The 136,791-nt window shown below is 43.1% G+C and overlaps 4 protein-coding genes across 10 annotated transcripts; all 4 read right to left on the bottom strand.

The window, feature by feature from the left end:
* Nucleotides 1-15,376: 15,376 nt before the first annotated feature.
* Nucleotides 15,377-21,526, bottom strand: Ecm1 (extracellular matrix protein 1). 3 transcript variants are annotated; one of them, XM_028789637.1, is made up of 11 exons: nt 21,045-21,526; nt 19,828-19,890; nt 19,576-19,680; nt 19,377-19,457; nt 19,206-19,286; nt 18,269-18,319; nt 17,700-18,019; nt 17,076-17,450; nt 16,424-16,644; nt 16,039-16,126; nt 15,377-15,697 (listed from the first exon to the last, which is right to left on the bottom strand). In XM_028789637.1, the coding sequence occupies exons 1-11, from the start codon at nt 21,112-21,114 to the stop codon at nt 15,458-15,460; spliced, it is 1,695 nt and encodes a 564-aa protein (XP_028645470.1). In that variant the 5' UTR covers nt 21,115-21,526; the 3' UTR covers nt 15,377-15,457. The 3 variants fall into 3 exon arrangements, with proteins under 3 accessions (XP_028645470.1, XP_028645471.1, XP_028645472.1); XM_028789638.1 differs by having other exon boundaries at nt 19,576-19,677; XM_028789639.1 differs by lacking the exon at nt 19,828-19,890.
* A 127-nt stretch (nt 21,527-21,653) lies between these two features.
* Tars2 (threonyl-tRNA synthetase 2, mitochondrial) lies at nt 21,654-37,315 on the bottom strand. The gene is made up of 18 exons (XM_028789636.1): nt 37,022-37,315; nt 36,581-36,777; nt 34,538-34,661; nt 32,771-32,895; nt 32,119-32,236; nt 31,952-32,016; nt 31,650-31,728; nt 30,089-30,235; nt 29,647-29,745; nt 29,042-29,259; nt 28,112-28,274; nt 27,594-27,731; nt 27,345-27,422; nt 24,229-24,329; nt 23,965-24,066; nt 23,724-23,796; nt 23,002-23,116; nt 21,654-22,013 (listed from the first exon to the last, which is right to left on the bottom strand). The coding sequence occupies exons 1-18, from the start codon at nt 37,100-37,102 to the stop codon at nt 21,865-21,867; spliced, it is 2,172 nt and encodes a 723-aa protein (XP_028645469.1). The 5' UTR covers nt 37,103-37,315; the 3' UTR covers nt 21,654-21,864.
* A 7,737-nt stretch (nt 37,316-45,052) lies between these two features.
* Rprd2 (regulation of nuclear pre-mRNA domain containing 2) lies at nt 45,053-98,933 on the bottom strand. 4 transcript variants are annotated; one of them, XM_028789634.1, is made up of 12 exons: nt 98,152-98,933; nt 72,365-72,494; nt 68,677-68,777; nt 67,530-67,607; nt 66,233-66,285; nt 65,265-65,391; nt 62,275-62,450; nt 57,773-58,055; nt 55,103-55,363; nt 52,983-53,183; nt 47,374-47,793; nt 46,267-46,471 (listed from the first exon to the last, which is right to left on the bottom strand). In XM_028789634.1, the coding sequence occupies exons 1-12, from the start codon at nt 98,354-98,356 to the stop codon at nt 46,383-46,385; spliced, it is 2,124 nt and encodes a 707-aa protein (XP_028645467.1). In that variant the 5' UTR covers nt 98,357-98,933; the 3' UTR covers nt 46,267-46,382. The 4 variants fall into 4 exon arrangements, with proteins under 4 accessions (XP_028645464.1, XP_028645466.1, XP_028645467.1 ...); XM_028789631.1 differs by having other exon boundaries at nt 45,053-47,793; XM_028789635.1 differs by lacking the exon at nt 67,530-67,607.
* A 10,337-nt stretch (nt 98,934-109,270) lies between these two features.
* Nucleotides 109,271-134,236, bottom strand: Prpf3 (pre-mRNA processing factor 3). Of its 2 annotated transcripts, XM_028789750.1 has the most exons (17): nt 134,111-134,236; nt 131,533-131,724; nt 129,281-129,411; nt 127,411-127,506; nt 126,625-126,771; nt 125,194-125,277; nt 124,805-125,025; nt 122,547-122,853; nt 121,835-122,001; nt 118,658-118,737; nt 115,035-115,178; nt 114,317-114,416; nt 114,027-114,140; nt 112,720-112,838; nt 112,503-112,586; nt 111,128-111,189; nt 109,271-109,620 (listed from the first exon to the last, which is right to left on the bottom strand). In XM_028789750.1, exons 5-17 carry the CDS (start codon nt 126,640-126,642, stop codon nt 109,474-109,476), a joined length of 1,647 nt encoding a protein of 548 aa, XP_028645583.1. In that variant the 5' UTR covers nt 126,643-126,771; nt 127,411-127,506; nt 129,281-129,411; nt 131,533-131,724; nt 134,111-134,236; the 3' UTR covers nt 109,271-109,473. The 2 variants fall into 2 exon arrangements, with proteins under 2 accessions (XP_028645583.1, XP_028645582.1); XM_028789749.1 differs by lacking the exon at nt 127,411-127,506 and having other exon boundaries at nt 134,111-134,229.
* Between the last annotated feature and the right edge of the window lie 2,555 nt (nt 134,237-136,791).

Here is a 136,791-nt window from a genome sequence, read left to right as displayed (position 1 = left end):
AAAAAAAAAAAAAAGTAACTCACAAAACTTAAAAATAAATCTTAGCCGAGCAGTGGGGGCGCACGCCTTTAATCCCAGCACTTGGGAGGCAGAGGCAGGCGGATTTCTGAGTTCAAGAGTTCGAGGCCAGCCTGGTCTACAGAGTGACTTCCAGGACAGCCAGGGCTACACAGAGAAACCCTGTCTCAAAAAACAAAACAAAACAAAAAACAAACAAACAAAAAAAAGATTCAAGCAGGCCGTGGCAAGTGCTTTTGATACCATGACACTCAGGAAGCAGAGGCAGCCAGATCTCTGAGTTCTGAGTCAACCAGGGCAACATACTGAGTATCCATCTCAGAAATAGATAAGTAAATTAAACTTAAATCAAATGTTCAACTAGGGGCTGTTTTTTTTTGATTATCATGTAAGTATGGGGTCATAAGCCACATCTTCAACATCTATGTCAAAAGCTTGAGGTGACTCTCTCTGGTAATTTCAGTATAGAGTTGCAAAGATTCCACCAGCTTAGCCAAATTAGTGAGCCCCAGACCAGTGAGAGAGACTGTTTCAGAAACAAACAAAACAAAAGCACTCCTGGATATTGTGGCTCCCTTCCCCCATCTTTAATCCCAGCACTTGGGAGACAGAGGCAGGCAGATCTCTGTGCGCTCAAGGCCAGCCTGGTCTACAGAGTGAGTTCCAGGACAACCAGGACTACACAGAGAAACCCTGTCTCAAAAAGAAAACAACAACAACAACAACAAAAGACAAAAGAGGAGGAGGAGGAAGAGGAGCAGGGGGAGGGGAAAGAAGAGGAGGAAGAAGAGGAGGAGGAGGAAGGGGAGGAGGAAGAGGAGAAGGAGAAAAAGGTGTTGGTGATGAATCTCTTGAACATAGAGTCACAGTGGTTATAAGTAGACATGTGAGTATTGGGAACCAACCTGGGGTCCTCTGCAAGAGCAGCAAATATTCATCTGTTGCCTCATCTCTCTAGACCCTTCTCTTCTTTTTGACACAATATCATGTGTCCCAGGGAACTCGCTATGCAGCCGATGATTACCTTGAACCTCAGATCCTCCTGCCTCCACCTCTCAAGTACTGCAGCTATAAGCCTGTATCAGCACCGCTGGCTTATTCAGTGTGGAGGCAAGGGTTTTGGTAACTGAGGAGATTTTAGTAAAGATTTTAAGCTCAAGTGTTCAGAGAAAGAGCCACACTCCAGAAGAGAGCAAGCTTTTCCGGGAAGACTCAGATTTGTGTCTTCATAACAGTTGGGAACACCATTCTGAAAGGTATGAAGCTATTATCTTCAAAGAGTTGGTAGGGACTTAGAGGAGGGCCCAGGTTCTCCAGGAACACCAGATAGGGTTACAGTTGATGACATAAAATGTAGTATCAGGAACACAGAAAGTTGGGCTGTCTCCACTGTAAACAAACGTAATGGTCTTATGTGTGGTGTTTCCAGGAAATACTCAGGAAAGAAGGCTAACCTCTTTCTTTCTTAAGTTGGCTTTTGTTTTGTAAGTCACACCAACATTAAAAACACAAAGGTAACTAAGACATCCTGCTGCCATATTTGCCTTTCTCCCTTGACTCAGTGCTGAGAGGGGATGCCTGGGAGACCCATGGGCCAAGTGTGACACTAAATCCTATCAGCTAAGTTTAAAGCGACACAGAGAACACAGGGCTGAACTTGATGTAAGGTGGTGATACAGTGCCAATACCCTCAGTAATCTGGGGAAGTAGTAAAGAGTTCTCTTTACAGGTGCACACACCTGTAAGCTAGCAGCTGGGCAGTCATCGGCAGGATGCTCAGGAGTTTGAGGCTTACGTGAGAGACACAGCCAGAAGTTGTCTCAGAAAAAAATAAAACAAAAAAGTTCTCTTAGGGCTAGGCAGTGGTGGTGCACGCCTTTAATCCCAGCACTTGGGAAGCAGAGGCAGGCGGATTTCTGAGTTCAAGGCCAGCCTGGTCTACAGGGTGAGTTCCAGGACAGCCAGGGGTATACAGAGAAACCTTGCCTCGAAAAACAAAACAAAACAAGAGTTTTCTTAGGGCTGGAGAGATGACTCAGTGATTAAGAGCACTGACGGCTCTTCCAGAGGTCCTGAGTTCAATTCCCAGCAACCTCATGGTGGCTCACAACTATCTGTAATGGAACTCAATGCCCTCTTCTGGTGTGTCTGAAGAGAGTGACAGTGTACTCAATACTTAAAATATATTAATTAATTAAAAAGTTCTCTTTAGTGGAAGATGATATCGTCTTGAGCCTCACAGAACTTCCCTCTTTTCTTTTTCTTTCTCTCCCTGTGTCTCTCTCTGTGTCAAAGTTTCATGTATTCTTGGCTAGGTCTCATTGATTATTGAGTTTAGCAGGTGACAAGGTGCTTCTTTTGAAATCACAGCCAGAAAAAGTAAGAAAATTTTGTTTGAAAAAAATATAAGTTGTGCATTTACTTCATTTTTGTTTATGACTGGTTTTAAAAGTATAAGAATGTTCTGGATGTCTTGGTTATAGATTATTTCCCTATAAGGTATTGGGTATGGTTAAAAATTTGCAACCTTGGAAAAAGAAAGTTGCCTTAAAACTGGTAACTCAGGTTTGGAGTCATTCAGAAACCAGATATATAGAGATAGGATTTAAAACAATGTCTCTTATGAGTTATTAAAAGCTCCACTATCATGCATTCATGTATAAGAACTGACAGTCAACTTTGTAACCTGAAAGTAATGCATTTAGTGTTGACTTTAGAGAAAATGGATTGTTTACATTGTTAAAAATTGGTTTTGTTTCTCAAAATTATGGTTACACTCTAGTATTACAAAAAGAAACTTAAAAAATTAGTTAAACAGTGGCTGCAGTTGGCAGTTCAATCGTGAGCTCCAGAAATTTTGACTCACTCATGTTTATGATTGAAAAGAAGATAGAACAGGTGGAAATGATTGCTAGAGTAAGAAAAAATAAAAACAGCTGTGACACAGTACCAGCCTGCTGTCAATTAGATACAGTGGTAGAGACAAATTTGACCCCCCCCCCCTTAGGAAAGAGAGGAGATATCTGTGGGGGTCTTAGAAGACTCATCACCCTTACTTTCCAGACAACCTAGCCAGTCTGACGGGACTGGTAGAGTCTTTGATGTTTTCCCTCCAGCCCACCTGGGATGATTGTCAATAGAGTTTACAGGTTCTCTTTACTACTGAAGAGAAGGAAAGAATTCTATTAGAAGCCCGGAAGAATGTTCCTGGTGGCAACGGGCAGCCTATGCAACTTCCCAATGAGATTGATGCCGGATTCCCCCTTAACTGCAGGTAAGGGGCGGCTAGTGGTCTACCATCAGGCTCTAACGGGTCTCCAAGGGCAGCGAGATGCCCACCAATTTGGCCAAAGTAAGAGAAGTCCTTCAGGGACCAAACGAGCCACTGTCTGTGTTTCTTGAGAGGTTACTGGAAGATTTAGTTAAGGAGGCAGAGAAAGTGTACTATAAGAGGGAGAGAAAGAAAGAAAGAAAGAAAGAAAGAAAGAAAGAAAGAAAGAAAGAAAAGAGAAGAGAGAAAAGGCAGGTGAAATTACAGGCTGGAAAGATTTTGGCCGCAGTGCAGGAGAGAAAGACAACAGATAGGATAGGAACTAGACAGACAGAGAACCTGGGTGACGAAGGTGAAATCCCCAGATATCAGTGAATGGCTAGCAGAATTCCCAAAAGTTTGATTTGAAACTGAAGAAGCCAGACACTAATGATTACAAGCCAGTACAAGAACTAAGAAAAGTCAGTAAGAGAGTACAAGACACTTAACCTCCTCAGTTCGCTCCCACCAGAGAGGACTTTTGGCAGCATCAACTTTCCGGCAGCCCCCTGACTGATGGATGACTAATGCTCACATGATGCACTATCAGAGCCTGTTGTTGATTGAAAGGGTGATCTTTGCACCCCCGGCCATCTTGAATCCTGCCACCTTGCTGCCTGTGACTGACGACTCTTCTCCCGTCCATCACTGTGTTGATATCCTGGCAGAAGAAACAGGTACTCGGAGTGACCTGAAGGACCAGCCCTGGCCAGGAAGTCTGAACTGGTATACAGATAGCAGCAGTTTCATGGTGGAAGGTAAGCAAATGGCGGCAGATGGAAAGCGAGTACCGATATGCCTTTGCCACGGCTCATATACATGGTGCAATCTATAGACAAAGAGGGCTGCTGACAACTGCAGAAATACTGAGCCTCTTTGAACCAAAGCCAGAGGGCTCAGGACATTGTTGCAAAAAGAAATCAGATGGCTGACATGGCTGCCAAGAAAGCTGCCCAGGGAGCAATGATTCTAGCAGTTAAGGGTTCCAGAGACTATTCTGACACTCGAGATACCAGTTTCAGATACGCCACCCACGACCATCAAGTGATAGACAAATTGGGCTTTCACTCTGAAACCCCTTATGGGGTAATAAAAACTGAGATGGTAAATTAATCCTCCCAGAAGAAGGACTGTCTGATTTGGCGAAAGCTGTGGTGAGAAACTATAGAGCTTGTGCCTTAACCAATGGGAAGAGACTGAGGGGTGACCAGCCCGGAGCTTACTGGGAGATGGACTTCACAGAAGTCGAACTGGCAAAATATGGAAATAAATATCTTTTAGTTTTTTTTTTTTTTTTTTTTTTTTTTTTTTTTTTTTTGTTTGTTTTGGTTTTTTCGAGACAGGGTTTCTCTGTATAGCCCGGGCTGTCCTGGAACTCACTCTGTAGACCAGGCTGGCCTCGAACTCAGAAATCCGCCTGCCTCTGCCTCCCGAGTGCTGGGATTAAAGGCGTGCGCCACCACCGCCCGGCATCTTTTAGTTTTTATAGACACCTTTTCAGGAAGAATGAAACTGCCAACATGGTGACTAAGAAGATCCTGGAAAAAAATCTTTCCAAGGTTTGGAATACCCAAGGTAACTAACTGGGTCTGTTAATGGTCTTTGTTGCCCAGGTGAGTTAGGGACTGGCCACACAGCTGGGGATTAATTGGAAATTACATTGTGCTTATAAACCCCAGAGTTCAGGACAGATAGAGAGGATAAATAGAACAATTAAAGAGACCTTAACCAAATTAGCATTGGAGTCCGGTGGTAATGACTGGACAGCCCCCCTTCCCTTTGCCTTGTTCTGAGTGTGGAACACTCTAGAGTGATTTAAGCTTACACTCTTTGAGATTTTGTGTGGGGTACCACTGCCACTTACTGGGGCGGGCAGAATGAATGATCCTGATGCTGTCCTTTCTAAATCCTTGTTTTTCTACATAAAAGCACTTAAAATGGTCTGACGTGAGGTCTGGGAACAGCTGAAAAGGGCCTATGAGACTGGAGACCCGAGTGTGCCACACCAGTTGGGAGACGTGGTTCTAGTTCAACACCACCAAGGTGCCTGCGGTGTCTGACCATGTTTGGCCTGTGGAGAAACGAGCTATACCTGTGGGAGCAGGCGACCAGCTCCAGGGACTTGAAGCCTCTGGGTGAGGCTGGTGCAGCATTCCAGAGGACACTAGAAACCCTGCGGCGTGTGGCCAATGGAGTGCAGCTCAACCACGAGGCAGCCTTTCAGGACATGCTTCAGGAATTAGACATTACCACTCTGATATTTTCCCTGGTCCCCTTTTGATTCTGTTTTTTTGCTTCTTAAACAGATTAGTTACCTTTGTTAGAGAGAGAGTTAGTACTGTTCAGCTTTTATTGCTATGCCATCAATATCAAACTTTAGGACAAGAAACCAGAAGTTATGAAGATACTGAAATACAAGATCTGTAATCAGACATACATTAGGAGTGGGGTTAAGTTTTTAAGATTAAAAACTATCATTAGGAGAAGGGGGGATGTAGAGTGAAAAATTATAGATACTGGGTATATAGAATTCTTTTTAGACATATAAAATATTCTTTAGGCTTTCTTTATAAAGACATGGAGAAACCAAGCCATGAAACAAGAATGTGGACAGGCTAGTTATGGGAACTGGCTAGAATGCAAGATAGCCAGGTAGAACCAAGCTGAGAACCGCAGTGACAGGGCAAGGCCGAAGTAACAGGGCAGGACCACATTCTTGAGGAAAGATAAGCCTACAGAAAGTTTTCACATGACCCTGACTCATGTAGGTTGGGTTCCTTTGGAATGTTCCACTATTTTTATGTTATGCCACCTCAACAACCCCTCATTCCCCTCCCCATTCCTTTGTTTGTGGTTTTTCCCCTTAAAAACCCCTCTCAAACTGGCTGTCGGGGACAATTCAGCTCCTGCGTGGGCATACGAATTGACCGGCAGCTAGTTGTCACACACCCTAATAAACCTCACTATTGCTCCAGTACACGGTGTCTCGAGCAGATTACTGGGTGGTTGCGACTTTCTGAGACTTGAGGGAGGGTCTCCCCTCTGCGGAGGTCTTCAATATAATAGATTGTAGAACAGACTCACAAGGTCTCTAGATGCTAAGATGAACAGCATCAGATTACAGAGCGATTGTATATTGAATAGTCAGGTTTAAAAGCCAGATCAGCTAACTGGTTGAGGATTAGAAATTTTAAGAAAATGATAAAGCCCCCCCCCATGTGTGTGTGTGTGTGTGTGTGTGTATGTGTGTGTGTGTATGTGTGTGTGTGTGTGTGTGTGTGTATGTGTGTGTATGTGTGTGTGTGTGTGTGTGTGTGTGTGTGTGTGTGTGTGTGGTTGGCTGGCTAGCTAGTTTTTTTGCCCGGTTGGTTGGTTTGGTTTTTGTTTTCAACTTGACACAAGCCAGGGCACCTGGGAAGAGGGGGAATTTCAACAGAGAGAATACCTGCATCAGCTTGACCTGTGGGCAAGTGTGTGGGCCGTTCCCTTGGTCAGTGCTGCTGTGGGAGGGTCTGTCTCACATGGGCAGTGCCAGCTCTGGGCAGGTGGTCCTGGGCTATGTAAACAAGCAAAGAGAGCAAGCGTGAGAATTGGGGCGGGCAGTGTCTTCCTCCCCCATGGTTTCCGCTCCAGTTCCTGCCCATAATCTCCTTCACCATGACCCTTTAGGATAAAACAAGGCCTCTTTTCCTCAAGTAGCTTTGGCAAGCCATTTATCACAGCAAAGGAAAGCACCTAGGGTGTTAGTTCATCTTTTATTTTTGAGACAGAGTTCTGCTCAGGACTGGCTGGAACTCCTCTGTGGCCCAGGCAGGTTTTGGATTTGTGATCCTCCTGCCTCAGCCTCCCGATTAGTTGAGAGCAAAGCTATCTGCTTCCTACTTCTCTGATCTCTTATAGTCAATGATCTTGACCTTGGTCCTGCTGCTTGGGCCTCAAGTGCTGGAGTCACAGGTCAGCACCGTGTGGTACAGCTCTAGAGCTCGCTGTTGTGGTAATGGTTGTTGTTGTTGCTGTTGTTTTGCTTTGGTTTTTGTTTGCTTGTTTTTCAGGACAGGGTTTCTCTATGTCCTGGAACTCTCTTTGTAGGACCAGTCTGGTCTCAAACTCACAGAATTCTGCTCTGCCTCTGCCTGTGGAGTGCTGGGATCAAATGTGTATGTCACCACACCAGGCAATCTCATCATTTTTTTTCTCACTCTTTAAAAAAAAAATCTTTTGAAGATGTAGTGAGTGTTGGGCACATTGTTGTTCCCCTCCTCATCCTCCATCCCCTTTGTCCCATGACCCATGCCAGGCCCACTCCACCCTCTCCCTCTCCCTCTCCCTCTCCCTCTCCCTCTCCGTGTCCGTCTCCCTCTCCCTCTCTCTCTCTGTCTCTGTCTCTCTGTCTCTCTCTGTGTCTCTGTCTCTCTGCCTGCTACCTATAAAACAGATTGTAAAGTCTTCAGCTGCTACTCCAACACCATGCCTGTCTTCATGGACTTACCCTCTGAAACTGTGAGTAAGCTCCCAATGAAATGGTTTCTTTTATAAAAAGCTTCCTTGGTCACGGTGTCTCTTCACAGCAGCAGCAGAACAGAGACTAAGACATTAACAATACGTCGTACCGCCTGTTGCATCTACTTTCCTGAGAATGACGTAATTTCATTCTTCTTTATGGTTGAAAAAAAAATCCATGTTGGAGCTGGGAAAAGGCTCAGTTGGTAATGTACTTGCTGCTTAAGAATGGACTCAGAGCTGGGCAGTGGTGGCGCACGCCTTTAATCCCAGCACTTGGGAGGCAGAGACAGGTGGATTTCTGAGTTTGAGAGTTCGAGGCTAGCCTGGTCTACAGAGTGAGTTCCAGGACAGCCAGAACTACACAGAGAAACCCTGTCTCGAAAAACCAAAAAAAAAAAAAAAAAAGAATGGACTCAGAATCTCTAGCACATGTGTGTGTGTGTCTGTATGTCTGTGTATATGTATGTGCATATATATATATGTATATGTATATGTATATGTATATGTATATGTATATGTATATGTATATGTATATGTATATGTATAAGTGCATGAATATGTGTGTGTATGTATGCCAGACCCAGTGGTTTGTGCCTGTAATCTCAGTTTTAGAGAGGCAGAGACAGGAGACATCAGGTCACTGAAGCTCCCTGGGTAAATCCATGAGCTCTAGGCTCAATGAGAGACCATGTCTGAAAAAAAAAAAAAAAAAAGGTTAACTACTGAGCATTTGGGGCAGACAGCTGATGGCAACCTCTGGCTTCCATGTGCATGTGCACACATGTGGCACATACACACATACCATATTTCCTTATCCATTCCTCTGCTGTTGGACACTTAGCTGTGTCAGGCATAGCTGTGACAAATATCAAACCAAAGAGTGAGTGTGTGTGTCTGTGACTTGTGTAAATGTCCATGAGTTTACATATTAACTGTGTCATAGGAAGACCTGTTTCCAGCTTTCTGAGAAACCTCTATCCTGACATCCACAGTGGCTGGACTAGTTCACATCTCCACCAGCCCTGTCCACATCCTTGTTACCACTGGCACTCATTTGTTTTCTCAATGACTAGCATTCTGTGGAGGGTGAGACGGAATCGCCATGTGATCTGACTCATTCCTCTGACAGCCAGAGAGATTAAACATTTTCTGTATTCCTGGGCATTCATTTCCCATCTTTGAGAACAGTCTGCTCATTTCAAAAGCCCATTTCTTGGATAGGTTGGTTACTTATTTAGTTTCTTGAGTTCTTCATGTATATATTCCAGATATTAATCCACCATCAGATGTATAACTAGCAATGACTTTTTTTTCTCCTTCTGTAGGCCAGTCTTTACTTAACTGTTTCCTTTGCTCCCCAAAAGCCTTTTAATTTCATGAGGTTCTCTTATCCAATTATTGGCTTTATTTCCTGAGTAACCTAAGTTGGATTTATTTTATTTTATCTTATCTTATTTTATTTTTTTAGACAAGTTTTTCTGTGTAGCCCTGCTGTCCTGGAACTCATTCTGTAGACCAGACTGGCTTCACACTCACAGAGATTGCCTCCCTCTGCCTCCCAAGTGCTGGTACTAAAGGTATAAACCATGATCACCCTAGCCTCCAAGAACACCAGACACGCATGTGGTATACATACATAAATGCTGGCAAAACACTCACACAGATAAAAACAAATGTTTAAGGGAGAAAAAATGATACACCTGATTTACTTATTTTAAGACAGGTTCTCATGTAGCCCAGGCTGGCCTTGATCTTGGTATGTAGCCAAAAATGACCTTGTATTTCTGATCCTCCTGCTTCCACCTCTGAAGTGTTGGAATTATAGATGAGCCCCACTGTTCTGGGGTCAAACACAGAGCCCTTTGAATGCTAGCCACTTGATCCACTGAGCCACTGTCTCATCTTTACAGGAAATTTAAAAAGACTGAAACACAGACATGAATTCTGGAAGATGGAGATGTAGCCCAGTGGTAGCATGCTTGCCAAGGATGTATAAACTCAGGCAAAAGTGAATTCTGGGAACTGAAAATTACAGAGATCATAAATAAGAACCAATTAGAACAATAGACATACAGCACCGTGATAGTGTTTGCTAGTGTGCACGTGAGGCTCCTGGGTTCAATTTCCAGCAAGACACAAAAATAAACAAGAACAAATTTTTACCAGTAAGATACATAATAAGAAAAAAAGGTAGAACATGATCTGGACGCAGTGGCACATACATGCCTATAACCCCAGTGCCAGGAAAGCCACAAGTTCAGGGCTGGCCAAGGCGACTCAGTTTTGTTTTCTTTTGTTTTTAAGATTTATTTATTTAGCCGGGCAGTTGTGGTGCACGCCTTTAATCCCAGCACTTGGGAGGCAGAGGCAGGCAGATTTCTGAGTTTGAGAGTTCGAGGCTAGCCTGGTTTACATACTGAGTTCCAGGACAAGCCAGGACTGTATGGAGAGATCCTATCTTAAAAAAAGGCAGCCAGGCAGGGTCCATGTTGCAGTCCAGCATTTAGACATCTTAGGCTAGAGGATCACAAGTTCAAGGCCAGCCTAGCTTAACTAGTGTAAACTGTCTCAAAGTAATAGAAAGTTTCAAAGGTACCTTCAAAGCTCCAGTAACAAATGAATGACTTGTAAACCATTCCACAGGTTCCTTTGATATCAGTGATTTATTAGTATGTAGCTAATTAGCCCAACACTAAGTAAATGGAAACAGCAAAATGTTATTGCATTCTGTGCTTAGGAATTTTGAAAGTGGCTTAATTGGATTGGGCTCAGGCACTGACTACAGTGTCTCCTTGGAGGGAGCTGGGGCGGTTGCCAGGTCTCTGTGCTATGTGTGGTATGGTACTCTGGCTGTAAACAGCAGCCTCACCAAGATGCCACGCCACTGAGCCTCAGGGCTCTTTCCTTTTTCTTACTCTTCTCTCTGCTCTGTCTTTCTTTCCTCATTTTTGTTTTCATACAGGCTTTTGTTGTGTAGCTAGTCCTGCCTGGAACTCACTTTGTAGAGCAGGCTGGCCGTACATGCACTAAGATATACCTATATCTGCCTCCCAAATGCTGGGACTAAAGGTGTGGGCCACCACTCCCTCCCTCTTCTCCTTCCTTTTTATATTATTATTATCATTATTATTGGTCATTTTATTGTTCCTTGTTTTGTTTTTTTTTTCAGTGAGACTGTTTTTTTTTTTTAAGTTGGAGATTTCTGAACTATGAAGCACATTCCACAGGTGCCATGTCTTCCAATGGTTCAGATGATTGTCACCATTTTTTAGCCATAACGTTTATTATTATAAAATATTTTTGTGGGCTGGAGAGATGGCTCAGTGGTTAAGAGCACTGACTGCACTTCCAGAGGTCCTGAGTTCAAATCCCAGCAACCACATGGTGGCTCACAACCATCTGTAATGAGATCTGATGCCCTCTTCTGGTGTGTCTGAAGACAGCTACAGTGTATTCATATATAATAAATAAATAAATCTTTAAAAAAAAATATTTTTGTTGAAATTTAAGCATAGATCTAATTTTGAAACAAAGATCTGTGTGCTTAGAGTCATGGAAGGCACAAAACTAATTTCTGGTTAAACTGTCTCAATCTAGTGGGATAAGAGTAGCTTAGATGAATTTAATGAATTATTAAAACTAAAGAATTAATATCACATCTGGATGGTGCTTTTAAGTTGTTTTTGTTTTTGAGATAGGGTCTTCCTGTATAACACAGACTTTCCTGGAAGGCATACACAGCCATGTGTGCACACACCCACACCCACACCCACACCCACACACATACATTTTTATCATTTTATAAATTTTAAAGATGTAATTTAACTCTTTTTTACCTATTTTGCCTGAAAGTATGTTTGTTCACAAAATGCATGTCTGGTATCCATGGAGGACAGAAGAAGGCACTGGATCCCCTAGAACTGGAGTCACAGATGATAGTGAGCTACCGTGCAGGAATTGAACCCGGGAATTGAACCTGGGTGTTATTTTTGACAATGAAGGATTGTGTTTCAGCCTCTGGCCTGACCCCCTTCCTGTCTGTTATACATTGTCCTTTGCACTTTGTGCTGCTTGTTTGATTTTTGTCGACTGACAGAAGCATGAGCTATTCAGGAAGAGGGACTTTTTCAGTGGAGACTGTCTCAGTCAGGTTGGCCTGTGAGCGATCTGTGTAGAGTATTTTCTTGATTAATGATGTGGGCTGGTGGTTGATGAGCAGGCTGAGCAAAGCATGAGGAGCAAGCCAGTAAGGAACTTTGCTTTCTTGCCTGCAGGTACCTTCCTTAAATTCCCGTAGATGTTCCTTCACTCTACACCTTAAGTCTTAGGCTGAAACCCTTTCTTCTCTCTCAACTATCACAGATTTCTGGGAAAAACAAAAACAAAAAAAAAACCAACAACAACAAACAAACCAACACTAGGTCATCCATCTAACCTAATCTAACTCCTAATCCTGTGAGTCCGGATGTACTAGGGTCAAACTTCACATTTTGGGTGGATGTGCCTGTAATCCCAACACTGACCTACGGAAGGCTAGGTTTCAGGCCAGCCATTTTTGTTTTGGTTGAGTTTTTGTTTTGGTGGCAGAACTATCCACCTAGCTCTGGCTGTCCTGGAACTCACTTTGTAGATCAGGCTAGCCTTAGACTCAGATCTGCCTGCCCTATGGGATTAAAAGCATTATTGCTACACCCAGTTTTCCAGGACAGCCTTGAACTCAGGAAATTCTCTAGCCTTCCCAGGGCCATGGTTACAGGGGTTTCTCCTGATTTCTCTTGATGCTTTTTTTCCCAGTCAGGTTTAGATAATTATTCATTTTCTTTCTCTTCTTTTCTTTCCTTTTCCTTTTCTTTTTTCTTTTTTTCTTTTCTTTTTCTTTTTGAAGACAGGGTTTCTTTGTGCAACCCTGGCTGTCCTGGAGGTCACTGTAGACCAGGCTGGCCTCAAACTCAGAGATGTGCCTGCCTTTGCCTCCCGAGTGCTGGGATAAAAGGCATGTGCCATCCCCACCCAGCTTATTTTTTCCTTTTTATTTATTTTTTCATTTATTAGTTTTGAGACAGGGGCTCATGTAGCCCTGACTGTCTTGGGATTATGTAGACCAGGCTGGCCTCAAATTCCACAGGCCTCTGCCTCCTGAGTGCTAGTACTAAAGGCGTGTGCCACCTCCGCCCAGCTTACTTTAATATTTTCATTGTTCATGTACCACATGTCTGCCATGCGTGTACTGGTGGAGGGAGTGGGATCCCAGGATCTGTAGATACATGCAAGTGTGACCTTTCTATGTCCTGTAAACTGAACTTACGTTTTCTTAACTTCTGAGCCATGTCTCCAACCCTTCCAACAAAATCTGAACTTGTTTATTTTTTATTGTTCTTAATTAAAAAATGATTCTGTGTTTTGTCTGCAGGCCAGTATGTGTCTGGTGCTAGCAGAGGCCAGGAGAGGGCTTCAGATCCCTGCTTCATTTACAGAGTTGTGGGCCACCAAGTGGATGCTGGGAGCAGCCAGTGCTCTCAGCCACTGAACCATCTCTCCAGCACTTAAGTTTTTTTTTTTTTTAATTTATTTTTTGATTTATTTTATGTGCATTGGTGTTTTGCCTGCAATGTGTGCCTGTGTGAGTGTGTGTGTTGGATCACTTGGAACTGGACTTGCTGCGACGTGTGTGCTGGGAATTGAAAATGGAACCCAGGTCCTCTGGAAGAGCAGCCAGTGATCTTCAGTCGCCTCCCACTCCCTCGCCCACCATCAAGCTTTAACTGCTCTGTGGAATTCAGTTCTCTTCAGATCCGATTCCTGTGTCTCCCCAAAACTTTAATTCTACCTTCATAGTTTATTTTCACATAATTGCTATCCATTTTAACACTTCCTCCTTTCCTTGGTAAGGCAACCCAGTCGCTGTTCAAACTCACCACCTAGTCACTGGTGCTCGCGCGTGGAGCTTCCGTCTTAGCCCTGGTTACTGCTTCCTTCTTTTTGGCCGCTTACTTCTTGTTTCCAGTTCCTTTGCCTCCTCCCCATACTGTGAACCATGGCGGCCAGGATGGTGCAACTTGGCTCTGGGTTACAGCTGGGTAAAGACAGAAATGTCTACACGTTTGACTCAGTTTCCCCAGCTTGCTCCCTCTGGGCAAATTGCCTGGGACTTTGGTGCAGGTGTACTGGAGCTCTTGACTTTAGGACGGGGCGGGGCGATGGGCTGACATCGTCTGCTTATTGGCCCTAGTGCTGACAGACAGAAGAATCTGCTAGGAAGTTGCTTAGAAACAATCACTGACCAAAAAAATAAATAAAAGCCTGTGGCTGGGCAGGAAGCGGCTGGTGTGTCTCGGATGTCAGCCAGGGTCCATGACCGGCCTTGGCTCACCCACTCTGCCAGAACTTGGACTCAGAAGTTTGCGTTTCTGGAAAGATGTACTGTCACAGAGAACACAGAGGTCGCAGATCACAGAGAACGCTGTCCTCTTTCATTCCCAATCTTGAAGCTTAGGATTCAGGGGTCAAGGCTGAGGGTCCTTGTCACTGCCCATCTCTGGTGCATCTTGGGGCTGGAGTTCAGCCCTCTTGTCCAAGAACATGACCCTCCTGTCTGGCTATCTGTTAACTAAACATTTTCAGAAGCAAATCTGAGCACATCCTCTACTGGAAACTCCTAGTGGCCTTTTATCTTCAATATGGAAGCCATGTGACAGGGCTGAGATGCTATCCCAAGTTCAACCCCACCCTACTCAGGCCCTGTCCTGCTCAGAACACACTGGCACCTTGTCCATCCTCTGCAACAACTTGTCAAACCTGCAAACAGGTTCTTGGACTGTGAACAGGCAGGGCTGAGGCTGTGTGTTTTTAAGATGTGTATTTCCCAAGTCTTAACAGGATTGTAAACAGCGGTTCAGCAAACTGATAATAAGCCTCTGTGGGAGCTCATGAGGACGGGAAGTGATCTAAAATGTCAGGCTTCGTCTGGGAAGACAGTGAGTGCTTGCCACTGAGTTGGGCTTTCCAGTGCCTAAGTGAAAACCAGAGGTGCTGGTGCAAATCTGTAAGCCCCCAGGCAGGTAGAGCCTTGCGGGTCCTCAGAGCCAGTGACCAGTGGGGCAGCCATTGGAGAATTTCAGATTCAGTGAGAGAGCCTAGGCTTGAGCTGTGGCCTCCACACCATGTATGTGCATATCTATGTACACACTGTGCACACATTCACAAACACACACTGAGACCACACAGCCTGGACTGGGGGTACACGTCAGTGGTAGAACACGTGATTAGTTGTCAAGATGCTGGTTTGATCCCAAGCGAAATAAAATGGCAGGTTGGGGTGTGGCCCAACACAGACTACATCTTTTTCACTTTGATTCCCAATAGCTAGCTACTGGGGTGGAGTTCTATTAAGATATTTGATTGTCATGATGACAAGTGAAGTCAAGCCACTTAGCTCTGGTCCCACCACAGAAGGAACATCTTCTGTTTAGTCAGTGGGAACAGGCCACTGGGCCAGTCTTAGGGAGCTTATGCGGGTGTGTTTGTGCTCGAAAGACAATAAGGATGCCAAATCTAAGAGGCATTTATTGTAATGAGTGTCCAAGGAGGGTGGAGTAGGGCGGGATCCCCCATCTAATCCTCGGAGGCTCAGGGTGACTCATTCTTCCCTGGACCAGGGGCGGGGCTGACATTCGTTCCCCCAGTTGGGCCCTGTTCCCCCAGGCCAGTGGCATTGTCAGTGTCCCCAGCCACTAAAGCCACACTCCTCAGGTAGTTGGTATTGAAGCAGTTGGCCTGTTTGTCTCCAGGAGGCAGGTCACAGCAGAGGGCAGGGTCTTTCCACGAGTTCCTCCGGGAACCACAGAGGTCCTCGATGAAGGCCAGTTTCTGAGAAAGTAATGGAAAGCAGGAGTAATCAGGGATGGGGAGGTCAGAGGTTAGGAGTGGCTGCCCTCTGGTCCAGCTTCTACTGCTTGCCCACTGGATCCCTCGGAGGCCCAGCACCTGCAAGCTTCCCCACCACAGCACGATTCCTTGTCACTGACAGATGTATACACCTGGAAATGCCAGAAGCTTGCGGCCCAGGGCAGGGACAAGAGGCTCTCAGGAAGGAAGACTTCTAGAACTCTGAGAAGTGGTCTATTCCACTCATCCTGACTTCTGTGAACACGTTTGAGGTACTAAAAAGAAGGGCAGTCTCTACTTTCAGCCTTCTCCCACAGCCTCACCTCCTCTTCGCCACAGCAGGCCTGCTCTGGATATGGCAGTTCACAGCAGCGGACAGTCATATTCTGGATCAGCCCAGGAATCTGTTTACTGCAGTTGGTATGAAAGAGGGAGAGTTCAGGGTCTTTGTTCCACAGTACCCAAAGCCTGCTGGGGTCAGGGATGGCTTATGCCTGCAATCCCATTACTTGGAGTACAGGGGCAAGAAGATTGGTCCAGTTCAAAGCAGCCTTGACCACAGAGTGAAACTCTTTCAAAACAAAGAAATAAACACACACCTCCCCAACGACTCTAATGGAACTGGAAGTCAAGATTTCGTCCTCCCCAAGGGCACTCCACAAGGGAGGAGGTCTTTGGCTGGGCAAGGAAGACCTGGGTAGGACTCACTGCTTGCTGAGAACTCTTCCATTTCCACAGAGCTGGCCCATGAGGTTGGGGGTGACTCGGCTGAGGTCCAGGGTCAGGATATCCCGGTCGTAGTTGGGGTAGGGAGCTAGGTGGGCAAAGCACTCATCACGGGCAGGACCAGGAGGGTAGTGGCAACACGAGTGGGGGTGGGTCTTTATAGCCAGCTCCTGATCACAGTATCCATCCAGGGTATCCTCCCACTGCGGACCAGAGAGACAGAAGTCAGAAGCCGGGCCCTTGGTTCCTCCTCCTCACCACACCTTATCACTTTCAGCTGGGCGATGAGGCCCCAGGGGAGGCTAAAAGGGGAGGTTGAAAGGGAGGAACACAGATCCTAATTGGCCTGGAGATGAGCTGGAGCAGTAGGTACAGAGGGTCGGGTGAGAGCGGAACAGACGGATGGATGAACGGATGGATGGCAGACAGATGCATATGTGGGGTCACGGGTGGATGAGGCCAGGATGGAAGCACGAAGACTCAAGGTGAACAGACTTGGATGACAGACACAACGGATGGACGGACGGATGGACAGTCACAAGCAGACGAACGTGGATGGATGGCTGTAGAGTCAGCAGTTGGAGCTGGGTGGGCAGGCAGCTAGGCTCTCGAGGTGGCTGGGATGCCCACTTACGGCCTTCCATGTGCAAGTGTGGTTGTGGCCCTGGCGGCAGCAGCGCTGGAACTCCATCTCCAGCCGGGTCAGAGCCTGCAGCTGCCTCTGGATGGCATCAGTAGCTGGGAGGTTGCGTGGCACAGAGCGGAAGCGTCTCAGGAGACAGATGTTTTTGACATTGTCCGGTGTGGGCAACCCCGGGGGGAAAGGCAGCTGGGTCCCTGAGGACATGCCATTCTGGTGGATGGGGCAGGGTCGGAGCAGGTAGTCTGGCCGAGGAGCTCCCTTCTGGAAGCAAGAGAATCGCTCCTCCCCACGCTGTTTGCAGCACAGGTGGGGTCGGGTCTTGACAGAGAATTCAGCCTCACAGAACTGGGTCATTGCATCCTCCCACTAGAGTGAGAGGGGTGGGTCAGCCCAGCACCCTGTTGTTCATAATCCTGCCTCCCAGGCTCCGGGAAAGTACCCTAGGCAGGCAAATAAGCAGCACAGCCAACCCATGTGCTCTGTCCCTATCCAGGGTGAGGTGTGGAGCCCTCACACACACGTGCGTGCGTGCGCGTGTACACACACACACACACACACACACACATACACACACACACGCACGTACACACCCAGCAGCTGCAGCCAAACCCTTACCACAAACTTCATACAGTCTAGGCGGTTTGTGTCACTGCGGCAGCGACAGCAGCGGGAATATCCTGTCTCCAGCAAATTGAGGGTCTCTCCCTGGCGACTAAGGTGAGAGTAGCCGGTCTGTGGTAGGTTCCAGGGGCCGTAGACCACGTGCTGACGCTCGGGAAGGCAGATCTGCTTCAGGTTGTCTGGAGAAGGCCGTCCAGGAGGGAAGCCATCCAGCCGGTGGCCCCAGATACCTCTCCGTCCCTGCTGGCAGTGACGGGCTTGGTTCCAAGTCCGGGGTTCTGGAGGGAGCTGGCCCGCCAAGGTGGGTGGCTTCTCTAGAACAGAGAAAACAGTAGGGAGGAATACACTAAGGCTGGCTAAGCTGAGAAGATTGGAAAGCCTGGGGTTGGAGAAAGGGTTGGGATTGTGTGTGGGAAACAAGGAGCTAGTCTGGGCTTATCTTCAGGGTCACTGAAAGAGAAAGGTAACTGTTATACAACCAGGGTACCCTTGGGCCAGCATTAGCTCTTTCCTGAGGCTCAGGGGCTAACCTCGGGAACAGACAGACCAATGTGGTCACTCACCCTCTTTCTGCCTGGACTGGACAATCTCCTCCTGATGTTCCACAGGTGAGCCTACTCGGGTAGAAGGAGGAGTGTAAGCAAAGGCTTGTGTAAGCAAAGGCTTGTGTAAGCAAAGGCTTGTTGAGACGGGCGCCTCTAAAACACAGGCCCGTGCTCATTCCATGCACAAAGGAACTCAATAGAGAGCCCAGTAAAAATGAATGTTATTTTATATCATTTACTCATACAGCTGTGGCACAGGCATCATTTCCGTCCCTCCTTCCCTTCCTTCTTTAAAACCGGGCCTCATGCCGGGCGGTGGTGGCGCACGCCTTTAATCCCAGCACTTGGGAGGCAGAGGCAGGTGGATTTCTGAGTTCGAGGCCAGCCTGGTCTACAGAGTGAGTTCCAGGACAGCCAGGGCTACACAGAGAAACCCTGTCTCGAAAAAACAAAAAAAAAAAAAAAAACAAAAAAAAAAAAAAAAAAAAAAAAAAAAAAAACAAAAAAAAAAAAAAAAAAAAAAAAAAAAAAAAAAAAAAAAAAAAAACCGGGCCTCATGTACTCATGTGTCCCAGGCTGGCCTTGAACTCAGTAAAGCTGACCCTGGCTGTCCGGGAACTTGCTCTATATACTACACAGGTCTTCAATTCAGAGTTCTGCCTGCCTCTGCCTCCTGAGTGCTGGAATTAAAGTCATGTGCCACCACTGCCCCGTCTAAGAATAACTAAGAAGGTCTGATGTTCGTGCACGTGCCACCACATCCAGTGGATGTAGTGTGTGGATCAAACCCAGGGCTGTGCCGTGGTCAGACAAGCATTCCTCTAGCGGCACAGATAAAGACCGAGGCTCTGAGACGTAAGCAGCTCACCGAACATAAGACCCATGTGCCCCTCCTCCCCAAGCCCAGGCTCTGTGCTCTGGAGTAAAGCTGTGGAGTAAAGAGGGAATCACTTACTTTCCTTCTGTTCAATAATGACTCGGGGAGGGGGCTGCTCTTTCTGCAGGGGGATGGCTTCTTGAGGGACAGCAGGATCTTCTGTGAGATAGGGGAGAGCACAAGGGAGCAGAGGTCAGGCTAGTGTCAGCATCACAGTGGGGTGGGCCGGGGGAGCAGGAAAGCACTCACCTTTATCTACATTAAGATTTAGGAAAGTGGGCCACTCCTCCTGGTACACAGGGATGTCGTCTGGAGAGGAAGGGGGCTGCACTACAGAACGGGCAGTGTGAGCATCCTAGGCAGACAGTGGGGCAGGGTTCCCCCCTCCCCACTGAGGAGCAGGAGTACACTAGATTAGCTGTCTAGAGGGTCTTTGGGGCAGCCTCACCTTTTCTTTGTTCCTCAAAGAGGGGAGGGTCATGCAGAGACGGTTCAGAGTGGTCCATGCGGAATCTCCGGGTTTGTGGTGGAGAAGGGGGTGCTGCGTAGCCTACTAGAGGCAAGAGGGGAGACACTCAGGTCCTCCCAGTCACATGCTTGTTCCTCACAAATACTACAGCCACGCTGCCCTGAGTGCGCCTGTCCTCATCTGACCTGGGCCGCGAAGGAGGCTGGGCCTGGTTCCTTCCTAGGCTCTTACCTTCATGGAGGTGCTGGAAGAGGTGTTCTGGCTTCATCTCTCTCTGGTCTAAAGCCTTGAAGGCTGGAGGAAGAAAGAACAAGTCAGGGACAGTTTTGAGGGGTTCTTTCCTGGTCCTGGACAAAGGATGGGAAGGCTGTGGAGGCCAATGCTGTGGAAAGACTGCTGTGGGGGAGTACCTCCCCTCTGAGTGGCTGGGTTCTGAGAAAACTTGAGTTTGGGTCTAAAGGGAATGTGACATGTGGCTGGGAAGGAGGTCTAATTTCCTGTCAGTATCTCCCCTGGATGGGGCTTGTGGCTACCACCCCATCATCAATATTCTGATGCTCCTTTAGGGTTCAAGGACCCACCTCTCTCCAAACCTCTTCCTATAGGCCTTTAAAAAAAAACTTTAGGGCTTTGGGTAGGACGCCCAGCCAAGTGTTTAAGCACCTTCCCCAGTCAATCTTAGCTTATTTTAGGTTTCTTAAAAAAGAAAAATATTATTTGTGTATGTGTGGAAGGGGCCAGTGTGTCACCATGGTGATGTGTGTAGGTCAGAGGAGAACTTATGGGAGTCAGGTCTCTCATTCCATGTGGGTTACTGGGATTGAATACAGGTCACCAGGCTTGTTGGCAAGCATACTCAGCCATCTCACTGGCCAACTGTAGGCACGTGACTTAGAACTCTGGGCATCTGGAGCTGAACTGAAGGCATGAGCCTAGAAACCAGGACAGTGAGGTGGAGCTGTCCCAGACACAGGCTCTATCTATGGAAGAATCTAAGTCTCTGTCCTGTCCAGCGTTGGTATTTCCTTTTGTTCAGACTTCAAAGCAGTGTGTATGTGTGTAATAGAAGGTGACTGTGGATAGACTCTCTAGCTTGTCCTCTAACCAGAGCGAGCTAGTCAAGGCTCCCTGGCTCAGGGACTGAGTTTCAGCAGCCCGAGGGCCTCTTTTCCTCCTCACCTGCCTCCTCGTCCTTCTTCACATGTTCAGAAAAGAGGCTCCTCACCCTGTAAACTCACCTGTCTTGTGTTGTCTATTTGACTCCAATTTTTGTGTTTCTTAGCAACTATCTCTATGTATTCTGCTCCTGTTCCAGCCTCCATGGTTAAAGGTTCAGGTACCCAGCCCCACTTCACAGTGACATGTTCATATAAAGGAAGCCAATCACCTAACTGCTGAGCTCTTTGGAGCCAGGCTCCTAAGCAACTGCTGACCCCACCCCGACTCACCTCCCTCAGAGGCAGCAGAAGCAAGAGCCAAGCAGGCCAAGATCAAGGCTGATCTGGATATGGTCCCCATCCTGGGGCAAGAATTGGTCACTGGTCACCCAGAAGCTGGTTGTCACAGGCAGATCTAGACTTGAAGGGGTTGGGTCACTTGCTGCAAGCCTGCTCCTCTGGCTGCTGCTACTGCCGTTGTGAACTTCAAGGCCTGCTGTCTCTCTTATATGCTATCTCCCGCCCTCCTGTTTCCTGCCATGACTCAGTCCCAGCTGCTCCTCCTCTTCCAGACACTCCTCCCAGACTCCAGGAGCCTCCTTAGCCTGGGAAGAATGGAGGTGATGGAGGGAACACTCATGGGTCCCCTCAAAACACATGCAGAGAATCATGGAGCAAGTTGGCATCTGGACCCCTAATTTGTGCCTCAGTTTCCCTGTATACAGTCCTTTATAAGAAGGCATCTGACACTCTCCTGGATGGGAATGGGGGAAGGGCACTAGGAATTTTACTGGGGGCAGGGTGGGGGGAATGGCTGCCTGGGGCAGCTCCCTTGCTGGTCAGAGGCCTCAGTATCCCTTTGCCTCAGGTCTGGGAAAGAGGGAGACAAAGCATTCAGAGTCAGATGAAGGCACAGCCTTGACTTCAAGTTTATTTTGTATTTTCCTATCAGGCACACAGCATTCCTTCCTGTGGGAGCCCTACATCATGTCTCTTTTCAGGGAGCAGTTCTGAGGACTCGGGGACATGCTGGGCTATACCAGGTGGGAGAGTGTCCTGTGGAAAGGGATGGATGGCTCTCATGAATCTGTACATCACCAGTGGACATCACTCAGAACACTTCTTCTGCATTGGGGACCCTGGCGTCCTGTAACTCCAGCAATCTCTGCACGGACTCGGCCAGGCCTCGCTCCCCGAGCTGCCGGTTATCTCGAGTGCGAACGTTCACTGTCCTTTGACTCTGCTCTCTCTGGCCAACCACTGCAGGAAGAGGAAAGATGTGCAAACCCAAGGAAAAGTCACCCTATGGGTTGTTTCCTTTGGCTTTGCAGAAACTTCAAACTCCTGAATCTTTAGGAAGGGTAGGAGCAGAGCCTAGTCGTGGCTAAAGCACACGCTTAGCTGCGCTTGCCCTGCCGCTGACTGTCCATTCTGAGGAGATAAGGAATGGTCCAGGCTCTACCCGCCTTATCCCTGCAGGTCAGGAGCCCGGGGTTGGGAGATAATTAGACTCAGTCAGACAAAGACAAACATGGAGAGCTACACACAAAGAAAAACTGTGTGTGTGTGACCGAGGGGGAGGGGTACAGCACAGGAAGAGGAAAACAGCAGGGCGGGGCTAGGGCGCAGCTTGCTCTCAGTGTTGGCAAGGCAACCAGCATGTGTGATGCCCCAGTCAGGCCGTCTGGCTGGGAGTTTCTGCTGCTTGCCTTCAGAGGCCCAACAGCCAGGAACAACTTCCTTCCCTAAGGCCTTTCTTGTCCCCTAGAGCTGCCTCCACCCACATACCAATAAACAAGGCAATTAACTAATGCCTTGATTGGTTTTGGTGCTGGGATCAAACTCATTGGAGGCAAGTGCTCCATGACAGAGCAGCATGGCCGCTCTCGGTTCACTGTGGCCTCACACTTTTGGCCCTCCTGCCTGTACCTGCCAAATCCTGGGATTACAGGTGTGCCTACTATGCCTGGCTTCAACTGATACCTTCTTAACCCTCTCCTGTCCTCTATGATGCTGGCCCGGTTAATTAACTTACAGAAACATCCTAGGTGGGGTTAACGAGAAGAAAACTGTTCTGAGGGATGGACTAGGCTGTGGGAAGGAGTGACGGAAGGCAGGCAGTTAGTCAGGCCCCTACCCAGCCCAGGTAATGAGGCCCAACTAATTCAATGTACACAGTGCTACACAACAGACTTAATACAGAGAACATAGAGCCTGAGGCTCTGAGGTCTAAGGCTAACCCTCTTACCAAACTGAAAATTGTAGTGGGCAAGCTGGGCCCGACGGACTCTCCGGCTGAGGGTCAGTCCAGAGTCTGCATCGAGATCACTCACAAGTCCTGCAGCCTGCAGGCACTGCTGCACCTGGGACACAGATCTGGCGATGAGTACATCTGAACGGAAGCCTCAGCTATGACGGCCGGCCACTCTTCTTCCTCAGTTGCTTGTCTCACCAGACAAGCTGGCTGACTGCCTCTTTTCTGAGACACTGAGGCCTCCTTCCCATCCCTGACCTAAACCTTTTTTCTGTGCTTCTCACCCTCTGGGCTCTGTTTGCTATTAGGCGCCCATCTACCCAGCCAGCTGTTTAACTCTAGCCCATCTGTATTCTTAAGCTTTTAGAAAGACAACCTCATCCACTCAGGCTATGAACCTGTGCACAGACATAAGCTTTTCTGACGCTCCTGCCAAGTGTGAGGATCGTAGGCTCACGTGGTGCTGGGGACCAAAGGCACTGCTTTCTGCATACTAGGTAAATATACGGCCAACTGACCTACATCTCCAGGCTCACCCCTAATTATTTAGAAAGGGTCTCACTATGACACCAAGGCTGGATTTAATTTTTAGATGGAGAATGTGTAGCACTTGGGAAAGCTACCTCTCAGGCCCTTCCTACTCTCCTGCAGAGCCTCTCTTTCACCAGGGATACATGGCAGATGCCCTGCTGTTCCCAAGTTTGTTCTCAACTCACCTGCCTGGCATATTCCTCTTGCTCTGTCCTCACAGGGATGACCACCACCTGGAGTGGGGAGAGCCACAGCGGCCTGTTGGCAGGAAACAGGGGCAGGAAATTATTCATTTTGGCTTTAGCCATTAGGCATAGGAGTAGCTGTAGGGAGATCTGAAAAGGAAATCCATAGGATAAGGACAGCACCTAAGGCGTGAGCTCTCAGGCTGGACCGAAGGGCAGAACTTGGTGTCCGGTGACTCACCATTTACCCCCACAGCTCTCTGCCAGCACGCCCAACAGCCTTTCCACAGAACCAAGCACTGCTCGGTGAATAAGGACTGGACATTCTGGGGCCCCCGCCGGCCTTGGAAGGAGAAGGGGAGTGAGTGAATGGTGAAAGTGCCACAACCTGAGCAGCCCAAATCATTTCTTGTTACCAAGAACCATCTCTGATGGGGTAGGGTGTGGAGGGCTGGCTCAGTGTGAGGAACAGTCAAAGGCAGAGGGGCTGCAGCAGGTTCTGTACCCCTTGTACTGTAGGTCAAATCTCAGCGGCAGCTGGAAGTCCAGCTGGATTGTCCCACACTGATGGGGCCGACCGAGGGCATCGTGGAGGTGCACATCAATCTAGAGAAGATGGGAGGAGGGAGAGAATCACACCCAACAGCTTTCCTTAGCTTCAACAGTCAATCTCCTTTACTACAGAGCCCTGTCACCCAGGCGGCCAATACTCCTTCCTTCCTCTCACTAATAATGAGGGACAATCCATACCCCAGCCTCTTTAATTCCCTGAGACCTATACTTCACTTGTGCTGCACCACACCCTGTCATCTCCCTCAGTGGCGACCTGACACTGTCTTGCAGCTGACAATCCTGTGAGCGGCTCTGCAGCTCCTTTCCCAGCCACAGTCCCATTCCCGGTTACTGCCCTACTCGGCTCTAATAGTCTCTAGTTCCCCTCATTTCTGTTGTTTTGCTCTCAGATTGATGTGACAAAGCTCTACCCTGTCTTAGCTCTGTAGTACAACTGCTCAGGGCTACATGCCACAGATGGCAAAGCAGACTGATGCCACCATGGCAATCAGTTCAAGATTCAACTGGTCCCATGCAATGTTCTCCTTAGGGATTTTCTTTCTTCTTCTTCTTTTTTTTAAATTTGTTTTTTGTTTTTGTTTTTGTTTTTTGAGACAGGGTTTCTCTGTGTAGCCCTGGCTGTCCTGGAACTTACTCTGTAGACCAGGCTGGCCTCAAACTCAGAAATCCACCTGCCTCTGCCTCCCAAGTGCTGGGATTAAAGGCATGCACCACAACTGCCCGGCTTCCTTAGGGATTTTCAAACTCTTTCACAGCCATAGCTTGCTTAATTGATCTATTTCTCTAGATCTATCTATCTATCTATCTATCTATCTATCTATCTATCTATCTATTTATTTCTCTATTGGGAGGTGTCAGAAGCCATCTAAGAAAGGCTAAAGGCATGCAAGAGAATTTTCTAGAGATAGTCCACCATTTTGCATGGCTGCAGTGGGTGAGCTCTGTGATGTAAGGTCCTTAAGATACTTCATCCCAGGATTGCTTCTTTCTGCTGACATACCTTTTCTGTTACTATTACATAGCCTAATGATTCCTTGGCACCAGCCCACACTATTGGATAGATTTCCTGCAGATCAATATGAAGATGTACTTTTATACAGCAATGCTGTGTAGACAAATTGATGATTTCATAATTCCTGATAATGATTTTATAGAATCCCTAAATCGATACAAGTTATCTCAAGCCCCCTAAAGAAAGAATAAAAGTTAGCTGGGCGGTGGTGGCGCACGCCTTTACTCCCAGCACTTGGGAGGCAGAGGCAGGCGGATTTCTGAGTTCGAGGCCAGCCTGGTCTACAGAGTAAGTTCCAGGACAGCCAGGGCTACACAGAGAAACCCTGTCTCGAAAAAACAAAAACAAACAAACAAACAAACAAACAAACAAAAAAAGAGTATCTGATCACTGCAACAGGAGAACCTGAGGCAGGTAGGGTCTCTCCCTGAAACTGGGGGTTTTCTCCCCACTAGGCTGGCAGTTTGCATGCTTCCTATCTCTAAGACCTGCACCAATGGGGTTACAGGCCATCATGAGGCCATGGTGAGCTTGCTAAGAGGATGCTGGGCTCCAAACTCCTACCCTCATGGTTTGTACAGCAAGTCCTCTTAACTCGGAACTGTCTCTCCAGCCCCCTTTCAATAAACCAGTAGCTTGCTCAGCAGTGGTGGCGCAGGCCTTTAATCCCAGCACTCACGGGGGAAAGTCAGGTGGATCTCTGAGTTCAAGGCCAGCCTAGTCTACAGAGTGAGTTCCAGGGCAGCCAGAGATATACAGAGAAACCTTGCCTTAAAAAACAAACACAAAAGCCAAAAAAAAAAAAAAAAGTGTTATCTTTTAGTGTGTGTGTGTGTGTGCATTGTGGTTGTGTGCCCATGGAAGTTGGGAGAGAGAGGATGGTAGATTCCGAGGCACTGTAGTTAGGCAGTTGTGAATGGCCTGATGTGGGTGCTGGGCATCAAACCCAGATCCTCTGCAAGAGCAGCGGATGCTCTTCACCACTGAGCCATCTCCAACTGAGATGAGCCCAATTTGACTTTTGAAATAGGGTCTCACTATGTGGCCCTGGCTGGTTTGGGACTTGATATATAGACCAAGTTGGCCTTGAACTCACAGAGTTCTACTTGCATCTGCCTCTCAAGATTTAAGTGCTGTGATTAAGGTATGCAGTGAACTATCACATTAGGCCCCCAACTCTTGACTTTTTAAGAGACAGAATTCTTTTTTCCCTTAGTATTTTCAAGCAAGGTCTTGTTATGTGATTTAGTTTGGCTTTGAATTCACATTTTCCTGTCTTAGTCTCTTGAGTGCTGGGATTATAGGTATGTAACAAGAGTCATATCTATTTATCTCGCCCCTCTTCTCTCTCTCTCCTTCTCTCTCTCTCCCTCTCTCTTTTTCCCTCTCTCTCTCTCTATGTGCGTACACACACACACACACACCCCTCCTTATTTTTGGTTTTCGAAACAGGGTTTCTCTGTGTAGCCCTGGGAGTCCAGGAACTTGCTCTCTAGACCAGACTGGCCTTGAATTCAGGGATTAAAGCCTGTGTCACCACCACCTAGCTATATTGGTTATCTATATTTTAAATTAGCATTACTACTTTTTTAGATTTATTTACTTTGTGTGTATGTGTATGAAGTGAAAATGTAGAAGGCAGAGGACAACTTTGGGAATTGGTTCTTGTCTTACACCGTACAGGTTCCAAAGTTGGTTGTTTTTGAAACAAGGTCTCTCTGTGTGGCACTCGCCAGCCTGGAATTCATCATGTACGTCAGGCTGGTCTTGAACTCACAGAGGTCCACTTGCCTGTGCTGTTAGGATTAGAGGTGTGCATACTGTGCATAGCTACAGACAGATCTTTTTTTTTTTTTTTGAGACCAGGCTAGCTTTGAAATCAGAGATCTGCCTCTGACTGCCTCCCAAGTGCTGGGATTAATGGTATATGCTACCACTGCCTGGCTCCTACACAAGTTTTAAAACAATTTTTTTGTAGACACAACTTAATAAAGCAAGATAACTAAATACAACTCTCAAGTGTGGTTCCAGCTTGCCTTAGGCCCATAGAAAGCCCCATCTCCAGGGTTGAGGTCCCAGGGTTCTCCAAACTCCTCCAAGGCTTGTTGTAGGACCTTAGAAGGAACGAGATGAGAGGAACTCATCAGGAAAGTAACAAGCAGGGTAACCTGCTGGTCTATGAAAACTAACACGTATAGCTTACGCCTTCTGAAGACCTTGCTACATATCCCCTGCTCTCCCCCAGAGATGGGTGTATCTGCCTTGCTTCCCTTTCTCTTACTCACCTGCTCAGCCTGGTCCCATAGGGTGGGCTCCCCTAGGAAGCCAGACGGTCGGGTAGATAAAGCCAGGTGGAAGGAAAAACCAAGAACCGAATAAACAGACCGGAGAAAATCAAGGCAGCCCCGGATCTCTGCTTCTAGCTGGAGACAGGAAGTCATGATGTTAGTTGTATGCCAACTAGAAATCAGAAGGGATGGGTAGTTATAGGGGAAAACAGGAAAACCAGAGGGGTAGCTACACTACAGTATAAAGAAGGCGACTGGGGCCTGTGGATAAAGCCTGGTTGGTATAATGCCTGACTAGCACACCTGAAGTCCTGGGTTTGATTTCTAACACTGTATAAAGCAGGCATGGTAGCACACACCAGAAATCTCATTGCTCAGGAGGTGAGGCAGAAGGACCATAAACTCAAGGTCATCCTCACTATGAAGGACATTTGAGACCAGCCTGGACTACACGAGTCCCTGTCTTTAAAAGTAGGCCAAGAAAGTTGACACTTTTGAAGAAGAAGGAAAATCACCTGATTGGGTGCACAGAAGATGTGAGCATCATCCTGCTGGAAGCGCCACAGCCTTGTTAATCCTCCCAGACTGCCAGAGGCCTCAGCCCGATGCAGGACTCCAAAATCAGCCAGTCGTATAGGTAGTTCCCGCCAGGATCTGGGCCGGTGGGCAAACATCAGGCTAAGGTCAGGATGAAAATAGATTAGGGCCAGAGGGAAAATGAGCCCTGGCCTTAGTATGTAGCCTTGGCTGACCTAGAACTTGCTATGTAGCTTAGGCTGGTCTCAAACTCATGACTTTCTGCCTTTGCCTCCCCTGTTCTGAGATTAGAGCTGTGTCCCAACATGCATAACGCTGAGTCTCCATTTTCTCTGCAATCCTATCTGTCACCTGTCTCTTCCAGCATGTTCTCCTCAGAGTTTGAGGCCAGCCTGGTCTAGCCAGTGAGTCTGGGGCTAGCCAGGGCTACATAGTGAGATTCTGTCTAGAAAAATAAAAGAGTTAAACTCTTAGTCACATCATAGCAGGCATCATTTACTGTCCGCACTCTGTGCTGAGTACAGAGCCTTGACATTACTGAAGAACACAAATGCCCAAGAAATAGAATAATTTCCCAAAATTCACTTGGCTAAACTTGAATCTATTGGACATAGATTCAAGGCCCAAATTAAATGCCTCAATATTCTTTCCAAGATTCGTTCTCTTTCTTCCTTCCTTCCTTTCTGATTTTTTTGAGACAAGATTTCTCTTTGTAGCATTAACTGTCCTAGAACTACCTCTGTAGACCAGGCTAGCTTCAAACTCAGAAATCTGTCTGCCTCTGCCTAGAATACTGGGATTAAAGGCATGTGACACCTCACCCAGCTCCAAAGTGCTTGCTATTACTTTACACTTTGTGACCTGTATCCCAGCCCCAGGAGAGCTGGGCCTCCTGTCTCCCAACTCACCAGTGTGCAGGGCAGTTCATGGGCTTGAGAGCAAGGGTGTCTTTGGGACACCTGGCAGGATGGCCACTCTGGGAGTTGTTAACACTATCAGTGCCTGGGGGCTTCAGGGAAAACATGTCTGCCCTGTAATGCTCCCAGTGCCCTGACTGTTCCCAGAGTTTTGTAGAGAACAGCGTGGGAGTTTTCACCTCTGAGAAACCGCGGCGGGCATACTCAGCCTGCAAAGGTGGATACAGACATCAAATGTCAAACCTAACTGGAAGCAGAGGAGATAAAAGCTTTGTGATTCCCTCAGGGACTCAGGCCATGCTGACCAAAGGCAAAAGCTATTAAATACCATGCTGATGCTCTAAGCTGCCTTTCCACAGACCACACCACAGGAACAGCTTGTTAAAAGTCACAGGACTCTAAGACCTATGCTCTCACTCCCTACTCTCTTGTTCCCTTTGAGATAGGATCACTATATGGTGCAGGCTGTCCTCAAACTCATGATCCTTCTTTTTTAGTCTCTTGGTGCTGGGACTCTAGACACATGCCAGGATGCTTGAGCCAAACTTAAAGATCTTAGTCTCCATCCCTGTCCCCTAGACTCATGTCCTCCTTACCCTGATGAAAGCCACCAGGGCATTATAGACTCTTGTCCCTCGTGGCAAGAAAAAGCAGCTCCCAGGGCTTAGTTCATGGAAGAAGAAGAGCTCCTGTTCCTGGGGAAAGAATGTGACCTGTCATTCAAGTGCGGGAGGGCTCTGGAACTACAGACACAAGTGACAGAGCTCCCTCTGTCTGAACCTTCTGGCAGATTACAGTCACACTATTCTACCAGGTGTGGTTGTTTGAACCTTTAATCTTAGTACTTGGGAGGGAGAGGAGAAAGGTCAAGGGTTTGAGTCTTTCTCAGCTATAGTAGGAAGCCAGCCTAGTCTACATGAGACCTGTCTAAAAAAATCAAAACTGAAACAAAAGTTAAGATAAAAACCCAACAGAAGACCAGATCACATCCGCTTGCCCTCTCCGTCCACCACCCTTCCGCTCTTCCGTGCCCAGTACCTTCCCGATGCGTCTGTGGTCTCTTAACTCTGCTTCCTTCCTTCGAGCTTCCCAAGCCCTCAGTAACTCTGCCCTGGGGAAAGAAATTCCTGATACCCGCTGCAGTGTCTCAGGCGTTCCCGAGGACTTCCACAGGGCTGAGGAGTTCTGTGAGGACGGAGGGAGTCGAAGGGAAGATGAAGCCAACCGGAGGCACTGGCTCTCCTGTCAAGTCTCTGATACGCTCAGTTCAGAGCTTACCACCTGAAGATCAGCTCACTTCATTACTTTTCCTACCATCAGTCCCCATAGGATTGCATCTTACCTGGATGTCTTGTGTGTGTGTGTGTGTGTGTGTGTGTGCGGTATAATGTCACACAGCCATCTTTTTCTTGACATTCTCGCTGCCCTCCGGACCCTTGTCCTCTAATGTTTAGTTCCACCTCCTAATTAATGACTTGTTAGAAGAAAAACTAACCTATGGTCAAATGTCGGCCTGTCCACCATTCCTTATCAACATTCCATTCAGCTGCTAGGAAAGTCAATCTTCCACACCACGCACTAATCCTAGCTACATGAAATTCAGATTCCTCCGCATTTGAACTTATTAGTAAGAGCCGGGTGTGGTGGTACATGCCTTTAACCCCAGCACTTGGCAGAGGCAGTTGGCTCTCTGTGAGTTTGAAGTCAGATGGTCTACAAAGCAAATTCCAGGACAGCCAGGGCTACACAGGGGGAAACCCTGTTTCAAAAACCAAAACCCCAAAACTAACCAAAATCAACCAACCAAACAAAAAATCCAATATTACTAAGAACCTTTGCTGATGTTTTAAGACAGGGTCTCAGACAGTAACCTCAACTTGCTGTGTCTGTCACTCAAGGATGACTTTGAACTCCTAGTCTTCTGCCTCCATTTCCCAAGTGCTGGGATCACAGGCCACATGCCTGCCCTGAACGAACTGACAGATTATAGCCTTTCCCCTAAATAGTCTTGTTTGCGCTGGCTAGCTTTGTTTCTATGGTGTGGCTTTACCAGTGCTACAGGAACAGCCAGTCTTGTTTTATAGATACACACAACAGGTAAGGAGATTCGGGTACAGCTGCACACCTGGCTGGTGGCAGAATCAGACTGCAGATGGCCGAGTTCTCGGGAGGTTTCCCACACATCCACCCATCTCTTGCCCGCTTCCATCTACCACAGTGTCTAGGAACAGCACTTTCAGGGGAGACACGCCTGTGCCTTGGGTGCTTTCCCTAGTATCTGTCACCAGTGTCACCAACCCCATATGACCCTGTCCAGCCTGCTCATAGTCTCTTGCTTTATTTCCTTTAATGCAGATCCAAACTTCAGAGTCTAAATTGAATTCTGGACCCTGGCAGGGGCTCCAGTATCTACTGTGAAACTCAGTACCTCCCATGACACATTGAAATTCCAGAATGCAGAAAACCCTCTTTCTCCAAAATTCCCTCATTAGCCATGAAAACAAAGAAGGGGCTAGGAGTGAAAGGACCACCCTTTCCATTCTCTAGCTCTCTCCTGTGGTAACAGGAGTACCACCCTAACCCTAACCCCACAACTCACCGTGAGAAGCTTCAGTGCTCCAATCTGTCCAGTGTGCCGAAGATGGGGGCCCCGGCACAGGTCAACCGACATGCCACACCTGAGAGAAGGAGGCCAGTCAGTGATTTCCAGGCTTTCCTGTTTCCTTTTCTCCCTTTGAGGGCTTCAACTGACAGAAGAGGTGTTGAGAAGGGTTGACAAAAGCAAACCCCTTCTCCCATTTTGTTTTCTGGAGCAGTATGGGTCATCTGCCGTCACCCTGCCTGTACCCCAGGTCTGGACTCCTCAGAGTGCCCCTGCGCTCTTCCCTTGACAAGGCTCACCCATACACTGTTGCCGTTGTGCCTGTCACTTTCTCCTCGATCAGATGAAGCTTAAAGCGGTTATCCTAGAAAAAGGCAGACAGGCACTATGAAGCCGCTGGGACGCACTGGGAGTCACCCTTCCCTTCAAGCCTATCAAGGTCCTCTCTCACACACTGCCAATTCACCTTGAAGAGCTGCTGAAGCTGATCCCGGGAAGCCTCTAGCCTTCGGAAAGGTTGTGCAGAAGCTATGATCTCCTGGCAAACCCGCTCTAAAATGGGCAACTCTGCGCTGCACACTGTCCTGGAAAAGGGAGTTCACCAGCTTGCTTCTTCAGAGACAACCAGTGAATGATAACATGGTAACTAGGGAGTAAAGTTCTGACCTCTGACAAATCTGTAATTACTGGCAAAGACAAACTCAGAGAAAACATAAACAGGAAAGTAAGTGTAGATTTTCTGTGTGTATGGTGCTGGGGATTGAACCCAGGCCCTTGCTCATCTTCAGCAAGTACCCTATAGGAAAGGCAGGAGGATCATGAGTTCAAGAACAGCCTGGGCTACAAAATGAGAAAGAGAGGGAGGGAGGAAGGGAAGGGGAGAGTGTGTATGCTGAGAGAGGAATGCCAGGTGAACAACAGTAATGCGAGTGAGGTAACACTGAATTCACGAAGACTAGAGAAGGTGAATTTCAGCAGTCAGAAGGGAGACACACTGGAGAGGGGATGGAAGTTTCTGTTTGGAGCCTAGAAGATCTCTTAGCTTCTTCTCTAAACTGAGGTTGCTTCAAGACCCCAGAAACCACCCCAGAATCAATCTCCTTTCTTGGACTGCTTACCGTTCTTTTCCCAGAAAGAAATCATGGTAAAAGCCAGATTCTGTACTTGGACCCCGGCAGAGAACAGCACCCAGTTGTTGCTCAGCGGCTGCACCCAGAACATGGGCACTAGAGTGCCAGAACACCTGGATTCACAAGAACAAGTCCGAGCTCATCAACCACTTGTTAAGTACCAGCTCTGATGCTTTTCTCAGAGAGGCTGCTGGTTGTTTTAAGACCGACTGCCACAGAATAGAGAACCTAGATATCTGAAGATGAGGTCTATGAACAGTAAAATGGTGTTTCAAATGGGGGCTGGAGAGATGGGCCAATGGTTAAGAACACTTGTTCTTGCAGAGGACCCAGTTTTGGTTCTGAGTACCACCTATAACTCTGATTTCCTGGGATCTGACACCCTCTGGAGCACCAGGCATGCATATAAACACATAACACATGCAGGTGCTCACATGTACACAAAAATTAAAAAATAATAATAAAAAAGATTATATATATATATATGTATATATAAAATATAATATATAAAATATATAATTTATGTGTATGGGTATTTTGCCTTCCTACACAGGTATGTGCATGACATACATGCCTGCTGTCATGGATCCCCTGAAACTGGAGTTTCAGACAGTTATGAGCTGCCATGTGGGTGCTGGGGATTGAACCCTGGTCCTCTAGAGGAACAGCTAGTATTCTTAACTGCTGAGTCATCTCTCCAGCCCCAAATAAAAAACTTTTACAGAAAGCAGAGGGCATGCCGGGCAGTGGTGGTGCACACCTTTAATCCCAGCATTTGGGAGGCAGAGGCAGGCAGATTTCTGAGTTCGAGGCCAGCCTGGTCTACAGAGTGAGTTCCAGGACAGCCAGGGCTACACAGAGAAACCCTGTCTCGAAAAACCAAAAAAAAAAAAAAAAAGAAAGAAAGAAAGCAAGCAAGCAGAGGGCCAGTATTGTTTCTTCTGCTACTGAGTGGAAGTGTGGGTCCACCCTACACATCCTCAGTGTTTCCTGGACCAGGAGGTCAGGCTGCTGGCCTCTGCTGCTCCCATAAGCTTCAGGGCTTCACTGTATGTTACTTATGAAAACGTGGTTCTAATTGGATGTGCTGGCTGGTGAGAAAGCTCTGTCTGGAGGCTGAACTTGGACTACACAGCAAGACACTGTCTTAAAAACAAAACAGAACAACAAAATCACAACCTACAGTTCCTTACACTTCTGGTTTTGCTGCTGTTGATCTTGGTGTGTGTTGTTGCTACAAACCAGGGCCTCACCCAGTAGTTATCCCAACATTCCGTTTTGTCTTAGTGCCATTATTTTCTGTTCCAGGAATCTACTGTGATGGACTATTCTTGGATTGGTTTACTATTCACATTTAGATGATAAATACATTTTTCTGGATTCTAATAAACAAGGTTTATGATGCTTGAGCTGACAGGAAACAGGCCCTTGGTCTGTGCTCAGTCATGGAGCCCATGAGAACTGAGCCATCAGGATGACTTACACTGTGTGCACTAAGAGGCTGAATAGCCACGCTACCTTGTTTCTCAGTGTTTTCTCCCCCTTTCACTAGCACGCACAGCATTTGCTTAGTAGAGCAATGCTAAATAAACGCCTTCATCAAGGCTTTCTAGGTTTGTCAGGAATAATCAGTCTGTGATAAGTCTCCTTCCCACTTTCGAATTGAGAAAGTGAAGCAAAAGAACAGTTAAAATTTCCTGTTTAAAGATCCATCAGATAATTAGGCACTGTGCTCACCCTATGGGAGAAACTTACCGCTTTGCCCTTTGGGGAGTCAAATGTTAGAAATCTGAGGTGACAGTCTGTCTCCAAGGGTCGGTCCAGATCGTAAAGTTCTCCATTCACTTCAGCAGCCACTGCAGTGTCAGCCAGTGTTAAACTGTAGCAGTGGGAGGTAGTGGGGAAGACAGAGTATTACAGTCCCAGGGCAGAAGGCTGATCTCTCTCAGCAACTCTAATTTGCCAAGTGGAAATAAGTTTCCAGAGAAGTAAGACCTATTATTTCTTTTCGAAATGTATCCATTGGGAAGGGCAGAAACTCTGAACCTATAAAGATAAATCCTCAAGAAAAAGCCCCCACCCTCCATTTTAAAGACAGGTCTTGCTAAATGGCCCAGGCTGGCCCTGAATTCTGAATCTTTTGTCTCCACTTTCTGAATGTTAAGATTACAGGCCTGTAGCACCATGCTTGACAAGAAGGGCTATCCGAACATAGTGGCTCACATCTGTAATCTCAGCACTTGTAAAGTCTAAGCAGGAGGGTTTTCCTAAGTTCAAAGCCAAGCTAGAGTGAGGCAGTCTCAATGGAGGGGGTGTGGAGCAGTGTCCTTTGGAAGCCACCACAAGGAGTGGCTGGGTCTCAGCACTCTTCTGTGGCCGGAGTTACAAAGGCACAGTTTTTCTTGCCCTCTTTACTTTTTCTGACTTCCACAACAACTTAAAACAGCATGGCTTTACCCTCTTTTCTTCTTGTTCTATTCAAGGCAGCTGCTGAGATTTACAGTGTGCCTGCTCTGGAAATTTTTCTTTTAAAATAAACTAAAGGAAAAAAAAAAAGGTAGGGGCAGAAAATCTCACTCAGGAGAGTGCTTATTTAGATGAAAAAACAAAATAAAACAAAAAACATAAAAAACCAAACCTGGGTTTGATTCCCAACATTATATAAACTAGAAATGGTGGTGTACACCTATAATCTTAGAACCCAGGAAGTGGAGGCAAAAGGATCAAGACAGCTCAAAGTTGGGGTGCCCAAGATGTCTGTGAGCTGGTACAGGGGCTTGCTCCCAAAGGTGATGAACTGAGTTCAATCCCTGGGGGACCCATATAATGGATGGAAGGAATTTACTTCCAAAAGTTGTTCTTTGAGCCGGGCAGTGGTGGCGCATGCCTTTAATCCCAGCACTTGGGAGGCAGAGGCAGGCGGATTTCTGAGTTCAAGGCCAGCCTGGTCTACAGAGTGAGTTCCAGGACAGCCAGGGGCTATAGAGAAACCCTGTTCATTGCCCTCCACATATATATTGTAGCTTGCATTTGTGTGGACATGCAGAGGCACACATGTGAGCATCTCGACAAGGATGTGCACAAACACACAGATGCAAAAAAATTATTTTATTTTATTTTTGGAGACAGGGTCTCTCTACATAGCCTGGGCTATCCTGGAATTTACCAGGCTGACCTTGTATTCAGAGACCCACCTGCTTCTGTCAATGAATTCCTGAATTAAAGGTGTGCACCACCACACTCAGCCAAAAGAATTTTTTTTTCTCTTAAAAAGATGCTTTTCTGGGGGAGCAGGTATGTATTCTTCCTTCAGAGTCAACAATCATGTCTTTAGAACAGGGTCTCTCTTTGGCAAGGAGCACCCCCAGCAGGCTAGGCTGGCTGGCCAGATAGTGCAGGGATCTGCCTGTCTCTGCCTATCCAGTTCTGGGATTACAAGCATATGTCACCACACCCTTTTTATTTTTAACCCGAAACTATTATTCGTTTATTTATGGGTAGGGCACACATGCTGCAGTGTGTGTGTGGGTCAGAGGACAATTTTTAGGAATCAGTTTCCTTCTACTATGTGGCCTGCAAGATCAAATTCAGGTCTCAGGTCCTTATGCTTGTGTGGCAATCAATTAAATGACTGACTGAGCCCCAATCCTAACCTTCTCCCTGCCCAAAGACTACACCTTTCTAATGGGAAATAAAGAAAAAGAAAAATGTGAACAAACAAAAAGATGCTTTCTTTTCCTGACTGGGTGCAGAAATGGATAGAAAGGTAATTCTTGTAGGTAGAGCATGGCTTGATACCTGATCTGCTGGGCCAGTTGGTAAGGAGTTGTGTTCCACGCAACAGCATCTACCTTCTGGCCTTCAGGAAGTGATATCTTAATAGCCCGGGCTTTCTTCTGTGTTATACTTGCTAACTTTTTCACCTGAGCAGTCCATAGCTCCTCAAAAAGGACAAATCGTTCTGCCAACCAATGTGGAGGAGTTGGTACAGAGGCCTGAAGGGAAAGGCACGTTAGGAGGTATCACGGTGCTTATTTCTACTACTCCGGAATGGGGGTGGTAGGGGTTATGGCTGTTTAAGGAGCACTGGTTCTAAGGTGGGGACTGGGTGACACTAGGTCTTAAACTGGGGATTCAAAGGGACCGCACATTTCCGACTGGGGCAGCAGGGTCCGGGGGAGGCTGGACAGCCTGTCCCCTTGGACTCTGCTGGGCTAGATGGTTGGGAGCTTGGCGTACCTCACGCACTGTGTGGAGCTCGCAGCGGTGGAACCCTGGGAGTGGGAACACGAGCCGGCGCCACCTCAGACAAACATCCATGCTGCCTCAAGTCGGTACCTCCATGCTCAGATCACCGCTTCTTCCTCACCAGGCTCCTGATTGGCGTCTGAGCCAATAATATCCCTTCCTATTGGATAACGTAGCCGCCACTCTGGTCTGGCACCACTCCCAGGAACTCTGCCGAGGCACGACCCACACAGCAGCAGCCGCTCTGGGAAAGGTTCCGTTTGACCGGAAAGTGGAAGCTGTTGCACACACCTGCAACCCCGGCGCCCAAAGTGACAAGAAGGCGGCCAACTTTGAGGACCGGGGCATACCTCCTGGGGGCAAGAGTAAAAGAAAAACAGGAAGTGGAAGTTAGTCATTTTCCTTTAATTATAAAATTTATTAAACATCCTTAAAACTGGCAAGAAACAAGTGCAGACACTGGAACTAAACATCTAGTGTAAATCCTGGATCTGGCATTAATCAAGTAGTTTTTTGGGTAAACTTTATGTAATCTCGATTTTTCTTTTTTTTTTTCTTTTTTCTTTTTTTTGGTTTTTCGAGACAGGGTTTCTCTGTGTAGCCCTGGTTGTCCTGGAACTCATTCTGTAGACCAGGCTGGCCTCGAACTCAGAAATCCGCCTGTCTCTGCCTCCCAAGTGCTGGGATTAAAGGCGTGCGCCACCACCGCCCGGCGATTTTTCTTATCTATAAAATAAGAATAAAAATATCTGTTCCGGTTCTGGAGGTACATCTTATGTAAATTGCTCAACTCAGTGCTTGGTATATTCCTTTATCCTTTCTTTTATCCCTCTCCACTAAATCTCGGATACAGGGCAAGCCAGATTAGCTTTACGCAGTTAAAACAGGAACATGGTCACATGTGTGGAGAAGCATAAAGGGAAATGAACTTATTAGCACCTGTTGAGGCTTAGTCCCTCACCTGGGAGGTGGGGACACTTAGTCCGTTCCCAGATTGCGGTGGTGATGGGGTCTTGTGGAAGAGTTGTCAGAACAAGCTGCTTAACCTAGGTTTCCAAAGAGACCCAAAGTTCTGTCTGGGGAGGGCAGCTGACTTGAGTCATAGGCCACTCTGGGGCTCCATCTTCTGATATGTTAGACATCCTGAAATACAAAGAAAGAGACAAGGCTGTGGGGAGGAAGATTGCATGTGTGTGCGCGTGTGCGCATGCGTGTGTATTCTTGTGGTAAGAGTGCATTTTAAGTAGCATTCAGAAAGAATGGCAATGGCAGACCTAGATTTTTTTGTGGTACTGTAGCACAGGGAAGGCAGTGTCATACTGTAGACAACAAAATAGGAGGTACTCAATAAATATGTTAAATATGTGTTGATCATGTACTGACTGGAAACTTCAAAAGATATAGATTTTTGGCACAATTTTAAGATTTAAATGTTTTAATTAGTTAATTAAATAATTAAAAATTATTCTAGTGTCCTTTTGTTAGGATCACAGAGGTATGCCACCCTGGAATGACAGCTTCTTACACTCATCCTTCAACATTTACTATGTGCAGTGCACTGGTCTGCTGCTGACTGATCAGTTACCACATCAGGCAACTTGCTGTGGAGAAAGGAATGTTGTTATTCTCTCACACACTGTAGCAAGACAGGCATCTAAGGCCAATACATGCTTGTTCTCCTCATGCATACCTTGGCCCCAGGAGATACTAAGTCTACCTGTAAAACATCTCTGCAACTTTCTTGCCCACCCTGCTCTTACCTGCCAGGATCCTGAGATGCAGTACTATTTTACAATTCCATCACATTCCCAGAACAACTGTCAGTAGTGTTCTTATGCTCCCTTTAAACCCTGGAAAATGATCTCAAGGCCAAGTCCTAGTCTGTCCAAATCCACAGCCGGAGTTGCTCACAGAGTCACATCACCTCTCTAAGGCCGGATAGTCATAATGGGTCATGTTTGCTAATGTAGATTTCTTTCCTTTTCCTTCCTGAAGCACATGACCCAGACACTTGTGGCCACAGGACTTTTAGAGTCAAGTACTTTCAAGAAAAAGCCAAGAAATGTGATGTCTCCTAACTTGTTTCTACAGACTGGTTACAGAAAGTGAGTAAATGAGGTCCACAGAAGTATAAGGAAAATCTGCAATAAAGGGTGTCCTAAATCCTTAATCAAAAGTTAGGAACTTCTCAGGTTTCTTCCACTCTTAGACTGGGTATCCTCACTTGGTTGAAATTTTGGTTAAGGTATTAGCTTTATAGGTTTAAACTACTTGTAACTATCTCCAATGAAAACTTTTCATTTATCAGGATCAGTACATGGTCCCAAATTCATTTTAGCTACTAGAAGCAAATTCTGCTTACCAGCACCCAAAATGTGAAAAATCTTTGCCACTTTTAGCAAGGGACGCTGGGGCTCAGAGCCTCAAAAATGAGAACTTTGCCTCTCACAGCCCCAGTCCATCAAGCACATGCAGGGAATTCAGGGTTAAAAGATTCTTCAATATTGTCTGTGGAAGGTATAACATGGGGCCAGTTTTATACTTTGATAACTTCTACTGCCCTCAGCAAGGAGCAGCTGCTTTACAGGACTTTCATGTAGGGTGGAAGGGCTCTAGCACATGAAAGGGGAATGACTGGATACTCTCAATGTTCTTCCCATTCTCACAGATACCCAAGAAAAATATAGGAAACATCAGATCCTTTCTTTTCCATAGACCAGTTGACAAAGGGCTTGAGCATCTTACAAATACAACAGGATACGAGAGATAGAAAAGAAAAAAACTGAGAACATTTAGTTTTGCCGTGAACCTAAACAAGTCCAGGGTGCACTGGGTTAGCCAGCATCCGTTTGAGTCGAACATGAACACATGTGGCTTTTCTCAGCTGTCACTATGGCCTCCACTCATAGGGATATTCTCCTGCCTAGGTGAGAACAAAGGGACTAGGAAAACAAACAGAAAACCAGGAGGGATACAGTTTAGTGCTTAGTATGTATGAAGTCCTGAGTTCAATCCCCAGGACAAAAAAGAAAACAAAACCAAATCACAACCAAATCCCCTTTGTCCCCCTCCCCCAAGGCAACTATAATTATGTGTCTAAATAAATTCCAGTCTTCTTGTTTCCTAATGTTAAGGAATCAAACCCATGGCCTTTTATATGCTAAGAAATGCTCTACAAATGAATTAGCCTGCCTTCCAATCCCAACTTTGTGGCTAAGGGAAAAAAAAGTTTTCTTTCTACAAGTAACTCTGATGTCATTTTTTTTTTTAAATCACACTTAAGTCATGTTCTCCCCTTCTACACAGAACAGGATGTTTACTTTAGAGACGGCTCTTACAGGTGACCTTCTAGAAGCCTCATCTCCACAGCCTGTGAGTTATTCCTTAGCAATTGTGAATGGCAACTGATCAGACTTGTCTCTAGTTACTCATAAGCAAGTATGAGAAACACCCTAATACCCCCAAACCCATTCTGATGGCGTTACTAAGTCTACACACAAGAGGAGGGAACTCATTTCTTCTGTGTAAGACTGGCTTGAATAAAACAACCTGGGAGTGTGTGTGGGGGGGAGAAGTCATGTTTTCAACATGCCCAGAGGTGAACAAGGAGTCTAAGTACTCTTTCAAGGGTAGAGTTCAGAGCCAGGCACTGAGCTCTGAAGTGCAGCCAGATTCCATTGTCTCTATAGTACAAGGTAGCAGTTGGGTGTGTCCCCAGACTGATGCCATTTCTGAGATCTTGTGACACATGGAGCTTTGTGAACTCAGGGCTGCTATTCAGCCTTTTACCCTGCCAGTGACCCAGGCCTGGCTGAGATGTAGTGACTATCCCTTGTGATCCTTTTGAGCCGACATTCCATTTATTAAGCCTCACTGGGTTATGAAACAGGATGGAGTAAGAGACAAGAGCTAAGTATGGTTTCTGCATGACAGACCAATCACCAATATGTGACCAAGGACAGATATGGATAGTTGACCAGAAGGACCCATTTCCACACATTCCCTCCAATTCTATGATTACTTTAAAAATGTCCCCTGAAGGCTAAGGATATACTTGGATGGTAGGGTGCTCGGCACTGCAAGTGTTACAACTAAAACCTTTTCCCCACTTGGTTCACGATTGTACAGTATTTGAAAAACACAATTATATACAAAGTATATAGTGACCACCCCCGGAGCACCGTGGCCTCAACCCACCCATGACAGCATAAAGGATCAAACAGAAAACCCAGGAGGCCATGAAGATCTTAGAGGCTCAGCTAGACTTCAGTGACACAAATATACAAGTCAAGAGGACGGACAGCTGGAAAACGTCAATGTGAGAGGGGAAAAGTTAACCACACAACAAACAAAACCGTATTTTATTAAGCTGGAAAACAAAATATTGAAGACATTTTTTCCCCCAAGAAACTGGGACAGTAAATGCAAGTGGCCATGAAGGAAACATGGGGTAGGGATAGGGGTCCGTGGCACATATGCCTCAGGTATGTGCGGGTACACATACTTCCTTCTGTCCTTCTCACATACCCTCGGGTGAAAAGCCAGTCTAGTGGCATCTTCAGGGCTATCCCCCAGCTTTTCTTTCTGCATTCTGTAGCCTGTTTCACCTTTGGCCCTGGATAGTCATATCTTCAGTGGAGAAAATTTAGCATCTCTAATCATAGGTCTGTGCTACAATGCTGGAGTTTGGCTCCTGGAGAAGAGAAATCACTTCTGCTTGCACTTACCAGAAAAGCCAAGGGCCCTTGGTCAAAGCCCCAATCTCAAAGAAAAATGTCAAACCTTTAGAACTAGTTATTTTATTAAATGATATTAATACACATTCCAAAAGGATTTCACTGTTGTTGCCTCTAAAGCATGTACTTGTTTTCCACACTGAACACTCGATAATATCAATCCAACATATCTACTTTTTTTTTTTTTAAATCTTAACAGGTAACCCCACCAGTTAAAATATGAAGGTGGGGGGAGCAGTAATTTACAGCCGCTTCAAAAACTAACAGCTGAGGCCTAACTCCATCAACAGGTAATGTTAGGACTGAGTGGATCCTCTGTGGTAAGAAAGCTGAGCCTACTCACATGGTCTAGACCAGCTTGCTGTACCACATTTATCATAAACACTGTTTCTGGGTTCAGAGAGGAGAAAAGTCCTAGTCTGCTCATGATACCCTCCCAGGAGTCAAACCAAGTTCTGCTGACCTCGGGAGGGGGGAGTTACAGGGAGGGAGCTCCCATCTAAGCTGAATAAACTCTTAGAAAATCCTCCAGGATCCTATTTGACACAGCATCACTGAATTCTGTGTGGTACTAGAGTATTCATGGAATTCTTTGTGGTTTTACAGTGAGCATCAAGGACCTTAGTGACAACTACTCATTCTGCTTCACGAATCATGTCCTTGCTAAAACACACTATGCTGTGCATTCTTTAAAAAATATCTTGTTTATTTATTTATTTTTAAACTCGGGGTGAAATACAAAAGTCAGAGTATGGTACCGAGTTTAAATCACAGACACACGAAGAATAAAATCCTTGTTTTATCTTTATGAATACCAGAAATGTCTTTTGTTTCACTATATCACATATATACAGTTGTCTTCATTTACTGTTGTAGGAAGATTTCCTTAAAATATCTGACAGCTTCATATAACCCCACTTCCACCCTGAAACAAACACACTGAAGATCTTGTGGCAAAAACAAAACAAAAAATATCCTACAAACCCCAAGCCCTGGAAAGTCTGTCCTTGAAGTACCCCTGTCACGTGGTGGCCATTATGCTTTTGAAGACAGTTATCCTGCTTCAACATTCCAGAAACCACTTTCCTGATACTTCCCTATTTTCTTAGAAAATCAAATGGTCAGAGAGCGTTTTCAAGTAAACAGTATATTTAAGTTTAAATAAGAGTGGTAGAAAGAATTCACATTCTTTTATTCTAGACTGAAAAACACCCCCACTTAATTTCTGGAAAAAAAAATCAATTCTGAAAGTCACAATTTCCTTGCCCCACCCCCATTCTCTCTGTTTGATATATTTTTTTTATTAAACAAATGTCTTAAGACCCAATATATAACTATACCTCCCCTGCTTTGCTATGCTATATACCCAACCACACACACAAGGCCATGATATCATGCATTTTTTTGTGGGGCAAGCTACAGGGCAGAGAGACTTGAGAGAGGAAAGAGAAGAACCAGCTCAAACTGGATGTGAATTCTGAGGCTGTCTTGCTGCACCCTCACACAGAACACAGCCCCCAGGCTGTATTGGACAGCCTTTCTTCAGGAAAAAAAAAAGTGGTTTGTTCTGAGACAGAGGATTGTCTTTGAGCACATGCCACACTTCCCTCAGTTTGCTACCCCACTGAGGAACCTAAGCACTCCATTACCTCCTCACAGTTTGTTAACTTGCCAGATTCCTCCACAAGCTCAACACAATGGTGTAGCACACCTAGTTGGAGATTATAAGCATGGACCCTGGTGCAACAGAAAACCTAGTGTGCAGTATTTGCGTCCCAGATACAAAGACAGAAGCACTCTAAGCACGGTGATTGTCTTTCCCTTAGGTATTAGCTGTAGAAACACAAACAAGCTTTTTAATGCAGGGAAGAAAGCTCTCCCTCCACAGCAATGACTCAGGCAAAACAACTAGTAGTTGACATGAGAATGGGGGATCGGAGGTGGGCACTGAAAGCACCAAGTTGCTATTTGCTGAGGGCTAACATGGATTCATCAGGACGCCGCTTTCTCTGTAAAGACATGGCCAGCAATACCCACCTGTCTCTAAGACACACCTACACAGTATCATGTAAGGATACCACTCAATCGCCTCTGAAACAGCAAGAACAGGGGTGAATGCAGGACTGAGATGGGGGTCGGGGTAGAAAGAAACTGTAAATATTTTCCTTTCTCTAATAGTTAATGTTGGCTGAAAACCACCAGGTAGGCACCATAGTAAACTAAGTGTCTACTTAAATATTTAAGAAGGCAGAGACAACATTTTACCTAGATTCATTATCAATTTAGTTAGAATAACTGAGGGAGAAAAAGTAGGGGAAAGCGGGAGACAAGGATATGTAGAACCATCAAATGTCCCCTTGTCCTGTCCACAGAGGACAGCTGGTCACAGCAGCGCTGGGTGACCCTGTCCAGCTCTACACATTGTCATCATTTCCCATTTTAACCTTGAAATTATATTCAGGTTTTTTCTTTCAACAAAGAAACTTTTTTCTTTCTTTTGAGACAAAGTTCCACTATATAGCCCAAGCTGGCCTCAAACTGCCATTCCCTCGTCCCTGCCTCCCAGTGCTGGGGTTGTGTGTGCCACCACATCCCCCAAGAGAAAACTTTTTACTACACAGAAGTTTATACTGTCTCAGTCACTGCATAGTAATAGTTCAGAGAAAGCTGCTTTAAAAGCAAAGAGTAAGCACTCTGCTTCAACACGCCTTTAGAATAAAGCAAATAGACCCGACAGGCCCAACATTGCCCACATTTTCCCTCTGAAAACACTCTCAGCCTTTTGCAGGGCAGAGACTACAAAGAGGGCAGCTAAGCTGGTTCCGCAAGTTGCTTAGCTGGAGAGGGAAGGAGACAGGGATCCTCCTACTGCCCACCAGCAAGGCCAAGGCCCAAATAACACCCCAACATTGCACATTATTACCTGTACTGACCGAAAGTTTATTTCCAATGTAAGTAATCTCTCAATAGATAGGATAAAATACTGTTTTCCTCCCCACTCCCTATACCCCCAGCCAAGTAATGTGGCTTTGGTTATGTTTACTTGTGTTTCTGTTTTTTTTTTTTTTAAAGAAAAAATACAAACAACTTGGAAAAGGTCCTAAGCTTGGAGAGAGGACTGGATAATAGCAAATTGTTACCATGTATGCTTCTGAATTTGGAAGGAAGGCCCTTCATTAAAAAAAAAAAAAAAAAAAAAAAGCAAAAGAAGAAAAACAAAACAAAAAACCAAACTGCTACTTCCAATGCTCTCTAGACTGTTCAAAATGCCTTTCCCAGATTTCCATCAGTACCTGGGAGGGAAGAATGGGCGTTTTGGTGCAAAGAACGGAGGGCCCCTAACAAAAGGTGGCCTGGGTCTCTTTAAACTGTGGAATGGGTCTCTGCCGAGAAAAGCTTCCCTAGGCCGAAAGTCTGGCCGGGGACTCCGTAAAATCATACCACTCCGGCCGATGGCGTCTCTGTGTGCGGGACCCAAGGGAAGGCCACTGCTGCTGGTGTTGCCTCCCCCACCTCCTCCAAGGGCTGGGCCCAGGTGCTCCAGAGGGTGGGAAGGCAGGCTCAGGCTCTCTCGTGCACGGCTAAGACCAGGGCCATTGAGGTCCCTGGGTCCTGTGAGGACCCCAAAATGCTCAGCCATGGTCCCTTGAAGGAGGGAACTATGGTCCTTGGGAAAAACTGCCACAGCCCCAGTCACTCCATGCTCTGGCAGTGGTGGAGTTGGGAAAGGTACAACCCCAGAGTGATCAACAGGGGGTGGAGGAGGGGGTGGAGTAGCAAAGGGGACACCAGTCCCTCCACTGCTAAGTTCCCCAGGGGGTGGAGGAGGGGGTGGTGGAGGGAAAGGAACTCCGCTGTGCTCTCCAGGAGGAGGTGGTGGGCCAGCATGGGCCAGAGATGCCTCCTTTGTAAAGGGGTTCGAAAGATCCACAGAGGGCAGATGAGTGGGTGCCTCTCGAGAGAAGATACCACCATGATCCTTAGGAGGGGCAGGTGGGGCAGATGATGGCCCCACTGGCTCTCTCTGGAAGGGTGTCCCATGTTCCAAGGGGGATGGGGGGAGATGATGCTCAAATGTTGAGTTGAAACTGTTGGAACGAAAGCTGGTGACACTCTCCTGAAACTGGGGTGCCCGTTCCTTGTATGGCGTTGTCTTAAAGCCAGTGAGGCCTCCGCTGCCCCCACCCCCAAGGGATGCCAATTCAGAGGCACTTGAGGGACCATTGTCAAAAGAGCTGCCTGGTGTGCTCAGATCAAACCAACCCACTCTTGAAACCTCACGCCCATGTCCTCTATTTCCCTTCCCAGGAACTCGTACAGACTCTACGGTCTGTATCGGCTCTCCTGACATCCTCCTATTAGCTGCGTTATGATAACCTAGAGTTTCTATAGGGGCCCCCTTTTCTTCTGTGCTGTCAGGCAAGTCTAAACAGGAGGAGGAAACACGAGTTTCTATTCGATAGTGTTCTTCCTGTTGCTGGTCAGTGGTGGGCAAGCTGGGCTGGGTGAGGTTTGACAGGCCGACACCATCACTTGAAGGACCCTTGTTGGGGGTCTGGCCAAAATGCTTATCATCTGAGGGCTTGCGTGAGGCGTTTTTAAGCATATTCTTAAACTCAATCGTCGATGTGGTGGAAATCGTAGAGGCCAGGACTTTTTCCACGCCTGATGTGGGTGGGTGGCCCGCTGGAGCGGCAAGGGTATTCTGTGAAGAGAAAACGGAACGATGTGGGACTGAGTGAGGAGAGTCTGGGTACTGAGTCTGTGGCAAAGCGAGATGCCCAGCAGTAGGCTGAGTCAAGCCACTGTGGTTGGAGTCAGGGGTGAAAAACGAATCATTTTTACTTGGTGATGGTGACCGCTCAGACCCAGGTTCATTCCCTCTTATGTTGAAGGCGCCAAATAGCCCAGGAGGAGATGAAAGGCGGTCACGGTTCTCACTAGAGTCCAGGAGGGCCCTTACAGATGGAGGGAAGGCAGACTTGACCCCAAACTCTTGGGCCCTGTGGTTGTAACTAGACAGGATTGGCTGGTACTCAGAGGCATCAGAAAGCTTGCTTGACTTCAGGATGGATTTGGCTGGTTTCTTCTCTAGGTTCATCATGGCAGATGGTGGAGGCCCTGAATATTCAAAATCTCGGTAGTCCTCATCTTCCTGGAAGGAAGTATCTGGGAAGAGCTTTTCCTGTGAAGAGTCCATCAGTGATGACGGCCTCTCAACTCCACCAGAAGGCTGCTTATAGGGAGAGTCACTGCCTAGACCAAAGGGTCGATATGTAGACACAGAATTGGGGAGCTCTTGGGGGTAGCTTTCATCTCTTCCAGGAGGTGGTGATCTTGTACTGCTGGGTGTTGAGGAACCAGGGCTGATGATCTTAGACAGCAGGGACATTGTGTCTACACTGCTGGATGTGGGCTTATCCATCATCTCATCCTGGGTGGGTGTCCCACTCCGTTCATCCCGAACAGGAGTTCCATCGATGCTGTCAACTGAAGTGCTAGTAGGACCTCGCTGGAAATCCGAGGAATGGCCCTCTGACGGGGCACTGGTTCCCAAGCTGCTCAGGATTGGGATATTTAAGTTTAAGCCACTGAAACCAGGATTACCTTTTAAGAAGTTGTGGATCTTCATTTCCAGGCTTGGAGAAGTGGACTCTGATTCTGGCTTTGGCTTGGAGACCTCTGAGGATTGGCACATGGCAACTTCAGTAGGTGGGGCAGCAGGGCTAGTACTGTGGGTACCTGCAAATCCTAAAGAACTGGATGGTAGTTTAAAGGCAGTGCTTGGGAGCACTGGGCTCTGCCCAACTGACACCTTGCTTGCTGAAGTCGAAGAGACTTCAGCAGTTGAAGAATTAGGAGAATAGTTGAAGCTTTTGGAAATAAATGACTGGGTATTGGAGAGCAGATTTCTCCCCTTTACGGCAGAGCCTGTGGAGCTGGCAGGGGAGGCTGTAGTGCTCTGGGAAGTAGCTTCACTGGCTGGCACGGGGTTCCCAGTAACACTCTGAAGTAAAGATGACAAGCCTGCAGAAAGAGATTAGAGGGGTTAAAAAGAACAACCACACATTATAACGAAAACAAGGCAGGCTTATTAGATACCATCACTCACTGTGGTGGGAACCACAGACTTTAAAATACCAAGTTCAAAGGAATCTAGACTAAACAGACAGTGCCTATCTGAGACAAAAAAATATCAGGTCTATTTATCAACCTAAGACAGCAAAGCACTCAGTCCCAGAACAATCCAGATGCAAGTCCCGTTATAAAAGAAAACAGGAAAGAGAGGGATTTTTAATGTCAGAATCATTCATGGCTTAAACAAAGCCATGCAGCAGGGGAAAGGAAGCAAGCTCTTTCTAACACAACGTTCTAAGCCAGTGTCTGCGCTTGAGCTGTGGAATCTCTGTAAACACAGAGGACCATAACTGCCTCTCTACCTTGTCGTCTATTCCAACACATGAGCATGCACTGTTGTTGTCAGAGGAAAAGAACATACCCAAAACTTCAGCCTGGAATACCTTTTTCAACAAGTTTACCCCTTGTAGACCAAAGCTTTTATTTTGTATATGTATGGGTGTTTTGTCTTCATGTGTGTATATGTACCACATGCATTCTTGATGCCCAAGAACCAGAAAAAGGCACTGGATCCCTGGAACTGGAGTTACAAATAGGCTGTCAACTGCTATGTGGGTGCTGGGAATCAAACCCAGGTTTTTTTTGGAAGAACAACCAGTGCTCTTATCCACCAAACCATCTCTCCAGTCCCTGGTGTTATTTTTTTGAGACGGTATTTTTTGAGACTATGTATTCTTACATTCCCTATGTAGACCAGGCTGGCCGTGAACTTAGAGAGATCCACTAGCCTCTGCACAGCCTCCTATGTTCCCAGCCCTGTTTAAAGGCGTGAATCATCATAGTCAGTGACTAGAATTACTTTTATAGGAACAACATTTTCTTTCTTTTAAAATTTTATTTTTACTGTATATGAGTTTGTGGATTTGTACACGTACCACAGTGTGCATGGAGTGGTTAGAGGACAATTCTGTGGGATCAATTATTTCCTTACACCTTTATATGGGCTCCAATATTGAACTAGGTCATCAGGCTTGTGACAAGTGTGTTTACTCACTAAGGCATTTTTACCCACCTTCTCTCTTTAAAAAAAACATTAATTTTTTTATGTATATGAGTATTTTGTGTATGTGTGTGTGTGTTTGTGTGCGCCTGTGCGCGTGCATGCGCCTGGTACCCATGGAGACCAGAAAAAGGCATCAGCTCTCTTTAGCTAGGGCTGGAATCAAGCCTGTGTCCTCTGTAAGAGCAGTCAGTGCTCTTCAGTTCTGAGCGTCATCTTTCTGGCCCTGTCTTTTTGGGGGTGGGGAAGTGCTTACGTAATCCAGGCTGGCCTCAAATTCCTTAAGTAGCTAGAAGTGGCCTTACACTCTAATCTTCTTGGTTCCACTTTCTAAATGCTGGGAGCTCTTTGTGTAGACTAGTATGGCCTTGAATGTATGGAGATCTGCCTGATTTTATTTGTGTGAATATTTGTGAAGATGTGGAGGACAGAAGGTTATAGATCTTCTAGAGCCACAATTTAGAAAAAAGAGCCAGGCTGTGGTAGCATATGGCTTTAATCCCAATACTCCAGAAGCAGAGGTTGGCAGATCTCCATGCATTCAAAGCCAAACTGGTCTACATAGCATGCTCAGGCTCAAGGTCAGTCAGAAGTATGTAGTTGAGACCTCACCTCAAAAATAAATACATAAAACAAGCAAACAAACAAGCAAGCCGGGAGAGTGGCTGGAGCAGACCCAGGAGTTAAGAGCATTTTCTGCTCTTCCAGAGGGCCCAAATTCCTGGTTATTTGTCTTTCTGTGTCTGGCTTACTGTGCTTAATAACACAATGGTCACCAGTTACATTCATTTCCCTGCAAATATTGCATTTTTCGTTTTCTTCATATGGTTGAATTAAATCCAAATGAGCACATATCCACACTTTCTTTAACTATCTGTGGATGGGTACTGAGGCTGGTTCCATTTCTTAACCGTGAAAGGCAACAGAACCTCTGTGATGTATGAGTTAGTTCTCCAAATGTAAACTCAGGAGCAACACTACCCGAGTCTTACCAGAGCTCCATTTTCAGTATTTTCAGAAAAGTTCATTCTTACTTCCATGGTGACTAAACGTTTACAAACCCATGGCACTGGAGACAAGCTTTGTGCTTCCCATATGCAGACAAGGACTTTATACTGAGCTACACTTCCCATGTGCAGACAAGCACTCTACACTGAGCTACACTGCTGGCTCAGGCGGCTCTTTAGAAGGCAGGTAAGGGTCACACACACCATGTCTACCCTTTGTGTATTCATTCTTTTGTTTGTTTTTTTGAGACAGGGTTAACCCTGGCTACCCTAGAACTCACTACATAGACTATGCTGGCTTCAGACTCAGAGATCCACCTGCTTCTGCTTCCTATGTGCTGGGGTTAAAGGTGTGCAATACCATGCCTGTCGATTTATTTATTTACTGTTTTCTCAAACAGGCATTTGCTACACAGCCCAGGTTAGCCTTGAAATCACAGCAATCCTGACTGAATGCTGAGATTACAGATGTATTGTCTCTCAGATACTGTGGGGACCTGTTCTTCCATCGACTACTGCTTTTTCAAAGACAGTTACTGTCATGTCAGTGCGATGGCTCAATGGTTAAGGCACCGATGCCAAGCCTGATGACTTGAGTTTGATTCTCAGCATCCACATTGTAGAAGAAGAGAAACAATTTTCACAAGTTGTCCTTTGACCTCCATAAGCATGAAGGCACATATAACCCCTCCTCTATAAGTAAGTGAGCTTAAAGAGACAGCTGTGACTTATATCTTGTCACTTTGCTACATTTCTTTTACCTCAACAAGCTGTGGAGTCTGGTGGGTTTTTTGTTTGTTTGTTTGTTGTTGTTTTTTTGACATAGGGTTTCTCTGTGTAGCCCGGGCTGTCCTGGAACTCACTCTGTAGACCAGGCTGACCTTGAACTCAGTAATCTGCCTGCCTCTGCCTCCCAAGTGCTGGGATTAAAGGCGTACTCCATTGCCACCTGGACAAAATTTTCTTATTAAAAAAAAAAAATTAAGCCTTAAAAAACTATACTGTGTGTGTGTGTGTGTGTGTGTGTGTGTGTGTGTGTGTGTGTGTGTTAGCGAGAGAACAATTTGAGGGAGCTGGTTCTCTTCTTCCACCATGTGGGTTTCAGGTAGTCTGGTTTGGCAGCAAGTGGCTTTACCCACTATCCTATTTTGCTGGCCTCTAAAAGATTTTTGTTTACAATGTTTGAGTGAACATGAGTATTTATGTTTTGGCATACTGAAAAGTTAAGAAAAATTCCATGGGGCCAGATAGATGACTTAGTGGTTAAGAGCACTGACTGCTCTTTCAGAGTTCCCAAATTCAATTCCCAGGAACCACATGGTGGCTCACAACCATCTGTAATGGGATCTGATACCCTCTTCTGGTGTGTCTGAAGACAGCGCCAGTATACTCACACACATAAAATAAATAAGTCTTAAAAAAAAAAAAAAAAAGGAAAAACTCCACTTTTTTCCCCCCACAAAAGTAGAATTTTTCCTTTTTTCTCCCACTATCTGTTGTAGCCCTGGCTGTCCTAGAACTTGCTCTGTAGACTAGGCTGGGCTCCAACTCACAGAGATCCATCTACTTCTACCTTCCAAGTGCTCTGGAATTACAGCATATCACCACACTGGGCTAAGAGTTCCACTTTCTAAAGCAAAAGAAAGGTGACAAATGCTGCTATTCCATAAGGAGTTTTTTTTTGTTTTTATTTCGAATCCTGTCAGAACACATTTCTTCAAATTCTATCTGACAAGAAGGACCACATGAAACTATTATAGCAATCTACAGAACAACAACAACAAAAACAACAAAAAACTCTATAGGTACCGTGCTGCATCTAGAGGAGAAACTAATATAGATGACTTCAAGATTTTCTACAGCTACAGGACAGGAACAGGAAGGGAGAAGTCCAAAGCACCGTCATCTCCTCAGTCGCACACAGTGAGCTGTTGTAAATTATCATCAGTATTGTGTGCTTTAAAAACAGATAAAACAGCCACAGCCCACTGCAGCCTAGGCTGACCTGAAACTTGAGATCCAGTCTCCTAAGATCTGGGATTACTGGGAACGTCAATTCTTTATTGATAGGTCAACAAAAAGGGGTTTCAGAAGATCACCAGATAGTATTTAGTTTTGTAAAATAAAACTCTTTCTTAGAATGACTATTGAAGATGCAATAGTAATAGATTGATCCAGAACAGTTCAAGAACAGAAAGTAATAGCTATTTATATGCTTTACTTATATGGACAGGGTTCCTCATCTTATCGCTGCTGCTATTCTAGCATAGATACATTTTTGTGGGTGGAGCCTACTCTATGCATTATGAGATATTCAACGTTTCTCTGACCTTGACCCATTAGTTCTAAACAGCGTCTCTGTCCCAGCTGAAACAAAAGTATTTCTAGTAATTGCTAACTATCACCTAGAAGTCCCTGGCTTTAACAAGGACGATACTGTTCTGGTATTTACGATTAACTGCATAACTGTACTGAGATGTTTAAGAAGGGTTGTGTAGGAACCTGGAAAACAAGAATTGAAAGATCGAATATGATTCATGAAAAGCTGAAGCAATTTTATGTACAAGACATAACTGAGAAAGCCAAAAAGAGAAGTCTAAATGAGGCAGAGACTGCAGATAGAAGGGAGAAAACAGATATATGTCGGTTATATTTGACATAGGTTATATATTAAAACAACACACACACTACCCTGCACTAAGGGTTAGGGTTAATGTAAGCCCCAGTAGTGCCCTGCTGCAGGATAGAGTATTAGCTAGCTAAGGAGTCTCCTTCTAGTCTCAGTTCATCACACATCAGACAGACTCATAACCTTAACCAAGCACATCACCTCATGAGCCTGGCTTCCTTACCCGACTGGGAGGGTATTACTAAACTATATTTAAAGTCTGTTTTAGTGTTGACATTTTCAATTCTCTAATTGCCACCTCATAAATATATAAAGTATAAAGACAGTAATGAATTAACTGTATTGTACATTTCATGGCTTTGGGATCCTCAGAACTAGAATTCAAGGTTACACTGGAGACAAACATTCACAATTCAAGTCCCTCTGGCACATGTCAGTTTACCTTGGAGTGCAGGGGCTGACTGTGTCTGGGTTTTAGAAAGAGCAGAGAGAATGCTCTCTGGGGTGATCTCCACCTTTGACAGGATATTTGCCAGAGGGTTGTGAGATGGTGTTGTGGCAGGTGCAGGTGTTTTCAGGCCACTGCTGAGGTTGCTGGGACTGGTAGGAGTTCCTGGAGAAGGTCTTGATGCAGAACTGACCCCTGGTGGCAGAAAGATGAACTCAAGAAAATGCAATACTCAATTCATGACACTTTCCACTCAATGAAAGATTGTTTAATAGTAATTCTGGTGACTGAACCACAAATAGTGCCCATTTTGACACATACAAAGAAAAACATGTGAAAATATGAACTGTTGTTTCTATTTGGAATATTCTTAAAACAAACAAGCGCTATGTTATTTTCATGCACATTCCTTGGTTTTCAGAGCAGCCACCAGAACAGAGCGGGCAACCTGCTTCTGCTCCCATGGTGCTCAGCGACTGCAGCAGGTTGCTGGATCAGAGGCACTACCACTGCAGAGCGCTGTCACCACATGTCTATGAGAGTGGCAAGGGTTTTTCTCTTACACAGCCTTTAAAGTGACATTATACAAATAAACTCCTTTACACTTTTACACTTCAAAACACTGGGTCAGTTATCAACACAGTAAAAAGGTAGATGCAGACACAAGAAAAACATTCGATTTCTTAAAATATGACAAAAACCACTAGGAACAGATGTTTTACAAAGAAACATAAATGAACAAATGAAAAAAATCTTTAATTAAAATATAGATATTATCTTTTCAAGATTGAATGTGACAATGGAAAGGGTTAGAAACAATTAAATTTCCAAACACTAGGTATATAAAATAGTATATTCTTAAGATAACAATTTGAAAAGCTACATGCTGCCTTTGGTTTTGTGTTTTCTAAACAGGGTCTCAAAATACACCCCAGGCTGGCCTTCAATTCTTAATCTTCCTGCTTGGCTTCCTCATTGCTCGTGTTACAGGTGGCAGCACATCTAGTTCACATGCTGATAATTTCCCCAAAAATAATACAGTGGGCAGGGCACAGATGGAATGTGTCTGTGTCTGTCCTTCTGCACCCGCGTGTTGTGCAGCAGACTTCTGTTATCACTATTATCATTGCCAGTATGTGGATAACGGGGCTCAGAGGAGAGTTTTGAGGAGTCAAATTTCTCCTGCCACCTTTACAAGGGTCCTGGAGATTGAATGTAGGTCTCATCAGGTTTGCATGGAAAGGACTTCAGTATTCTTTATAAAGTGAAAAGCTGAAAACATAGTAATGTCTAACAACAAGAATTACCATATACTTCAACAGCCATTAAAGTTGATGTAGATGACTTTTCTTGTGTGTGGTACATGCACAGTTATACACTCCCACATTGTGTGCACATGGAGACCAAAATGAAACCGTGTGTCTTCCTCTGTCACTATCAAATTTTGGGAGATTATGTCAATCACTGAATCTGGAACTTCAAGTTTCTGCTAGACTGGCTGCCACTCCCCAACATCCACATGTCTGTACTCATTCCCAAAGTGGGTTTATAGACACACAGGTAAGCCTGGCTGTTCTATGGGTGCTGGCAATCTAAACTCAGGCCCTCATGCTTACAAATCAAGCACTTCACTCACAGAATGATCTCCCTACCCATCTCCATCATTTTTGTCCAGAAAGGGCCTCATGTAGCCCAGGCTATCCTTAAACTCCTCATCTCCTGCCTCTTTTCCCAAGTGCTGAGATTATAGGTGTGCACCACCCAAACTAGCTGTTTAGGTTAATATTTAATAACATAAAAATTTGTGATACATACTTAAGTTTTAAATAAGCTGATTTAAAGATAATATAGGCAATGTTTCAATTATTAAAAGAAAAAGTATTCCAAATATATAATCTCTCAAATCCACATACATGTATATATATGAGTGGTTTTCTTTGGTGTAGTAAGATTATTTTTGGCTTTTCTATGACGTCTATCCATTTTTAATGTATTTTTAATTAAAAAATTGAAAGAAATTTCACCACTACCACCAACAAAAAATCCCACTCCGATGGTTCAATTAAAAAACAGATGGCAATCAGTGGTTTAGTGTGGTCACTGGGCTCACTTACCCGTATTTTTCATGACCGATGTTAGGCTGCTAAGAATGGAACTGATCTTAGCCAGATCCACATTTGCCAGGTTCGGCAGAACCAAAGTTGGGGGAGGGGACAGAAGTGAGGTGTTCAGAGGCTTTGGGAGAGATGGAGCTGCTGTCGTGGGCACAGACGGCGGGGCACACGGTGAGGCTTTTGCGACACTTTCTGTTGATTTGGTGGGCACACCAGTGGACACAGCTGGTTTCTCCATAGGTTTTTCTTTCCTGTCTTCCACTGTTTGAACAAACAAAGGAAACAATTTTTATGACCTACTGTCTAGATTTTATGTCAAAATGAAACAATGTTATGCCCTAATATTTCTTAATCTGAGGGCACAAAGCACTACACTACTCACTTTATGCCTTAAAACAAAACAAACCAGTCCCTAGCAGCCATATTAGGCAGCTCACAACACCCAGAAGCTCCAACTTCATGGGGCAGATGCCCTCTGAAATGCGTACACGTGTATTCACATAGATGTACACTCACACAAAGAAATATAAGGTAAAACAGATCAGTCTGTATAGTTTATGACTACTCCCACCAATGAACTGCATCTTACTTTCTAATGATTCTCTTGTATACGCTGATTAGTGTAGTAATAACTATAAATACGTATCTTTCTAAAACAAGAGTGAGACGCCAGGGAGATGAGGGTGTTCAGGGAGAAAAAGATAACCAAAATAAAATAAAATAAAATAAAATAAAATAAAATAAAATAAAATAAAATAAAATAAAATAAAATACCAGTGAAGCAGCAGTACCCCCCCCAACAGTCCCCCCTTACATTCTTGAGAACATAGTTTTACTTGCTATTTATTCGTACTGTTTTATGGAGATGGTGTTTGCCACAGGGAACTGTATTTGTTTGTTTAAAAAGATTTATTTATTTAGTTTGAGTACACCACCATCGCTCTCTTTAGACACACCAGAAGAGGGCATAAGATCCCATTACAGATGGTTGTGAGCCACCATGTGGTTGCTGGGAATTGAACTCAGGACCTCTGGAAGAGCAGTCAGTGCTCTTAACCGCTGAGCCATCTCTCCAGCACCCATGAAGAACTTTCTTAGCAAAAACTCCATACATATTATTATTAATATTATTATTATTTTGTTTCTACAAGTTGTTCAACTGTGAGTATAATAGACACTATAATTATTTTTTAAAAATTATTTTATGTATATGAGTTGGTTTTTTTTTTCTTTTTTTTTTGTCTGTCTGTATGCCTGTGTACCATGTGTATGCAGTGCCCTATGAGGTCAGACGAAGGCATCAGATTCCCTGGAAGTGGACTAACAGACAGCGGAGGGCTGCCACTGAGTGCTGGGAATCTGGAAGAGCAGCCAGTGCTCCTACCTGCTGAGCCATCTGTCTAACCCCTAGGTACTAATTTGAAACTGCAATGCTTTAAGTCTTAAAAACTTTGGTTGGACTTGGTTCCCCCCTCCCTGCCTTTTTTTGCTGGAGAATGTTGCAAGGCAGGGGGAGGGGGCAGGGGACAGGGGACAGGGGACAGGGACCTAGGGGACTGGGAAGTGAGTACAATCCAGGTCATAATGTGAAATTTCCAAATAATCAATAAAACTATTGTGTGTAAAAAACAAACAACAACAACAAAAAACTTTAGACTATACTCTTCTTACTACTTTATTTTTTGGGTTTTTTTGGGGGGTTTTGTTTGTTTGTTTCGAGACAGGGTTTCCCTGTGTAGCCCTGGCTGTCCTGGAACTCACTCTGTAGACCAGGCTGGCCTCGAACTCAGAAATCCACCTGCCTCTGCCTCCCAAGTGTTGGGATTAAAGATGTGAGCCACCACTGCCCGGCTTTTAATTTATTATTTATTTTATGTATATAAGTACACTGTAGCAGTCTTCAGACACACCAGAAGAGGGCATCAGATCTCATTACAGATGGTTGTGAGCCACTATGTGGTTGCTGAGAATTGAACTCAGGACCTCTGGAAGAACAGTCAGTGCTCTTAACTGCTGAGCCAGTTCTCCAGCCCCCTTACTACTTTAAAGAACATAGTGAGTAGTTTATTTAATTCAACAGAAGTCTAAGTATTTAATAAGAATAATTATAGTGCAGATGCCAGACAAAAATTAATTCAAGTTAATTGTGAAAATGTAGTTAATAAAGTACAGCTTTAGAATTCTTTTCTTTAAATTATTTTTTGATTTATTTATATGTGTGAGTATTCTGCCTGTATTCATGTGCACATTTCTGCCTGGTGTCCAAGGAGGGTGCACAAGAACGCCAGATCTCTTGGAGCTGTGGTTATAGGCGGCAGTGAATTGCCCTGTGGGTGCTGGGAACTGAACCTGAATCCTTTGCAAGATTAACAAGTGCTCCTAACCGCTGAGCCACTTACTCACACTAGTCACATTGAGAAGAAACAAAAACACTTTAATATTATAAATTCTTGTATTATAATTTACTCAATATATCCAAACTATTTTTAGTCTGTAATACATAAAAATAAAATCATTTATAAACACTGGGCATACTGCCTGTGAAAGGCCCTCGGTCTCATCTCCAGTACTGTGGAAGACAGTCAGTGAGATACCTTTATCTCCTCTGTGTGCTGTATGTGTGTAGGAATAATACAGAATAAGCTACTTTTTAAACATATCAGGCCTTACCAATGATTTTTGACCCATCATCTTCCACATCTGAGAGTTCCATGTCTTCCACATCACGGTTATCTGTCACAGGCTCAGGGGTGGCAGATTTGTCACTCTCCATGGTTGGTGACTGAGACTCTTCACCTCCCATCCCCTGAAATGGAGACTCAGAACCAGTTGGGGAAGGAGCATCCATACTTGGAGAGGGGACTGGTGATTCCTCAGGATCAGGAAGGGTTGACTTCAATTGATCCAACTTCTTCTTTAAGTTGTTTACTCGGTTAGCGAAGGTTTTATAAGCCTAAAAGAGAAAAAACACTTACTTCTTTGACATAAGGAACACCTAGGTACCAATTAACAAAACTAGCACAAAACAAGAATATCACAGAGCACAGAGTAGTCTTGGGTATCTACTTCTACTCAGTGAATATTACTACGCACAACTGTTAGAAATCTTTTAAAAGTTTATTGTGTCTGTGTGTATAATGAATGTGGGTGTCCAGGCCATGATGTGTATGTGGAGGTCACAGGAAAACTGGAATAAGTTCTTTTCTTCCATTTTTATGCAGGCTCCAAGGATCAAACTCAAGTCTCAACAGGCTTGTATGCCAAGTGCCTTGTATGTGCTGAAACTTTGCTTAATTTGATAGAAATGCTGCATCAGTCATAGTCAGTTATTCACTAAAGCTTGTCCACATTTCCTCTTTTTTACCCATTATTCCTTTCCTAAGTCAGTATTGTATTCAAGATCCCACAGAAGTTATGTCTCCCCATGTCCCTCTTGTGATATTCTTGAAATTTCTTTGTTTCTGATGACCTTAACAACTGTATCTATCTACCTTAAGAATTCTGAGGAATACTGCAAAGGTCAATTGATATTTGTCTGCTGATTTTTGTCATGATTAGACAAGGGTCACGAGTGTTTGGGCGAAGAGCACAGAGCTGCCGTTCTAACACACCAACTCACCACAGCTGATGCCGATGCCAGTACTTGCTGTAAATCCAATGTCCGGCTCCTTTTTCTTACTACTTTATTGTGTCTGTAAATGTGTATGAATACGCAGCATGACATGCAACTCCCAGCTTTGGGAGGACAGCTTTGGGAGCTGGTGCTTCTCCCCACTCTCTGGGTCCTGGGACCAAAGTCAGACTGTCAGGCTGGCAGAAAGCATCTTTACCTGCAGAGCCATCCCAGTGGTCTGCTAGTGTCTCTTCAGTTCTTGGTTATCTTAAAGCTAGGTGCTTTTTAAAACATTGCATGTGCAGAGGTCAGAGAACAAACTGTGAAAGTTGGTTCTTCCCCTCCATTGCTCAGGTCTGAAAGATCAAACCCAGGTCTTTAGGTTTGGTAGCAGGTGCTTACACACTTAAACCACCTTACCCCTCCCCTTCCTTTTGTTTTGAGTCTTGAACTGTCACATTGTAGGTATTACTTTATTTTGGCTAGATATTCAAAAAACACTATTTAAAAAGACACTAACTAATATACTGGGCACAGTGGCACCTGTCTGTAATCCCAGGACTTAGTAGATAAGAACACTGGCTACTCTTACAGAGAACTTCGATTAGGTTTCCCAGAACCCACATGGTGGGTCACAACTGCTTGTAACTCCAGTTCCAGATCTAACTCTTTCTGTCTCTGAGGGCACAAGGCACACATGTTATGGTCATGTACACATACATACATGTAGACAACACTCACATACAAAGGCATGTGACTAGAGACATGACTCAGCAGTTTAAGACCACAGACTGCTCTTCCAGAGGACACATGTTCAATTCCCAGCACCCATATGGGTGGCTTCGAACCATCTACAGATTCCAGCAGACTTGACACCCTCTTCTAGACTCCAAGGATACTGCATGAATGTGGTGAACAGATGTGCATACAGAGGCATATATTCATGCACAAAGTAAATTTAAAAAAGTAAAAATAAATGAAATCTCAAAAAATTCTTACAAAAGGGGATGGAAGGTAGGGCAGGTGGGCATGGGGCTGCATGTGCAGGAGATACGGCTCAGTGGCTAAGAGCACTGGCTGCTCTTCCTGGGGTCCTGAGTTCTGTTTCCAGCACCCACACAGCAGCTCATAACGGTCTATAACTGTAGTCCCATGGGATACAGTGTCCTTTTCTGGTGTGCAGATGTCCATGAAGCCAAACACCCATATGCATAAATAAATCTTGAGAGGGGCTGGGGGTGGTGAGAATACAAGTTTGGTACAGTGGCGTGCACATTTAACCCCAGCACCCAGGAGGCAGAAGGCAGAGGCAGGCCTCTGAGTTCAAGGTCAGTCTGAGGGTGGATCCTAAAACAGCTATCTCTTACACACACACACACACACACACACACACACACACACACACACACGAAAAAACCCAACACCAAAAAACCTAGACAGATAGAACCCAGAAGTATGAGAGATGTCTCACTGGGCGGGTTCAGTACCCAATACCCACTTAAAGATAGGTGTGGTGACTGTAACACAGTGTTGTGGGTGGAAGGGTCAGGACAGGACAGGAAGATCCCGAGGACTTGCTGGTGAGCCAGTCTAGCTGAAACAGTAGGATTCAGGTTCAGTGAGAGATCCGGTATCTAATAAAGAAGGCTGGAGAGGACCTGGGTTCATCCAGAACCCACAGTACGTACATGGTGCAGACACGTATGTAGACAAAACACTCATACACATAAAACTAAAATAAATAAATCCTGGGGGGAGGACACCTGAAGTCAACAACCTCCTGCCTCCCCATGTGCACATCCAGGCACTGCACATGTGCACACCTTCACACAACACATGCAACAAAGAATACCACACATCTATTTGCATGTATTCAAAACTGCTGGAGCAACCAAAATGTAAGTGAAGAGCAGCAGCAGGAAGTCCATGAGGAAAGCTGGTTGATATCAGTGGTGGTCTCTTCTCTGAGGTTCCGCTTTTGGGGAGCAGTGTAAAAACTTGAGTATCCAGACAAAGAGGACACAAAAAGTCAAGTACACTAATGAGCAGGGTTTTCAGTAGTCTTTCTAGCACAGGGAATCAACATTAGATACTCAAATGGCTGAGATTTTGACAAGAGGAAGGGCAGAACTGACTCAATCAATTTTGTTTGTTGTTGTTATTGCTTTCTGAGAGTCCAGAAAGCGCAGCAGATAAAGGCACTTACTGACAAACCTGGTAACTGTACTTTGCTTCTTGAAATCCAAGGTGAAGAGAACTGATTCCCAAAGGTCATGCTCTGATGGATGTATGTGCCATGCTACTCAATAAGAATAAAATTTAAAAATGTGTATGTGTCTATAAAACTTATACATACTGGATAGTAGCAAATACATATTTCAATAAATAATACATAAATCACACATATTTATTCTGTAGGTGGGCATATGGGTAAGTGTATGCCACAACAAACATATAGCAGGCAGAGAACAAATTGTGGGAAAGCTGGTTTTCTCCTACCATGTGAGTCTCAGGGACAGAACACAGGTCATCAGGTTTGGCAGTAAGTGCCTTTACTACCCTTTAAGCCATCTCACCAGACACTAAAACTATTAAGTCTATATAGAGAGTCATATGTTTTAGCCATTTATATTTCTAGTCTTAGTTTTCATTTCTATAATATTGTGAACTTCTAGAAAGTAAAATTAATAATAAAAAAGAAACACTAAGGCATGATAAAAAAAATCAAAAGCAGAGGAACTAGTTACAATATGAGTTGTTATGGTAACTTAGGCACTTCTGGAGGTTGGAGGAATTACTTCTTGTTAGCTGAAGCTGAAACCTTTCATTAAAATATTCTAGGAAATGACTGCAGGCTTTCCTTAAGGTCTGTCCCCATGAGGATAAACTTTTATGTCTATATCTGGTATCTTTGTACATGTGCATGACCTGAGGAAGGGGTCATGACACCTTCTCCTCAAGAAAACTAGTACTTCACTCCAGCAACCTAAATTATCAAATCTTTGCTTCTTTGACCACTTGCATTAAAAATTAATTTTAAAAAGTAATTAAAAATTATTATAGTACCTCTAGTCATTATGGTACCCCAGCTTTTAAAAAATATCCTTGTAATATTCTAAATATATAGGATACTATAGAAAAGGAAAAGAAATAAAGAAATACTAAGACACAATTGTACATGAGTGTCAGTATCTGAAAGATTCATAATTTTAAAAAGAGAATATTTTTTTAAATTTATTATTTATTTTATATATGTGAGTACATTGTAGCTGTCTTCAGACACACCAGAAGAGGGCATCAGATCCCATTACAGATGGTTGTGAGCCACCATGTGCGTACTGGGAATTGAACTCAGGACCTCTGGAAGAGCAGCCAGTGCTCTTAACTGCTGAGCCATCTCTCCAGCCCTCAAGATCCATGTGTTAATCTAATCTACCAGCTTTGTCTTGCAGAGGATACTAACTATTAATTCTAGTGCTTACCCTCAATGCTGGTCACCCTGTATAGCAGTGTCTGACACACAGGAAGCATTCAATAGGTAACAGTCGGAGTTACTTACGTTAGCTACCACTTTCACTTCCTTGTACTGTGCTTCATAGAAAATTCCAGCGTTCTCTAATGCTTCTGTTAGTGAGGGCCCATTTTTCACCTGTTTATCTAATCCATTCACAAATTCCTCTAGCTTGGAACTTGCTTCCTCAAATTCTTTGGAGAACTTCTTCCCACCTGTTTTATCTGAAAGAATGGAGAAAGTATTTATATCAAGATTAGAAAAGTAAAAAAGTTAATCCTTTGAGTGAAATTCCTTTCCATGCCACAGTTGTTACTGTTCTGTGACACTTTCCTTGTTGCCCTGGTGTTAAGAGAGTGACTATGCAGACTGACCGGGCCTTAATCTCACTATGCATGAAGTCCACGATGGCCTCAAATTCACGATCCTGTGCCTCAGCCTCCCCAGTGCTCAGAGTACTAGTATGCGCTACCAGATCTGCCTCTTAGTGAGTAGTATTTCTAGTTTAAACTTTTGTTGATATAGAGTTTCAAGAAGTTGTTCAGATTGTTCTTCGTCCTCCAACTTCTCCCCAGTGGTTAATATTACAGACTTGTGCTACCAGACTACAAACCTAATCTCCTCCACACCCCAACACACACTGCACAGATCGACAAAAACAGATCCATGTGAACTTGTGAGAGTGACTCCAGAATAAAGGTGTCTGTACTGTAATTAAGATAAAGTTCAGCTGAACTGGTTACATTTTTTTAAAAAACTTTTTATTTTATGTGAGCAAGTGAGCAACTGGAATTACAGGCCAATGGTGGTGAGTCACCCATCATGAGTGCTGGGAACTGAACCCAGGTCCTCTGGAAGGACAGCAAATATCCATAACCACTGGACCTCTCTGTTCCACACCCTTCATTTTGCAAACATTCTCCATACTCCTCCTCAGGAATATCAGAATAAAGTTCCACATTTTTTTTTTTAAACTTGTATCTACTTTCTGTAGTGCAGAATATTCTACAATGTCTCTTCCATGAGAAACTAAAGTTCAGAGAAGTTAAGTCATCTCTGGGGCATCAGACAAAAGTTCTTCACTCTTCTCTGCAAAGTGTCCTTAAAATCCAGCAAATGCTCCTTTCCTTGTGCCTGCTGAAATACAGCACTGCATAAGGGCATTCACTTGTCTTTGCCTTTCATCAGCTATGAAGTGTAAGCAGCTACGCATCTCTGCATGAGCCCTCAGGTCTCTCACGGGCAGCACAGAGCTCTGCAGGATGCTTGTGCATAGTGGTTAGGATTAAATTCGATGCCTCATGTTCAGTTAACATGTGGTGCACAGGACAGGGATGAGTGGACAGTGCTGAAGTCACTCTGACCATCAAGTGTACCATCACTCACTCTTGCTCTGCCAAGATATTCTGTTTACACTGAAGGGACACACCCTTAGAAACATGACAAAATAGAAGGCCAGGCATCACGATCTTTGGTAACTAAATGCACATTAGCAGATCTTTGTCACTGTTGTAAAGCATGAACAGAGCTAGAAGCATCATTTGTGTCAATGTGAACTGTTACAAATGGGGTATGTGTGTGTTGGCAGCAGCACACACTTTCCCTCCCCCCACTAGCTGTTAAACACAGCTACCCAGTTTAGAATACATTCTTAGCCAAGTCTAACTTCATATAGATACTGAAGCAAAATGGGAACATTTAACTTAACTTCTCTGAACTTTAGTTTCTCATGGAAGAGACATATTGTAGAATATTCTGCACTACAGAAAGTAAATACAAGTTTTTTTTTTTTTTTTTTTAAAAAGTAGAACTTTATTCTGATATTCCTGAGGAGGAGCATGGAGAATGTTTGCAAAATGAAGGGTGTGGAACAGAGAGGTCCAGTGGTTAAGGATATTTGCTGTCCTTCCAGAGGACCTGGGTTCAGTTCCCAGCACTCATGCTGGGTAACTCACCATTTTGTCTGAATCAAAATGAGAACATTAAACAAATACCACAACCCTCACCAACATGACTTTGCTATGAAGTATAGATTTTGCTCTTTAGAAAAAAAAAGAGCTTGCTGAGCAGTGGTGGGGCACGCCTTTAATCCCAGCACTTGGGAGGCAGAGGCAGGCGGATTTCTGAGTTCGAGGCCAGCCTGGTCTACAGAGTGAGTTCCAGGACAGCCAGGGCTACACAGAGAAACCCTGTCTCGGAAAAAAAAAAAAAAAAACTCTGACTGCAGGACATTTAGATTCTAATAAATTACAAGTATAATTTTAACTACTTAAAATGTGAACAAGGAGAGGAATTAAGCAGACTTTACAAGACGATCGAATGATCTTACTAAAGAACAAAACCAAGGAACCACAAAGGGGAGGAACAGCTGACGGTTTATAATACAAAACAGCATGAAAGTGAGAATAAGAATTTGTATTTGAAGCCAAGTATAGTGGTGCACAGGAGGCAGAGACAGGTAGCAGATCTCTGTGAGTTCAAGACTAGTCTGGTCTACAGTGTGAAACCCTGTAACAAACAACTCCCTACCCCCCCACCCCCAGTGAAAGAAAAAACCAAAACCAAAACCAGCAGTTAAGAGCATTTGCTGCTCTTGCAAAGGACCTAGGTTCTGTTCTTAGCATTCTGATGATGGCACACAACCATCCTTAACCCTAAGAGATCCAACGCCCTCCTCTGGCCTCTGTAGGCACTGGGCACAGGATGTGAGATATATATACATTCTAGCAAAATATTGATACACAGAAAATGAAATAAATAAATCTTCTGAAACCCACAAAAAGACAAAACCTGCCCCTCTGCAGGGAAATTTATTCATTTGTGAGGTTTATACAAATCAAACTGTTACCTGGGAAATCAGTGGAACCACAAGGGTTCTGAAAATTGTTTCACTCTACCGCTCTTTAAACACTGTGGGTGACTCATCCCAGAACCACACTGAAAATTCTCTTTATGGGACAAACTAGTCTGATTACATAAAATCAAAGATCAAGAAAGGAAACACTGAGCTATTTTATTTAAAAGGATGAATCTGTTACCTTTTAAACACTTGAGAGTTTCTGTGCTGCAGACATCCACTCTCATAGTTGACAACTGTTTCTCCTTCAGTTCAATCTGATCTTCTGAGCGTTTGTACATCAACAATTCTTCAATGAGGGCCTGAGACTGAACACAGACCACAGTCAAATTTCATTCATAGGATTATATATTCTCTCCCCTAGATGTATCAGACTAACGACTAGCAAAGCCCTTAGGGGAAAACTTTTGTCTTTCCTCTGAGCAACAGAAATCAATCTTTAATTCTCATGTCAAAACCACACTCTTAGATATACACTTACTTTTAGGTTTTGGAAGATAGGATCTTCCTACATAGCCCTGAAACTTGCTTGACCAGGCTGGCCTCAAATTTGTTCTTGCCTCCTGAGTGACAGAATAAGCCTTTCACCATCACAACCAGTAAATTATATACTTAAAAAAAAAATCCTTTTTGTAATTAAAAATGTTTTTAAATTCTACATTGAATTTTTAATCTGTGCAGCATGTGGGTGCCATAGTGCACGTGTAGAGGTCAGCCGGCAAAGCTTGCAGGAGTCGGCGCTCTCCTCTCATGTGTGTTTCAGAAAGCAAATTCAGGCTAGCAGGCTTGGTGGCCCTCCCCAGTCCCTAATTATTCAAGTTAATTTACAGAAACAAGGTTAACACTATAACAAACCCTTACACACTCCTTAAATTTAATTAGATATACAGTCTTGTTCTGCTTTAAGAAAATTTTAATTTAGTAGTATTGAATTTAAAAAGGAAGCTTATAAACTATGCATAGAGCTAAGTTAGCAGCAGATGTTCCAAAAGGCTGTTTCTCCATTAAAAAAACAGATAACCTCTAGGCAAGCTATTCCTGTTCTGGATTCCCTATGTACAACAGAGCAATATTCCCTAAGTATAACAGGGTCTGGCTTCAGAGGTGAGTAAATCATCTCTGGTACACCGAGTGCACTCTGTAACTTACTCGAAACTCAGCAACAATCTTAGATTTGAGAGCAGCTTTTGGATTCGTGGATGCTGTTGAAGGAAATAGAAATTCATTAAGAATACAGCACAAAGACTCAGCCAAATTCAGGAAAACTGAAATGTAGAGTTAAGGGTGTACTCTGCAAACATACAGCAGTCATGCACACATAAGTCATAATATAATCCTGCAGTAAATTAACTATGAAATTTAACACTCCTAAATATGGCCAATAGAAAAATAAATTACTTAGATAAGTCTAGCCAACTTACCTCCAACAGACTTGTTAAATTCCCAAATTAATGATTTGAAGACACTGAGGTAGGTACATGAAGTACCTTCTCCTAGTTTCATCAAGTGTAAGAAAATCTCAGTATCCCAGTGTAAGAGAGTTCAGGAACAAGACATCCAATTACTCCTGAGCACTGGACGGAGAAGATTGTCTACAAATATCAACTCCCATCTGGTTAAGTTTGGATTATATTTTAGCTGACTCAGTTCAGAGTAACAAAGGTCTAAACGCATTATCGCTGTGACTGAACTTTGGTCAAACTGATGGATCCCGCTGTTCCTAAGCATGCAATGTATGACAACAGGGTGCCAGAGGACTCCCTTAGCCATGGCGAGTACCACATGCTTGATGGAGCAAACATCCCAACTCTCATGTCACCTCCCAATTCTCCACTGTCTTTCACCTTCATCCCTCCAAACCTTCCAGTCTCTCGACATTCCTCAGTTTGCCCACAACAGTCTATCACATGCAGCATTCCACTCCCTTGATATCATGCTGGGTAAGTGGGACAAACACAACAGGAGCTCCAGATAATGTTTCTGGCCAAAATTGGAGGCCCAAGTCTAAAGTGGTAGAGTGTATCCCCAAATCTGAAGGCTTTCATGGCTCCCAGAGAAACGCTTCTTAATGCCTAGTCTCCTCTTCCGCTCTGTGGTGTAAAGCCAGCTGCCTCTAACTTCACAAATCTTTGAACGTGGGAACTGCCTGGGTACTAGCAAGTATTTTTTTTTCTTCTTTCAATACCCCAACTACTCCTGGATCTTCACTCAATTAAACCCTTTTCTGTATTTCCTTTAATAGTAGTTTTTTTTGTTTGTTTGTTTTTTGTTTTTAAAGAAGTAACTTCATGCTGGCTTGATTAGTCTAAGTCACTGGGAGCCTCCCAGGCCTGGAAGACACAGGCTTGCCCATGGTTTATGCCAGGTACGATGTCAAATGGTCTACATTTTCTTCTGCTCCAAAAGGAGGAGGTAATTTTACGTTAGTTGAGATTTTGTTCCTTACTTTGTGATTTCTTCCACTGCTTATTCGGTTGTTTGTTCAGATTTTCTTTCAGCTGCTTCTGAGTTTTGAAAGTGGTACCTGGAAAACATTGCAGTTTTTGCAGTCTGGCATTATGGGAAGCTGCTCTGTCTGTCCACTTCAGTGCCAAAGTTGTAGCATGAAAAAAGGCAATCCGTGACTCTGCAGTTTCTTTCATTTCTTTTCTTTCATTTTTATAAAAACAAAAGCAAAACCAGAAAACACCCACCAAATCTAAGAAGCTATTAAATAATTGTAAAAATATATATAATTAATGAAACCTTCAATTCGGAAAAAAAAAGGTAGACACTAAAAATAAGTTACGTTTGAATAGAACACAAACTCATATGAAGGACTTAGCAGCTTCTTAGAAGGTGTACTTTTAAAACCAAATCTCTAGTGATGGTCTGATACTGGTCACAGTAATAACTATTATCAATTTCTATTCAGTGATTTGGTTACCTAAATCTTATATGTAAGAACTAATGTACTTAAACACATACAAACACACACACACAAACCCAAGAATAGATATATAACTTACTGCAAATCTAAGTCAAATGGAGATTAGAGACTACTCAAGAATGCTCACCACCAACTTAAAAGCTGTGAAACCATGGCCAAACTTTCCCCAACAGTAAGAAGACTGAGCAGTATTTATTAAACATAACCAATGAATACTCTGAAATACTTAATGAAAGTAAATACAGGAAAAGAGTCAGAAGGGTATCCTCAGGCCGGGCGGTGGTGGCGCACGCCTTTAATCCCAGCACTTGGGAGGCAGAGGCAGGAGGATTTCTGAGTTCGAGGCCAGCCTGGTCTACAGAGTGAGTTCCAGGACAGCCCGGGCTACACAGAGAAACCCTGTCTCGAAAAACCAAAAAAAAAAAAACAGAAGGGTATCCTCACTTAACATGCTTGCGTTTAGTCGGCAGAGACAAAGATCTAACTTCCTACACCATTCAGTTCTATTTTGAGTTCAAACATTCATATATTTATGTATTCAATTCTAAACAAATCAAGCCAGATTCTTCCACCCCCTTTAGTGTTATACAACTGAAATATCTATAAGTACAGACAGAACTGTAAAGACTGACTTAAATTCTTTTAGTAAAGAAAAGGAACTTACTTAAAGCTTCTCTCAATGCCACAATCATGTCTTCTGGGTACACATTTCGATCTTCCCAGATTTTGAAGATTCGTTCTATAGACTTAGAGACAGATGGATCCCTGGAAGAAAAGTAAAATGTAAAAATGTTGACTTATGGGCTGGGTGTGGTGACACAAGTCTTTAATTCCAGCACATGGGAGGCAGAGGCAGGTGGATCTCCATGTGTTCAGTATGGTCTACAAAGCAAATTCCAGGATAGCCAGGGCTATTACAAAGAGAAACCCAATCTCAGAAATCAAATACAACACAACAAGTTGAATTACCCTCAAACTAGAAATCTGTTACATACTCAATAACTATCACCTAGATTTCTTCTGTTACATGTTTTTTTTTTAGTTATGAAAAAGGATCTACTTATTTACTTTATGTGTTTTGTCTGCACATATACACATGTGTCACATGTGTGTCCAGTACTCAAGGAGGTCAGAAGAGGATGTTGGATATCCCAAGAACTGGAATTAGGGAAGGCTTTGAGTAACCTATGGGTGCTGGGAACCAAACCTGGGTCCTCTGGAAGATCAGCAAGTACTGAGCCAACTCTCTAGCTTTGTGTATACCTTTAAATATTTTTTCCTGCATTATTTATTGCTAAGGAAAATGTCCTTATTCAATACTTTTATCAATGACAAAAATAAGGCTACAGATATATAATGAACTTTCTGATACTTATGAAATTCAAAGGTCTAGTCAATGCCTGAAACAATTAGCATTCCAAAGGGTAAGCTGAATCTAACAAAATAAAAACATGGGGCCAGAGAGACGCCACAGCAACTCAGTGGGTACTGCTCTTGCAGAACACCCAAGTTCGGTTTCCAAAATGGGCAACTTCCAACTGCCTGTAACTTCAGCTCCTGGGATGTAACATCCTCTTCTGGTATTCATGGGCACCGTGCCCCCCACCATCCCCTGACACATACAGGAAAGAGAAGTGGTTGTTTACTCTGTTCTCCTCCTCCTCCTCCTCCTCTTCCTCCTCCTCCTCCTCCTCTTCCTCCTCCTCCTTTTCTCTCTCTCTCTCTCTCTCTCTCTCTCCCTCCCTCCCACCCCCCCCCCCTCCATCCTACCTTCCTTCCTTCCTTCCTTCCTTCCTTCCTTCCTTCCTTCCTTCCTTCCTTCCTTCCACAAGGTCTCACTCTATAACCCTTGCTGCTCTGGAACTCATTCTGTACATCAGGCCACCCTTGAAGTCACAGAAAGCTACTTTGCTTGTCTCTGCCTCCCAAATGCTATAATTAAAAGCATGTATTACCATGTTTGGCATAAAAAGAAATTTAAATCAGGGGTTGGATGGTGGTGGTGTACACCTTTAGTCTCAACACTTGGGAGGCAGAGGGAGGTGGATCTCTGAGTTCCAGGTCATCCTGGTCTAGAGATAGTTCCAGGATAGGCAAAACTACACAGAAAACTTGCCTCAAACATCCTAAATAAACAGACAAACAAACAAATAAAATTTTTAAAAAAATTTTTTAAGGAAGAATTTGGTCGAAAGCTGAGAACTCAGTTCTATCCCTGGGACCCTCATGGTAAAACGTGAATTAACTCCTAAAAGTGTCCTCTGACCTCCATGTGCGTGCTGTGCCACGTGGATACATACACTAAGTAAATGTGATAATGAACAAACATAACAAATGGTGTTGGAGAGACAGCAGGTAAAAGTACTCACTGCCCTTGCTGAGGACCTGGTTCGGTTCTTTACTCCCAAGTGGGGTTTACAACTGTCTGTTAATTCCAGTCCTAGAGGATCTAGCCTTCACTGACACAAGTCATACGTGTGCTGTACACACACACACATACACGTATGTATGTATATATACATATCATAGTGAAACAGCACTGGCCTACCAGGTATCCATATATAAGGCCCTATTTTACATCTTCAGCACCAAAACAAAAACATGAATACAAAAACCAAAAATAATTGCACTAAGATACAAGAAACACTGAGGTTTTTTTCCTTTAAGGTTTACTGAACCCTAATCATGAATCAACTCTACCCTACAACACATGTTCTGAGAAATGGATGGCAGCCTCTCTCTCCCTGGCAGGCAAGCAGGCACAGCACCCATACACACAAAAGAAAGATAATAAACCTAAAGATAACACCCTCAAATACAGAAAACAAACAAAGAAGAGTCAATGAGCTGGGCATGGTGGAAAGAAAAGAAAAAGGAGGGATCAAACTGATATGATCTCAAAATGCAAAATAAGGGCAGAGGATGAGAGAGCATCCACCAGCCTAATATGCCCACCAAAGGCAAACAGAGCCAACACATTTAAAGCATGTCCACCAAACTATATGGACACTACAGTGTAACAGTAGAAAGTTAACTGATTATGTGGGTCACACCTGTGACTCCAACGTTTGGGAGGCAGAGAAAGAAGAATGGCCACAACTAAAGCCTGGGTAGGGTTCCACAGCAAGATCTTGCCTTAAAAGAAATTAAAATAGGGGAACTGGAGAGCGGACTCAGCAGTTAAGAGTACTAGCCACTCCTGCAAAGGACCCAGATTCAACTTCTTGTATCCACATTGTGGCTTTCAACCATCTATAATTCCAGTTGCAGGGGATCTAATACTCTCTCAGGCTTCTGTAGGCCCTTCATATGGTACACATACATACATGCAGCCAAAAGATCCATACACATAAAAAATAAATAAGTAAAAACTAAAATAAATAAAACAAAACAACAAACACCCTACCAACTCCAAATCAGGCAAACAACAAACTAACGTGGCACACTTCCTGCCCTCCTGCTACGAGTCTGTGACATTATGTACATACAAACAACTACTTTGGATACCTAATGGCACATACAAAAATCATTAAGTTATACTGAACTCTTATAAAATGCTAACCCTGGTGTTTTCTAAAGGTTTATTAACTGGAACAGATTATACTTCCAATTCTTCTTCTTATATGCTGAGACTCCTTCATTATTAAAAAGAAAAAAAATCTGTAGGGGCTGGAGAGATGGCTCAGCAGTTAAGAACACTGACTGTTCTTCCAGAGGTCCTGAGTTCAATTCCCAGCAACCACATGGTGGCTCACAACCATCTGTAATGGGATCTGATGCCCTCTTCTGATATGTCTGAAGACAACTACAGTGTACTCATATACATAAAATAAATAAATCTTTAAAAGAATTGTTAAAAAAATCTGTAAGTTGAAGAACACTAAAAATTAAACTATGAATGAATCCACAGAGAGATAAGAATGATCGACCACGGCCGGGCAGTGGTGGCGCACGCCTTTAATCCCAGCACTTGGGAGGCAGAGACAGGCGGATTTCTGAGTTCGAGGCCAGCCTGGTCTACAGAGTGAGCTCCAGGACAGCCAGAACTACACAGAGAAACTCTGTCTCGAAAAACCAAAAAAAAAAAAAAAAAAAAAAAAAAAAGAATGATCGACCACTTCCTATCCCCACTCCGGTTTTTGCTTTTTTTGAAATTTAAGAGCTCTGCCTTCCCTGGCTCCCCAGGTGCTGAAATTAAAAACAAACACCATTACACTTGATCATTAACACAGTATTTCACTTGGGTCTTGAAATATGCACAATTATATATGTTCTTGTCAATAAGTACAAAAACAAGAAAATAAAAATTAAAAAAAAAATTAAATCCCCAAGTACAATAAGGATTTACTTACTTCACTAGAGCAGCCGCTTCAGGAAGCACATCAGCAAATGACTCACGGAATATGATTGCATTTTTCCTTTTACAATTCTGTATGACATCATTGGCAAGATAAAAGAGATTCAAACGGTGAGGATATGTAGCTGGAGAGAAGAGATAAAAAAAAAAGTCATTAACTTTTCCCAAATATATTGTTTTCAAACAGCTAACTTTTTAAAAATTACACGTTATTATTTTATGCTTATGGATGTCTTGCCTGCTTGTATGTATATAACATATATGTAGTGCTCACAGAGGCCAAAAAAGGACTTAAAAGCGGCCAGTGCTTCCAACCCGAGTATCTCTCCAGCCCCAGTTAACTGCTTTTACTTGGGCTAATTACATGGATGGAGTAATAAATAATCAACTAATGGATTAATTTATTAAATGTACTAAAAACCCCTTAACTAGTTGAGGTCAAATTTTTGTTCAAGGTACTGCTTCAGTAGACCACTTCATTCTGTAGATACTTGGTACTGAAGGGAAAAAAAATCCATTAAAGAAATTAAAACAAGAAGCTAACCACCAAAAAACCAAATAACCCAATCAAAAAATGGGGCATAGAACTAAACAGAGAATTCACAACAGAGGAATCTTTTTTTTTTTTTTGGTTTTTCGAGACAGGGTTTCTCTGTGTAGCCCTGGCTGTCCTGGAACTCACTCTGTAGACCAGGCTGGCCTTGAACTCAGAAATCCACCTGCCTCTGCCTCCCAAGTGCTGGGATTAAAGGAGTGCGCCACCACTGCCTAGCATTTTTGTTTCTTTTTTTTTTTCTTTTTCTTTTTTTTACAACAGAGGAATCTTGAATGGCTGAGAACCACTAAAAAAAAAAGTTCAAAGTCCTTAGTGATCAAATGCAAATCAAAATGACTGTGAGATTCCACCTTACAGCAATCAGAACGGCTAAGATCAAAACCTCAGGTGACAGCACCTGTTGGTGAGGATGTGGAGAAAGAGGAACACTCCTCCAATGCTGGTGGGACTATAAACTTGTTCAACCACTCTGGAAATCAATCTGGAGGTTCCTCAGAAAATTGGAAATAAATCTACCTGAAGACTCATCTATACCACTCTTGGGAATATACTCAAAAGATGCCCCACCAGGCCACAGGGGCACATGTTCCACTATGTTCATAGCGGCCTTGTTTGTGATAGCCAGAAGCTGGCAACAACCCAGATTTCTCACGACAGAAGAATGGATACAGAAAATGTGGTCCATTTACACAATGGACTACTACTCAGCTATTAAGAACGAGTTTTGCAGGTAAATGGATGGAACTAGAAAATATCATCCTGAGTGAGGTAACTCAGACCCAAAAGAACATGCATGGTATGTACTCACTAATAAGTGGATATCAGCCAAAAAATACAGTCAAAACTCTGACCCATAATTGTTCCTGTCTGAAAGAACTACAGGAGCAAAAATGGAGAAGAGCCTGAGGAAAAGGAGGTCCAGTGACAGGCCCAAATTGAGATCCAGCTCAAGGGGAGGCTCTAAGGCCTGACACTATTACTGAGGCTATGGATTGCTCATAAAAAGCAACCTATCATGACTGCCCTCCTAAAGACCCAACAAGCAGCTGAGTCAGATGCAGATATTTACACCCAACCAATGGACAGAAGCTGGTGACCCCTGTGGTTGAATTAGGGAAAAGCTGGAAGAAGCTGAGGAGGGTGACCCTGTAGGAGGACCAGCAGTCTCAATTAACTGGGACCCCAGAGATCTCTCATACACTGGACCACCAACCAGGCAGCATACACCAGCTGATATGAGGCCCTCAAGACATATATAGCAGAGGACTGCCAAATCTGAGTTCAGTCAGAGAAGATGCACCTAACCCTCAAGAGAATGGAGAGGTCTGGTGGGGTGGGTGGTGGTGGGGGGTGGTGACGTCCTCATGGAGGCAGGGGGTGGGGAGGAGATATGGGATGGGGAACAGTCAGAGGGTGGACCGGGAGGGGGATAAAATCTGGAGTGTTAAAAAAAATTTTAGGGCTGGAGAGATGGCTCAGCGGTTAAGAGCACTGACTGCTCTTCCAGAGGTCCTGAGTTCAAATCCCAGCAACCACATGGTGGCTCACAACCATCCGTAATGAGATTCGATGCCCTCTTCTGGTGTGTCTGAAGACAGCTACAGTGTACTCATAAATAAAATAAATAAATCTTTAAAAAAAATTAAAAAAAATTTTAAAAATGGAAATTAAAGCAAAACAAAATTGTTTCCCCAAATATTTATGGAGACCAATGGATGAATAGATAGATAGATAGATAGATAGATAGATAGATAGATAGATAGATAGATAGATAGATAGAAGATAGATACATAGATAGACACATACATACATACATACATACATACATACATACATACAGAGTTGAATGAACTCAACTTGTTGCAAAAATACCAAGGTTAGGAGACAAAGTACAACACTGCCCTCTAATCTGAAAATAACTGTAAATAATGTTTAATAGTATTCCACACACAGATCCTTAGATCAACCAATCCAGACACTACTCACAAAACATCTAACTCTCCCCATTTACTGGATAAAGCTATTTGAAATATTTGAATGTTCTGGGGATAATTTGATTCCAGGTTTACTTGAAGGTTAAGCTTTTCAAAGGCTTAATCCACCTAAGGTTCACTGTTAAAATGCCAGGTAATTCTAATATTCACACGGATGGTCCATGTTCTGTAGTTACTCAGACTCTTCAACTTCACGGTCATTAACTTCTAAGATCTGCTCATACATCCCCTCTCGGACTGCACTCTCTCACTCCCACTATACCACTCTACAGCTGCACCAGACAGCAGTCCATTTTCTCCAACTCCTCTGTCTTTTAGAACTCATTTATTTCTATTAATTCCACAGTATTGACACATTATTTAAATTACTCTTACCAAAACCCTCATTTTCTTTTCCTTCTCTACCTAATTTAGCTTTCTAGTACAAAATCGTAGATTTGGATTAGTCTAGATGAATGCTTTCCCTGTACCTTTCTTTTCTGTTTTTTAAAATTACATTTATTATTTTTATTTTATGTGTGGTTGGCATGCATGTATGTATATGCATCAACATGGGTACCATCTCTCTAGCACTTGTCTGTTTTTTGTTGGTTTTGTTTTGTTTGTTGAGACAAGGTGTGCCAGCTTGAATAAGAATGGTCCTCATAGGGTCATATACTTGAATTAGTCACCAGGGAGTGGATCTCTTTGATAGGATTAGAAGGATTAGAAGGTGTGGCCTTGTAGGAGGAAGTATGCCACTGTAGGTGGGCTTTGAGGTCTCAAAAAAGTTCTTCAAAAGTGTATACTCTGTGACCCATCCACCCGTTTCTCTCTCTCTTTCTCTTTCTCTCTGGATCAGGATATAACTCTTGGCTACTTCACCATCACTCCGGCTTATCACCATATTCCCTGCCATGACAATAATGGACCAAAGCCTTAAATGTTTTCTTTTAAAAGAATTTCCTTGGTCACAGTGCCTTGAACATGAGGTCTCACACTATGAAGGGCCTGGGATTTGTTATATAGACCAGGCTGCCTTCAAATTCTAAGGAGCTGTCTGCCTCTACCTCGGGAGTTCTGTTCTGTTTCTGAGGCAGGGTCTTGAGAAGGCCAAGGTGGGCTCAAATTCCTGATCCTCCTGATTCTACCTCCTCCCAGGCACTGACTTTACAGGTATGTGCTACCATATTTTGGGTTACCTAATTCTGCTGTTAGATTCTACTAAAGAAAAAATATAGAAGGGGACTAAAGTCCTTTGAACTCCGTCTCCTTCAAGCCTTGATGTTAACAACTCCTCCTTTAGCAGTGCCTTCTCTCACTTGTTCTAAGAAGCATTTCACAATACACCACAATACATGACTCTACAACACACAGCTCTCTCACTCTTGGGACATAAGCATACATGCTACTTTACAGACAAAGTAGACAAAGTAGAAACCATCAAATGAGAATTATCTTCTCTTAGAACATCCCCATCCCATTACCTAGAGGGATTCTGACACCCTCAGTGGAAGCCCAAAACAGTGAACAACTCAACAGTTTAAAACAAAACAAAGACAGACCAGTAGCAGCAGCAGCAGAGGCAGCACCACCAACAACCATCAAATAAAACACATTCCCAGCCTGGGGAGTGAACAAAGGCAAGAAGATTAGACTTGAGGGTCATTCTAGTAACACATACCAAGTCTGAAGTTATCCTGGGGCACATAAGCAAAACTATGTACTTTTTTTTGTAATATTCTTAAAGTATTTTTGAAGTTTGAACTTTAAATGCTTGGATTACAAGCATGAGTTTAAGTTTCAAACGTCAAGAATAACTTCCCAATGTGCTATATTTGATTTGGTTTTCACCCTGTCTTACCCCATCAAGAACTTTAAGCCCCACAAACTGGATGTTGTCAGATATCAACATAAAAGGCCCCATCTTACTGCCTCTCTGAAGGCACGTGAAGAAAGTGTATGGTACACACATATTTAGGCACTTACACACAGTAGATAGACAAACAAAATCTTTTAAAAAAAATTAAGTGAGTGCTGGAAAGATGGCTCCTTGGTTTAAAGCATCAGCTGTTCTTTTACAGGACCCAAATTAAATTCCTGGCACATAACAGCTCACAACAGTCCCAAGAGATCCAATGTTCTCTTCTGGCTTTTGTGAACACAAACAGGGCATAGAGACAAAAATACAGGCAAAATACTATATACATTAAAAACAACAACAATAACAACAACACTTTGGCCTGGCAGTGGTTGCACACACCTTTGATCCCATCACTTGTGGGGCATCTCTGAGTTCGAGGTAGCCCTGTTCTACAGAGTGACCTTGAGAACAGCCACAGCTACAAAGAAAAATCTTGTCACAGAAAAACCAAATGAATGAATGAATGTTTTAAAGAGGCCAAGGACAAAGGTAATTAAACAGAAAGAAATCTGGGGCCATACAGAAATACTAATAAAGAAATGGAAAAACAAGTATCTTTACAAAGACAAAGAGACAGAACAACTAGAAAGTACAATTCTTCCTAAGTTGTTGGTGTTCCAAGAATCAAAATATTTAACTGTTTACTGATGAATAAAATACTATCAATTACATTATATACTCTCATATTTTAACAAGACATTTTACTTTTTAATTTAATTTTATTTTATATTTTTATTTATTTTTTGGTTTTTCGAGACAGGGTTTCTCTGTGTAGCTCTGGCTGTCCTGGAACTCACTCTGTAGACCAGGCTGGCCTCGAACTCAGAAATCCTCCTGCCTCTGCCTCCCAAGTGCTGGGATTAAAGGCGTGCCCCACCACTGCCCGGCTATCATGGATCTTATAATTAACAAACAATTTCAGATACTTTCAAGTCTAGTGTTACTTATGTAACGGTTATAGAAACTAAGTCCTTAGTAAGTTAACTTTTATATATTGAAAAGGGGAACCATATTCAACCTAAAATTCAAAGGGGCCATCAAGATGGTTCACTTGGTAAAGGCTCTGGCTGCCAAGTCTGAGCACCTGAGTTAACTTGCCCTGACTGACATAGTGGAAAGAAAAAGACACCAAGTCATTCTTTGACCTCCACACACACACCTGTCACACACACACACACACACACACACACACACACATGAAGTGGCAGTCTAGGTACTAGAGATGACCTAGTAGGTAATGTGCTGGCTGCACAAGCATAAGGAGCTGAGTTTGAGGTCACAGTATCCACATAAAAGCTGAGATGGTTAGGGATGCCTGAGGGCACAGACATGTGGATCCCAGGAGCTTGCAAGAAAAAACGGCTTGTAGGAAAAACAAGCCCCAGTTTCAGTGAGAGATATCTCAAGGGAAGAGTGAGAGTAATAGAGTAAAACATCAGATGTGTTCCCCACACAGGTAGACACACATATAAAGAAGAGAAACAGACACCAGCCCACCAAGTCCACTCAAGAACATCTGCCGTGCAGCAGAGGTGTAGCTCATAAATTAGTTCTAACAACCAAAAGAAAAGTAGAATCTAAACATGTGCCGAGTTGACACACTAAATCCAAAATATGACTGTAACCATTATCCAATGACCATTTTTTTTTTTGTTCTTGTTTTGTTTTTTGAGACAGGGCTTCTCTGTATAGCCCTGGCTATCCTGGAACTCACTCTGTAGACCAGGCTGGCCTCAAACTCAGAAATCCACCTGCCTCTGCCTCTCAAGTGCTGCAAATTTTTTAAAAAAGATTTATTTACTATTTATTTATTTCAGGTATATGAGTACACTATAGCTGTTTTCAGACACACCAGAAGAGGGCATAAGATCCCATCACTGATGGTTGTGAGCCACCACGCGGTTGCTGGAAATTGAACTCCTGACCTTTATGGTTAAGAGCAGTCAGGGATCTTAACCACTGAGCTACCTCTCTGGCCCTCAAAAAAAAATTTTTTTTAAATGGTTCAAATGCTAAATACAAACAAAAACCTTAAAAAGTATGACAGCCTTAAATCTTAATTTTCTTTATTTTCCACACCTCAAAATCCCCTGTCAAAAGCTCTGAATTAAAAATCATTTATATACACCCTTTTTTGGCTTAAAACTCCCCTTTCCCCTTCTTCCCCCATTCCTCAACACCCTCCCCTAAATATGTTTACTTCTAGCTGGGTATAATCCTACATGCTTTGAATTCTAGCACTCAGGAGGCAGAGGCAGGTAGATCTTGATGAGTCTGATGCCAGCGTGATTTACAGAGCAAGGTCTACAGTTAAAACTACATGGTGAAAACCCTGTCTTGACACACACACGCACACATATACGCACACACACACACACACACACACACACACACACACCTCTATCTTATGCAGTCGAGTCACTTGCATTTAGGAAAATCGCAAGGGTCAGCATGGCCTCAACAATGGATGAGCCTCGCTCGCTCGCTCACTCGCCCTGGGAAAACCACACGGTAAGTACTCGTTCTCTCTTCCAGCTAATGCGGCGAGCGAGTGCTCCCATCTACGTACTATTGTTTCTGTAGCTAAGGTCTAAATTATTTGGAAGCACAATAATTTTCTGCCCCTCTACTTCTCACAGTGCTAAACACAAACCAAGGCTGTCAATCTGAATTTGTTGAATGACTGCCCACCACCTTCCACTTGTGAGGGAAAAACCACATTTTATCTTTCTTTCCTCCTCTTCCTCTTTTTTTTTTCTTTTTTTATTTAAGGCAGGATGTACAACATACCACTGGCTGGCCTAGAACTCACCTCATAGACTAGGCTAGTCTTAAATTAGCAGATAGCTGCCTGCTTTTGTTTCCGGGTGCTGGGCTACACTTCTCCCTTTTTTCATCTTCAGTGAGAACTATTAGTATGACACCAGTGAAGAGAAACATAATATACATAGTATGGCTGATATAAACTAAATAATCTGTAAAACATTTCCAATTTAGAATGTATGTATGTATGTATGTATGTATAGATTCTCTTACAAATACTGTGGTAACTGCACTGGGTTGTTTTTTTTTTTTTTTTTAAATAAGATTTGCTAACTTTATGTGTATGGTGTTTTGCCTACATGTATGTCTGAATACCATATATGTGCCTGGTGCCCTCAGAGGCCTAGAGAGTGATGGAACTGCAGTCAGATAGCTGTGTACCCCTACGTGGGTACAGAAATTGAACCCAGGTCCTCTGGAAGAGTAGCCAGTGCTTTTAACCAGAGCCACCTCTTTTAACTTGGTATCTGCATTCTTAAAGCTTATACATATCACAAGAATCTAAGAGTCTCACTATGTTTTAGAGACTACCTTTTTCTTTGTCTTTGAGACAGAGTCTCCTTAGATAGCCCTAGCTGTCCTGGAACTCACAGAGCTCTCCTGCCTCTGACTTCAGAATGCTGAAATCAAAAGCTTCTCAGAATGTTTAATTCAAAATATAATCTTCTTGACTGTGCTCAGCACTGTATTTGATTGTCTATGCCTTCATGAAAGATGATTTATTTTCCTTTCCCCAAAGAAATACTCTAAAATTCATTAACTGGGGTTCAATAAATGGCTCAGGGGTTAAGCGCACCTGTTGCTCTTATAGAAGTCTCAAGAGTGGTTTCCAGCACCCGCTGCCTGTTAACTTCAGATGCAGAGGTTCTGACACCATTTTCTGGACCATGGGCATGAACACATACACATATTCTTAGGAAAAAAAATAAGCCAGGCAGTGGTGGCGCATGCCTTTAGTCCCAGCACTTGGGAGGCAGAGACAGGCGGATTTCTGAGTTCGATGCCAGCCTGGTCTACAGAGTGAGTTCCAGGATAGCCAGGGCTACACAGAGAAACTCAGTCTTGAAAAACCAAAAAAATAAAAATAAATAAATAAATAAATAAATAAATAAGTAAATCAGGGCAGAAGAGATGGCTCAGTGATTAAGAGCACTTATTCTTGCAGAGGACTGGGTTTCAATCCTCAGCACCATATGGCAGCTCCTAATTGTAACTCCAGTTCCAGGAGATCTGATGCTCTGTTCTGACCTCTGTGGGTACTAGGCATACACGCAGTGCACAGATATACATGCAGGCAAAACATTCATAAACATAAAATTAAATAATAAATCTTTTGGAAAAATAAACCTTAAAAAAAAAAACTACTAAAAAACCAGATAGTCTATGTCTCTTAAATTGAAGACCAGACAGCCTCTCTTGTTCAGCTGTGTGACCCTTCTGAACATTGCTCTTGGTCTCTTCATGAATATGAAAAGTTAGCAATAATAGTTTCTATCTGTTGTCAAGATTATGCGACTCAAAACATGTAAAATTGCAACTTCAGCACTAGTACATGACTGCTAAAAGTCTGAGCTAGCAGTGTGCTCGAATACTATGCATGCAGCTAACTGCTACACAACTCTTGTCAGACACGGGACAGACCTCCAACCCCATCTAGTGTCACATCTGCTCTCTTGATCTGTTCTTCCCAAATTCCATGCCAAAGATGCAGAAAACCTATCTTCTAGATTTTCTCTCCCTCCACCCACAACATCCACCTTGTCAAGCTTGTCACATTCTACTTCCTAAATACTTCTAGACGATTTCTCCCTCTGTTTTAATTCCAACTTTCTTGGTCAGATTACATAAGAGCCTTCTAACATTTCCTTCATTTTATTTGTGTCACTATGAAGTTCAGGCTGGCCTTGAACTCACTCTTATTTTTAGAACTAATATCAGTTTCAGATACTGCAGTTTGCAGTGCTCTTTTAAAAATCAGAACACAGTACTTTCCTTTTATTTGAGACAAGGTCTACGTAGCCCAGGCTGATCTTAAACTATGTAATCAAGTAGAGCCTTCAACTCCTGATCTTCCTACCTCCATTCCTAAGTGCTGTGCTCTGTAGATGGGGGTACACCTGGCTTCATAAAATACAATAATGTTGGTGATATAAAACAGAAGCAGCTTTATATCTTTCCCACTAACTCACTGCCTAGCTCACGCTGCCCTGTAACTCAGTACGTAGCTTAGGCTGGCTCTAATCTTCTTGCTTTGGCTCCCTTGATGCTGGATTATAGGTATGCACACCAAGCTTCATTACTTTCTTGTTTTTTTGTTTGTTTGTTTGTTCTTGTTTTGTTAAATATAGGGCCTTACCAACTCTCCCAAGCTGGCCTCAAACTCAGAAATCTACCTGCCTCTGTTACCACAAAAGTCTCTTAATTATTCTAATGTCAACTATCCCTAATGTCACTTTCACCACAAACCCTACCCTCTTTGCCATCCAGCATAGCAAACTCTCCTAACTCACTTTTCTTTATTGTAGTTACCTTCCCAACTAACACAGCAAGAGTTCTGGGCCTGTCTCTCTCAGTGATAGAGCCTTTCTTTGCCCAGCATTACAATGCCCTGGGTTTAATCCCAGTACCAGCCTCATAACTCACAGAATATGAACCTAAGGTGAAAGAGAAAGGAAGAGAAAGAAAAAGAGTCATGACTGTTGGGGAATGGTTTTGTGCACTGTATTCAGATGCTGATTACTGTGCCAAGAGATCTGGTACCAGTCAGGATGTTGGCCTTGCCAAGCATCTCCTGTCTCAATGTTGTATAAAAACTGTTTTCCATCACCTAATTGGTTAATAAAGTGTTGATCAACCAATAACTGGGCAGGAAAGAATAAAGTGTGACTTCTAATCCCAAGAAAGGGTCTTCTGGTAAGGACCAAAGAAAATGATTCACCCTGATATCGCCAGGGGAGCTTCCATGAGAATACCAATGATGGTGGCCAGGGCAAGCCAAGATGGCTGGTAGGGGGACACATGGCTGGGAAGCAGGCCAGGCAGCCATAGGTAGAACAGCTCAGAACCAGCTTAGTGCCTGAAGCTTTAAATACATATACCAGGTCTCTGTGTCATTTATTTAGGAGATAAAAGGAGTAACAGAAAAGCCCCCTGAATTTACTTTACATTGGATTAGGGCAATCTTTCCTAAGTTAGCCAAGAGAAAATTAAAAGTTCACTCTTCTTTTTCTTTTTTCTTTTTGGAGACAGGCTCATGTAGCATAGCTTGGCTTGTTCAAACTTGTTATGAAGCCAGAAATGACCATGAATTTCTCTGCCTCCACTTAAAAGTTTAGAAACTTGCTGACTAAACAAATGGTTCTGGAAGAACTATTTACTCAGAAGGGATGAATGAAGCTGAAGACACTAAGACACTAGAGTCCAATGCAGAAAAGGACAGCACCTAGCCTAGTCTACAGAGTGAGTTCCAGGACAGCCAGGGCTACACAGAGAAACCCTGTCTTGAAAAACCAAACCAAAAAAAAAAAAAAAAAAGAAAAGGACAGCACACTTGGGAACTACAAAGGTGACATTTCCAATACGGAAAGCAAAGATGTCAAGGCCAAGTTTCAAACAGCTCAACTTAAATACTTTGAAGATTTATTCTTTACTCTGAGATACCGTGCTTCTAATTCTAACAGTTTGTAAAACAGTAATAATTAAGCCAATGACAGCATTTTATAGCCTTTGGTAAAATAAATTGACAAACTTAAGATTTTACACATTAAAAAAAGAAAAACACAAAAACTACACTTGGGAACTAGCTCAGTTGGTAAAAGCCGTGTGGAAGGCAGCTGATTAGGGCTGGCCATCAAGGTAACTCTGCCTACTGGCCAAGCAGCAGGCCAGTGAGATCCTGTCTTTTACAAAGGGGTGGGGGTAGGGGTGGGGTGAGGGGAGTATGCAATTATGGGGATTTGTTTCTCTTGCAGAGGACTTGGGTTAGACTGTCAGCACATACACAGTGGTTCACAACTCCAATTCAAGAGGTTCTGATGTCATCTTCTGACCTCTGCGGGCACCACATGCACACACTGCACATATATACACAGAGGCAAAGAACTCAAATTAATAAATCAAAATAAACTAAAAAAAAGGTTGTCAGTATCCCGGGATCACCAGCGATGCTCTCTGGATGAAGGCAACCCAGTGCACCCACACATATGGACATGCACACACAGAATTTAGTTGAGCACATCTGTAATCCCAGCACTAAAGTAGTGAAGGCAGAGTAAATTATGCCAGGCATGGTAGCACAGTTCTCTAGAGGCAAAAGCAATGGATCTCTGAGTTCAAAGTCAGTCTGGTCTACACAGTGATTTCCAGGCCAGAAGAAGCTACAGTGAGACCTTGTCTCAAACAAACAAACAAACAAACAAACAAACAATACATGGTAGATTACATTGTGCATAGTGGCACTGCCTACATCTTGGGAGGTGGAAGCAGGAGAATCACCAGTTCAGTCTGGGCTACATGAGAACTTGTCTCAGAAGAAAACAATGACAAAAAAAAAAAAATTCCCCCACCCCCCATGGAACACTGTAACCTTTTGCTTGTTTGTCTGTCTGTCTGTCTGTCTGCCTTTGGTTTCTGAGACAGTTTCTCTGTGTGGCCTTGGCAGTGCTGGAACTCTGAATGCTGGGATTAAAGGCCTGTACCACTATGCCTCGGCAGTGCAACTTTTACCAAAGAGTAATTTTTATCTAATGAGTACCAACAAACTAGAAAGTGAACTAAGTCACTGGAGTAAAACAGGAGAAATAAAGATTAGGGGGAGACAGATCAGAATCAAGCTAGCAATAAAGTTTAAAGCCAGTGCTTATCATTTAGTTTATTTCATTAAAAACCACCTAACTCCGTCACTAGCCTTGGTGGTGTCTCTTTAATCCCAGCACACGGGAGGCAGAAGCAGATGACACTTCTGAGTTTCAAGCTAGTACAGAGAGACTCTGTTTCAAACAAAACAAAAGCCTCTACTTCTCAACCCAGTGAGATGGACAGCTATAATCCTAGTGGAGGTTGAGGTTGAAGAATCTAAATACAAGGTCACCCTGGCCTACACAGAGAGAGCCTGTCTTAGAAAAGTGAAGCAGTTTAAAAAATCTTTATCTTATCCTGAAAGCCTTAATGTTTCAAAGCACAAAGAAATAGCTGCCTTTCTAAGGGGAGTAGCTAGTTTCTACCTCTTTCTGTAAAAGATGTGTTTTGCTTGTTCTCTAACTAAACTCTGTGGGGGTACTGTAATCTGTAACACCACAAAACACCACCTATTGTTCTTTTCTGACACTAGATGACAAGAGTCAGTCTAGCTGGGGTTTTGCTTTGATATATATATAATTCTTGGGTTTTTTTTTACTAGAATCTTTGAGGCCCTTCTACAAATTAAATCTCACACACACTTAGCTACCACCATTAAACATTTTTTGTTGTTGTTTTTAAGACTTTTTTTTTTAATGTGTGTGCTTGTGGGGGTTCACGGGTACCAGGTGCGTGTAGTGCCTGTATAGACCAGGTAAGTGCTCTAGATTTCCTGGAACTGGAGATTACAGATGGCTGTGAGCCACCATGTAGATGCTGAGAAGCAAACTTGGGTCCTCTGGAAGAGCAGCCATGCTCCTAACCACTGAGGTTCTAGCCCCACAGTCAAATTTTTACAGTAATTGCAAACCTCCCTGCGGAACTTTTAGCAATGCTACTGTTAAATAACAATCACTCGGTTAACAAAAGCCTCAGAGGGCTGGAGAGATTGCTCAGTGGTTAAGAGCAGTAACTGCACTTCCAGAGGTCCTGAGTTCAAATCCCAGCAACCACATGGTGGCTCACAACCATCTGTAATGAGATCTGATGCCCTCTTCTGGTGTGTCTGAAGACAGCTACAGTGTATTCATATATAATAAATAAATAAATCTTTAAAAAAAAAAAAGCCTCAGAGGAAAAGTAATTTGGATATTAATTTGCAAATGGCAGGAAGCCACATCACCAAACATAAATCAGTATACCAGACATGGTGGTGCGCACCTTTGATGCTGGTTCTAGGGAGGCAGAGGCAGGCAGATCTCCAGTGGAGTCACTGAGTAGAATCTGTTGCAGAGCTTAGTCATAACGTTAGTGTTACATGGGTTTGGTGGCCAGCATTCACATGGTAGCTCACAGCCATCAATAGTAACTCCATTTCCAGGATCCAACAACCTCCTCTGACTTCTGTAAGCACCAGGCACACAAGTGGCACACATATACATGCAGGGGGAAAAAACCCTCACACAGAGAATAAAATAAATCTAACAAACTGAGCTATATCACTTGCTCCTGAATTAAGTTTTTAAAAGATTATTCTGGTGCTGCAGAAATAAAGATACCAGAAACAAGGAACATTCCATGGCACCCTTAGAAATAAATATAATTAAAACAAGTTAAAAGCCAAAAGAACAGAAAAACACTTAAGTTCCTGAGCTAGAGTACGCCTGGTGAGTTAAAGGAACAGTGTGGAGCATCTGTGTCTGGAACAGGTAAGATGGCCTTCATTAGCAGAGTTCAGAGGTTATGATGGAGTAGAGGGCAAAGGGAATACGTTAAGGGTCCGCTTTATTAAAAAAAAAAAAAAAAGGTTTGTTGTTTATGTATGTGAGCATGTTTTAGTGTGTACATGTGCCTGTGCATGAATGTGCCCGTGGAGGTCACAGGACAGTATCAGATCTGTCAGAGCTAAAATGTTAGAAGACTGTAAGCATCTGATGTGGGTGCTGGGATCTGAACTCAGGTCCTTAGGAAGAGCAACAGGCACTCTTAACCACTGCTGAGCCATCTCTCCCAGTCTTCTCTTTGAATGTATCACTTTTTTTTTTTTTTTAAATTTCAGTGTGTTAGGTTCATGGAGACACAGATAATATTTTTCCGTTTCTTGGCAATGTTTCAAAAACATGAAGTCCTTTCCCTCACGCTTCAGAATAGATCTCAGTGTGAGTACTCCACCATATACTTCATAACCAGTCCCTGCACAAGTATGAAACTTAATTATTATGTCTAGAATATATGAAGCATGCTTTTTGTTCTTGGTATGTAGCCAAATTCACAGTCCTCATGTCTCAACTTCCCAGGTAATATGGTGACTTCAACATTACTGTAAATACACTAAAACAACTTCAAATGGTGAATTTTACAGCCATGAATTGTATCTTAAGGTATCTTAAAAGCAGACACCCCAAAATTTAACATATTCAAAACTAAATTTCTAATATACCATTCAAAACCTGTTCCATTTGCAATCTTCACCAGTAACCACTAATTCTTTGTAGTCACTGAGACAAAACTCAAAGACATTTTGGACTACTCTTCTTGCCCCACATTGAATTCATCCAAAAATCCATCCAAAACTATGTGATATCTTTGTATGGAAAGGTTTTTATGAAATTTATCACTCCTTATAATGAATATATACCAATAAAACTAGTAAGTAAATCTTGTTGGCCAGGTGTAATGACCCAAATTCTGTATTCAGAAAGCTGAGACAGGAAGATTGCTGTAAGTTTGAGGCCTGCCTGGACTATATAACAACACAATATTAATTACTATAAAGATCTGATTAGATCTACCTGGAAAACACAAGGTTAATCCAAGCCACTAACACTGTATACAGATTACACTACTCATCTAAATAGTGTCCTTGTTTCTGCAGCAACCAGAATAACCTTTTTTTTTTTTTTTTTTTTTTTTTTTGGTTTTTCGAGACAGAGTTTCTCTGCATAGCCCTGGCTATCCTGGAACTCACTCTGTAGACCAGGCTGGCCTCGAACTCAGAAATCCTCAGAAATCCGCCTGCCTCTGCCTCCCAAGTGCTGGGATTAAAGGCATGTGCCACCACTGCCCAGCCAGAATAACCTTTAACATATTTAAATCAGGGACAAGTGATTCAGCTCAGTTTGTTAGATTTATTCTATGTGCGTGAGTATTTTACCTGCATGTATATATCTGTGTCACATGTATGCTGGTTCTTACAAGAGTCAGAAGAGGTTTGGATCCTCTGGAACTGAAGTTATCATTGATGGTTGTGAGTTATCATGAGTGTTGGGAAACGAAGCCATGTCCTCTGCAAGAGCAACCAGTCCTCTTAACCGCTGAGCCACCTCTCCAGCACCTACAGCTCAATGTGTAGAATGCTTGTGTAGCATGCACAATATCCTACATCCTATCACAGCCACACAAGATAGGTTTAAGATCTTTAAGGTTAGAAAGGACTACACAAGACTCTGTCTTAAAAAACATCAGCATATATTCAGTCCTTGGTTCAATAAATCACATGCACACATGCAAACATGAGTAACCAGCACACACGCAAAATCATAAATCAGACGATCCTCCTCTACTCAATGGCTCTAAGTATAAAAGTCCTAAGCTAAGAATATGGCTCAATTCGTAGAGGCTTGCCTAGAATTCACAAGGCCCAGGGTTCGATCCTCAACACCACATAAATTGGACACAGTGGTATATGACTGCAATCTTAGCACTCAGGACTTGGATGTAAGAGGATCAGAAATTCAAAGTCATGCCCAGCTACAAGATAAGTTTGAGGTCAGCCTAGGTCACATGAGGAGCTGTTTAAAACAACAACAAAAACAAAAGCAACAACAAAACAAAAAGCAAAATTCAAAGTCCTTCAAGTTCCTATTAAGACCTTTGATGAGGGATGACTGGGAGAGATGGCTCAGCAGTGGTTAAGAGTGCCTGTTGCTCTTCCTAAGGACCTGAGTTCAGATCCCAGCACCCACGTCAGATGCTCACAGTCTTCTAACATTTTAGCTCTGACAGATCTGATACTGTCCTGTGACCTCCACGGGCACATTCATGCACAGGCACATGTACACACTAAAACATGCTCACATACATAAACAACAAATCTTTTGTTTTTTTTTTTTTTTAAATAAAGTGGACCCTTGATGTATTCCCTTCTGATGTATCGCCCTCTACCCCATCATAACCTCTGAACTCTGCTAATGAAGGCCATCTTACCTGTTCCAGACACAGATGCTCCACACTGTTCCTTTAACTCACCAGGCGTACTCTAGCTCAGGAACTTAAGTGTTTTTCTGTTCTTTTGGCTTTTAACTTCCCACAGGGGTTAGTTTTCTCCTCTTACATGTGGGTCCCAAAGGACAGAACTCAGGTTGTCAGATGTGGTGGCAAGCACCTTAGGCAGCTGGCCATTTTTCTGGCTGTTATGAACACTTCTGACTTGCCTTCTTACTCCAATGTTACTTCTCAGTCTCCTTCCCATTGGTCTGATAGTCCAAACCTCCCTAACACTCTGTAGCCCCCTCTCTGCTTTATAGCATATACCACCTTGTAACAGATTTAATAAACTATTTATTCACTTTTTCTGTTGTTTGTCTTACCTCACTAGAGTTAAGTTGTCTGTCAGAAAAATGCTCTGCCCGCTTTGTTCGCCCACCATACCCCCGTGTCTAGATAGTACCCGGACAGTAGATGTTCTATATCGCCCACCATGCCATACCCCCGTGTCTAGATAGTACCCGGACAGTAGATGTTCTGTATCGCCCACCATGCCATACCCCCAGTGTCTAGATAGTACCTGGCACAGGAGGTGTTCTGTATCGCTCACCATGCCATACCCCCGTGTCTAGATAGTGCCCGGACAGTAGATGTTCTGTATCGCCCACCATGCCATACCCCCAGTGTCTAGATAGTACCTGGCACAGGAGGTGTTCTGTAAATATCTGTTGATTGTTAACAGGCATAGCAGTGCAGCTAGAGGGGAGGAATCATCTCCGTTCTACAGCACAGTAAGGTAACTATGCTCAACAACAATTAACTATATTTCAAAACAGCTAACAAAAGTTTCTCTATTCTTTTTTTAAAGATTCATTTTTACTGTTTGTATATCTGCACCTGTGAATGTCCATGCTTGCGTGTGTGCTGGTGCCTAGAGGCCAGAACAGGGCAATGGATCCCTTGGAGCTGAGTTGCTGGTGTTTGTGAGATTCCCAATATAGTTTCTGCAACCCAAACTTGGTTCTCATGATAAAGCAACAAGTGCTCATAACTGCTGAGCCACCTTTCCAGCCTCTTGGAAAGGATTTTCAATGTTCCAAATGCAAAAGAAATGAAGTCTGAGGCATCACAAAAGCAACTACACTTATGTATTCATTAACTACTATATGAATGCATTGAAAAGTCACACTGTATCTATGAATATGTGCAATTATTATCTGTCAATTAAAAATAAAAATAGAGCCGGGCGGTGGTGGCGCATGCCTTTAATCCCAGCACTTGGGAGGCAGAGGCAGGCGGATTTCTGAGTTCGAGGCCAGCCTGGTCTACAGAGTGAGTTCCAGGACAGCCAGGACTACACAGAGAAACCCTGTCCCGAAAAAAAACCAAATAAATAAATAAATAAATAAATAAATAAATTAATAAATAAAAATAAAAATAGAGCCGGACAAGGTGGTGCACACCTTTAGTCCCACACTCTGGAGGCAGAGGCAGGTAGAGGCCAACTTGGTCTACAGACTGAGTTCCAAGACAGACAAAGTTACACAGAGAAACCATATCTTCAGAAAACAAACAAACAAACAAACAAAGGAACAGACTGAGAGATGGCTCAGCAGTCAAGAACACTAGCTTATCTTCCAGAGGATCCAAGTTCAGTTCCCAGCATCCAAATGGTAGCTCACAAACATCTGTATTCTAATTCCAGGAGATCCAATGTCCTTGTCTGGCCTCCACAGGTAACAGGCATACATGTGGTACGAATACACACATGTAAGTAAATACTCAAACACATACAAAATAAAATCTTTAAATACAACTATATCACACTATATCAAATTTGTACAGTTATTTGTAATTCATTGAAAGTATTTATTGGGGAAGTAGATGTAAAGTGAAGCAACTTATAAGCAAAACATATCTTGCAGCTGGATGCTGTGGTCACACCTCTCATTCTAGCTACTTAGGAGGCTAAGGCACGAGGATCTTGAGTTGAACAAAGCCTAGACAACACTCCATCTCAAAACACAAAAATGTTTCACAACAAAGTTGAATGCAGTATCTGTTTCACCTGTATTACTCACATAAACACTGCGTATCTATGGTAATACTGCTGTACTCTTCAAATCTAGTGTAAACACCTGCTACAACAGATAGATTACAAAGACAGTAAATAGTTAAGGGAAGAGCTACATTTCAGAGACCAGACCTTCAGAAAATGGTTCTGGGTCTTTGGTAAGTATCATAATCAAAGGTAAGCTAGCAGGCTGAGTTAGCTCAGTGGTACCATAGGTCACATGCCTGGCACTTCAAGATTCTAGGCGTAATCCCAAGTACTTTTACCCCACAACATATATGTGATTGCAGATTGAACTCTGTATTGACCAGCATGCACTCCAAACATTATGTGACCAAGACTTCCTTTTTTTTAAATTTTTTATTATTATATGTAAGTACACTATAGCTGTCTTCAGACACCCCATAAGAGGGCATCAGATCTAATTACAGATGGTTGTGAGCCACCATGTGGTTGCTGGGATTTGAACTCATGACCTCTGGAAGAACAGTCAGTGCTTTTAACCACTGAGCCATCTCACTAGCCCAAGACTTCCTTTTATTATTTAGTGTAAATAAACCTCACATTCAGAGAGGCTTTTATTTAGTACACAGTTTAAATACATTCAACTTGTTTTTCCTATTTTATTAGATTAAAACCAAACATGATTTTCAAAACATCAAATAATTATTTTTACCACAGAAGGGGAATAAAAAACCCAACCCCCCAACCCACCCACCCTCCAAAACTAAAACCTCAAGGCTAGAAAGAGGGTCCTGGGTTTGTCTGTAAAGTCCACTTTGGAACCTGAAGGTTAAACTAAGAAATCACTGTATAGCTCAAATATAATACTGTGATTCCAGGCTAGTCTGGGCTACACAGTCAAAGAAGCAAGCAAACAACAACAAAAATATGACAATGTCACCCACATGGCAGCTCACAACCACCTGTATCCAGTTCTAGGGGATCCAATACTTTTCTGGCTAGGCAGGCACCAGGTCTTCAAGTGGTGTATACACACACACACACACACACACACAACACACACAGAGCACATACATAAAATAAAAATAAAAATTTCAACATTCTCCACAAAGAAATAAGTGTCTGAGGAAATAACATCCACCTTGGTTTGAACATTATATACAATAAATATAAGTATACAGTAAGGACACAAGTATGTACAATTTTATGTCAATTAAAAAATATATATTAGGTTTTCAGGGTGTGGTGGTGCAGGTGTGCACCTTTAATCTCAGCACTCAGGAGGCTGAGGCAGGAGGGTCTCTAAGTAAGTTTAGCCTCCTGGTCTTCATAGTAAGTTTCATGACAGCCAACAATACACAGTTCAACCCTGGGTTTTGTTGTTTTAAAGGTTAGGCATAGTAGTACACACCTACAAACCCAACACTGGAAGCATAAAAATAAGGAATTGCAAGGCCAGTCTGAAACACATGAAGCCCTAAAAGATTAAAATATGAGAAACAATAACTCAACATTCTAGATAATCTACATGGCCTAGGCTTAAATGATAAGGAACTTATCAAGGATTCTCTGCATTATAGAAATACTGTATGAGTACGAAAGGCCATGTAGTATGTATAGTGGCTGAAAATGCCTGGTTTAAACTCGGTTTACAGACAGGGGCAAGCTATATAACCTATCTGTTCCTATTTTCTCAAATGTAAAGTGGTTCTCCTAATAACACCTACTTTTAAGAATTATTCCAAAAAAAAAAAAAAAAAAACCAAAAAAAAAGAAAAAAAAAAAAAAGAAGCCGGGCGGTGGTGGCGCACGCCTTTAATCCCAGCACTTGGGAGGCAGAGGCAGGTGGATTTCTGAGTTCGAGGCCAGCCTGGTCTACAGAGTGAGTTCCAGGACAGCCAGGGCTACACAGAGAAACCCTGTCTCGAAAAACCAAAAAAAAAAAAAAAAAGAATTATTCCAACTCTTAACAGTAGGAGCATGGGCTGCCTCTGATTCTTTTGCCTGCTTTTAGGACCTTTTCCTCCAACTGGATTGTTTTGTCCAGCCTTGATATGAGGGGAGGTGCCTAGCTGTATTGCAACTTGATATGCCATGTTTGTTATCTGTGGGAGGCCTGCCCTTTCCTTTTCTGAAGGGAAATGAGGAAAAGTGATCTGGGGAGAGGGGAGGTGGAACTAGGAAGAGAGAAGGAAGGGAAGAAAATTGAAGTAGGGATGTAATATATAAGAAAAGAATTAAAAAATTATTTTGAGGATTAGTGTGTTATTCTGAGTTACTATGTATAAAATGCTTCTTAGAACAGAGCATGAGACATAGGAAGCACTCAATCAAAGACAACTATGAAATCATGTCAGCTTCACAGTACACTCTGGAACCTGAACTCAAAGCCATCCCATAGATCAAAGGCAGTAACTGCAACTCCAGGATAGACTGGGCCACACAGTCCAAAAACAAACAAACAACAACAAAAAGCATTAGCTTAGCTGTACATGCCGAAGTCTGTATGAAGACCTCTGAATTGAACAGAAAGGGCGTCCCCTTACCCGCTCCTCTTCTCTCCCTCTCTTGTGTTTCCTGTGGACAGGCTCTGCTTTTCTCCTTCCCGTCTCTGCTTCCTGAATGCTGTGATTATAGGACGCACCACCACATCTGGTTGCCTACTTTTTGTAAATGTAACTAAACAGAGTTGAAGAATTGTCTAGGGTGATGCCTCAAGTGGAAAAGGAGTTGGCTATCAAGCCTGATGACCTGAGATCCATCTCTGAAACCCATAAGATGGAGGAAGAGAACTGACTCCCAGAAACTGTTCTCTGACCATACATGCCCTGTGGCATGGGTGTATTCCCTTCCCTAAGACAAATAAATGCAAAAGAATATTTTTTAATAGCTAAGTGGGATCCCATGCCCTCTCTGGAGTGTCTGAAGACAGCTGCTGTGTACTCACATACGTAAGATAAATGAATAATTAAAAAAATAAGATAAAATAGGGGTTTCAGGACAGAACATTTTTATTTTGTCCCACTAGTTGTTCAGAACACCTCCTAACTCACTGAGAAGTTGATCCAATTCTCTCACATTGACTGGGTGACCCCACCCCCACACGCCACGCAAAGCTTTGCGGTAACTCTGCTGAATGTTCAGGGTCTCAGCAGCAAACGATTAACATTTCTGTAGGTTAACTCTATACTAAGATCCATGCATTACCTCCTTAAACCCAGGCCACAAATTCTATGAGAGTACAATGCTCCCTGCAGATAAGAGATAAAGGCCATGGCTTAAGTTCTATACATAGTGCATCCCTTGGGATGAAGCACTGGAGCTAAGATCTCAGCCTAACTCTAAACCTAAAGCCTGGGTTTTTCTACCTTCCTATACTGACTCCTGTTTTACACTAAAATTGGGAGAGAAAAGTGAAATATAAAAAGGATAACCTGGTTAAATTACACATAACTCCTTGTAAAGCTGTATCCTGAACCAGCAGACAAGCTACCCCTACAGTTTCACTAAATTATAAATATTTTCTTTTTTTTTTTTTTTTTTTTTGGTTTTTCGAGACAGGGTCTCTCTGTGTAGTCCTGGCTGTCCTGGAACTCACTCTGTAGACCAGGCTGGCCTCGAACTCAGAAATCCACCTGCCTCTGCCTCCCAAGTGCTGGGATTAAAGGCGTGCGCCACCACTGCCCGGCATATAAATATTTTCATAAAAAGGATTTTTTAAAAAAAAAATCGTTTAGGGGTGGAGAGATGGCTCAGTGGTTAAGAGCACTGACTGCTCTTCCAGAGGTCCTGAGTTCAATTCCCAGCAACCACATGGTAGCTCACAACTATCTGTAATGAGATCTGATGCCCTCATCTGGTGTGTTTGAAGACAGCCACAGTGTACTCACATACATAAAAATAAATAATAAATAGATAAACCTTTAAAAAAATTGTTCAAGTGTTTTGGGTTAGGGGTTTATGACAGAACAGCCCAGGTTAGCTTCAAACTTATACTCCTTCTGCCTCAGAGTCCCAAGTGCCAGACATGCACTGCAGACATGCACCACCAAGCCAGGAACGAGGATTTTATTAGCCATTTTGCAACATTATTTTGGCAAATAGTTACTGATCAATATCAAATGGTTTGGGATACAGAGAGACAAACAAGACACAGCCCTGACATTGGAGAAAAATAAGCGATAAAGATATAACAAGTCAATACAGTAATTTAGCATGCTGAAAAAAAAAAAGATGCTATGCCATCTGGTATAGTGGAGCACGCCTTTAATCCCAGCACTCAGGAGGCAGAGGCAGGCGGATCTTTAAGTTTTATGCCACCCCAGTCTACATAGTGAGTTCCAGGACAGCCAGAAAGCTACATAGTGAGACCCTGTCTTAGGAGGAAAAAAAAAAAAAAGGAAAGAAAGAAATGGAAGATGTAATAGCAATTAAAGAGAAAAGGACATTCTGAGGAGGGGAATGTTTGAGATGACATCTACATGAGAAGGTGGCAGAATCTGAAGAAGCCTGAGAAGCAGGCAGTACAGGTAGACAGACTCTTGGAGAGACCACAGCACAAAAACATATAACCTAAACCTACTGCAACAGGAGATCGCTGAAAGGTTAAAAAATAGAAGCATGAGCTGGCACAGCAGCCAACATCTTTAATCCAGCATTCTGAAAGCAGAAATAGGTTCATCTCTTTTAATTCAAGGCAAGCCTAGTCTACATAACAAGTTCCAGGAAAGCCAACACTACACAGAGAGATATCCTGTCTCAAAAAAGAAAGTAGAGGCATGGTATCTGTTCATACCATAGAAAGATCACTTCAGAAAATTATGGCTGCCAAGTATGGCAGTGAACAGCTACAAACCCAGCAACAGGGAAGCTGAGAGGCAGATACTTGGGCTGGAGCCCAGTGTGGGCTACATACTAAATACCAAACTAGTCAGGGTAGCCTAGACTGACAGAAGATAATGACTGTTACAGACTTGCCTGGATGCAATCAATGGAGCCTGCCTATGGAATCCATCTTCAAGAAGCATGCTTGCTCGTTAAATGTTTTCCTTTACAATGAATAAAAAGTCTGTTACTATTATTACACACCACAAGATTAAGGATTCATTGAAAACCCCTCTGGTGACTTAAGGTGTAGCTCAATGGTGGTGATTTCACAGAATTACATGTACCACAAAATGACAGAAATAAAACATATCTATCTATCCATCATCCTATATATCTAGTACAGTCACTTAAATTTAACCGAGGTCTAAATGACTAAATAATGGATGTCATAAGAAAAGGGAAAAGCAAGAGTAGCGTCAGGAAAATGGACAGAAAGACTGGGAATACTTGAGCAAACTTAGCAAGTCTGTGAAGGTCTAAAAATTAGGTGACAATACTGGCCCAGTACACCAACCATTTGCAACCTAGCCTTCACCACTCGGGCTTTATTCATGAGGCGGATGTTTATCACCTGTAGATACAAATGTCCCCAAATTATCCTTAGCCATTTTAGAAAGTATGAGTTCCACTCCACTATGAAACTGATAGCAGGTCTTAAAAAGCCAAACGAATTTCACTTCATTTAAATCAGTAGAATCCACTTTTCAGATAAAATACTGCCCTCCTACTTTTAGTACCAAAGGAAATAAACTCAGACACAAACAACAGCAGAGACAGGAAAAATTCTGGTCCTAGCATTTCTCATTATTCCTGACTAGGAATAAAAAAAGTATAATTGTCACTTGTGATCCCACAATGCAGAGATAGGGACCAACTTATTCTTGAAAATATGTAGCCATAGGGTTAAAGCACTAGAGGCCAACAGTAAGGCATGTAAAAAACGCTTCATAATTTGGTAAATTTATTTAAAATGGTGGAAGATGTCCTCACATTAGCATTGCTTACTACACTATGTACCCAACACACCAAACACTGTTCACAAAGTTAATGACAGAGCCCAATCCTAACCATCACTGACATTTCTTAGCCCTAGTTTCCTCATGTGTAACTCAGTAGACTATAAAGTATGTTAGAAGGAATAAGGAAATGGCTGTCATGTGGCAGATACAAAATATGTGAGTCTCTGAAGGTGACAGATACTGCAGATTCTAGTTTAACCTCTTGGCAAGAAGTAAAAAAAAACCTGATAACAGTAAAATAAGGACTAGACAATTCTGTCCTTTCTCTCAACTATCTTTCTCAGCACTGTATTCCAAAGAACCATAAAACAACTGTCCATCAATAACTTGAAATACAAAAGAATTCAAATTTGGGGCCTACAATTCTGAAGTTTTACCCACTTGTTCACTAACAAGTAAACTCAAAAATATTATAGCAGCAAAGACAGAGGTGGAATAAAAAAAAACTGTTAACTGAGTACCACTGGCAAGAGGCTATATAGACAGGGAGTAAACTAAAAGTCAAATAAATATGTATGGAGTTGAGGTTATGACTGCTTGAAATTTACTGTGTAGAACACAGACTTGTGGTGCCGCAATCCTCCTGCCTCAGCCTCTGGAATGACATGAGCCACCACGCCCAGTTTAACGATTCATATTTTTAGAAGACCTCTTTTCTATATTAAAGCAGCGGTGCGGGGAGAACCCCACAGGTTGAAGGCAAAGAAGTATAACTTGGGAGGGAGGGCTTATATGCTAAAACAAATATTTTAAAATCCACATTTTCCATTTTGATTGCCTATGCAAACAAACTTAATTCTGTAAAGTGTACGTCAGGGGATTAAAAAGTGGTCGGCTATATTTTATACTTCGGTACCAATGATGATTACAGTCTACAGTGGTGTCTCGTCAGTATCCTGTAGTCTGTATTTTACTGTTGCGAACACAGGTAAAGGGAAAACAGGTGGTCGCCTCACAGCTCTCTAAAGCTCATATTGCTTCACATTCATCCAGGGAAATCCTCCTTAAAACACATGCCAAGTTTCACCCACAGTTATCAAGAGAAGGCCCCTTTCTAATCACAAGTTTCACGTCGGCGGAAAACACTGAATGGTCCAGCATATTCCAGGGAAGTGGACAGCTTAAACCATAGCTTGAGTAACCAACAGGAAACCCAGAGATCATTAACACGTCAAGGCCTATAAGAAATAAACGGACGCGACAATTTCCGTGAAGGTTCAGGATAATCAACAACACACCTTACAGGGCTCGGAAGGGAAACACGTAAATCTCTCTGGGTCTAGGCCCAACGGCCCAAGGTCACGCTAAATGTGAGGCTGAAAAATTCCAAGCTATGAGCCCCCTGCAGATCAGGGCAACCGTGCCTAGGATGGAGTCTGGGCTAGGGAACACTCGCGTCCGATCTTTAATGTGAACCCCAACTGAATGCAGCAGCTCCGTGGGCAAACCCCAGAGTGTTTTGGGCAGCATTTCCTCCGATTTCCCCAGCCTCCCCCCTTCCTAGTCACCCCCACACTCACATCTCCGGAGCCACTTCATCCAATGGTAGACGATTGTACTGTGGTGTTTCTTGTTTTCTATACACCAAGACGACAAGCCTTGAATGGATTCCATGGTGTTGGTCACCGACTGGAATTTTCGATCCAACGAAGACTCCAGGGCTCCTGCGGACGAGGCCGACGAGGAGGAGGCCTTACTGCTGCCTCCGCCGCCGCCGGCCGCCATCTTCCCGGTTTGCACAAGCGCCGCTGGTCCTCTGGCGGCGGCGGCGGCGGCGGGAGCGGGCAAAACAATCACTGCGAGTGCGTGAAAGCAGCAGGAGGGGAGGGAGGCCAGGGGGTGGGGATGGTGCACGCGCTAGGCTCTTCTGGAGGTAGGCAGGCTAGCTGCTGGGCACGCTGGCGGCTCCCACACGCTGCAAGGAGGGGCTGCGGGCTGCGAAGGTTTGTCAGTATGGTTCGGGGGTGGTGTTTAAACCAGTAGTCTGGAGAGAGCTACGTAGAAAATAGGGCCTGAGTCGCCTTTCAAAACGCCCAGCGCCGAAAACTAATGGTTTTATCCTCTACGGTCCTCAACTCTCAAGGCCCTTCCCTCATCCCGTTGGTGAAACTCCGGTGAGCCAGGGAGGCCAGGTACCGAAAACGTAACACTACCCGGCTGTCCCTTCGGTTGCAGAAAGCTTTTCCTTTAGATTCTCTACCACAGAAAAGGCCCAAAGCGACCTAGTCAGAATTTTTTTTTTTTTTTTTTTTTTTTGCAACGCAATAGCAGCAATGGAGCAGCTAAAGCATTGCGCACGCGCGCGGAAGCCCCGCCCCTCCGCTTCCTACTCAACCTTGAACGCAGGGGGAGGCGTGATGGCGCTGCAATCTGACCAATCAAGGGAGGGGTCGGAGAAGCGCGCGCAAGAGTCCTCGGTCCCGAACCCCGAGGAGGCGCGACGTTTATTTGTGCGCCTGCGCGCTAGATGTGCGCGTAGCGGGTTGGGAGGAAAACCTGGGAAGGTAGAATTAAGGAGCTCGGGAACCTAGGACGTTAATAGCCCGCGTTCAGTGCTCCGCCCTGCTTTTGGCTTCATGGCGGGCTAGCTCACTAGGAGCCTTTAGCTCACACTAGGCTGGGAAATGCTCACCGTTCTGTGGCCACTGTTTCTGACAGCTACAGCTGCATTCCCTACCACCCCTCAATCGGGGACCTACGCGCGACAAAATGGCTGGCACCCATCTTGCGGCGTGGTAGAAGATGGGCTTGCTTCAGATCCAGTTAGCCGTTCTCTACGCACTCCTAGACTAACCGGTGTTACACACCCGACTTCGATGACACGATTCACAGACAGCCGGCCGTCTGAATTCTAGAAAGAGGGGTTAAGAAAATTAAATGAGCCGGACAGTGGTGGTGCACGCCTTTAGTCCCAGCACTTGGGAGGCAGAGGCAGGTAGATTTCTGAGTGGGAGGCCAGCCTGGTCTACAGAGTGAGTTCCAGGACAGCCAGGGCTACACAGAGAAACCCTGTCTCAAAAAACCAAAGAAAGAAAGAAAGAAAGAAAGAAGGAAAGAAAGAAAGAAAGAGAGAGAGAGAGAGAGAAAGAAAGGAAAGAAAGAAGGAGGGAGGGAGGGAGGGAAGGAAGGAAGGAAGGAAGGAAGGAAGGAAGGAAGGAAGGAAGGAAGGAAGAAAATTAAACGAAAATTTCTCTGAAAAGTTTTCAAAGCGAGGAAAGAGTAATTGACAAGATGTGGCTTCTTTGCTCGGTTGTAGCATTTTCCTAATGCTACAGAGTGAGTTCCAGGACAGCCAGGAAATTTCACAATTTCCTAATGCGTTATAGTTTACAAGTCTTGAGTATTGGGTTTATTAGCATAGCCTCAAATTAACCATTACATCTCATCTGCCTGCGTGAATCTTTTGAGAAGATTTGGATGTTCGTGTATTCTTACTGAACACAGCAATTTCATTTTAATTATGCCAACTCAACAGAAGAGAGATTTTTGAGGCAAGGAGCCTGTTTCATCATTTAGAATTAATGTCTCTGTGCCAAGAACTGTTTTAGGATTAGGGAAATGATGGCAAAGCAGACAAAAATTCCTCTGACTTGATTTGACTTTGATCTGGACCAAACCACAAGTATGTGTCAGGGAGTAAGGAGTCATAAAGAGGTATGGAATAAGATTACGGGAGAAATACTGAGTATTTTTAAAAAGCGATACTAGAGAAAAAAGCAACCAAGCACGAATGAGGTGAGGGGAGAAGAGGTGGCAAAAGAACACAAAGTGCCGAGTCCCTAAACCAGGACTGTCAGAACATTTTAGAGGTCCGGGCGGTGGTGGCGCATGCCTTTAATCCCAGCACTTGGGAGGCAGAGGCAGGCGGATTTCTGAGTTCGAGGCCAGCCTGGTCTACAGAGTGAGTTCCAGAACAGCCAGGGCTACACAGAGAAACCCTGTCTCGAAAAAAAAAAAAAAAAAGAAGAACAAGGAAGCCAGTGTGACTGGCAGATAATGAGAAAGCCACTAAAACAAGAGGCAGAAGAGGTCAGAAGCAAAGAGGGCTCATGGAGGGAATTGAAAGCCACTGTACCGACTCTGGGTTTGTTTTTTGTTTCTTTTGAGATAAGGTTTCCCTGTGTAGCCCTGGCTGTCCTGAAACTTGTTCTGTAAAGTCTGGCCTCCAACTCAAGAGAGCTTATCTACCTGCCTTCCAAGTGCAGAGATTAAAAAAGCCTGCCACCATGCCTGCCTGATTTGGGGTTCTCTTTCTTTCTTCTAAGCTTTGATTTTTATTACTTTAAAAAGCTGCATATTTATTTTGCTTTCTGACTCTGTGCTTGTGCCTTCAACACTTTCACAATAATTTTCTGCTCCTCAATAAGGAAAGCTCGATTGATCCTGTCACGGACACACTTAGCACACATGGAATCAACATAGGCCCTGTGACGTGCTTCTTTGTCTTAGACAATCTCATAAGGACTTTAGGTCTTACAATAGGAGCCCCTTGCAGTCTGCCTGAACACCCAACACATGCAGATTTAGGTGTCTTCCTAACCTTGGAATAAAGGTAAATGATCCTGTTGCCAGGGGTTCAAGATACTACTTTAGTTAGAGGCTGTATTTTAGGAAAGCCTACAATGGTGTGTCAAATGCTGGACCATTTTGAGTGCTTCTAAGCGTCCTTGGAAAATTGACTCTGGCTTTCTTTAAAAAATTTACAGCAGTTTTAAAGACTTTAATGATCCTAGAATCAGACAGTTTCTCATTCTATGCAATGAACATTCTGATGAGCTGAACAGAAGTTTGGTGTTCCAAATAGAAAAGAGCTGAGGAAAGAAGGAACAACTAAAAGCAGATTGTTTTCAAGTTATTTTCGTTCCAAAGGTTAAAAGCAGGACTTCCTTATCATGCCAGCTGAAACTAACCTGCTTGGAGATTTGACTGTTAGCTCTTTCCTGGTTTCTTGGGAGATCAAAATAAATACTTGATCACATGGGCTTTTAACATGTGACTCCTTTTTGATTTGGTTGAACAATAATAGCCTTTTGTAAATTCTGTCTTTAAATGAAATAGTAAGCAAACCGTTTTAAACAGGGGAGCATTGCTGGGGAATGTGTGTCTGTCTATATCTGTGTTCATTTACTCTTGGATGCAAGGGGAGGACTTCGCAGGCCTTTCTCTATTTTATTCCTTGTTGTTTTCCCTATGGCCAGCAAGCTCCAGCAATCCTCCTGTGTCTATCCAACACAAGCTGGGGGTCTGGATTTACAGACTGTAGCTGCCACACCTGGCTTGTCTTTTTTGTCTTGGTTTTTGTTGTTGGTTTGGTTTTTAAGAAATAGTCTCATTGTGTAGTCTTGCTTGGCTTGGAAGTGTGTGAACCTGGCTGGCTTCAAAGAGATACACTCACCTCTGCCCTCTGTATGATGGGATTTACTGAATGCTTTGCCATGGCCATTTAAGGTCTTAAACATTCCATTTTTCTGTTAGTGTAATGGTTTCAGAGGTTTCAGAACAAGACTGTGGGGCTTGAGTAGTGTAAACAAAGCACTTTCCATTTTATAAAAAGCAAATGTGATGTTTAGTTAGCCTACATGAATACAAGGACAGCAAGGGAATATACCTGATGTTATGTCTTATCATCTTTGGTCCTGTAAAAAGAGCCAAGGCTCTTTCCTCCCCGGCTTTGTCTTTCCCTCGGAGGTAATGTGGTCATGCCAGGGCATCCCCTTCACGTCCTGACTTTCAAGTGCATTCACTTATCACAGCATATGCAATTCTTTCTAGAAGGCCACCTCATGGGAAGAACATTCTGCACACTGTCCCATCCACAGTTCATAGTATATTCACAGTTTTCTTACACATGCTCTCATACAAGATATCTAAATATCAGACTGCTTGGCCAGGCATGGTATATGCCTTTAATCCCAGTACTCAAAAGGCAGAGGCAGGTGGATCTTCATGAGTTTGAGGCCAGCCTAGTCTACATAGTGAGTTCCAAAACAGCCAAAGCTGTTGTAAACACAGAAAAACCTTGTCTCAAACAAACAGAAAATAAAATAAAATCATACTACTGAAATTCAGGTGTTTTCACTGGCAGCTGTAACTTCAGTTTTTTTGTTTTTGTTTAAATGTAGGAGTGACATGCCAGAAGTGGGCATCAGATCACTTTAAAGATAGATGGTCATGAGCTACCATGTGGTTGCTGGGAATTGAACTCAGGACCTCTGGAAAAGCAGCCAGTGTTCTTAACCACTGAGCTATCTCTCCAGCCCCCAGGAATCTTTTGAAAACCTCTCCAATTTGTCATGGTCATAATTGCATGTAGAGTGTCTAGAAGTGTTTACCATAGGAGAAGCTTGAGGACATGATGACATGCATATAAGCCTATTTAAAAAGAATTAAGTTGTGTGTGTGTGTGTGTGTGTGTGTGTGTGTGAGAGAGAGAGAGAGAGAGAGAGAGAGAGAGAGAGAGAGGCCATTGGAGGCAAGAGGAGGAAACAGATCTCTTGAAGGTTGTGAGTTGCCTGGTGATAGCAACTGAACTCTGGTCTCAAGAAGTGCAGCCAGTACTCTTTTTTTTTTTTTTTTTTTTTTGGTTTGGTTTTTCGAGACAGGGTTTCTCTGTGTAGCCCTGTCTGTCCTGGAACTCACTCTGTAGACCAGGCTAGCCTCGAACTCTCGAACTCAGCAATCCACCTGCCTCTGCCTCCCAAGTGCTGGGATTAAAGGCGTGCGCCACCACTGCCCGCTGCAGCCAGTACTCTTAATGGTTAAGCCATCTCTCCTTTCCTGACACAGCCTTTTTAAAAAAATTATTATTATTCCTTGTGTCTTGCAGTCAAAACCACAAACTTTCCTAATCTATACCCCAAGCCCATTTAAATCTTCTGTCTTTTTTTTTTTTTTTTTTGAAACAGGGTCTCACTTTGTAGCCCTGGCTGAGGTGGAACTGAGCCTCGGTCTCTCAAGGGCTGGAATTAAATCTGTGGAACCATACCTTGCCCGGTATGTTTTTTTTTGAGACAGGGTTTCTCTGTGAGTCCTGGCTATCTTGGACTTCATTTGTAGATCAAGTTGGCCTAGAATTCAGAAATCTGCCTGCCTCTGCCTCCAGAGTGCTGGGGTTAAAGGAAAGCCCCTTAAATCTTAAAACTCATTTCTCTTTGCCTTTTCTCCTACCATTCTTTTCTAAAGATTTGGTTTATTAGCTACATTAAGATTTAAATTGAATATCCTAGCTTTTATTGGTGTCTTTTTGAAACAACGTCTCTTGCAGCCTAGGCTGGCCTTAAACTTCTTAGCCCTGGACAACCTTAAATGTCTTCTGAGCCTCACAAACTCCCTAGTACCGGGTTCACAGTCACATACCACACCTGTCTTCCCAGTTTTGAACCCACTCTTTCCCTCTGCTTACCAAAACACAGATCCTGTAAACTCTTTAGCATTAATCTCCTTGCCTCTGAGACTGCCATTATCTTTACAAGACAAGGTGCTTTAGCCAACTAAGCTACAGAACCACCTGACTGCCCATATCAGAGGCTCTGTATTGTCTCACAGTTTGAGGTTAAACCCTATCATTGCTGGAGGCATGGAGGTCCTGGTTGCATTGCTACTTCTGCAGTCAAGGGCCAGAGGGCTGCATAGTTTCCACCTAGCTTCTTTTACTCACTCTGGAATCTCAAAACCACGTGGTGGTGGCTGCACATACCCTGCACATCTTCCCTTAATAAAACCTGGAGATGCCATCACAGACACTCCCAGAGAGGTGTCTTCTGGAAGATTTTAAGCCCAGTCAAGTCGATGATGAAAATTAATCACCACAGCCTCTCAATTCAATGTCTTTGGTTTATACACCAGTACCAGATGCATCCCTAAACTCTCTATTCAGAAACAAAACCAGCTAGGTATATTGGCATGCACACATAATTCCAAGGCTTGAGATACTAAGCACTCCAGGCCAGCCTGGGCCATAGTGCAAGACTCCCATCTCAAATAATTAACAAACAAACAAAGTGAGCCAGCAAGAGAGCTCAGTGTTTAAAACAGCTTGCCTGAACCTGAGCATGTATACAGACACACAAAACTTAAAGTGTTACTTCTTGTAACCTACCAAGTTAAATGCAAGCTTTCTTCAATTACCACAGCCTAGCTTTTCAGTAATACATGCCCTGTTTTCTTCCTTGGACTCTTTTTTTGTTTGTTTGTTTTGGTTTGGTTTGGTTTTCTTTTTCTTTTTTTTTTTTTTGTTTTTCGAGACAGGGTTTCTCTGTGTATAGCCCTGGCTGTCCTGGAACTCACTCTGTAGACCAGGCTAGCCTCGAACTCTCGAACTCAGAAATCCGCCTGCCTCTGCCTCCCAAGTGCTGGGACTAAAGGCGTGCGCCACCACTGCCCGGCCCTTCCTTGGACTCTTAAGCTTTTTTTTTCAGTTAGCATACCTCAATTTCTAGTAAGAATTATTCTATATAAGATGTTTTCTTCCATTAATATACCTGCTTTTTTTTTCAGTGCAGTTCTAGGTTTTTCAGTTCCAAATCCAGAGAATTGAGCTTATTTTAATGTTTTACTACTGAACTATAGACAAATTTTCCATTTTCTTTCAAGTGAAATTATTTGTATATTTTTATTATAATCAGAAGTATTAATAATAATAACCATAAACTCAAGTTCTGTCTGGGCTACAGAGTGAGTTTAAAGCCAGCATGAGCAACTTAAGACATTTTCTTAAAATAAAGAGGTCTGGGATATTCCTGTTAAAGTAGTTGCTAGCATGAGGCTTGAGGTCCAACCCTCAATCCCTGATTTTTTTCCCAAAAGGACACATCAGTATTACCCAAAGGTTGATAATTGGAAGCCAAGCAGTGCTGGCACACACCTTTAGTCCCAACACTTTGAAGGCAGAAGCAGGTGATCTCTGAGCTCAAGGCTAACCTGGTCTACAGAGTGAGTTCCAGGATAGCCAGGGCTACAGAGAAACCCTGTCTCAAAAAAAAAAAAAAAAAAAAGCTTATGTGTGGGTGAGGGGTGGATGTATGCCCCAGTACACTTGTGAAGGTCAGAGGACACTTTGCAGTTGTTGGTCTGTGTGGATTAGACACATTAGTGATTAACTCCAAGTTACCGATAATGTGTCAGTTTTGCATTAAGAAATCAAATCCCCTTAGGGTCATCTAACCAAGAGTGAGTCCAGATTTGGATTCATTGCTTCATGTTCCCTGCATGTTCCACCCTGTCTGTTGAATGAATCTGAATCTGCGCCTTCCTGAAGGCTGTTTTTCAAATGTTTTTCTGCATCTGTCCCTAACAAAAGGGCTGTGCTGTCTTTATTGAACAGAATGGAAAGCATCACACAGAAAGGAATATAGGACACTTAACAGAAACCTTGAGCCGGGCGGTGGTGGCGCACGTCTTTAATCCCAGCACTTGGAAGGCAGAGGCAGGTGGATTTCTGAGTTTGAGGCCAGCCTGGTCTACAGAGTGAGTTCCAGGACAGCCAGGGCTACACAGAGAAACCCTGTCTTGAAAAAAACAAACAACAACAAAAACAAAAAAAAACCCCAGAAACCTTGAACAGTTTTACAAGGGATTATGTCATTGACTCCAAAGACCCCAACTGACCCAGAGAACATTATACATATTATCATCCAGTATCCAAATGTTGCATTCCAACATTTATGGTGGATATTCATTTTAGAAGGTTGCTTTCGATATCTATTTTTGCTGCTTTCAGCAAATGATCCACGAGCTGTATGGGCCATGGGCACTGAAGAGTCTCTAAGTTAAGTTCACAGCTACGTACTGGCTCAGGATGTAAAAGTTGATTACATGAAAACTCCAAGGCAAATAAAGTTGATGGTTACAATTTTCTCTTAAAGGTAGGTTATCAGTCTTAAGTGACTTCAAGGTGTATTATTAACTCTGGCTGTGAGGTCCAGCAAAAGTTCATCTCTTAGAATGTAAGAGATATTTTTATAACATTACACCAACATACTCTCCTTCTATTATGTGTGCCCTGGAATCAAATGACAGCAGGCCATTTTGTTCTTTTAAAAACAAAACAAAATACAAGGGCTCTATGTAGCCCAGGTTGGACACAAACTCATAATCTTCTTGCCTCAGCTAACTGCTAAGATTACAGATGTGTGCTATCTTGTATGACTAGGGTTTACTCTGGAACATCCTGTTTGGACAAAAAATGTGTTATGACATGAATCCTCTTAGCTTTCCACAATTACTAATCAATTTTAATTTGTATTTAATTTTATGTATTTTTATTAATTTTATTATATATATATGTTCATGTATTTATTATTTCCCGTACATAAGTGTTTCCCCGTGTGTATGTGCACTATCAGCATACAGTGCCCATGGAGTTCAGAAGAGAGCACTGGATTCCCTGGAACTGGAATTAAATATGGTTGTGATCTATCATATGTGTGCTAGGAAGTGAACCTATGTTCTCTGCAAGAGCAACAAGTGCTAGCCTGTCACTAATTTAGTTGGCTAGTCACTAAGCTAACTCTTCACTCTCTGATCTTTAATATTTTAGAATACATTCATGTACAAAGCAATAGGTTTCATTTAAATACATCCCATGTTGTGCCTGATGGTGTATGGCTGTATTCCCAGCACTCAGGAGGGATACAGGAAGACCTTGAGTTCTAAGCCAGAAAACAACAAACACAAACAAGAGAGGCTGTACTAGTTTCTGAGGCCTTGTGTTTTTCCATATTTACTTTATAGGTCCTCATAGGACCCACCCCTGTAGCAGTGTTGTTGGTGCTCTACTGGCATTTTTGTTACATTCTCAGTAGGCAACATGAAGTAGGATAGGTTCAGGCAGTTATGTACTCAACCAAAGGGACATTACATAGTCAGATTCTGAGATAAGGAGAATTTATGCATCTTCTAAAAACATTTATTTTATGTATGAGTGTTCTATCTCATAGAACCTACATCCCAGAAGAGGGCACCAGATCTCATTATAGATGGTTGTGAGCCACTTTGTGAGATAGGGCTCTCTTTCAAGATAGGGTTTCTGTGTATAGCCCTGGCCATCCTGGAACTCACTCTGTAGATGAAGCAGAGTTCTCATGCATCTTAGGTCAGACTTGACCTACCTAGGTCAAGGATCATCCTGAACTCCTGATCCTCCCGTCTGTACTTCCAGAGTTGAGATTACAGGTGTGTAACACATATTTATGTGGTGCTAGATGTTAAACCAAAAACTGTACATTCAGAATTTTGCAGAGCTATATTCCCAGTCCACACCTTTTGGAAAAAAGATTTGATGGGTTAAAGAATATAGCTACGTCTACCATGGGGGGTGGGATTTGTAATAAGACAGACAAATGGGCTAAGTCTTCTCCTGTAGACAAGGCCTATGAACCCTGAGTTACCCTCAAATTCTGCTGCTCTTGCCACTTGTGGACCAAGTGCTGGGTATTCAGGTGTGTGTGTACAACCATGCATGGCAAAAGTGGACTACAGTTTTTTTTGTGTGTGTGTATGTATTTGAAGGAGTGTTCTGGTTCAAATGAGAAATACCTATATGGGTTTATGCATTTGAACATTTGAGGTTTAAGTAGTAGCACTGTTGGGGGGTGGAGTGGGGGCAGCAGCAGCTATGAAATCTTTAGGGCTTGGAGCTTTGCAGATGGAAGACTGTCACTGGGGGCCAGCCTTGAGGGTTTTAGCTTTACCCTACTCCCTACAGATTTCCCTACTTCCTGTGTGCAGGTGAAATGTGATCAACCAGCTTCCTGTTCTATCTGTTGCCAGGCTTTCCTTAACACACAACTCCTTTGAGATCACACATCAACAACAACACAGCAACAAAAAAGTAACTAATACAAGGGTGTTTGAGATAGTCTAGGTTGTCCCGAAGTCAGCCAGTCCAAACTCAGCACTAAGTTACAGGATCTGCTTGATGTAGCTTCCTTAGTACTGAGGTTACAGACCTACACAAACCACTATGTCTGACTCCCTGGCTCCTCACCAACTGTCAAAGACAAAAACGTTAAGTTAGGGACTGGGAATGAACTCAGCAGGCACAGTGCTTGCCTAGTTAACTCCTGAGTTCAATACCCCCAACAACACATATAAAGACGGTCATCCCAGTAGGTGGGAGGTGAAGTCAGGGTAAGAAGCTCAAGGTAACCCTGAACATAGCAAGTTTGAGGCTGATCTAGGTTACATGACATCCTATCTTAAAATCCTCTTAAAAGTTTATTTAGCACATCACTGAAAGGAGTCACATGGCCATCATCAACAGATCCAACTGTGAAAATTGAACTTAATTACTGATTCCTATCTTACGTTACAAACTGATGCTCTTGGATAGTATGTAGTCTATTTCAATCAAAATAGTCATGCCCACTTGAAGAACTAATTTCCTAGGACCTGACCTAAAGAAACCAACATATGACCTTGTTATTATAGCTGTGACGGTTAAGAAATACACACTTCACTTGGCCACTCATCCCACAAACACTTAATATCACCTCCCAACTTACTAGCTCCAGAAAACTATACTTATAATTTGCTTAGAAGTCAGATATTTATAGACTTAAACTGCTAGGATCCTAGGAATGGAAAAATCACCCACAGAACCAAATTCTAATATCTATGACCATATGAAAAATATCATACTAATTTTAAAAATAACTCTTTAATCATATGCACATACAGGTTGAAGGGTAGCATCAGGCTGACTGGGTGAACTTGGCAGTCTCTTTGCCCTGGAATCAGCCTGGCACAGTTCCGAGATCACACGCACGGTGGGGTAAGGTTGGGAAGTAGAGTGAGAAGACGGAAGAAACAAAGGCAAATAAGACACAAGGCTAGCAGCAGTCTCAGTCGGTAGACTCCAGCACAGATTCACTCAGTGCAAGGTCCCAGTAGTGCTCAGCCCCATGCTTTTTGAAATGCTCGCGAGCCATGTTCTCTGTAGGGCACTGTTTAAACTTCATCTCTCCAAAGCTCCGGTCTTTGGCTGTACCCTAGGTAAGAAGCCAAAGTTGTACTTATTTATGTATTTAAAAAGAATAACTTGCTATTTAGCCTTCACTCCTTTTGAATTAGAACTCCTTCCTCAGTATCTTAATGTACCACCATGCCCTGGAGACAGAATTGTAATCAGCTTTCTAACTCACCCCTAGCCAGTGCTGGGAGCTGAACCAGAGCCTCATTCATGTCAGGCCAGCACTCTGACACCACAACTTACTTCGACAAGACATAACACTCTTTTAAAAGACTAATAACATTTGTGCAGCAACATCCCTAGCTGAAATGTGATTCTATGACAAACTAATTATAACCCTACATCTTACATATTTGCATGATTATATATAAGGGGTTCTTTTTTTTTTTTTTTGGTTTTGTTTTGTCCCCTGATTCTGTTTTAAATGGAACCACAGACATAAATAACTTTTTTTCTCCCAAGTACTGGGGATCAAACCTATAGTGCCAGGTATGTAAGGAAAACACTCCCTGCTGGCTGGTGGTGGCACACGCCTTTAATCCCAGCACTTGGGAGGCAGAGGCAGGTAGATTTCTGAGTTCGAGGCCAGCCTGGTCTACAGAGTGAGTTCCAGGACAGCCAGGGCTACACAGAGAAACCCTGTCTCGAAAAACCAAAAAGAAAAAAAGAATAAAAGAAAAAAAAAGAAAAAGAAAAACACTCTACACTGAGTAACAGCATCAGGCTTAAGAAGTCTTTTTTTTTTTAGATTAAGATTAAGATGGCTCAGGAATTAAGAGCAACTACTACTGTTCTTACAGAGGACCCAGGTTGGTTCTAAGCACCTACATGGTGACTCACAACCATCTGTACCAGTTCTGAGGGATCTGACACCCTCTTCTGGCTTCTATGAGCATTAAGGCATGTATGTGATGTAGATACATATATACATGCAAGCAAAGCACTCAAACACAAAAATCTTTTAAAAATTGAATAAAAATGTGTTCATGTGAGTGCAGGTATCTGTCAAGGCCACGGGGTCAGATCCCCTAGTACTGGAGTTTCAGGAAGTAAGCTCTGCCAGACTGAGTAAGGGAGTTGAACTTGGGCCTGCTCTAATGCAGTCTCAACACCACCAACACATCAGGTAGATCAAATAACACCCATATTTTATAGATAAGGCAATGAAATGCAACAATGTCTAGTTTGGATCAAATCGCTGACTGTCCTATTTTGCTGCAGAGCTGAGGACCAAGCTCAGATTCTAGCTCAAGTTAGATAAGCACTCATCACCAGGCTCCACCCACGCACCCACCATCAGACTCTTCCATCTACTAGTGCATGCTTTACTGTCCCCAGAGCAAAACCACGTCATTCACTCCCCTCTCCCATCAGGCCTGGAAATAGTAACTTCCAGTTGGGAATGTGTACTAATACCACTATTTCCCATACACTTTCCAGTTGGTGTATTCTAAAGACCAGTTTCTAAAGCTCGCTCTAAGCATCCCAGCTAGCTTTCCACTGCAGCATCTCACACGGACACTGACCTCCCACACTAGGACACACTTGTTAGTCTTCTTCACAGCTTCTTCATCAGATTCCTCATCATCTGGAAAAGACAAAACAAGCTCAATATTTGTTTTATTTTTTTAGACAAGTTCTCACTACATAGACCAGGCTGACCTCCAACTTTGCAAAATCTGTCTACCTTCACCTCCCAAGTGCTGGGTTAATGACACATGCCACAAAAACAAACACCCATGTGTTTATTGATTGATTGAGACAGGGCTTTACCCTGTGCCTAGCTTCAATGTGAGACCATCCTCCTGACTCAGCCTCCTGAGAGTGGGGATTACAAGCTTCAGTAACCATGACCCACTAAATCTATCTTTTCTTCCTTTACCTGTGCCCCATACCTTGTCCCTCAGTGTCCAGGATCTTGAACATGACACATGCTTAACTACTAAACTCTAATGCTAGCTGCAAAGTTATCTTTCCTGTGGCTGAGCATGGTGGCCTATGCCTTTAATCCTAGCACTTGGCAATCAAAGGAAGGTAGCCCTCTGTTGCGTGTAAAGCCAGCTAGGTCTATAAAATAGTTTCAGATCGGCCAGGGCTACATAGTGAGACCTTGTCTCAAAACAACAAAACTCAAAGTATCCTTTCCTGATTAAAGTAGAAAGCTGTTGTTGATATGAAAAATCTGTTTTTTATACATTCAATACTCTTTTTTTTGGGGGGGGGGTTGAGGAAGATAGGGACTCTGTATACAGTTCATATCTGCTTTAAACTGGCATGTGCCCTCAGTTTGTTTCAAACCCATGATCTTCCCACTTCCATTTTCTGAGTGCTGGGGTTATGGGTGGATATTACTAGTCTGGAATGATTAAAAATAAATACCATTTTTTTTTTTTTGAGACTCATGTGGCCTAGGCTGCTTTAAAATTGCTCCATAGCTCAAGATGACCTCAAACTCCTAGGAGATTACAGGTAGGGATTACAGGTATGAACTACCATATCACAGCTAACAAGAAACTTAACTAAAGAATAATAAAGAATAGATACTGTATACATGAATGCATAGTTTGCTGACTTTAAATATACTTTTGCAACCAGAACTTACAAACAAGACAGAGAGGAAAGCCAGCTGGGAGAAAATCCTGAAAGGATACATATAGCAGTGCTGTCTAAGTCAGCCTAGCTGGGCAGGGTGGCACACATCTTTAATCTCAGCCCTTAGAAAGTACAGGCAGGTGGATCTTATGAATTCAAGGCCAGCCAGTGCCATACAGTGAGACCCTGTCTCACACAAAATAAAACAAAACTAAGTAGTCTGTCTAAAATCCTTGAACACTAGACTATTCCAGGAAGGGCCCCACCTCCCCCAGCTCTCCCATTTAATCCCTTCTAACCCCAATTCACCATCTCCCTTCGTGTTCGATGTCTGCTCATCCCACTTTATCCGATGTAGCATGAGACGCTTAAATTTCTTCTGGGCTTTGGGTCCTGGAAAGAGAATTTTGAGACTTGGAAAGATGACACAGTGGAAAGAACCTCTGAGCCCATCTAATACTCAGATAGTACTGGGAAGGTGAGCTAACCCAGGACCAGAGTACAGACTTGCACTTCCTGCACTCACCCCCTTCCACCACCACCACGTTGACGTCCTTGTGCAGCACCACCACCCCTGTCAGGTACAGCTGCCCAGCGTTGGCCTCAATCTTGAACTTCTTGGCTGGATTGCTCAAATTTCGAACTCTGGAGGAGGAAATGTTAGTTATGTCTTCAGTTTTACCACTAGAAGCTGTCTGAATGGGATGGCAAATACAGAAGATCTAAAAATCAAGAACTCTGGAACAGTTATATTTATATTCTCTTGTAAATACATTTCTATTTTATTTTTTAAAGACAAGGTCTCATTATGTAGTCTGGCTGGCCTGGAACTCATCTCATAGACCAGGCTAGCCTTGAACTCAAGATTTGCCTGCCTCTGCCTCCCAAGTGCTACTGGTCTTATACTTCTTCAAGTAAGTAGTTAGAATTTTCTCTATGAATGAAGAAGGTACTATCATCCAAAAATATCTATTTATAAGCTCAGCGTTCCAGAAGGTAGAAAAGCTTTAAATTCTGTCGCCTCTAGGTGCCTATAGTGTAGAAGTCAGATATTCATAAAACTGCCTAAACAGAGACAGCAAAAACTGTAAACAGTAACTGCCTATAGAAAGTATCTTAAGAGATCAGAGAATAGGGAGAGGACCCTTTCAGAAAGTGCTCCTCTATATTATTAGAATTTGTCTTGTTTTCCAGTTTGGAATAGCCAAAAACTTGCTATGTGGCCCAGGTTAGCCTCAAACTCAGAACTGTTCTGTTCCTCCTACATGCTGGAATTATAGGCATGCACCATCCCATCTGGTCCAAAAATTTTAATCTGAATAGATAGTAGTTTTAGAATAATATGCCACTTCTGATAAAGAACTAGTTAATAGAAATAAGCATATCTAAAAAGTAGAAAGCACATATAAACCTAGAAAAATAAAATGAGAAATTATATTAATACAAAAGTAAAAACTTTATTTCCAGAGTACAAATAAATTCTGGAGTGTGGATCAAAGGCCTATTATTACAGAATATCAGGATAAAGACAGGGTAATAAAAAAATCAGTGCTTTCTGAGAAATGTGGTCTTCATCACAAAAGAATAATGTGGTAGGTATACTTAAGGCCACAGTGACTTTGCCCTAAGCACTGGGAAGACACTGAGAATGTAGGTGCAAGGAGGGCATGATGGACCACACCTTTAATCCCAGAACCAGGGAGGCAGAGGCAGGTAGATCTCTGAGTTTGAAGCTAGCCTGGTCTACTTAGTGAGTTCCAGGATAGCTGGGACTAGGTAGAGAGACACTGTTTCAAAAAAGAAACAGGGACAGCTGCCTATGTGGACACCTACCTATATACAGATATGTGCACCCCCTGTGAAATGTCTTCTTTAAGCTTTTTAATTTTCTTGACCTTTCTCTGTTCTGCTGTAAGTTTTCGGGCAGCGTTGGCCTCTTCATGCGCTCTGTCGTGACAGGAAGGACATCCACAAGTGAGAAAGGCATTGCCGATCAGAGGCAGGGCTAAGGGAAAGAGAGAGCAACAGAGGACTCTCCCCTCCCTCCAATACCAACCCCAGGAGGGTCTGGAAAGGTAGTGTCGTGGGCTCTGCCCTATGCCACCCCAGTACACCCCACTTACTTCTGTCTCTTTGCCATCTGAGCTCTGACATGGGCTTCTACCTTTGTAGGGTCTTGAACTGCTTCTGTTCCTAATACTCGCATTAAATTTGAGATTCTCACTACAATGGAAAGAAAGCAGCAATCAATCTCCTCATCTCCCAAATTACTTCTCTAGCTATGACAGCCTACTATCTATATATGCTATTCTAGGTACATCCTCCAAATCTATATGTAATCATGAAGACAATAGTTGTAGTATTTATGGAGTTTATTTATTTTTAATGCTGATGAATGAGAAATGAGAAATAAGAAATTAAGTTTTATGTTTTTTATAAGTATACTGAATTTTTTAGATAGTTTGAACTCCTATAAAAGTAGAGTTAACCGGATAAGATTTTCAACATAGGAATTATTGTAAAAAGTGAATTTTAGCAGAGATTTGAACTAAACAGAGCTTGAAGAGCAGGGAAAAAAAACAACCATCAACAACAAAAAAATAATTAAAAACAAGCTCTAAATGACTTCTATAATGAATGAATTCTAGAATGTGTTGTTCTGCCATGAGAAAACAGCACAGGTAAAAAGAAATTCTGTAAATGATTCAGAAAAACAAACAAAAATCATCAAAGACATTAAAGTGCCTTTATCAGACAGACAGACAGACAGACAGACAGGCTCGCTCGCTTGCTTGCTCGCTCGCTCGCTCACTCTGTGGTAGCAGGCCAGCAGGCACATACCTTTGGGCTCTGGAGGTGGTGTCAGGCCTAGCCTGACTTTCTCCTGTAGCTCTTTCTGTGCCTCCCGCCTTGTTTGCCTCCGAAGTTTCTTCTGCTCCTTCTTTGTAAGATATACCCCAAGGGTAACTGGTGTATCATTGTCAACTGTCAAAGCATAAATTATGGAGGCGTTTAGGTGAGTATCCATTACTTAGAAAAACTGTAACTAGAATCTGAGGGAGGAGGCTGAGAGATAGTCATGCTTTGTAGCCCAGACTGGCCTTGAACTCGAGGTCCTATTGCTTCCATCTCAAAACTGCTGGAATTCCAGGTATCCACTAACTGTGTTTGACCTATTTGTTATTTTTAAGTGGTGAGAGGGATAACATGATTATTTTTTACTAAGTGAAAGTATTATTGCTCATAAATGTTTTTCTTTTTCCTTTAAGAAGTTGAACACTTTCAGCAAATGCAATGTGCAAATAGCAGCATGGAATAAGAATTTGAGGAAGTAAAAGAATCTAGAATTCCACTCCGGTCCTACTTTCTATACTTTGCTGCTTCCATGGAATCCAATTTGAAATTTTCTAACCTATATAACAATAAATTTTGTGTTTACAATGCAGCTATGCTAACTACTCTATAACCCCTGCCTCAACTTCAATACTAGGAAATGGGGAAAATTCTCTGGAAGGAGCTGGCTGGAGAGATAGCTTGGTGGTGAAGAATACTTATTGCTCTTCCAGAGAACCGGATTCAATTCCAGTATTTACATAGGCAGTTCATAAATGTCTCTAAATTCCAGTTCTAGGAGATCTGACTTCCAAAAGCATCTAGATATGTGTGTGTTTGGCATATACCCATATACATGCACATTGCCCAACTCCCCATAAACACCTAAATAAAAATAAATTATTTAAAAAATTGCACACTGCTCTTGCAGAGGACCCAACTTTGGCTTATAGTACCCACACTGGGTAGCTCACAACCAACCACCTGCAGATCCAGCTTCTGATCACTAAGGGCATCTGTTCATACACACATATATAACCCCCAGACACATACATACATAGATTCTTAGTAATAAACCTTCACTAGCACCTCACTCTAACTGAACCAATGGGCCTGATAGTAAAATAAAACTTAAAAAAAAAAAAATCCGGCCGGGCGGTGGTGGCACACGCCTTTAATCCCAGCACTTGGGAGGCAGAGGCAGGCGGATTTCTGAGTTTGAGAGTTCGAGGCTAGCCTGGTCTACAGAGTTCTAGGACAGCCAAGGCTACACAGAGAAACCCTGTCTCAAAAAACCTAACCAAAAAAAAAAAAAAAAGAAAAATCCCCTATACTTTTAAAGCATGTTTACTTGAAAGTTAAAAAAAAATCCATTTTTTTTTATTCCTGATAGATACTTATGATAGTTAAATAGAATCTAATTAAGCTTAATTCCTGCTTTTAATTTGTATTATGGCTGAATGTCCCTAATCTAAAAACCTAAAATCTGCGATACTCCAAAATCCAAAATGATTTTTTGAACAGGGTCTCATGTATCCTGTCTGGAATTCAGTATGCATTTGAATTCAGTATATGAGGATGACCTTGCACTTCTAATATCCCTGTCTCTATGCTTCTTGAATGCTGACATTAAAAGTATATGGAACCACACTTGGCTTATATAGGGCTGGGATTCAACCTAGGGGTTAATGCATGTTAGACAAGTATTCTATCAACGGAGTTATATTCCCAGTTTCAGAAATCCAGGAAACTTTTCAAATTTACCTTGTTCTGTACATATGGTGTACAGACACGTATGTATATCCATATGCGTGTGCCTGTGTGTGTGTGGACCAGAGGCTAATCGGTGTCTTCCTTGATTGTTCTCCACTTTGTATACTGAGACAGGAGGCTTGCTCTAGGAATTGTCTGTCTCTCACACCTGTGTAGCAAGTGCTTTACCTGATGAGCCACCCCTAGCTCTTGAAATTAAAACCTTTTGACTATTATATTTTCAAATTCCCACGTGAGAAATGCTCAAATGCTATGAAAATGTCTCAAAGACTGAAAAAGCAGCATCTGAAACACTTCTGTCCCAAGCATTTCAGACAAAGGATGTCTGACCTTTATTTCAAGGTCTCAATATATTCTTCTGAACTTTTTGGAATTATGGCCAAGTGAATTTGTCACTATGGTATTATCTCAGTTCATCCTGAGAGAAAGTATTAAAATCCTTTAGGATCTACATATCTCTCTTTTGTTTGTTTTGTTTGTTTGAAACAGGTTTTATGCACCCCAAGTTGGCTTCAAACTTAGAAGTGATTTATCTGTATCAACTTCCTGATGCTAGCATTACCAGACCATGCATCATTATGCCCCGCCAGTAAGCATATAACCTTTAAAGAAGGCATATCAGCTGTTGGATGGGATAATTCTTAAAGTTCTAAGTGACTTACTATGGAAAACAGTCCTACAACTACAACCTCTGCTGTCTCTATCTTAAAGTATATATGGTAGTCAAGAAAGCAAATATTTTTCTCCTTTTGAGATAGTCCTCATTTGTATTCCATGCTACATTGAACCACAGTTCCTCAAAGTGCTAGGGTTACAGACGAAGTAACACAACCAGTTAAACCACCTATCTCTTTTGACCAAACTAACAGACTTTATTATAAAAGAAAATTTAAAAATTTTTTTAAAAAAAAGACTGAATAAAGTCAAAGATCACAAATGGGGGCCAACAACATGTGACTCACATACACATGGGGTGGCCATTTCTAGGAGAATTTTACCAAGAAATTCCGGGTGATTTGCAGAAGTGAGAGAATTACCACACATCTTCCATTTTTTAGTGTCTCAGGCTAGAGACCTTTGTGTTTCCAACAGACTCTTCACTTCACAAACACCCCACCCAGACAAAGGAACAAATAGGCTTACATTTCATAACAAATAGCATAAGTAATACAGTGGCACCTCTGTTGGGTACCCAAAGAGTTAGCTAGAGTTTATTGCTTTACTGCTAACAATGCTAAAGGAAGCCAGGACATGAAAACAACTAAAATAGATGGGGGGTGGGGGGGACAGAGAAGAACTCGCAAGGTGGGCATTCCTTTAATCCCAGCACTCAGGAGGCAGAGGCAGGAGGGTCTCTAAAAATTCCAGCCTGGTCTATAGAGTGAGACCCTTTCTCAAAACAAACAAATAATATACCAAAATAAATAAAAATTAAGAGCAAAAACAAAGTTTTTCGTGGTGGTGAAATTAACATTACAAAAAGTTCTGCTTATAACATCCACAAATTAATGATCTCAATGTTGCCCAGTAGCCACTGGCTAGCTCTACCATTTAACATAATTAAAAATTAAAATACAAAGGGCTGGACAGATGGCTGGACAAAATTGGCTCCTCTTCCAGAGGACCAAGGTTCAATTCCCAGCACCCACATGGCAGCTCAAAACTGTCTGCAATTCTAGTTCTAGGGAATCTGACACCCTCACATAGACATACATGCAGGCAAAACACCAATGCAAATAAAAAATAAATTAAAAAAATAATCACATATGGCTACAGGTTGGAAAGCACAGGCAGAGAGCTCATGCATTCTGTGGCTAATGCTGCATGACAGAACCTTAGTTGGATAATCTGTACATTACCTGGAGGATTAAGCTGGGCTGGATGTTCTACAAGATTTGTGATTCCAAAATAATCTTCTCTCTTGGGATTTTCCTCTGTACTAAAATTGGAGGAAGAAGAAAAAACAAGGTATGTGAGTAGAGATGATACCAAGAATAGCCTAGAAAAGAAACAAAAAGCAAACAAAAAGAACAGCCTAGAAACACACTGAAAAAATATCCATTCTCTATGTGTTCCACTGTATTTATTATGTACTACCTATACCATGAACTTAGGTTACACATCTTACTTTCTTTCTTCTCTTTCTTTCTTTTTCTTCCTTCCTTCCTTCCTCCCTCCCTTCCTTTCTTCATTCCTTCCTTTCTCTCTTCCTTCCCCCCCCTTAAAGATTTATGAGTATGTGAGTACACTGTCACTGTCTTCAGACACACCAGAAGAGGGCATCAGATCCCATTACAGATGGTTGTGAGCCACCATGTGGTTGCTGGGAATTGAACTCAGGACCTCTTGGAAGAGCAGTCAGTGCTTTTAACTGCTGAGCCATCTCTCCAGCCCTATACATAATTTTCAAAACAAAAAAATGGGATCTCATAAAAGTTGCACATGTTGGGGCTGGTGAGATGACTTGGTGGTTAAGAGCACTAGCTGTTCTTCCAGAGGATTCAGGTTCAATTTCCAGCAATCACATGGCAGATCACAGCTGTCTGTAACTCCATTTCTAGGAGATCCACCAAACTCCAGTTCTAGCAGATCCACCATCCTCATACAGACATAGATACGAACCACAAATGTCCATGAAGTGAAACATAAATAAGTAAAAAAAAAAGTTGCATCTCTTCTTTATACTAGCCATTCCCAATCTCAGTATCAGCCTCGATGTCCCTGATAGGCAGCCTATTTTCTTTTTTTGATTAATTTTTATTTTATGTGAACTGGTGCTTTGCCTGCATAGATGTCTGTGTACAGTTGCCAGATTACACCTCACACAAGTTCCTGGAACTGGAGTTAAAAACAATTGTGAGCTGCCATGTGGGTGCTGGGAATTGAGCCTGGGTCCTCTAGAAGCAGTCAGTGCTCTTAACTACTGAGCCATCTCTCCAGCCCCAAATGTATTTTCTGATTAGTAACAATATGTCACCAAGAAACAGGCTGACAAATAAATAGTTTGAAAAGAAAAAAAGGTTATGACACAGGCTCCTAAAGCCATTATCAGAATGAAGACATAGATGCGAAGTTCTCCAATAAAGCTTTTGCCATGTGTATATTGTACATATGTGTGTACGCTTGAGTGGAGGCCAGAGGCTGACACAGAGTGACTTGCTCAACCTTTTTCCACCTTATAGACTGGCCTGCTGGAGGGATCCTCCCATCCCTGTGTTCCCTAGTGCTGGGATTACAGGCCCACACCATTATACCATGCTTCGTATGCACACACCTGTTCTCTCTCTCTCCACACACACACAGGTTGTTTTGTGTTCTCTATGTACTTATGTATGTGTACCATGTGTGTGCCTGGTACTCGCAAAGGTCAGATGAGGGAGTTAGATCCCTGGAACTGGAATTACAGGTGGTCGTAAGTCATCATGTGGATGCTGGGTTAGTTTAATCAAACACTCTTAATTTCCAAGTTCCCATACCTGGCTTTTTAACTATTGAATTCATATCCTAGACTAAACAGCAAGTAGTAGTTTACCAACTGAGCAAACTCAGTTACACTATGCTAATAAAAGTATATTATCATTATTTGACAAATAAAGTAAGAACCTTTGTTCTAGAGATAGGGATATAATTCTGTAGTAAAGCACTTACTTAAATTGCCTAAGGCTCTGAATATTACTAGTATTGCTGATACTTCAAAAAGATGCCAGGAATGGTGGTACACACCTTTAACCCTAGCACCTAGGAGACAGAGACAAGTGGATGTCTTTGAGTTAAAGGACACTCCACTCTACATAGTAAGTTCCAAGCCAGCCACGGCTACATAGTGAGACTCTATATCAAACCTCTCCCTGGAAAACAAAACACAAAAAACCTACCAAAAAAAAAAAAAAAAAAAGAATGAAAAGAAATCAGTTACTAAATAAATCGAGAGGACTAGAGAGATGGCTCAATGGCTAAGAACACTTCTACTAGGCTGGGCATTGGTGTTGAACACCTTTAGTCCCAGTACTCAGAAGGCTGAAGCCAGCCTGGTCTACAAAGTGACAGCCAGGGCTACCCTGAAAAACCCTGTTTCAAAAACCAAAACAACAAAACAAACAAACAAACAAACAAAAAATTAACCAACCAACCAACCAACCAACCAACCAAAACAACCCACTTCTGCTTTTCCAGAGGCCCTGGTTCAGTTCCTAGCACCCACACAATGACTTGTCAATAGGTCTAACTCTAGGTCCAGGATATCTGGCACTCTTTTCTGCCCTCTTCAGGTACTAGGGAAACATGTGGTGCACATCTATACACATGCAGACTATTCATAACATACAAAAAGAACAAATTAAAAAAAGCTGACTATAATGGCATACATCTGAAATTCCAGCATTCTTACAACAAAATAGGAACTGGAAAATGTGAACAGGCTGGCAAGATCCTATGTGTAACACACTGGAGCTAACAAGAGAGACACCCCCACCCCCCATCTCAACAATGCAGAAGGAAAAACTGTCTACTGACCTCTATATGTGGGCACACCTGTACATGTATACACACACATACACACACACACACACACACACAAACACACACACACACACACACACACCTAAATTAAATTTAAAGGGGGAAAAACATATTTTTTTCTTTTTTTGCAGTTCTGGAGATCAAGCCCAAGTGCCTTCTACACACTAGGCACATGTTCAACTACTGAACTAGGTCCCTAGACCTATAAATGAATCTTTATAAACATGTAAAATATATAGAATTCATAGTAAGAAAAAAACCCCATAAAACTCTAAAATATGTCAAGATAAAATAGGTCCTGGGTTCATCCCCCAGCACTGCAAAAATAAAGAAGTAAATATATGTTTTTCAGACTCGCTTTGCTTTATTTGTCTCTGATTTTGGTACACTAACCCCAAAAGCTAAATATAACTCAAGACAGTTTGAAAATATATTTGTGTAGTTATCTATTTCCTTTGCATTTAAAGTGTTATTTGATGTGTATGCAGCACCTTTCTCTTGGTAACTAACGAACTCACAGGTCAAAGCCATTGGGTATGATGTAAGAGTCCCACCACTCAATTTCGGGGATGTCGCCTTCCTTTAGCTCCTTTTTAGGAGCAATGAGGGCAAGTCTAGTTGAAGTATGAATGCCTGTTTTTCTAGCAGCCTGTGAAATCTCTGCTTGCAGCTTCTCCAACTGAGCCTAAAAGCAAGAGCAAACAAGATAGAAAGGTAAGTTGGAGCAAAGGAAAATTGTAGAGTCACAAATTTAACAACAAATTTAACCCTTATTAAATTCTAATACCTAATGCAATGATTCACAACTTCTAAAGGATTTGTGCCTCATTTTTTACTCAGTTTTCTTACTCCCCTACCTCTCGTCTCTCCTTTCACTCAGACTCTGTGTTTGCAGTGGACATACATTAGTGGGATTCTATGAAAACCTCACTTAACTACAGTCAATCCAACTCTCCCAAGCACATAGATTTCCTGTAGTACATTTTAACATCAGGCTTTCGTTCATCAAAAGAAGTCAAGAAATTGGCTTTGAACTGTTTTCTTCAACTGAAGGTCAATGGAAAAATTTCTACACAAACAGAAAGGAGTTAGGAAGAGAAATCTAGTAAATAACAAATATTCTAAGAATACAGATAGCACTTAAACCAGTTACTCATTGTTTTAAATTATGTTTCTCAAAAATATGAACCTAAAAGTGTCTTTGTGTCAGCTTCTTAATTTCTAAATCACCTTTGTCCGTAATCGCTGAGCAATCTTCTCAAATTTGCCCTTGTCATGGAATTTAAAAGTGCGTCTTTGGCGCTGGGAAGGGGCAATTGAGACTCGGGGGTCAAAAAAGGTATTAGATTCCATGTCTTCTGATGGCTTTTCTTTTAGTTGCTGCTTGAACTGTTCCCTCTTCACAGCCCGAATGTTTGCCTTCAGGGTGGGCATTCGATGTGTGAGCTCCACCTCCTTGCCTGTCGCATCCACAGTGCGGCCTTGCTCGTCCAGGATCAGTGGGGTAGGCTTAGTCTGATCTTTTAACTCTACTTTCCTGAAAAAAAAACAAAACATCCCACAAAGAAATAAATCCTACATGGGACACCAAAGCAAGAAAACCCAACAGAAAACAAAGGGAACCAGACTTATCAAAGACAACTGTAAATTAACCTTAGAGAAGGCAATCTCATCAGTGCTTAGTAAAATCTTGATTTAAAAAAAAAAAAACAATCAAAGTAGGGGGACTGAAGAGATGGCTCAGTTAGGAGCGCTGGCTACTCTAGCAGAGGACCTGGGTGTGATTTTCAGCTTCCACTTGGGGCTTACAGCTATGTGTAACTTGAGTTCTAGGGAATCCTATGCCTCTTTTTGACCTCTGAGGACACCATTTACCCATAAGCTATACAGATATACCTGCAGGCAAAATACTTATACACATAAAATAAATAAATCTTGAAATAAAACAAAACAGAAAAAAAACCATTGTAAACTAGTTCCGTTTTTTAGCTAAGAGTTCATATAAAACATCAAACCAGACTAAGGATATATCTCATTCAGTATTAGAGCATTTGTACAGCACATTCAAGTTCATGGGCTCACACAAAAAATATATCAAACCAAGTATTTGGATGCAGGGCATAATCAAATGAAGTTAATTCTAAAATCATATAGTGAAAAATTTGTTCGTCCCCCACCCAACCTTGGTTTTTCGAGATAGGATTTCTCTATATAGCCCTGGCTATCCTAGAGTTCACTATGTAGACCAGACCAACCTCAAACTCAGAGACTTCCCTGCCTCTACCTACTAAATACTGAAATGAAAGGATTGCGCCACCATCACCCAAATTTTTTTCTTTTTTCAAAATTTATTTTCAGGTCCTCCAGAACTAGACTTACAGATGGCTGTTAGCAAACCTGTGGGTGCTGGGAACCAAACCTTGGTCCTCTGGAATAGCAGCAAGTGCTCTTAACTACTAAGCCACCTTTTCACCTCTACCCTCACTCCTGCCTTTTTTTGTTATTTTACGTGCATTGGTGTTTTGCCTACATGTATGCTTATATAAATGCATTGTATCCTACAGAACTGGAGTTACAAACAATTGTGAGCCATCATGTGGATACTAGGAATTGAACCTAAATCCTTTGGAAGAGCAGCCAGTGGTTTAACCATTAAGTCAGCTTTCAGGTCATTCCCCTCCACCCCACCCCTTTTGTGGTAGTTCAAGGGACTGAGACCCCAAGGCCTCTTGCATACTAGCCAGATGTTCTACTATGAGGAAGCATGGGAAACAACTCTATCATCTGCTCCTAAGTTCTTGAATTAGTCTTGGGATGCCAGACCAATCAGGGTCTTGCTATATAGTCCTGGTTGGCCTAGAACTTGCTATGTAGACTAGTCTAGATTCATATTTACCTCACTATTCTTGCTTCTCCGTCCTGAGTAACAGAGTTGCAGACATATGCCACCATGTGCCACCCAAGTCTAACATATGGTCTTGACCAATATTATTTAATGGCTGAAGCTCTTAAGTAATAAGCCCAGAAATCTGATTCCATTCTTATCTCCATTATTAAGTGGAAAATATTATTTTAGTTCTACCAGTCATAAGTAGACAACAAACTCCAATAAAGCCAAAAATAAATGTAACTGAATTTAGACCATATATTAAAAATATGAAACTGTAAGAAATTATTTAATGTTCTTTGAGAAAAAAAAGTCAGTAACAGGCTGGAGAGATGGTTCAGCAGTTAAAAGCACTGACTGCTCTTCCAAAGGTCCTGAGTTCAATTCCCAACAATGACATGGTGGCTCACAACCATCTGTAATGGGATCTGATGCCCTCTCCTGGTGTGTCTGAAGACAGGGACAGTGTACTCACATGCATAAAGTAAGTAAATAAATACATCTTTAAAAAAAAAAAGTCAGTAACATTCAAGTAAATTATCTTTAATTAACTACTCCAGAAATTTTAGAAGTGATAGGGGATTGTGTGAAAGATACTCACGGTGGAGCTATGCCCATGGCATGGAGATTAGCTAGGCCCACCATGTTGGCATTGCCAATAAGCCCTGGCTTCAACGCCAGCTGGGCCTGGATTCGGGCTTGCAGCTCAGCGGCTTTCCTTGCCTTCTCAATGGCATCATTCATAAAGGTAGCGGCCTGGGAGGGCTGAATGGTGTTGCCGATTGGAAGTCGCTCTGGTTGGGAAGAAGAAGGTGTCTTTGGCTATAAGACAGAGATTAAAAGAAATCCGAGAGTGTGAGATAGATGGGCATACAGATACATACATACCATGGCAGATTATGGACAACTGGAGCCCTTGCTGGACTCTCATGTGGATGAGTGACAACACAGTGTGCTAACTCTTCTTTTCAGAGGCATTGGGCACAGTACCTGAGGTGCAGGGGGGCTGATGAAGCTCAGCTGTTTTTTCCTTTCCTCGATTTGTCGTGTTGCTGCCTCCATCATCTGTTTGATCTGTTCTCCAGAGGGAAAAGGTAGAAAAGGTTAATTTCTCCCATAAATGGTCCTAAATGAAAAAGCATTCAGTTCTAGAGACCTAAAAGTTTGTGAATGTCTCCATAATAAATATATAATCTATACCATAGATAAGAAAATTTACTAAAGCCTATATCCTTAAGCACTAGAATTTTTCAATCCTTTCCCCCCAAGTTAGGATTGGTACTATGTGTATATATATAATATATATATATTATATATATTACAGTGACTAAGACTCTGACAATATGAGGTTAGAACTGCACCACACTTTCTGTATGTATTTCTTTGGATAAGGCATTAATACCTTAACCTCTCACAAATCTAAAAGGGGGGAAGCAGTGCATGCACACTTCCTAACAAACTACTACATCAAAGTGGGGCGGGGAGACTGCAGAGACGGTCCAGAGCTGAAGCACCAGCCACTCTTGCACAGGGCCTGAGTTCAGGTCCCAGTATCCACATGGTGGCTCACAACCATCTCTAACCAGTTCTAGGGTATCTGACACTTCTAACTCCACAGGTTCCTGCATGCACATAAAAATTCATATTATGGCCGGGCGGTGGTGGCGCACGCCTTTAATCCCAGCACTTGGGAGGCAGAGGCAGGCGGATTTCTGAGTTCAAGAGTTCGAGGCTAGCCTGGTCTACAGAGTGAGTTCCAGGACAGCCAGGGCTACACAGAGAAACCCTGTCTCGAAAAAACAAAACAAAAAAAAAACAAAAAAACAAAACAAAAAAAACCAAACAAACAAACAAAAAAATTCATATTATGCTTAAAAATCATGGTTATCAGCCAGGCAGGGTAACACACACCTTTAATCTCAGCACTTGGGAAGCAGTAGTAGGCAGATCTTTTAAGTCTCAGGCCAGCCTGGTCTATACATAGTGAATCCCAGGACAGCCAGGGCTAAATAATAAGACCTTGTCTTTAAAACTGTTAATGATCATGCTATCAGCCCCTGAATTCCTACTATAGGTAAGCATGGGCAATGTTGCAGGCATCATTAGAGATGTTTCTATAAACCCCTCGGTATGTCCTAACAAAGAGCAGAAAGAAGCTCTAAGGATATAGTCAAGCTAAGTGCTATCATTTCATTTCATTTTTCCAACAATGATGAGGCAGACAATTGGGCAAATGATGATGTAACACACTAGGTGCTCAATAAATACACTTTCAATAATCCTTAGCTGGGTTACTTCTGGTCAAACCAAGAACTGCTAAAATATAAAGGAAAAATGGTAACATAAACTCAAATCACGATCACTGTGAGCTTGGACCCATTTGCTTCAACTCACAAAATCCCTTTGTTTCTTTTAACTCACCTGGAGCTTCGTTAGCATGCCAGGGCTTTCTGACGGAGGCCCAGGGATCACCTCTGGCTCCTCTTCTACCTCCTCAAAACGGGGTATTCGCCGCTTCTTTACCCCTGATGATTCCTTTGAGATCTCAGAGTCATCACCAAACACCTCCTAAAGGAACCCAAGATGAAAGAAGAATTGTATCCCTCCCTAGGGAAAAAAAGAAGAACCATCCCAACCCCTACCAGCATCCTGTGGTTTTCCCAGGGGAATATGACAATCTTTCAAATAACTACTTGCAAGAAGCAGGGTCTTCTAGATATTCCACCAAGTGGACCATTTCACCCAACTTCATCATTCTCCTACCCCATTCAAGCAAATTTCATTCCCATGTTCTGATAAATGTTCCCATCTCAAGATCTTCGCCAGTGCTACTGCCTACGTTTGTAATGCTCTTCCTCCTTTCCCACAAATCCTGTCTAAAACTCACCTCCTCCAGGAAGTTCTCCTCATTATCTCATCCCACTCTGATCCAACTGTTCTCTCACATCCTCTCAGCACTTAGAGCTCAGCTCGTATTAGGTCACATTCTACTGCTGACACTGTTTGCCAAGGGTTAGGTACTACTTTCTCCCAATTAAAATCTAAGTTCTTCCGGAAAAGAGGCTTGTTCTTTTTTAGTATTCCCCAATAACATTTTCTTCTTATCATACAATGGGAACTCAAATGTTGACTAATTTGCAAAATGAATTTAATAGGACCAAGAGTGGCCAACTGGAAGGGACAATGGGAAAAAGCAAATGTACACACCGGTGGTAGGCTTTGGGTGACATCCCCTCTTCACTAGGAGGGCTCGTGTTTTGCAAGGACATATCCTCAGCCAGGGGCGAGCGCTTCCTGGAACTCCTACAGTTCAAGAAAAAGGACTCTCCCATAATATATTGTGTGGAGTGGGGACTTGAATGGACCAAAAATGGGACCCATATCCCATGCTATCTAGATATCTCCCTCAAGAAACCATTTCTACTATCCCACCCAATGTAGTTAATTCATTCATGGCATGAGCTTGGCGTTTACAGCAGCATGTACTATTGTAAACATAATCTTCACTGTGTTGATCTGTATAGCACGTGGTCTAATCATCTCAAGTTTAACACAGTCTGAAATTCTACAATTGGCTGTAAATTTATACAAAGCTGCTACTCATATTTTGTAACCTGTGACAGACTTATTGCAACTCCTCACTCCTAAGTAGCAGACTGACTTAAGTCAAGGACTAAGTCTCCTTTCTCTGATCACTCTATAATGTTCAAAAAGAAAAAGGGATAGGGATTTCTATTTTTCTTGGTCATAAAGCACAGCTACAGACCCCAAATAGACACTGCTTACTTTTTTGTGTGTATCTCAGGAAAAGCAACTGATATGCAAGGTATCAAAAACACTTTAGAGCTGGGTATGATGACGGTATATGCTCAGAATCTCAGCACTCAGGAGGCTGGGCCAGGAGAACCTGAGCTTGAGGATAACCTGGGCTTGGTAGCAAGATCTGGTCTCAAAAACCCAAACTAGAGCTGGAGAGATGATTTAGAGGTTAAGAGTGAGCACTGTCTTCTAGGGATAAGAGTTTGATCCCAGCAACTATGGAATGGCTCACAACTACTTGTAACTCAAACCCCAGGGGATCCAACACCCTCTTCTGACCTATGTGTGCACCTGTGTGCATACATATAAATATACACAAATAAAAATTTAAAAGTGAGTCTTTAAGAAAGATCCATAAGCAAAAGAAAACTTACTGAAGACCAGACAACCTTATCATGGTGGCACACACATGTAATCCTAGCACTCGGACATCATAGTTCTAGGACAGCCTGAGCTAGCTATATAGTAAGACCTTATCTCAGAATAAACCAACCAAAAATCTAAGAGAGTCAAAGGGAAGTGAGATAGAGAAACTGGTTACGTTAGGGAGCTGAGGTAAGAGAGACTAGCCAATGACACTGCTCATGATAAAGGCCACCACTACATAGCAACCACAGAATTCGCACTTAGTAGAAAAGGGAGTATTTCTAACTCTTTTACTTGGCCCACTCATGGAGACAGTGACCCTCAGTAGAGTGCAGAGCAATGTGGACTATATGGTAGTTGTTTTTAGGCATTTTATCTACAAGTACATTAAACAGAAATCTCTATGAATGAGGAAGAATGAGGTCTACAGTCAGGAAGCAGTGGAGACATTCTGAAGCACGTCTAGGCTTCAAACAGTCCAAGATTCTTGGATCCATCAATTTATAGGTAGTAGTAAGGAGGGAATGGTGAAAATAAAATCACGTGTGAAAAAAAGGACAAAGCTATCAATTACTTCTTTGAACTACTACTTCAAATGAAATTCGCTCATAGACCATGATGATAAAAACCCTACCCCCTACTTTAATGTCTGAGGATCCTTCTAGAACACTGGGTATCCTGTTTTGTTGTTTTGTCTCTATTTATCTGTTGCAGTACTGGACTGAGCCCAGGGCCTCATGCATGTCGGGCAAGCACTCTATGAATGAGCTATATCCCAGCCCCAACACTAAGCGTGCTAACAGCAGGTGCTGAGTGTGAGCCAGGTGAGCTCCGCACACTGCTCACTGCTCCAAACACTCCTGAGCTTAGCAGATAACAAACCATAACCTACCTTTAACTCTCGTTTTCTGCTTCTGTCACTGCTAGACTTGGAATGTCGTGAGCTTCGGCCTTCCTCCACAGCTTCAAACAGCTTATCCACAAATCGGAGAGTGGAATCATCAAGAAAAGGTTTCAGGTGATCTGACAGGAAAAAAAAAAAAAGAGGTCATAGATGAAAAAGGTACAAGTATAGTCTAATACCAGACATGTAATAAACAGCAGGCTAAAAAAAGAGGGGCAAGTTTTTACTTTTTCTTGAGACAGGGTTTCTCTGTGTATCCCTGGCTGTCGTGGAACTCACTCTATAGACCAGACTGGCCTCAAACTCACAGATCTACCTGTCTCTGCCTCCTAAGTGCTGGAATTAAAGGTGTGTGCCACCACTGCCCAGCAGGAAAAAGTCTTTAAAACTTTGTAGGGCACTAGAGATGGTTAAGAACACATACTGCTCTTGCAATGGACCCAAGTTTGATGCCCAGCATCCACAATGAGTGTCTTACAACTGCCTATGACTCTAGCTCCAGGAGAATCTAATCTCTCTGAGAGCACATTCACAGACACACAGATGCATAATTTAAAACCACAAACTACAGGGGCTCAAGAGATGGCCTATTAGTTAAGAGCACTGGCTGCTTCTCCAAGAGGACCTAGGTTTGATTCCCAATACTCACATGAAGGTTCACAACTGTCTTTTGTAACTCCAGTTTCAGGAGATCTGACTCCTTCTAGCTTGTAGGGCATATACATAAATGTAAACAAAACACTCAAAACACATTAAAAAATAAAATAAAAAATAAAAGTAGCCAGGCATAATAATACACATTTTTTTAATCCCAGTACTTAGGAGACAGAGGCCAATTAAGGCTAAATAGTGAAACCCTGTCTTCATAATTAGTAAATAAACATTTTTCTTTGCAGAATTCCCAGTTTCTGATATACTTAATGACCCTGCTATATGAGGTAAAAGGTTCTTTGTATGTGTGTGTGTGGGGGGGGGGGGGGGAGTGAAAAGCAGTATAGCCACTTTTCTTTTTTCTTTTTCCTTTTCTTTTTTTTGTTTTCCGAGACAGGGTTTCTTCTCTGTATAGCCCTGGCTGTCCTGGAACTCACTCTGTAGACCAGGCTGGCCTCGAACTCAGAAATCCGCCTGCCTCTGCCTCCCAAGTGCAGGGACTGCCACTTTTCTTTTGATGCTTAAATTGAACATCAAAGTTTAAAAGAGGGCTGGGAATGTAGCCCTGAGGAAAGATAATTTGCTAGGCAGGTACAAGGGCCTGGGTGCAATCCTTAGAATCTGAAATCTTTAGTTTAAGATAAAATATCACCTTAATTTACACAGAATTATGGAAGAACATCCATAACAAAATCTACCTCCCTGGGCCTTTCACTTATCTTATACTTTCATATTTTGAGATGTTAATCAGAATCAGTCTTTGATTGCAGTGTATTTCCTAAACAAATTTGACTTAGGTGACTTGGTATGGTGACCAAAGATTGTAATTCATAATGTACCACAAATAATAAAAAGAGAGAGAAATTGGTTATTTAAGCTCTTCCCATTGTAACAGAAGAAAAAATAAGGATAGAGGTGTGGCTGAGTTGGTAGAGTGCTTGCCGAGGTCCTGGTTTCCTCTGTCTCCAATCAGTATAAATCAGGTGTGGTACGTGCTTGTGATCTCAGAATTCAGGATGTAGGGCAGCAGTTCTCAACCTTCCTGATGACTCCACCCTTTAATACAGTTCCTCATGTTGTGGTGATCCCCAACCATAAAATTATTTTAATGTTATTTCAAAACTATAATTTTGTTAACAATATGAACCGTAATGTAGATACCTGACATACATAATATTTGATATTCGACCCCTGGTCAAGACCCACACGTCTAGAGTTGCTTATGAAGAGGAAGTAGACTCCTATGTTTTAGGCCATCCTCAGCTAGTGAGTTGGAAGCCAGGCGGGGCTCCATGAGACTCTGTCTTTTAAATAAAAAAGGGGGGTGGGGGGAGTGGTGCACACTTTTAATCCTGGCACTCCGGAGGCAGGTGGATCTCTATAAGTTGCAGGCCAGACACAGACCTTGTCTCAAACAAAACAAAACAAAACAAAACAAAACAAAACAAAACAAATAAACAACAACAAAAGGAGAAGGGGCTAGCCCCACCTTTCCTTTGATGCTCCAAATAGGGACAACCTGGGGAAGTTCAAATCAGTGTTTGGAATCAATATACATGTTACGTCAGAAGAGTCAGAGAGGTACACACCAGCCGCCTTCTTTTTGTCCATGCCTTTCCCCACACAGTTCAACGCCGCTGTGACCACCGTGGGCTCTGAGAAACCCAGCACTCTCTTCACTGTCTTCTCTATCCATGGTTTCAGCTCATCCAGCTCCCGCTTAGACAGTGCCATTTTGGAGGAATGGAGAGTGGGAGCTCAAATGGGACAAAATACTACACCTGAAAGAAACCAAGCAGGAGTCAGAGGAAGGAAAACAGAACAGCCCAGATAATAACACAACAGGAGCACTTTCCCCATTCCTATTTTCAAACCCTAGGCATGTCCTGCACTTCATATGAAGGGGAATACTGTCCCTATAACCAAGCTTCAAAACAGAAGGAAGGGGTCCCATTAGCTTTTTTGAGTTTTGAGATACAGTCTTACAATGTAGCTCATATAGAACTCAACACTTGGCAATCCTGTCTCTACTTGCCCAGTGAGGAATTCTGGGAGCATACCACCATGCCCCACTCATTTGATTTTTTTTTTAAAGATTTATTTATTTTATGTATGTGAGTACACTGTTGCTTTCTTCAGACACACCAGAAGAGGGCATCGGATTCCATTATAGATGGTTGTGAGCCACCGTGTGGTTGCTGGGAATTAAACTCAGGACCTCTGGAAGAGCAGTAAGTGCTCTTAACTGCTGAGCCATCTCTCCAACCCCTCATTTAATGTTTTAATTCTAACTCAGCATCTGTCATCAATGCTATCTAAAGAATAAACAAACTAGGAATAACCTAATCTGAGGAATGGGTTCTAACTTCTGATCCTGTCATACAAAGAATAGGCAAACAGAGCATCTGAAAAGTCAATCTAGAAGTCAATTTTAGCCAGGCAGTAGTGGGGCACGCCTTTAATCCCAGCACTTGGGAGGCAGAAGCAGGCGGAGGCCAGCCTGGTCTACAGAGTGAGTTCCAGGACAGCCAAGGCTACACAGAGAAACCCTGTCTCGAAAAGACTTTTTACTATTTCTTCTACTCTGGAAGGCATTCTCTAACCCAACTTTGACCTAAAACTTTTCTAACAGATACAAATAAGAGGGTTTGTTCAAGTCAGGCCTCCTGTGTTAAGTCTCACAATGCTTAAGAATGCTGCCACATTTCTCTGTAGTTTTATCCATGGTGGTGAGCATTCTACACAATAGAATGATTTTTTATTACTTAATGCAAGTTGGTGAAAAATTTCAACACATTCATGCTTACATTTGGGTAATCTTAAATCTCACAAACATCTTCACCAGCATAAAGATAACTTAGTTTCTGATTTTCTTCCTATGGCTGTATGTCAATCAATTGACTGCACTGACCTCAACTTCCCAGCTGACCCCCTCTTAGCACTGCCATAATCTGGGAATTACTTTCAAGATGTTTAAAAACATCTAAAAGATGCAACCTCAGAATGATCATACAAGCCTGGGATTCCAGCACAAGGGGAATCAGGAGTTCAAGTCCAGCCTTGGCTACAGAGTTCAACATCACTGATGGCTACATGAGACCTTGTCATGAAACAAAAAAGATGCAGTCTAATTAGCTCCTACATTCTTGACAGATTTATCTCTTATAAGATCTATCAACACACAGTATTTAATACATCTGAATGAAGCTGGAAGGCTGTTTCTCAGTGACAAGTTTTATGAATAATCCTGGGATAGCTTTTTTGGGCCATCCTGAGATAGCAGTATACTGCCTATCAAAAAGAAAGTAATCACAGGCACTAAATTGAGAGAAGAAAGCCCACTGAAGAGAGAATATAGTAAGCACCACCATTTATAAGCCCTTAGGCAAGCAAGTTAATTCCCCAGAGCCTCAGGATACTCATCTTAGAAAATGGGAACATCTGACATAACAAACAGTCCATTCAATAAATAGTTAAGTTACTATTACTTACTGAATGTAAGGACACATACAGCAGCGAACAAAACAAGCCACAAATCCTCGTGTTAATGGGACTTACAATCCACTACAATTGAGTAATAGACTAGAAAGTTTAAGCAATTTTCAAAATCCAAAGTAAAAGGTGAAGCATGTTAGCAGATTGGATGTGACCCCAAGCAATATACTAACAAATGGATGTCTTCAAATTCGACCCCAGTGTGCAAGCGAAACAGTCAATGGAGAAGAAAGTTTCAGTCACTAGAGTTGTCACTAACCAAATGTTCAACTATAATAGCGAGGAAGGGTCAGCGTCGGTGGAGGCCTGGGGGTGGAGAGCAAGGGGGGACGGCAGAACGCTGTCTTCTGAATGAGCAGGTAGCAGAATCCCATCTTCCGAAGGAATTCCTTACTTTCTAAGCTACAAGCCGCTGGAACCCCCATGCTCCCGTCTTTACTATCGTTCCAACTGGCCCCCGCCCCACGGAGTCCGACCTAACTCCACACCTCAGAGCAGGTCTGCCCACCCTGCTCCTTCCCGCCCCCGCCCTTTTCCTTCAGCAAGCCCATTCTGACTCCTTCCACCAACAGAGCCAGCGGTTCCTCTCAGCCTGCTTCCCGCCGAGCACTCCCGCCCTGTCCAGCCGCTCGGACCGAAGGCTATCCTCTCGGGCGCGGGGCCACTACTCACCTCACAAACTTCAGCCCCTGAGACGGAGCCCGAACGTTACACCGGAACCGGAAACCTTCCGGTTGCCCTACGGCCCGCCGTCGCTACCGCCACAGCCACCGCCACGCTTAGGTCCCTACAGCACGTGACGAGGGAAGGCGGGACCTCAGCCGCGCAGCCGCGGTATCAAGGTGCCGGCGGCGGGGCGCACGCGCGGCGGGATCCTAAAGCTTAGTCCGCTGAGTCCCCGGAGCAAAGCCAACGCTAGTCCAGTCATTATTACCCGGAGCAGAAATCGGTTGGCAGCACATTCCCTCTGGTCTAGAGTTAGTACGCTAAGATTATTGCTAGAGCTAAAAGCAAGGACGTCCATATTCGTACTCAAAGTGTCCTTTCTAGTAAAAAAAAAAGTTGTGATCCCTAGCATTAGCCTTCCCCCCACCCCTTAACTTTGTCTCCCTAATTTAAAAGCGATACCAGAGACCATGCAATAAAAAAAGAACACAGACTCAGAGCTATCCCCTGGCTTTCCATTCGCCAGTGAAACACCAAGACCTGCCTCACTTCCTAACCTGTGGAGAGTACACTTAGTATTTCGATTGCTTACTCAGCCTCAGAAACCAGACCACTTCTTGCTTGCTGCTTTCCGCCGTGCGTGGCTCTTTACTAAGAAATCTACAAGATTTGCACTCTATTCTGCTTCGTGTTTGTGCTCAAATTAGCCCCAGAGAAACATTTTTGGCCACCCTATTTAATTTTGAGACTTGACAATCTTGATTCCCATTTTCCTTTTTTTTCTTACTGTACTTATAGTATCACCTACCAAATTCATATAAGTTAACTTAGGCTTAGTGCTTGTACTTACAGTAACACACAATTAAATACTTAATAAATACTTGTCTTTCGTGACAAGTTCCCCACTACACCTCCCCCAAATAAAATGTTTGTTTGTTTGTTAAAGAATGGCAATTCCTCTGGGAAAGGTGGGGGGAGTGGATAGAGGTTAGATAAGGGAGATCAAATACAGTTAGGCAAGAGAAAGTACTTCTGATGTTCTACAGCATGTGTCACCATGCCCAACTTTAACTTCATTTTTGTGCTCATGAATATTCATTTTCCTGATACTATTATTTGTTTCATTTGAGACAGGGTCTCACGTAGCCCAGGCTGGCCTTAAACTCACTATGCAGATGACCTTGAACTCCTGACATTCTCATGTCCATGTCTTAAAATACTGAGATTACAGGCCTGAACCACGAAACCAAGATCTCAGGCTGTCCTTTCCCCGTTTGAATAGTTTTGGCAGTCTTTTCAACACTCGGATGAGGGCCTGCTCTGTAGGCAGAGGTGTCTTACAGCCCCAGTTTGATTCCAGGATCCCCTAAGGCTGTAGGAGAAAATTGACTCCTCTGAGTTTTTTTTCAGGACTCCACATATACACAAACACAAATTTTAAAGAAAAAGAAATTTGAGTTGGCAAACCAGAACTTGGGATTCAGCTCAGTAGAATAGTGCTTGCCTAGCATGCTTCAGACCCTGGGTCTGATGTCAGCACTACAATAACATCAACCATCTGACATATATGATTTTATTCTGTACTCTTCTACTCATTCACATCTGTCCCTATCAAAACATCTATATTCCACTTACTCTTCCTGTTACCCCTTTGAAGAAGAGACTCCCATTGGCCCGGCCGCCCCCCCCCGCTCCCTTCTCATGTTGGAGATGGTGTTTTCTCCAAGATAGTCTTTGAGTTCCTGGACTCAGGTAATCTTCATTCTTTATCTTGAGTAGTTAGGACTAAACATGTGTGTGTGTGTGTGTATGTGTGCGTGTATTTGTGTGTGTGTGTATTTTGTGTATTTGTGTGTATTTGTATGTGTGTATTTGTGTGTGTGTGTGCCACCATGCCTGACTCTTTTTGTAATTTCCTAATGAAAGAAACAATTCAGAAAAAAAAAATTGGAAGAATCACAGCCAGTGGGAGACTAACCCTTATTTTAAATTCACCTGATTGCTGGGCGGTGGTGGCGCACGCCTTTAATCCCAGCACTTGGGAGGCAGAGGCAGGCGGATTTCTGAGTTCAAGGCCAGCCTGGTCTACAGAGTGAGTTCCAGGACAGCCAGGACTACACAGAGAAACCCTGTCTCAAAAAACCAAAAAAAAAAAAAAAAAGGAAATTGTCTGCAAGAAACTCAATCCACTATGACCAGTGTTCTCAAATGAAGTTACTCTATCAACATAGTGGACCTCAACAGACTGGGAGCATTTCATGCTGTTCCGTGAATTCCAGGATGCTGGTACTAGGTGCTGCAGACAGGAGACTGTGAGCTGAGCAACATGCTCATGCTCCCCAGCTTGTCACTCAAAAGGCAGGCTTTATTGGGTTCTGTCATGCTACCTTGGCAGGGAAAGTAATTTGTACTTTTCTTTTTTCTTTTTATTTATTTATTTTTTTTTTGGGTGCAGAACGTTTATTGATGGTATCTCAGAGAGTAAGGAGGGCTCCCTAGGCCCCTCCTGTTGTTATCGGGATCCGGGAAGGAAATTGTGAGGGAGATGCTCAGTGTTGGGGACAGGGACTCCTCAGCAACCGAGGGCCTCTCTCTTGCTCTCAGTGTCCTTGCTGGGGTGGGTGGTCCAGGGTTTCTTACTCCTTGGAGGCCATGTAGGCCATGAGGTCCACGACCCTGTTGCTGTA

The sequence above is a fragment of the Grammomys surdaster genome, unplaced genomic scaffold (assembly GCF_004785775.1).
Source record: "Grammomys surdaster isolate TR1022 unplaced genomic scaffold, NIH_TR_1.0 125849, whole genome shotgun sequence".
NCBI classification, from domain to species: domain Eukaryota; kingdom Metazoa; phylum Chordata; class Mammalia; order Rodentia; family Muridae; genus Grammomys; species Grammomys surdaster.
The sequence above is the reverse complement of the archived record's forward strand: the minus strand, read 5'-3'. Positions and strand labels throughout refer to the sequence as shown.

Bases quoted from the DNA above. Each gene is read 5' to 3' on its own strand.
- Ecm1 (XM_028789637.1), bottom strand. From the start codon at position 21,114: ATGGGGACCATATCCAGATCAGCCTTGATCTTGGCCTGCTTGGCTCTT. The intron at 18,320-19,205 runs GTAAGTGATTCC...CTACCCGAGTAG, and splicing joins CATTATTGAACAGAAGGAAA to GCTCACCTGTGGAACATCAG. The intron at 18,020-18,268 runs GTGAGTGACCAC...TCTCTGTTCTAG, and splicing joins CCAGTCCAGGCAGAAAGAGG to AGAAGCCACCCACCTTGGCG.
- Tars2 (XM_028789636.1), bottom strand. From the start codon at position 37,102: ATGGATGTTTGTCTGAGGTGGCGCCGGCTCGTGTTCCCACTCCCAGGG. The intron at 32,017-32,118 runs GTGAATTGGCAG...GCCTTTTTCTAG, and splicing joins AGCTTCAGCAGCTCTTCAAG to GATAACCGCTTTAAGCTTCA. The intron at 29,746-30,088 runs GTACTGGGCACG...TTCTTTCCCCAG, and splicing joins ACCACAGACGCATCGGGAAG to GAACAGGAGCTCTTCTTCTT.
- Rprd2 (XM_028789631.1), bottom strand. From the start codon at position 98,356: ATGGCGGCCGGCGGCGGCGGAGGCAGCAGTAAGGCCTCCTCCTCGTCG. The intron at 72,495-98,151 runs GTGAGTGTGGGG...TCTTCTCTCCAG, and splicing joins GATGAAGTGGCTCCGGAGAT to CTACATATCCTCACCGTTTG. The intron at 62,451-65,264 runs GTAACAGATTCA...CCATTCTTTCAG, and splicing joins AACTCTCAAGTGTTTAAAAG to ATAAAACAGGTGGGAAGAAG.
- Prpf3 (XM_028789749.1), bottom strand. From the start codon at position 131,677: ATGGCACTGTCTAAGCGGGAGCTGGATGAGCTGAAACCATGGATAGAG. The intron at 122,002-122,546 runs GTGATTTAGAAA...TCTTGCTTTTAG, and splicing joins CTCAGCGATTACGGACAAAG to GCTCAGTTGGAGAAGCTGCA. The intron at 114,417-115,034 runs GTATGTGCCTGC...TTTCCATTGTAG, and splicing joins ACCACCTCCAGAGCCCAAAG to TGAGAATCTCAAATTTAATG.